The sequence below is a fragment of the Bos grunniens genome, chromosome 5 (assembly GCF_055505025.1).
Source record: "Bos grunniens cultivar Pamir isolate PY7600 chromosome 5, Bosgru_T2T1.0, whole genome shotgun sequence".
Classification (NCBI taxonomy): Eukaryota; Metazoa; Chordata; class Mammalia; order Artiodactyla; family Bovidae; genus Bos; species Bos grunniens.
Genome location: NC_141169.1, coordinates 17,631,046 through 17,775,224, shown reverse-complemented (window position 1 = coordinate 17,775,224; position 144,179 = coordinate 17,631,046).

The window sequence follows — 144,179 nt, the reverse complement described above, 5'->3', positions numbered from 1 at the left end:
CACTGCAGATGGTGACTACAGCCATGAAATTAAAAGACGCTTACTCCTTGGAAGGAAAGTTATGACCAACCTAGATAGCATATTCAAAAGCAGAGACATTATTTTGCCAACAAAGGTCTGTCTAGTCAAGGCTATAGTTTTTCCAGTGGTCATGTATGGATGTGAGAGTTGGACTCTTAAGAAAGCTGAGTGACGAAGAATTGATGCTTTTGAACTGTGGTGTTGGAGAAGACTCTTGAGAGTCCCTTGGACTGCAAGGAGATCCAACCAGTCCATTCTGAAGGAGATCAGCCCTGGGATTTCTTTGGAAGGAATGATGCTCAAGCTGAAACTCCAGTACTTTGGCTACCTATATTTGCGAAGAGTTGACTCATTGGAAAAGACTCTGATGCTGGGAAGGATTGGGGGCAGGAGGAGAAGGGGACGACAGAGGATGTGATGGCTGGATGGCATCACTGACTTGATGGACGTGAGTCTGAGTGAACTCCAGGAGTTGGTGATGGACAGGGAGGCCTGGCGTGCTGCGATTCATGGGGTCACAAAGAGTCAGACACGACTGAGCGACTGAACTGAACTGAACTGAACTGAACTGAAGGAGGTTCAGTTCAGTTCAGTTGCTCAGTCATATGTCACTCTTTGTGACCACATGGACTGCAGCACGCCAGACTTCCCTGTCCATCACCAACACTCAAAGCCTGCTCAAACTCATGTCCATTGAGTCAGTGATACCATCCAACCATCTCATCCTCTATCATCCACTTCTCCTCTCGCCTTTAATCTTTCCCAGCATCAGGGTCTTTTCCAATGAGTCAGTTCTTTACATCAGGTTGCCAAAGTATTAGAATTTTAGCTTCAGCATCAGTCCTTCCAATGAATATTTAGGATCTATGTCCTAGGAGGTAAAGACACTGTCTATCCAAAAACCTCATGGGAAGTATTTACTATGAAACTAGCAATATGATCATGTGGTCACATGTTTTCGTAAAAGTTTCAAAAATTAGATTTTTGTTAGCTTCAATTGGATAAGGTCACTCACTGTCTCTTAACTTTAAATTCCCCTCCAGTATACTCCTATTTTTTATCTGGTTGTGTCCAGGTGACACAGGCATTTTTGGAAAACCAGCTAAATAGAAGATGAACAGAAGATACATTTAAAATGATTGCATATGATATAATTTTGGTGGTATATACTCAATTAACTTCCACTTATGGTTATGTTGTGGCTAGCCACACCTTCATAGGAATAACTTCCAATAAACAATTCTGTGGCTCATGGAACTAATACTTTATGAGTTATAACCTAAAGGTAAAAAACCAGAGACAATATGTTATTAATTACAATGTCCATAATATTGTCTTATTGCTGTAGCATCTAGAATATTTCATATTTGTGGTATTTTTCACCTTCTTAGGAATTATAGTTCTTTTATTAATTCTAACAAATACTTACTTTTACCATATTTTATGTTAATAATGTTGTATTATTTTCCTTGAGAGGATTTCAAATTTTATTTGTTTACACAAAACTTAAAATTGCCCGTAAAAATAGGTGTATGTCTGATGTTTCTGTGGCAGAAGGCAATGGCACCCCACTCCAGTACTCTTGCCTGGAAAATTCCATGGACGGAGGAGCCTGGTGGGCTGCTGTCTATGGGGTCACACAGAGTCGGACACGACTGAGCGACTTCACTTTCACTTTTTACTTTCATGCATTGGAGAAAGAAATGGCAACCCACTCCAGTGTTCTTGCCTGGAGAATCCCAGGGACGGGGAAGCCTGGTGGGCTGCTGTCTATGGGGTTGCACAGAGTCGGACACGACTGAAGTGACTTAGCAGCAGGAGGGTCACAAAAATATACTACAACAGTTTTTTGAGCACAGTGAACAAAAGGAAGGGACACAGTAAGAGAGTAACTCTGAGTGGCTTTACATGTCCACTCATATAGGCAGTCAAACAGAAATATACTGCCAAACATATATAATTTTACAGTTTAAAGTAGCCACATAAGAAAGTAAAATAAAAGCAAATTAACCTAGCAATGTATTTTATTTAATCCAACACATGCAGAATAATATCTTATAAGATATCTTACATGATTATCTTAATGAAATCAACATATAAGCTATTAATGAGATATTTTGCATTCTTTTTTGTCATACTAATTTTCTCAAATCCAAAGTATATTTTATACTTAAAGTGAACCATCATTTGAAGCAGGCACATAAAAAGTTATCAATAGCTGTACATGGCTAGTGGCTATTGAATAGACAGCACAGCATTAGAACATTGTAATTTTAAATTAAATGGACAGAGAGTGGAGGACTGTCAGCAGAGATGTGGCATGATCTGATTTACAGTATGAAAGGATCACTCTAAGTTAAGAATAGACTGTAGAGACATATAACTAGAGAAACAGATTAGGAGGCTATTGCAATAATTCAGCAGGAGAGGATGGTATTTTAGGTCAAGATGATAATGGATATAGTAAAATATAGTCAGAATTTGTATGTGTTTCAAAGGTTAATACATCAGGATTTGCTGATGAACAAAATGAGAGAAAGGGTAAAATGTTATGAAACCAAGACATGATAATTCCATTTATTGAGATAAGGAAGATTTTAATGAAAACAGCTTAAAGGGTTTTGTTTGTTTATTTTTTTGGTTTTTTTCTTTAGTGATATTGTTGAGTCAATAAACCAATTAACCTTAACTCTTTATGTGATATTATAAATCTCTTTATTTTGTAAATCATTTTGAGTTGTGTTTCTCTCTTTTATAGCTGAAGGATGAATGCACATATTATTAAAGGTGGTGATAAGTTTGCATTTCATTTTCTAGATTTTTTTATAACCCTATACCCCAATAAATAATATGTAAATGTCAACGTAAGTTAAAAAAGAAAATTTGGGTAATAACTGATACTGAATGCTATGTAAATAAGATGACTATATGCTTATTTATACTTGGTCAAGGCTAATTTATACCTGCTTTCTCAGTATAATTATTGATAGCAGTCCCTTTCATTCTCAAAACTCCTGGTCTGTATAATAAATTACATATTTGCTGTATATCACCTATTACAACAATACTGTCATAGTACAAACTACCCCCAAACCTAGTGGCTTAAAATAACAACTATTTATTGCTTTTCATCTTGTCATGAATACAGGATTAGTTGAATGGATATTTATCGAGCCAGTCTTGATGCTCTTGGCTGCTGCTGTTGCTGCTAAGTCGCTTCAGTTGTGTCCGACTCTGTGCGACCCCATAGAAGGCAGCCCACCAGGCTCCCCCGTCCCTGGGATTCTCCAGGCAAGAACACTGGAGTGGGTTGCCATTTCCTTCTCCAATGCATGAAAGTGAAAAGTGAAAGTGAAGTCGCTCAGTCGTGTCCAACTCTGTGCGACCCCATAGACAGCAGCCCACCAGGCTCCTCCATCCATGTGATTTTCCAGGCAAGAGTACTGGAGTGGGGTGCCAATGCTTTCTCCGCTTTTGGCTAGACTTACGCTTCTGAGGTCAACTGGCAGCTTGGTTGGTACCTGACTGGTCCAGCATGAGCTCAGCTGAGATGACTTGTTTCTTTCACTTGATCTTTCCTCTTCCCTAAGCTTGTTTTCATGGTAGATTCAGAGATTCAAGGGGATAAATATAAGTTGTACAAGCTCAAATCTAGCACACCATCACTCTCACAATATCTTGTGTGTGCCATGTGCTGAGTTGTGTCCGACTCTTTGTGCCCACATGGACTGTAGCTCACCAGACTCTTCTGTCCGTGGGATTCCCCAGGCAAGAATACTGGAGTGGGTTGTCATTTTCTCCTTTAGGGGATCTTCCTGAGCCTGGGATTCAACTCATGTCGCCTGTGTCTCCTGTATTGCAGGTGGATTCTTTACCCACTGAGCCATCGGAGTAATCTACTATTATATTCTGTTAGCTAAACAAAATCTCAAGGCTAGCTCAGAATCAATGAGGGATAAAACAGCTAAGGTACAGGGCAAAAGTTGTTAGATAAAGTCTGGCTATTAGTTGGGTGTGTCAATGTGATCTACCAGTTATATGCATGTATGTGTATATGTAAGTGTATGTGTATAAATATATCAAATACTTTACATATATATGCATACATGTATAAAATATTTGATATTTGTCTCTTCCTTAAGTTCCCTTTTCTCTAGTCAAGTATAAATGCATTTTCAAAATTATTAAGAATTTTACATATTTAATATATATATATTTCATAAATACTTTATATTCTGCAGTCTCTACAATGGACTCACTAAAATACATTTGTCACACTACTTATTCAATATTCATTTCTTTTACATGTTTCTCCATGATATATTTCCATGAAAACTTACAAATTCCCCTAAATTAATTTTATTTGATAAAGATGGAATTATATTTTTGTTTGCTTCTTCTTAAAATGTGTTTTTCCCTCCTTTATAAGTAAGTTTACCAGGGAAATATCAGACAAGACACAATCATCTAACAAAGCTTCCCAGAAAGACGATTTATATTTTAAAATTCGAATGATTATTTCTTTGGAAACTACTGTAAGCCCTTTATGAAATATATAACATTTTTGGTAATTATCAAAATGTATTTTTGAAAATGTGTTTTAATTTTTTCCATGAAATAAAATTTTATAAACTTTCCCAAAGTAAATATAGAAGAAAAAAAATGAGGTTTCTCTTTATTTCCTTTCAGCTTTAGCAGACAATGTCTGTTAAAACAGAGTATATTTTCATTGATTTTAAATATTAACAATTATTTATTTACATTTCTACCTTTTAGAGTAAATGATCCAATAAGCTCTTATACAGTTGTGGAAAACCCATGAAAACATGAACATATATGTACTCAGGGGGAATAACCATTTGGTATGTGCCAGTAATCCTTTAGTATAGTAAATGGAGGAGTGGAACAAACATATATATAGTTTATTTGTTTTTTTTCCATGTGTAAGGTGCACAGAAAGAAATGTCTATATTGTTTGTCTATTCCTCTATAATGAAGCCATCTGTAACAAAGAACAAAGAGTTGGGTCAAAATGAATCAGTTATTGCTACTATTTTAGTTATCCAAGCCATGTTACAAAAATATATCTGATGAAAATCATAATAGCCAAGTAAAAATATGATATTCTTCAGTTCTTCATATAAGGAATTTGATATTACCTAGAAATATGATAAAATGGTATTTTATAACAAGTAAAATTTGCCTCTCAAGAGCAAAATAGATAACCTACTCATCATTGTTGACATTCTAGTTATACAAGTGCTTATCTCTTACAAACCTAGTTATCTAATTATCGAAACTACAAAATACTGTATTCTGTTAGTGTAGTTGATTCCAGAAACAAACTCTTTGCTTGTGATATTCAAATGAGAAAAACAGAGGTCTAAGTAGGAAAGTATCTATAAAATCAAAATGCAATGGCTCACAAATATCTATTATGTGAATTTTTCTAGAGAGATTGTCATGGCCCAGGATTTTGGATTTAATATTTCATGAAAATAATCATATTCATTCTCTTAGGTCTTAGAAAAGCCATCCATGGTAATATTAAATCATTTGTCTTCTTATTCTGTGTCCATTATTTTGTGTGTGTGTGTAGGAGTTCTTCTCTGTGTAGGAGTTCTAAGTCTCTTAGATCATTTGAAATAAGTACAAACCCAAGTTTTCATATCACTTAGTTGTCCCATAATGAGTTTAAATTGTTACATTCTAAGTTTAAGCTGTGGTAACTAATTAGACAGTTACTTTGCATATTAATATCTTGATTCTCTGTGTGTGTTTTTTTTCTCCTGATATTAGGGAATTACTGTTCATTTTTTGAGGTACATAATGGTATTATGGTTATTTTTATGAGATGCATGCTTACATGTTCAGGGGTGAAATGCCTGCAAGTTACTTTCCGATCATTCAGTAAATCATATGGCAAAATGTTAATTTTTTAATTATGGATATCCAGTTTGTTTTATTATTCTTCAAGTTTTCTGTATATTTGAATATATTCATAATAAAATACTTTGGGAAATAAGACTATTTGCTTAAAAATAGTCTTTGTAAAATCATAGAAAATTTTTACAATAGAAAAAAATTTTCTATTTGTAAAAATAGAAAACAGAGAGATACAAGATATTTAGCAGTGTACCTCTCCCTACATTTTTTCCCCTGGTCTTGAATTCTGTATCTTTCTCAGAGTCTGGAAGAATGTTTTTCTCAGCAATTATTTGACTTTAAGTTCCAGCAGAATAATTGCCCAGCTGACTTCAGGCCAAATGATCTAATGAAAATCAAATAAATGCTTGTTGTTGTAAGCCCCCAAGTTTTAAGGTGGTTTTTCCTACAAAAGTAGATAATTGCTAGGTCCCTTGTCCAGAATATTTGAACCATGTTTGGCAGGAGCATTTTTAAAGTTCTTCAAATGATTCTAATATGAAGCTCATGTTGAGATCAATAGCCTTAGAAAATTGAGAGATTTATCCATAGAAATACTAAATTAAAATATTTGAAAAAGTTTACTTTTCAAAATTAGGAAGTACATAGCTTATTATATCGAAGAAGGCAATGGCAACCCACTCCAGTACTCTTGCCTGGAAAATCCCATGGACAGAGGAGCCTGGTAGGCTGCTGTCTATGGGGTCGCATAGAGTCGAACACGACTGAGCGACTTCACTTTCACTTTTCACTTTCATGCATTGGAGAAGGAAATGGCAACCCACTCCAGTGTTCTTGCCTGGAGAATCCCAGGGTGGGTGGAGCCTGGTGGGCTGCCATCTATGGGGTCGCACAGAGTCGGACACGACTGAAGCGCCTTAGCAGCAGCAGCAGCAGCTTATTATATAATAAATGGCTTTAGGGACCTATTTCTGAACAAAAGCCTTTATATTAAATTTAGATTTTTGAATAAAATAATAAAAGTTATTTATATGTGAACAACTTTAGTAAAGGATTTAGTGAGTTGACTAAGAACAAACTTGATCACAGTGAACTAAGTTGCTTATTTGATGTTCCATTAAATTAGTAGATAGTGATTTTGTTAAATTACTAGGTTTTGTTAAATTATTTGATATAGTAACATTTTATTAAATTATTATACAATTTTGGACAAGTAATTTGCCTTTCTTTTTGGGGGGGTAGGGGGTCAAATATCATTCTTTTATTATCAATTCAATCCTTGATTATCTTTTCCTAATTTTTTTGTTTGTTTTCATGTGTTCTTTCTTTGTTTTTTTTTTTTAACTTTTTAAAATTTTAGCACAGTTAACTTACAGTGCTGTATTAGTTTACGGTATATAGCAAAGTGATTCAGTTATATGCACACACATACACACATACATTTTTTTTTCAGAATTTTTCCCATTATAGGTTATTACAATACATTGAATGTAGTTCCCTGTACTATGCAGTAGGTCTTTATTGTTCACCTTTTTTATATATAGTGGTGTGTATTTTTAATCCCAAACTCCTAATTTACCCCTCTCCCCTGTATCCTCTTTGGTGACTATAAGTTTGTTTTCTGTGTCTGTGAGTTCATTTCTGTTATATAAATAAGTTTATTTATATACATTTTTAGATTCCACCTGTAAGTGATATCACATGCTCCTTGTCTTTTATCTGTCTTACTTCACTTTGTCTGATCATCTCTAGGTCCATCTATGTTGCTCCAAATGGCATCATGTCATTTTTATGACTGAGAAGTATTCTACTCTCTCTATATGTACAGCATCTTCTTTATCCATTCACCTGTCAGTGGACATTTAAGTTTCTTCTATGTCTTCACTATTGTGAATAGCACTGTAATGAACATTGAGGTGCATGTGTCTTTTCTCCAGATATCTGGCCAGGAGTGGGATGGAAAGATCATATGGCAACTCTAGTTTTAGTTTTAAACTGTTTGTTTCTATACTGTTCTCTGTATGTTCTCCAAAATGTACTAATTTACATTTCCACCAACAATGTAGGAGGTTTTCCTTTAGTCTATGCCATCTCCAAAACTATGTTGAATAAAAGCAAGAGTAGATACCCTTGTATTGTTCCAGATGTTAGACAAAATGCTTTCAGATTTTCACCATTGAGTATGATGTTAACTATGGGTTTGTCTATATGTTGAGGTAGATTCTGTCTATGAAGAGTTTTTGTCATAAATAGATGTTGTATCTTAGCAAAAGCTCTTTCTGCATCCATTGAGATGACCATATGGCTTTTATCTTTCAATTTGGTAATATTGCCATATCACATTGATTTGCAGATATTAAAAAATTCTTTCATCCCTGGGATAAATCCCACCTGGTCATGGAGTATGATCCTTTAAGTGTATTGTTGCATTCAATTTGCTAGTATTTTATTGAAGATTTTTGCATCTATGTTCATCAGTGATATTGGCCTGTAATTTTCTTTGTCGTGTGATATCTTTGGCTGGTTCTCATATCAGGGTGATAGAGTGACCGCATACAATGAGTTTGGAAGTGTTCCTTCCTCTATATTTTTTGATATTTTCAGAAAGATGGGTGTTAACTCTTCTTTAAACGCTTTACCTATGAAGCCATCTGGGTCATACCTTGGGGCGTGATAAGCAGCTTTGTCTGGCCCAAGCTGCTAGGAAATTACTGCTTTTGCCCTTGGTCCTGGTGCATGTGAGAGTCTGAGTGTGTCCTTCAAGAGTTACATCTCTATTTCTCCCAATTCTAGGGAGCTTCTACAACCAAGCCCCACTGGCCTTCAAAGCCAAATGCTCTGGGAGCTCCTCTTCCTGGTCCTGAACCTCCAGGCTGAGAGAGCCTGACATGAAACTCAGACTCATGCAGTAGAATTTCTGTAATATAATTATTCTCCAGTTTGTAGTTCACCCACCTCAGGCATTTGGGATTTAATCATATCAACAGTCCACCCCTCCTACTGGTCTTGTGGTTCTTTCTTTATGTCTTTAGTTGTGGAAGATCTTTTCTGGTAGGTTTCAGTGTTGTTGTTGTTGTTGTTTTTAAACAATGGGTCCTCTACAGATTGCTGTGATTTTGGTGTGCTCATGGGAGGAGGGAAACTTAGGATCCTTGCCTGTCATCTTGGCTGCTCTCTTGTCTTTCTTTAATAAAACATTTTTTTAGATTTTCTTGGTCTATCCCAGTGGACAACATACAGAAAAGCTGCAATAAAATGGAAAGGGCTTTTAATTAGCTTGTGGAATTATTATCAGTTGAAACACTGCACAAGTTTAAAATCATTGATCCCATCCTATTCAGTAAGTTTTTAAAAATCATGTTAAAGATGAGTAATAGCTTATTAAATTTTCTTAACACTGATAGAAAAATAGACATATAAGGAAGTAGAATCAAAATTCAAAAATTTCCTCATTGAATATACATATACATGTGTATATATATATATATATATATACACATTTTATCATCTTTCTCTTAGAGAATTTGTCTATAGTCCCTTACTTTGTTAATTAAAATACCCAATCTTAGATCAAAATTAGAATTGCTGACTTAATTGAAAACTAAGGCTTTTTCAGTCCCTGGTTTCAGCATGCTCCAGGTATGAAGTCAGCAGTTGAATAAGGAGACCGTGATCACCTTCCTTTTTTCTCATTTAGGCTCTTCCTCTGGTCCTATAAAACGCCTTCCTAACTTCTGTTTTTGGCCCTTTCAGGTTTGGCAACTTGAAAAGGAAAGAGAAGAAGAGAAAAAAAGAAGAATCCTCCTGACGTAGTAAGTACAGTCTGCATTGTCCTGCATTGTTTGACACTGACTTATTTTTCCATGATTATTTTGCCATAGATAGGTCAGGAGACTCCATGCCCTCAGCAAAAGGAATCTCTCTTCTGCTGTTCACTAAACAAGGATCAAGAGTTTCTATTTTGTTACTTTTTCCATTATTTCTTGTATCCTGGTGATACCATCATTTTATTTCTGCTAAGGTTTTATGCCTCCCTGTGAAATCCCCTTAGACAAGACCTGACAAATATAATTTTTCTCTTATATGAATGGCTCACAGCAACTCCATGAGAAGCATTTATAATCCCTGTTGGGAGAATTTTTTAAGTTTATGCACCCCCATCTCCACACAGTTACTGCTCTTTTGTTCCATGATGAAAGCAGCTAGCACATACATCTTTAACTCACCAGACCTCCCAGATAGGAATAAAATACTAATTTACTATGTCATTACAGGAACACATGTAAACACTTCAAGAATCCCTTTAAACCCTCTGTCCTTAGGATGGATCCCCTCTTTCTTCTCTCAGTTTCAACTCCAATTCTTCAATAACCTTGATATTATCAAGTGGGAGTCATCTTTGACTTCTCCTTTCTCAGTGTTTACTAGCATATGTTTATATTAATGATATTCTGTTACTTTTTCTAGATTTGAACTACTTTTCCTCATTTCTACAGCTCCTCAAATCATCCAAACTATCGCTCTCTCCTACTAAGATCTCCTAGCACCAACTCAAAATGCTGACAGTTTCTTCCCATCTCCTTTTCCTGTTTTATTTTTCTTTATACATATTCTCCACCTGTTTTTCTCTTGTCACTAGGATATAAGCCCCATGATTATCAGGAGCTTTATTTCACAGATTTCAACTACTTAATAGTGCCTGGTGGATAGTTGGTCTTCAGTAACTATTTGTTGAGTAAATAACTGAAACAATTTTAATTATCAAAAGTTGTTATAACTTTCTTGGTCATTTTGATTAGTTTTTTTAATGTCAAATAGTCTTATTCTTGTAAAACTCTAATAAGTCAATTTGGTCAACTCTGGCTGATACAAATGTGTCCATTTAAAGTAAAATAAACTCTTGCAGGTGTTCCATTATTTTAGTGTAAACATTATGAAAGAGATTGTATTAAGTGATATTTAATTACCCGGGTGGTTTGTGGTGTTTCTGAGAGACAGATTTCTTTACATGTATGGTTTGCAGTAATTTCCATGAATGTTAGCGACTGCTGTTCTTTTTAGTATATCTTTTCACTCTGTTTAAAATCTGTCACTAAGGCGTAACAAATATTAGCATGATAAAATATCCTCCTATCTGCTCAGTCTTACTAGTTAGTCATGGTATTTTTCTTACAGTGTCTAAAAAGGTCTTAGAAAATCTGTTGTGTTTCATGTTTGAAAATCTATTTCTTCATGAGCTGGTGGAGGGCAAATGGTTGCATAAAGAAGCAGTGAAACTAGGAGAATGATGTTATCCTTCGGCTGTAGTTCCAACTTCAGATAAATATATGGAGGAATTCAAAGTAGGCTTGGGTTTATTTCTGAAGGAGAGGCACTAGTAGTACAGACTCTTACACTAAAGAGAACAGTGGCGCAGCCGTGCATCGGTTTCTTTAGCTGTGCTTACCATGGCACTTTGTATTTCTGCCCGGAAGACCATTTCCCATGTCTGACTCTCCTCCCACACTGTGAGTTTCTCAGTTACAGACTCATTTGTTTCACTATCAAAATGACGAGGCCATAGAAGCCTTCATGTTAACCTTTGTAATTAAATTTACTTGTATATTTCTTATAAATGATTTATACTTTTTAAAACTTGCCGTGATGATTTTGAAAAATCATTTAGGGACTGTCTTTTTGGAATTATCTTGTACAATATTTTGCTGCCCTAAAAATGAAGGCATTTTTATTTTATCCTTTTTTTTTGCTTGTGTAATTTTTAATACTAGGCATTAATTATTTTTGTAATTTCAAATACATTTTTAAAAAGTCTAAAAATCATTATTGCTTCATTGTCTTAATATTTCTTCCTAAATGGCTTTACACAGCAAATATTTATTTAGTGCCTGCTAGGTCTAAGGGCTTCCCTGATGTTTCAGATGGTAAAGAATCTGCTAGCAAAGAAGGAGACTCATGACTACGCACTCTAGTATTCTTGCCTGGAGAATCCCAGACAGAGGAGTCCAGCAGGCTACAGTCCACATAGTCACAAAAAGTCCATGGGGTCACAAAGATATAACTGCGCGACTAACACTTTTTCACTTTGGCAGGCGGAAGTCCTATATTATATACTTTGAGAAGTACCTGTGTGCTTAGTTGCTCAGTTGTGTCCCACTCTTTGCAGCCCTTTGGACTGTACCCTGTCAGATTCCTCCGTCCATGAGATTGTTCAGGCAAGAATACTGAAGTGGGCTACCATTTCCTTGTCCAGGCGCTCTTCCCCATCCAGGGATCAAACCTGGGTCTCCTGCATTGCAGGTGGATTTTCTACTGGTTGAGCCATCACGGAAATCCTTGAGAAGTACTAAAGAAAAATGTATATATGTGTGTGTCTCTGTATCTATATATATATGCTATCTTTAGCTGAACCTCTGAAAATGTAGTCTGGAATTCATCTAGAAGATGTTTGCGTGAGTGTATGAGGGGGATGGTTGAAGAGATAAAAAAGCTATTCAGACCTTTTTATAACTTTTCTCATGGTAGAAATAGTGAACCGCTCTCCCCCGCCCCCCCCATAATGAGCTTCTGTGACACTTATGTTATTTGGCATGTTGATGAACAAGTCCTTTTATATTTGTAGAATAAAACAGAATGAAAATGCCAAAATGGTTTCCAGGCAAAAGGATTCAAACAGGGGATTTGTAGATATTGCTTATAGATGTGTGCCAGTCTCTAAAACTGGCAGATACCTTGGCATACTTTGCTTAAAAATAATACATAATAGTCACAATCTGCTTATTCCATCTGTTGCCTGTGAGAGAAAAATCCATTACACATACTGACCAGGATTATCAGGTTACATGTTGAGGATTTTCTGATGCTTTGCCATGATATTAAGAAATGTAAAACAAATCAGGCTGAAAGAAAATGTGCTTAATTAGAACTAATGTGGTGGGCATCAAGTCTGAGATGTTTTTAAAATGGGCCATCAAGTGTAGCTTGAAATGAATAATAAGAATGGGAAAGACTCCCATGGACCATTGAGTGTTAAAAGCAAGGTTGAAACGAGTAAACAACTTATATGATTGAAACACCTAACAAAGATGATGTTTTGGGGCTCAGTAATTTAAATTAATAGCAGAAGAGAATAATTTTGGAGGAGAAGATATTAGAATGCCAAAGAGTGAGATTAGATAAATTTAGTCTGGGTATTTATTTGGATTTGAAGATTCAGAAAGCAGGGCAAAATCTTAAAAATGCCAATAAAGAAGGGCCAGTTAAACTGATCTTATAAACTGACTAAAAGCATTTCAAATTAAGGGAGTTAATTCTTACATCATGCTTCACTTTAAAACTGGCTGCCTATGAAAAAGAGCACAGTTTTAAATAGCACATCAGTAAAGCTTTGGTCAAAGGGGACTCTCAGACAGTTCACCTTCTTCGTTCTGGAAGTTTATTTACTATGCTCACTGATACTGCAACTTCTTCAGAAAAATATCATATCTTTGTGCCCATGGTAGATCAATTTGAAGTATTTAGTGTATTTTTTTTTATCTGAAGAGAAAACAACTCTTTTGTCCTGACCTTCTCAAATACATTTTCTTCTTTGTTAAAAGTCTAAAGGCAACAGAATTTGAAGCACAACAAATTGAGAACCTGCCCTGAAATCCCACTATAATACATTATGGTTTTAATATAGATAGATGTTTCCATGAATCTGGAGCTTTCTTATTTTTATTTTTGCTTTTTTGTTTGTTTGCTTTTGATTCCTTTGCTCTTTTCCAATTTTATATATGTATATGTATTTATTTATATATGTATAAAATGATTCTGATATTTAAAAGCATTTCTGTTAATGAATCTTTTTTCATTGCACTTATTTTCTGTCAGTCATTTAAATTTTAAAATGAAATAATTTGTAATTTTGATTAGGTAGGACAATAGGTCAATTGCAAAATTATACATTCTTTATTTGAGTATAAATCTTAATATTTGTGGGATCACATTGTTCTGTATTTTTTAACATTAAGTTTTATACAGTGTAATATATTTATATATATGTTCAATTCTATAGTGTACTTTAAATTTTAAAAAAATGCCTTTTAATGTTTCTAAGCATATTGGTCACTTTTGTTTTCTACTAATCATTTACAGTTGCTTTGAACTGTTAGCTATAATTCTTTTAAAAAAAAAGTAAGATACTTAAATGAATGAGAAAAAGCACGTATAAAGTATGAGATGGAATACCCACTATTTAAACCAATGATAATCCCATATTGTACAACTTCTGTGTTAGTATCTGATTGCTACTGTAACAAATTACAATTAATTTAGTGTCTTAAAACATCACATTTATCTTAAAGCTCTGGAAGTCAGAGGTCCTAATGAGTGAAATGGAGGGCAGCATCAAGGTGTTGGTAGAAGGCATTCTTTCTGGAAGCTGTGGGGAGGGAAATCCCTTTCATTGCCCTTTTCAGTTTTTAGAAGTTACCCATCCTTAGCTTTTACCCCTCTTCCAGCAAATTATAACATCCCAATCTCTGTTTATGTTGTAACTTCTTTTTCTCTGACCCTGACCTTCCTCCATTCCTCTTATAAAAACCCCTGTGATTACCTTGGACCCACCTAAATAATCCAATATAATCTCTGTCTCAAGATCCTTTAATTTAATCACATTTACAAAGCCTCCTTTACCATATAAGGTAATATATTTACAAGTTCTGGTGATTAGCCATACACATGTTTGAAAGTTCATTATTCTAAAATATTTAGTAACCTAAAAACTTGGCAATAGTGAACAATCAGCTTCTAGATTCAGGTTGTACAAAACTAATTTCAGAGTCTGTCTGTTGAGCTCACTATATCTTATTAACTCTATTTGACTCACCTCTTTGAATGGCCTTGTAGTAGTAATTCTCTTTGGCTTTTTGTATTTTGGGGGTCATGATGCATGATGGCTCCTGGAGAAGGAAATGGCAACCCACTCCTGGAGAAGGAAATGGCAACCCACTCCAGTATTCTTGCCTGGAGAATCCCACGGACAGAAGAGCCTGGCGAGCCCCAGTCAATGAGGCCACAAAGAATCAGACATGACTGATCTACTAACACTTCAACACATGCCTGATGGTTAAGCTGACAAGAAGAGACAGATGCTGTCACCAGACTGTAAACATGCAAATAAATGTCACAATTTAAATATGGAGGCACAGTTATGAGTTTATTTAATTGTGGCCCAGAGAACTCCAGAGGACCCTCAGTGTCCACCTGGTCCTTAGCTCATTCACTGTGTTCCTGATTCAGTATCTCTCCCTGTTTGATCTCTCATAGTGTGAATCTGTCTTTTTATCTCTGATCCCCTGATTACTAGTCTCACACAGAAAGCTAAGTATCTCTTGCAGATTCCTATAAAAAAAAAACTGCCTTCACTGACGTAACTTGGAAGGGACAGTCATGAGCCACAGTTGGTCCTAAGGATTATGTTTGCACACCGTCACTTTAGTCACAGAATATTTCAGGCCTGCCCTACAGATGCTGTTGCACCTGACCCCCTTAGAGAGAAAGGCCCACCACTGACGGTGAATGACAAATGGCAAAAGCTTTTGACAGTCCGTGTCCAAGGTACATTCTGAATGACAAGTACAGCGCCAGTTTATTTCAGTTATTCTTGCCTTTCCAGAAAGTCCATAGTTGTTGAGGAAGCCCTGCAAAGCCACTAAGAGAGAAGAGTTCAAATCCTATAAGGATATAAAGTCTATATACCTCCTGGAATAATCAGGAGTGATTATTTTAATTTACAAATTCATGGAGTATGTTCACAGGCAGGTACAAGTTGAGAATGATGGAAGTCTGTACAATATGGGGAAAGGGAGCTGTTATTTAAAAAGATGAATACAAAACACTTTAGCAAATTTTGCAAAAATATATGATCATATCCAATACCAATAGAGCCTTTCTAAGAAGGAGTTGACAGAAAATGAGCTGTCTGAAAGTCGATTCACCCCTGGGTATTTATCTCCCATTCACATAAAATCAGCACCTTGCTTGCTCAGTGTATGTGTGCTGTGTGTGCCAAGTCGCTCCAGTCATGTCCAGCTCTTTGCAATCCTATGGACTATAACCCACCAGGCTCCTCTGTACATGGGATTCTCCAGGCAAGAATACTGGAGTGGGTTGTCATGCCTTCCTCCATTCAGTGTATAGTAAAAATGAATAACTCTTTACCAACCTTCTATTATCTCCCTCCACCCCCCGGCTTTTTTTAGAGATTCCAACCATTACACCAGCCTTATACTACTGCCTAAGGACACTATCCCTTCATATTGCTATGAGCAGCAAAAACAGATGCTTCTCTGCTCTTATCCCCCAAAATATACAAGCCAAGATAATTGTCAGCACCTCACCCAGAGAAATAAGCAAAAGGTGATTTCTTTAGGCACTAACATAGCCAGTGTTCAAGATAAATATCAACCACCACTCCCTAGCTAATGCCTACAATGTGTAATTTCATGCTGACCCCAGAGTCATAGTTACTGATCAGGAGCACTTTCAATTTCTGGGTTTCTGTAATAATTGATTATTCTGCCTTTTCATCCTGCTCAAGAATTGACCATATGTAAAGATCGTATGAAGATTAATGCAACATTAACACTTTAATGTAATATGTTTTAAAGCAACCAATTTAGTATGTGTTTAACTATATAAATGAAGAAACTATTATATCACTTAATATTTTCAAATCAATCAATGGCTTGTATGTTTTCACATCACTCCTATGTAACAAGCATAATTTTGAATATGCAGTTGTGCTTGTGAGATAAAAAAGAAATTCTTAAGGGCAAAAGAAAATTAAACAAACAGGAAAACATGGTTACTGTTTTAATTCTATGTGTTTTTATGTTTAAAATGGCTTAGATAAGTTTAAAGTTAAAAGCAGCTGGGAAGGAATTGGTAGTTTTAGGGACAGAGAACTTTTTTCCCTGAATCTGTAATTTAGGAAAGAGATTTCTGGTTTCTTTTAGGCCTTAATTTCTCCTCTTTAATCCTCCTTACTTTATAATCCTGAAGGTCTTTAAATGTAGTAATGTTCATCACTCCTTGATTGCAGTTCTGTGATTACTTTGTGAAAGTAGAAGCCTCATTCCATTTACAAGGCAATGAGGGATAGAGGAAGGTATCTCTGTTAAGTAAGAAAGAAAAAACAAGACAAAGTAGCTTCCTATACAGTTCTCCACTCGTGCTATAAAGCCTTGCAGAAGCAAATAACAGAGATAACAATGTCTAGTGCACATGATCTGCAAGGACATCGAGTTAAAACCTGGGGATATAATTAAACTCTTAACATACTGTTAGCTTATCTGAACAATGGGAATAAAAATACTTGAATTACCTAACTCATAAAGTTGTTTTTAATATACTACCTTGAAAGATTTTTTTTATTTTGTCCATGATATCATAGATTTACCAAGTATAAGGCAAAAAGATAATATTTTCACTTTAGAAACACATTTTCATTTAGAAATGTTCTTATCCAAATGAATGTTGTATCTATTCTTAGTGATCTTCCAAATTTGGTGTGGAAAAAGTCCATCTAAGACCAGTTTTAAATGCTTGTCCTTCAAGTACTTTCAACTGAGACTGAAAAACATATCCATGTATCTTTTTCAAAAATATACTGACTCATTTTATGGGATATTTCTGAAAGAAAATGTATCTTAGGAATAAAATGTTTATATTAATTGAAAAGATTAAAACCTTTATTCTAATTATTTGATTTTTTTTAATAAAAATTTAGCAACTAGGACTCTGTCATGCTTAGATTATAATCCTGTCATGCAAAATGGGGTGAAATATGGAGTTGTATAAAGGACAAATATAACTATCCTTAAGGTCAGGGATCCCCAACCTCCAGGATCTAATGCCCAGTAATCTGAGATGGAACTAATGTAATAACATGAGAAATAAAGTCCACAAGAAATGTAATGCCCTTGAATTATCCTGAAAGAATCCTCTCCTTGTCTTCCCCACCTTCATTCCTCATTCCATTCCTCCATGGAACCATTTCCTGATGCCAAAAAGTATGGGGACAACTGCTTAAGGTCATTAGCTCTGAAATCTTTTGGAAAATTATTGTGCCCTCAGTAAAATGAATAAAGAATATCTTTGTTATCTCATCGGCTGTAATTGATAATTTTATAGCTAACAACCACTTTTTTTTTAACTTGAATAAAATCATACTAATGCTTATTTCTGTAAGTCTTATAGAGGTGGTATGCAATCAGATATAAATATATAAGTTGCCTGATATAGGTAAGACACTGTACAACTTTAATATCTTTAATCCTTTATTATCATATAGGGATAAAGTAAATACATCTAAGGATCACAATAGGATATGTATATTTTGCTTTATATGTGTTTTATCTCCCTACAGTTTAGGTTAATTAATTAATTAAATTAATTAATTAAAACTTGAATTATTTCAGATCTTGAAAGATTAGATAGTGTGATTGTAGGTAGTTTATTTAGCTTCGGATGTCTTCTATAAATTGGATACTAGCAGTTTCCACATTAAAACTGTGCACATGATTTTTTTAATTATTATTATCATCTGCCAATTGGTGATAAGTGGTAAACAAAAGAATAGCGACTGTTTTGTAACCCATTCTGCCTCCCAAGGGGGCACCAGGAATAAAAGAAGAGATAGGAAAAGATCAACCTCCCTGTTAACATACCTATCAAATCCAGATGACATTGACCAGTAGAAACACAATTTGAAATTCGTGATCTATGGACTGATTTAAGTAGGGTACCTCTTGTTAGTCAAGGTTATAAATGGTTCAGTTCAGTTCAGTCACTCAGTTGTGTCCGAGTCTTTGCGACCCCATGAATGGCAGCTCGCTAGGCCTCCCTGTCCATCACCAACTCCCGAAATTCACTCAAACTCACGTCCATCGAGTCGGTGATGTCATCCAGCCATCTCATCCTCTGTCTTCCCCTTCTCCTCCTGCCCCCAATCCCTTCCAGCATCAGGGTCTTTTCCAATGAGTCAACTCTTCGCATGAGGTGGCCAAAGTAAGAGGTTCAGCTTTAGCATCCGTCCTTCCAATGAACAGCCAGGACTGATCTTCTTTAGAATGGACTGGCTGGACCTCCTTGCAGTCCAAAGGACTCTCAAGAGTCTTCTCCAACACTACAGTTCAAAAGCATCAATTCTTCAGTGCTCAGCTTCTTCACAGTCCAACTCTCACATCCATACATGACCACTGGAAAAACCATAGCCTTGACTAGATGGACCTTTGTTGGCAAAGTAATGTCTCTGCTTTTGAATATGCTATCTAGGTTGGTCATAACTTTCCTTCCAAGGAGCAAGCGTCTTTTAATTTCATGGTAAACAAACTTAAATTTTAAGCATTTATGGGACATGATTCACTGAGAGATGTTTGTCTCAGCTTTATAATTATCAGAGTATATAATGGACGTACTTTATAAATTAATTAGCTTTCTTTGTGGAAATTATTCCCTGCTTACAATGTTTGGAGATTTTGTCTGTTAACTCTGGACCAGGATGTGTCCCAGTATGGCAAGAAAGATTGTGGAGATCTGGTGTTCTCAGATTTCTTTGTATTTTATTGGGTAATTTGTGGGTTTTGAGTCTTTGCTTATTCTATATTGAATTCTCCATTTTGCTTGATACTATATTATCTTTTTTTCCCCATATATGTTTAACTCTATCCAGCTATTTCACCATGAATAAAAATGGGTATCTAATATGAAATGAGCTTCCCAGGTGGCTTGGTGGTAAAGAATTGCCTACTAATGCAGGAGACATGGGTTCACCCCCTGAGATGGGAATATCCCCTGGAGAGGGAAATGGCAACCCACTTCGGTATTCTTGTCTGGGAAATCCCATGGGCTGAGGAATCTGGTGGGCTAGAGTCCATGGAGTCGCAAAGAGTTAGACATGACTTGACTACTAAAAAACAACAACAATATGAAAGAAACACATCTGCTTTTCTCTCCCTATAGATATCTATATAGTAATATTTCATTCTTTCTGACCTGAACACAGGTCATTTATTCAACCTAAAATTTGAGTCAGTCATGGTATTGGGAATTGAAGCTTTAATGGCAAATAATACAGATTTTTTTTTGCCTGACAGCATGGGATTATGGTCTAGTAAGCAAGACATGTACTAATGTAATAATTCTTAAAGTGTCTCCAATTTTGCTATGCTCTAACCTAATATATGGATTTAGGAACATTTGCTTAGTGAGGTGTCATCTAGAACAAGACCTAAATATTAGACAAAGTGGAGAGGAAGATGAAAAAGATGCTTACAGACAAAGAGAGAAGCCTGAATGAAAGCCCTGAGAACAGCACATAAGGACTGAAGGCAGGTCACATGGCTAAAGCATTGGGCCTGATAGGGTGAATAAGAGGAGGGCTAGACTGGAGCTGGGTAATGGAAGGCTATGCATGCCCTCTGAAAGGGCTATGGCCTTTAACCTCAGAAAGATAGAACACCATGGAACAGAGTTTGCCTTGTTTTAGATTAAACATCACCATCTTTATCCCCCGCCCCCCAGATTCAGTGTTACCTGTGTTTTATGCTAATTCTCTCCTATCCTGTTCAAGATTAGTCATCTCTTATCTTCAAATCCTGTTTACCTGTCACCAACTTCCCCTTCCCAATATTCCCAGGCAGACCTGGACTGTAGAATTGTTTTTCTTTTTTTGCATTATTGTTTTTACAAACCATTTGCTGAGTGCCAAGTGTCATATCAACATTGAATGTATTGCTTAATTGTCTTCTGTGATTAAAACTTCAGCTTATTGTAATGAGTTACTTACTCCAGAGGGTTATCAAGATACAACATGATTCTTCCTTTTGCAAATGTCTACTGGGTACCTGCTGCTGCTGCTAAGTTGCTTCAGTCATGTTAGACTCTGTGCGACCCCAGAGACGGCAGCCCACTAGGCTCCCCTGTCCCTGGGATTCTCCAGGCAAGAACACTGGAGTGGGTTGCCATTTCCCTCTCCAATGCATGAAAGTGAAAAGTGAAAGTGAAGTCGCTCAGTTGTGTCCTACTCCTAGTGACCCCATGGACTGCAGCCCACTAGGCCCCTCGTTCATGGGATTTTCCAGGCAAGAGTACTGGAGTGGGTTGCCATTGCCTTCTCAGTACTGGGTAACTATTAGGTGTGAAATTGGGAAATATGGATGAGGTAAAAAAACAGACAAGGTCAGTGACCCTCAAAATACTTAGAAGTGATGGTGGTTCAGGTTGAAGAGAAGGAATACAGATAAGAAAGCAAGTAAATATATGCTAACTGCACATGAAAATATCTACAGGAAAAAGTGATTTTAAGCTATAAAGTAGTTTAAATTTGTACATTAATTTGTTCATGAATTCAAAAATATAGAGATGGTATCTGCTCTGTGAGTTTAGTGTGTTCGGTAGAAACATCAATAAGAGAGGATCTTGATCTTAAAGAGTTTACATTCTCAGGGGGGCAAATAAATGAACTGATAAACTGCTTTACAATGAGAAAGGTGATATAACAGAAGAGAGGGGAAACCACTGGAGGGGAGACTCAATATACTTAAGGCAGTAGAGACAATACTTCATAGAGAAGATAAATCTAGGGAGATGAATTTTAAATTAAAATGAGTAAAATGCTATAAAAGATGAGGTTCAGCCTTTAATAACTGAAAGATTAGCATGAGTGTATGGATAAATGTGGAAGAGTCTGGCATGTGATCCAGTGAGACTGGTTCAGTGGCTGGGACACAGAACAGAAGAGAAATATTCATGAGCTCACGTTGCCCTATAATCCAAATTAATGTTATTAGTATTAAATTTTGTCAGGATTGAGGCATTAGCCTTGAATCAGTTATTCAGCTCAGCTAGATTATCAAATAAATAAATTAAATAAGTTTATAGTATAATTAGCTATTTATCCCATTACCTTTCATAGTGAAATCAAGCCAACAACTAATTAAATAGGATTAGTCTTTTCAGGGAAGACAGAACCACATTTTTCTTTCTCTTTGGAATTAATGAAACTTTCCATTCAGCAATATGCATTTCATCACCAAACTCAAATTCCCACTGGGCTGCAAGACATCAGTATTTGAATATTTATGATGATGTTGAATTATAGCCAGTGATTGTGTTTTCTGTCATAAAAGTAACAGTAAGAACAACCATTTCTTATGTATTATGAGTTTGCTGCCTGCTACCAGAACCCTTAGGGAAAAAATTCCATTAAAGGAAATCAAATTAATAAACGTGTGTCTAGCCACACCATCACAGTCATCATTTTAAAATTACATTATCATTCACTTTCTTTGATAGAAATGTAGTTATTGTTATAGATCATCATCACAAAATCAATGTTTTGAGCTTCAAAAATATATGTCTCATTTGCTAGCAGGAGTCTGGTGTTACTTCAGTGTATTAGTATGAAAATAAAGCCATGAATATTCATTCATGAGCATCAGCTTCTCAATTTAGATAGTTAGCTTTTTAGTATAGTTTCTTTCATTTTACTTGGCCACTATCCATTATTATTTTACATTTACACAGCTGCTTTTCTCTAAGGAATCTAAAGTACTGTATTTTAATTGTCCAAAAGAAATGGTGTCAGAGTAGAGGAAAGGGAGGTAGAAAAATGTGTTTCCTGATTGTCTCAGGGAATTGGGAGACACTTAATTTTAATTCTGGCTTTAAGCCCAGACAGTGAGGCTGTGTCTACAGAAGTGAGGTTATATGTGAGACTTCTAATTTTGCATGTATGTAGATTCTTGTTTCAAGAAATTCACAACATTATTCTACCTAAGCCAGTAGTTCTCAACTTGGAACAATGTTTCTCTTCTCTCCATCCACCCCACTTAGTGAAATTGGGCGACGTCCAGAGAGATTGCTAGGTTGGGGAGGAGTTATACTGTTATCCTGTGGATAGAGGCCAAGGATACTGCTAAAATCCTGCAATGCACAGAACAGCCCCCCACACAAAGAATTATCCATCCAAAATTTCAGTAGTGCTGAGATCAGAAATCTTGATAAGCCTTAATACTATAAGCAAACTCAATTTCTTTTTTACTTATTGAAGAAGTCTAATACCAAATAATCATGGCAGGTGCCAAATGTAATGCTTATTTTACTGAAATATCATTTGTAATAGGGAGAATTTCTATGTGTGGTATAACTTGTATCCTTAATTCATCTCTAATAATTCTTGCTATGTATCTAAAGTAATAAAGGAACTCTCTTCTGATTCTAACTTTATCTGGAGTGTCTGAAACCCTTCCTACTTTTTTGTGGAGTCAAGTCACCTTCTGACCCAGTGTTCTCAAGTTAACCCATACAAATACTAGCAGGGCCTGTTATTTCAAGTAAAGGAGATTAACTCTAATCATTGTCATTCTTTTCCCCCCAAAGGAATCCAGTGCCTTCCTTAAAATATCCAAGAACAGGGAGTGCACTAGAACTGAAGTTTTTATAGGAAAGAATATATTAGCCCAGACATATACACAAAGTAACCATTTAAATATAGAACTTTATTTTCAATTTTCACTTTTAGAAGTTTGTTAAAAAATGGGAAGAAATGTTGTATTGTTTGTAACATTTGGATATAGTATATGTATATAAGATAGTTTAAGCTTTTGTCTCATCACTTTCGAATTTTTTTCTTGCAATATATTAATACTGTATACTGCAAATATAAGTTTATGGATGGCTAAGTATTCTTGCCTGGAAAATCCCATGGACAGAGGAGCCTGGTAGGGTATAGTCCGTGGGGTCGCAAAGAGTTGGACATGACTGAATGACTTCACTTTCACTTTCTAGACTAATAGGTAATTCCAATTGACATTATTTTCCCTGCAAAGATAAGCTTTAAAAAAAAAAAAACAAAACTCATTAAGCATATAGCCTGTGACTCCTAGAATGTGTCCCTCCACCTCAAGAGACATATTAATTCCTTAAGTAAATAGGATTCCTGTAGATGCATCCAACCAAGCTATGAACATATCCAGACTGGTTGATATCTCAGAGGGTTACATAGTTTAGAATTAGTCTAGGATTTATATAACTATATCAGATTCAAAATTAAAAAAAAAAAAAAACTGTATCATTTCAGAAGTAAAACTAAAAATAAAGAGAGCAGCTTGCAAGCAATTTCTAATCATCCATAAGTAAAACATCTGGCTCAAATGTGGCCAGTTTTTTCTACTTATTTAGCTCTTACACACATACTCCAGTCATCTTTTCTTATGTGCTGATTTTTTAGAAGCATAAAAGTTAGAACTATTTATGTTCATTTGATCATTTTTCATACCCATGTGTTATGGACTGAATTGCATTTCCCCCAGATTCATATTTTGAAGTCCTCACCCCAGTGTGACTGTATTTGGAGATAGGATCTCTACGGATAAAGGACATAGCCTAGTTTCCTGTATCTCCTAGCACCATATCATCATTGGTGGTTTAGTCACTAAGTCGTGTTTGACTCTTGCGACCCATGGAGTGTAGCCTGCCAGGCTCCTCTGTCCGTGGGATTCTCCAGGCAAGGATACTGGGGTGGGTTGCCATTTCCTTCTCCAGGGGATCTTCCCGACCCAGGGATCAAACCCAGGTCTCCTGCATTGCAGGCAGACTCTTTACTGAATGAGCCACAAAGTAAGATAAAGCATTAGGTGACAATTATTTTTTGAGTGAAGGATATTTTCTTGAATGCAAATAAACTCTGCCATGACATTTCTATCATCCTTTTGCCATGGTTTTAAAATACCAAGTTGATCTAATAACAGGAGTATGGCATGTAATTTCCATGGGTATAGTTTTATTTATCTCATACATTTATCTAAATTGGTTTGCTCAATCAACCTTAGGTACACTTTGCAATGTTTAAGGGTTTTATAAGGTTTTAGACAATTAACATCTTGCAATACTATTGGTTTCTGATAGAAATGTCTTCAATGACTTAATGATATCTGAGTGACTGCTTACATTTCTAATTACATATTCTTTGGTGTATATAGGTAGATAAGTGGTTAAAAACTAATTTATTCATCTAATTATTTCTTTTAAAAAGGAATATTCTGTTGGGAAGCTATGGAGCATACATACATAGATCTCCATTATCTTCCTCTAGTAGGGCATCTCTCACTAATGAGTAAATTAAGCTTGAGCTTTTGGACTGTAGCCCTATATTGCTCTATGATAAGGCCAATTTGCTTTTTTTGTGAGCAAAAAAAGTGAATGAGCTGCTGTAAAGTTCCTTAAGTGCAGAGAAAATGACCTTTGCTATTCAGGTTGGGAAAGAACAAAAGCAAGGGATGAAATAGGAAGGAGAATGAAAAATAATCCCTCCTACTGAGATGCCTATAGCAACTGATGAGGCAGTATTGCTAATGAGCTCCTTAGAGATGGCCCAACTGAAGCATATTAAAAATCTAGCGAGAAAAAACCGATCTTATGTCTTCAGCTAGAATTTCATTAAACCTTTCTGACAAGATGTGACAAATAGTGCTCTATTTGTGGTTGCACAGACTTCAACCTCCCCAAGCTTGGACAGCAGGAAGAGTAATAGAGCAATGATCATAATAGCTACCATCAATTAAATGGCTCCTAGATGCCAGGTACTGTACCAGGCATTTTATGGCATCATTACAGTAAATATTTTCATTACCTCTGGGAGTCAGAATTATACTTCTATTATAATGATTTTTTTAAAAAGGCAAAAAAAAAAAAAAAAAAAAGAGAGAGAGAGAGAGAAATTACTTGCTCTAAGGTACACTTAGGTAGAAATGGTAAAATTTGAATTACATATATCTGAAGTGCTTTCTAACTAGGAGTTTAATACAGTCAGGATACATTTATTGAGCACAAACTATAATTGAGGCTCCAATTGTACAATTCTGAATAAGTTGAAAAATGTGCTCTCCCCAAACAACTCTAGAGCAAAGCTTATTTCTTCAAAACTGAGAAGTTTATATTTTAAGGACAAAGCTTCTGGTCCTCCCCAAATTATGAGAAAACTGAGGAATTCCTTGTGTCTGAAAAATTATACAGCTGACATTTGAACAACCTGAGTTTGAACTGTGTCAGTCCACTTATATGCGAATTTTTTTTCTCAGTAAATATTTTGGAGAAATTTTTGGAGATGTATAATAATTTGAGAAAACTCACATATACCACAGATATACCAGATAGACCACATAACCTAGAAGTATCAGAGAAAAAGAAAGTTTATGTATGTCATGAATGCATAAAATAGATGAAATTACGATTTTATTATATACTATAAAATATACACACATCTATTATAAAAAGTTAAAATTTGTTAACACCTATACAAATGCTAATATGAAGGCATTTGCAGTAGTGAGCTGTAAACAAATTCAGAGATGCATTAAATCATAACTGCATAAAATTAACTGTGCTGTTGCTGCTGCTGCTAAGTCACGTCAGTCGTGTCCGACTCTGTGCGACCCCATAGATGGAAGCCCACCAGGCTCCTCTGTCCCTGGGATTCTCCAGGCAAGAACACTGGAGTGGGTTGCCATTTCTTTCTCCAATGCATGAAAGTGAAAAGTGAAAGTGAAGTCGCTCAGTCGTGTCCAACTATTAGTGGCCCCATGGACTGTAGTCTAGCAGGCTCCTCCGTCCATGGGATTTTCCAGGCAAGAGTACTGAAGTGGGGTGCCATCACCTTCTCCGAAAATTAACTGTAGTACACGCTAAAGAAAGTGAAAGTTAAGTCGCTCAGTCGTGTCCGACTCTTTGCGACCCCATGGACTATAGCCCGCCAGGCTTCTCTGTCCATGGGATTCTCCATGCAAGAATACTGGAGTAGGTTGCCATTTCTTTCTCCAGGGGATCTTCCCACACAGGGATCAAACCCAGGTCTCCCGCATTGCGGGCAGACGCTTTAACCTCTGAGCCACCAGTACACGCTAATCAGTTCAGTTCAGTTCAGTTCAGTCGCTCAGTCCTGTCTGACTCTTTGCGACCCCATGAATCGCAGCACGTCAGGCCTCCCTGTCCATCACCAACTCCCGGAGTTGACTCAGACTCATGTCCATCGAGTCAGTGATGCCATCCAGCCATCTCATCCTCTGTCCTCCCCTTCTCCTCCTGCCCCCAATCCCTCCCAGCATCAGAGTCTTTTCCAATGAGTCAACTCTTCACATGAGGTGGCCAAAGTACTGGAATTTCAGCTTTAGCATCATTCCTTCCAAAGAAATCCCAGGGCTGATCTCCTTCAGAATGGACTAGTTGGATCTCCTTGCAGTCCAAGGGACTCTCAAGAGTCTTTTCCAACACCACAGTTCAAAAGCATCAATTCTTTGGTGCTCAGCCTTCTTTACAGTCCAACTCTCACATCCATACATGACCACAGGAAAAACCATAGCCTTGACTAGACGAACATTTGTTGGCAAAGTAATGTCTCTGCTTTTGAATATGCTATCTAGGTTGGTCATGACTTTCCTTCCAAGGAGTAAGTGTCTTTTAATTTCATGGCTGCAGTCACCATCTGCAGTGATTTTGGAGCCCCAGAAAATAAAGTCTGACACTGTTTCCACTGTTTGCCCATCTATTTCCCATGAATTGATGGGACCAGATGCCATGATCTTTGTTTTCTGAATGTTGAGCTTTAAGCCAACTTTTTCACTCTCCTCTTTCACTTTCATCAAGAGGCTCTTTAGTTCCTCTTCACTTTCTGCCATAAGGGTGATCTAGCCACCTCCTGTTGCTATTGTGGTGAGTTCAAGTACAGTATCTGCTATGTGATGCTAATTATCTCTGCCTGAGGACTTTGTCACTCCAGTAAATTATAAATCTCAGTAAAAGGTGATCTCTTGTGGTTCTTGTGTATTAATATTTTTCATCATGTTTGTGCAAAAACGTAAACTTTGAATAACACCATGGGACTCATGAAGTGCAACCAGTGACACAGGAAGTGCTCCCAAAATAGAGGAAATTCACAATATTAGAAGAAAAAATTGAATTGGCTTGACATATACCACAGGTTGAGGTCTGCAGCTGCAGTTGCCTACCATTTCAAGATAAATGAATTCAGCATAAGGACCATTGTGAAAAAAGGAAAGGAAATCCATAAAGTCATTGCCACAGCTACTCCAGCAGATGCAAAAAGTTGCAATTTTTTTGAACATCCTTTATCTCAGACGGAAAATGAAGCTTTTATGTGGATGCAGGATTGTTATAAAAAAGACATACCTATAGCCTCTAAGTCAAGAAAAAGTGAAGTTATTATATGACAACTTAAAGCAAAAGGAAGGTGAAAGATCTAAAGTTGGAGAATTTAACGCTACCAAAGAATGGTGTGATAATTTTAGAAAAAGGATTGGCTTTAAAAATATCAGGTAACATGAGAAGCAGTGACTGTTGACCAAATGCAGCAAAGTTCCCAAACACCATTTAGAAAATCATTGAGAAGAAAGGGTTGAGAAGAAGCCTGGACAGGTTTGTAAAGCAGATGAAAGTACCCTCTTCTAGAAAAAAAGTGCCACAAGACTTGTTTGTAAGAAGAGATAAATAAGCACCAGGATTTAAGACAAGAAGTTAACTCTCCTACTTTGTGCAGATGCAGTCAGGCTTATGGTTAGGACTACCCTTATCTATAAACCTGCACAGCCTGAAGCCTGGAAGGGAAAAATTAATACCGGCTGTGAGTCTTTTGGTTTTACAAGAAGAAGGCTTGGATAATGAGAATCCTTTTTCTGGATTGGTTCCGTTGATGCTTTGTCCCTGAAGTCAGGGAGTACCTTGCCAGTAAGAGATGGCCTTTAATGTTTTCTTGATATTGGACAATGCCTCTGGTCACCCAAAACCATGAGCTCAAATTGAAGGCATCTAATTGGTCTGCTTGCTCCCAAACACAACTCTAATTCAGCTTCTAGGTCAGAGAATTGTGAGGACCTGTAAGACTCATTGCATGCAGTTCTCTATGGAAAGGATTGACAGTGCTCTGGAAGGAAATCCCAACAGAGAGACCATCATGAGAATCTGGAAGGATTACACCTTTAAAGATGCCATTGTAATACAAAAAGCCATTGAAGTCATGAAGCCTGGAAACAATAAATTGCTGCTGAAAAAAACTGTATCCAGATGTTGGGTATGAATTCACAGGATTTACAACAGAGCCAATCGGGAAATCATAAAAGAGTGCCTCTAAACCAGTGCCAGACAATGGGGAAGATGACATGAAAGAATAGTGTCAAAAGCAAATTGACATCAGACAGTCTGACAAAAGGATTCTAATTATTCAAGAGTGCTTTGAATGCTTGAGTGCTTCTTTTATGATGTGAACTCTAAGGTCACTGAAACTAAAGAAGTGGAGGAAGAGGGGTTGTATAGTATAGAAAATTTGTAGAGAAATGAAAAAGCAAAAAATAATATATTATTTACTTTTGATACCAATGAATGCTCATCATGTAAACAGCACAGTGAGCTTCAAATATATTGGTTGATATTTAGACACAATAGAGTATTGTTATCGAATTAGATAACAAAGCATTGGGCTTATTATTCAGTGACATTATCTTTAGGCTAAACAAATAAAATATAAACATTACAACTCTAAGCAGCCACAACAATATCCACAAAAGCAACATCATAAATATTAGAAAATTTAAAATGAAATATTTACCACAGCAGATAGAATAGAAAATAACCAAATACCGAAAGTAAGTGTAACCAAAGTAAGTTTCCAAGTGTATCACTTATTGATGTAATATCAGTACCTATCTTTGTGAAGGATATTTTCAAACATGAAATATATAAAGTCTCAATACAGATGAACATTAACAGATGCACATTTTCCAATCAATTTGGATGATAGAGAACAGTAACTTGGGACTCTAAGCAAAATACCCCTTAAATTTTTATTTTTCTCAGTAATAAATCTGTATCTCTCTCTCTCTCACACAGACATCACATACACGCAATTGTTATCAATCATTATTATTTAATTTGAACTTCATCAATTAAAACAATTGTGGAAATGTTTTCTCTCTTGTCATATGAGTACCTTATACAGTATTCTCTACTTGCCTTTTGATCTTCTTGCTGTTTACTCACTAAGTCATGTCTGACTCTTTGCAACTCCATGGACTGTAGCGGTCCAAGCTCCTCTGTCCATGGAATTTCCCAGCAAGAATACTCGCATGGGTTGTCATTTCCTACTCCAGGGGCCTCTTAACCTACAAATCCTAAAACATCTACTGCCTGGTTCCTTTATTGAGTGTTTGCCAATACCCATCTAAAGAACATAAAATATTACTTTCTACAAAACAATATTCTATGCCACATAATTTAAATATTTTAATTCTGCACTTAATTCTGTAGTTGTTTTTATACATACAGATTAGGTATATGTTTATTATTGATTTATACATTAAAAAAATTCAGACATAATCACGTTATCTATTCCTTTTAATGCCTCAGACCTTCCTTTTTTAACACTATTCTTCTTCCTTAAGTATATAATTTAGAAGGATTTTAAGGATCAATTTTGCCTTTATTCCTAATGCATAATTTTGCTGGCTATACTTTGAAATTTATTTTCTTTCAGCATTGGGAAATATTTTACTCTATCTCTGGGCTTCCACTGAGGCTGCTGAAAATTCTGCTATTAGTGCAATATTTTTAAATACCCAAAAGGTTTCTAAACTTAAAAATACTAATTACCCATCTAGAGGGTATACCATGGCTAATTTTAATAATAATTTATAGTCAATAGATGATTTAATGTCTTAAACTCCAACATAGCTTGCCCTCTTTTTAAATTTTTTCTATATTTTTAACCTGAGCTACAGAGAACTTTTAGGTTATAGTGAAATTTTCAAATATAACACCATTGATGAAAATTTATCCAAATTTTATACTCTGGATAATGATGATTGATAATATATAATTAGGTAATAGTGCCTTTCCTTTGTGCATTCACATGCATAGGTGATTTAATTTGATTACGGAAATTAAAATATTGCAGACTTCTTTTAGATATCTTGTTCCATTTATTCAGGCAGCAGTCTTAGATACCTGTGGTAGAGTGTAGATTTGAAAACCACACTAGTTTTCAAAAATTGTTGCAATAGTATCTCCCACTGCATGTTTGTCTTATATTCTGACTTGGACCCCTCTTTTTGAATTTGGATGTGCTTGTGATTATGATAGATACTGTAATTTCTGAGCTAGAGATGTGATTATGATACACACTGTGATTTCTGAGCTAAGGTTATAGAAATGCTGTAATACCCTCCAGGTTGATTTGGGTGCTCACGATTGGATCCCAGTCATAGTGAGAAAACCTTGGAGCCTTGCAGACAGGCTGCATGTAGCTGATTCAATTGAGAAGCTAATTGAGATTCCTGGTGACAGTTTGGACCACCAGTCAGAGGGAGGGAGTCTTCACATCCTTTCAGCCCAAGTCATTGGGTTACCCCCAGCATACAGTGTCCTGTGGGGCAGAGATAGGCTGTTCCCACTGAAGCCTGTGACAAAAAGCAAAATGCATCTGTATTATTTTAAGCCATTATCTTTGAGGTGCTTTTTCACCCCACCACAAATGACTATTATTTTCACTATTATTTTCATCAACTTAAACAAAATTGCTATGTTTTAGACTAATAAGTGAATTAGCTTTTTCAAAGTTCACATGGTAACTGAGTCGGGATAGAGGATTCAAAGTGAAATTTTAAATTCTGCAAGCTCTGTGTATATTAACATTTTTAGTTTCATGTAGGACCCCAATAGGTCTTTCCTGGTAGCTCAGACAGTAAAGAATCAGCCTGCAATGCAGGAGACCAAGGTTAAACCCCTCGGTCGGGAAGATCCCCTAGAGAAGGAAACAGCAACCCACTCCAGTATTTTTGCCTGGAGAACCCTATGGACAGAGGAGATTGGTGGGCTATAGTGCATGGAGTTGCAAAGAGTCAGACATGACTGAGCGACTAAGTACGAATGCAAGATCCATATTGCTATTGTCCTCATTGATGGCAAACATAGGGCCCAGAGACATTAAGCCAAATTGTCCAAATTTGCATAAGTTGTAAGTGATCATAGCCCAGATTCAAAACGGATCATCTCTCAAATATGTTTTAACCATTATACAATCAGGCTTTTTGAGCTCTTCCTCTTTCCACTAATCCATGTCATCTTGACAGCTCTAGAATTATAAAAGTTTAAGAAAGGAATTGGGTTATCTGCTTTAACTGTTGGTTTAGTGGTCTAAAAAAAAAAGCCAGAAGTTCACTCTGATAACAAATACATATATATCCAAAATATGTGCTCATTTATCAGAGGGTTACAAACCCAGTGGAAGCCAAAATATTTCACTGAAACTTACAATCTCTTTTTTACATTATAAATGGACCTCAACATTTCTGATGTGAAGGAAATTCTAAAAGAAGGAAATTTTACACTATAATGACTAAAAATGAAGACATTTACTGTAAGCAAAGAAGAGATAAGATCCATTAGACAGTTTCCTTATCTCCTTAGTCATCATGGATAACATTCTCCTTTTCCTACAACAAGTCTAATTGAGGAATGCCCTTTGATAATACTCCTGGCTCTAATTCCTTCTATTTATTGAGAGATCAGCTTTCAATGTTAATTATGTATCTGATGATCTAGGCCTTGAGCCAAAACATTGATTTTTAGTAGAATTCAAATAATAAGCTGACATCTAAAGTGTTTAGGTACAATGAGAATGTATAGGTATCAAAAAAACTTTGATCATATAATGCTTAAAAAAGTCCTTATTGCCAAATTCAGACTGCAACTGAAGAAAGTAGGGAAAACCACTAGACCATTCAGGTATGACCTAAATCAAAACCCTTGTGATTATACAGTAGAAGTGAGAAATAGATTTAAGGGGCTAGATCTGATAGATAGAGTGTCTAATGAACTATGGACTGAGGTTTGTGACATTGTACAGGAGACAGGGATCAAGACCATCCCCATGGAAAAGAAATGCAAAAAAGCAAAATGGCTGTCTGGGGAGGCCTTACAAATAGCTGTGAAAAGAAGAGAAGTGAAAAGCAAAGGAGAAAAGGAAAGATATAAACATGTGAATGCAGAGTTCCAAAGAATAGCAAGAAGAGATAAGAAAGCCTTCCTCAGTGAGCAATGCAAAGAAATAGAGGAAAACAACAGAATGGGAAAGACTAGCAATCTCTTCAAGAAAATTAGAGATATCAAGGGAACATTTCATGCAAAGATGGGCTCGATAAAGGACAGAAATGGTACGGACCTAACAGAAGCAGAAGGTATTAAGAAGAGGTGGCAAGAATACACAGAAGAACTGTACAAAAAAGATCTTCATGACCCAGATAATCACGATGGTGTGATCACTCACCTAGAGCCAGACATCCTGGAATGTGCAGTCAAGTGGGCCTTAGAAAGCATCACTACAAACAAAGCTAGTGGAGGTGATGCAATTCCAGTTGACCTATTTCAAATCCTGAAAGATGATGCTGTGAGAGTGCTGCACTCAATATGCAAGCAAATTTGGAAAACTCAGCAGTGGCCACAGGACTGGAAAAGGTCAGTTTTCATTCCAATCCCAAATAAAGGCAATGCCAAAGAATTGTCAAACTACCACACAATTGCACTCATCTCACATGCTAGTAAAGTAATGCTCAAAATTCTCCAAGCCAGGCTTAAGCAATACGTGAACCATGAACTTCCAGATGTTCAAGCTGGTTTTAGAAAAGGCAGAGGAACCAGAGACCAAATTGCCAACATCTGCTGGATCATGGAAAAAGCAAGAGACTTCCAGAAAAACATCTATTTCTGCTTTATTGACTATGCCAAAGCCTTTGACTGTGTGGATCACAATAAACTGTGGAAAATTCTGAAAGAGATGGGAATACCAAACCACCTGACCTGCCTCTTGAGAAACGTATATGCAGGTGAGGAAGCAACAGTTAGAACTGGACATGGAACAACAGACTGGTTTCAAATAGGAAAAGGAGTACATCAAGGCTGTATATTGTCACCCTGCTTATTTAACTTCTATGCAGAATACATCATGAGAAACGCTGGGCTGGAAGAAGCACAAGCTGCAATCAAGATTGCTGGGAGAAATATCAATAACCTCAGATATGCAGATGACACCACCCTTATGGCAGAAAGTGAAGAGGAACTAAAAAGCCTCTTGATGAAGGTGAAAGAGGAGAGTGAAAAAGTTGGCTTGAAGCTCAACATTCAGAAAATGAAGATCATGGCATCTGGTCCCATCACTTCATGGGAAATAGATGGGGAAACAGTGGAAAGAGTGTCAGACTTTATTTTTTTGGGCTGCAAAATCACTGCAGATGGTGACTGCAGCCATGAAATAAAAGACGCTTACTCCTTGGAAGGAAAGTTATGACCAACCTAGATAGCATACTGACAAGCAGAGACATTACTTTGCCAACAAAGGTCTGTCTACTCAAGGCTATGGTTTTTCCAGTGGTCATGTATGGATGTGAGAGTTGGACTGTGAAGAAAGCTGAGCACCGAAGAATTGATGCTTTTGAACTGTGGTGTTGGAGAAGACTCTTGAGAGTCCCTTGGACTGCAAGGAGATCCAACCAGTCCATTCTGAAGGAGATCAGCCCTGGGAGGGATTGGGGGCAGAAGGAGAAGGGGACGACAGAGGATGAGATGGCTGGATGGCATCATTGACTTGATGGATGTGAGTCTGGGTGAACTCTGGGAGTTGGTGATGGACAGGGAGGCCTGGCGTGCTATAATTCATGGGGTTGCAAAGAGTCGGACACGACTGAGCGACTGAACTGAACTGAACTGAAGAAAATGTATGGTAGGGAGGCTATTGGGTTTGATCTAGGCTATAGTCACTTACTATGTGAGCAAATTTGGAAAATTTTGTTAAAGTCTCTGAACTCCAGCTTTACCATTAGTGAATTGAGAGTGTAACATTGCATATCTTATTGAAGCCCAGTATGAAACTAGGTAATTTAATAACATTTCTGTAGCTAACCCCAGCAAATAATAGATTATCAATGCCTGCGTGCCTGCCAAGTAGCTTCAGTTGTGTCTGATTCTTTGTGATGCTATGGACTGTAACCCACCAGGCTCCTCTGAATACTGCAGTGGGTTGCCATTTCCTCCTCCAGGGGAATCTTCCTGACCCAGGAATCAAACCTGAGTCTCTGGCAGGCCGGTTCTTTACCACTAGTGCCACCAGGGTAGCCCCCAGGGCCACCTGGAAGCCTGAATGATACCTCAACTGTGTGTGTGTGTGTGTGTGTATGTGCATACTGAAATAAGCTTATAGTATAATCCTGTAACTTTGCAATTGTTGCTTTTCATTTCAGTTATACAAACAGTCTTAGTTTATTATTTTTTAATGTAAGAAATAAGATTTGCATTTCAAATTTGTGAGAGCCTGACAATTTTTTTTTTTTTTTTTTCTATCAGCTCTTTGGCAAGGGAACAAAAAAAAGATATAGAGTTAGAGTAAGGTACAGAGACATGTTTCCTTTAAGTGAGGCTGTTCAAATTTTAAGCAAAGCAATCACATTAAGCTAGCAATAGCACCCATTGTTTGCTCGTTATGACTACACAATTCAGTCTGTTAAACTGTAAACTAGCAATAGAAGGTCTACACGGATATGCTGATAGGCTAAGATGCAGAATGTAAATATCTAACATATGTTTAAATCCTCTGGTAGATGAAGAATTATTTCGAAACATAAGGAAACATTAATAAACACACACATATACAGGAAATACCCCATTTTCAACTGCCAATTCAGTCTAATATGAGTAGGAATATCATTCTAATACCACAAAGTTAAATTGCATTGCACTTCCCTTTCTCAGCAACTGGCTAATTCAATCATAGCACATAGATTTTTCATCAGTTTTTAATTTGCTTAATTTTTATGAGCTGGTGGTTTAGAAAATTTCCCATTTTTCAACCCTAAGACTGTACGGATAAAGCCATGCGCTATTCTTTCTGTGTCATTTTCATTTTAATATAGATTTTATAGTTCATTACCTGTCAATCAGTTTTAAATGGCACAGTATTCATTTTATCATGTTCAGTAAAACTGTTTTATGCTTCTTTCAATGTCTTACATTCATTTTAGACTGAGCCCTATTTATTTCTCTAAAAGCCATAGCCATCTGTAGCTGTGCACATTTGAACTTGTATTTATTTTAGCAAATGCAATATTTTGCTTTATGTAGTATATTCATTTAGGATATTTATTCAAGCAAGTAAATTCTGAGGAAGCAGAGCTGTGTAAATGCTTTATCTGTGGCAAGCCATTTTATGTCCTATGTTTTTATTTGTCTCAAACTTTGAGGGATACAATTTCAAACACAACTTAAAGTACTGACACAGTATACTTTGTCACCTGACTATTTCTAATCTAACAAACCATACTTACAGAATTAACATTCAAAGCCATTGAGCAACAAACATAAGTTTTGAGCCTCAGAGTTTTCACATAAATTAACACAAATATTTAACAAATGGAAAATAGGATATTTTTTTAAATTACAAAGTATCTTTTTTTCACATAGATTTGTTCCTTTTTTCCACCATCACGTTTTCTTCATTTGACAACTTACTCTTCATTAAATAGATATTAGCTTTATTTCTCCTCTTTTAACTAAAAATATTAAAGAGGCTTTTAATGTTAAAAAATTAGATACATCATAAGTCAAACAGGAACATTTAGAAAAATTTCCTGAGGAGCTAATTAGTATAGGTAGTTTTACTGAAGGGACTTTTGTTCTATGAAATAATGTTAGAAATAATTTAAGAAGGTATTTATGACATTCTGTTAAAATATACCAAAAGATTATTACCGTAACAGAAATTTGTGTGGAGTGCTGGTGAAGCAACTCCCTAGAAAAGCAAAGGAACAAAATCCTGACTTATAGCACTGGTAGATTTCCATAATGTAAATATTTCCACCACTGTCAATTTAAAGACAACAACATTTAAATAATCGTCTCTTTTGTACTGAAAACCCAGATCAGCATACGACAGCTTCCTAAAATCTAATGTAAAATTTCTTATTGTATGTGTAAGTTAATTCCTATAGGATAAAGAGAATTATTTCCTCACTACTCCAGGATCCTCAGCATTTTCTTTAACCAAATAACTAATTTTTCCTTCCAGAATTCACATGACCTACTGTCTCTCATACCCTGTTGCATTAGGTAAAGTCAATATATTTGCCATCCTCATTTTGCTTTTGTTCACCTCTCATATATTGGATTGACATTGTCACCTCTAGTCCATGACTTTTCTTGTTTTTGAAGTTCATGTCTAAGCTTGCTACCTCCCTGAAAATATTCCAGCTAGCTATATTTATTTTACTTACAAAGACACTTCAGAAATTCTATGCTTTATTTTTCCTCATTCTTTGAAAATACATATCACTTTGTATCTCAGTTCAACTAGTATATTTTTATAATTTTGTTATGTTGTATGTATGTGTAATAAAACTAGCATTTTGTTTGAGATATTTGCATGTAGAAATATGATATATTCTTTTACCTTTGTGTGTCTAATCTTTTTAAAAGTAAATGTTTTTTTCCAATAGAATTTTTTTTTTTTTTTTTTTATTTCCAGGGACGTGTGTGATGTTATCCAGGGACCCAATCTTCGACTGGACTCTATCCTTGAAGTCTAGCTTCTCAGATTTCACTTCCACTTGGCCACCTCCTTGTCTTGGGCAACCTGGTCCCGCTCAGGAGCTACACACAGAGCCACACCTCCCAGGCCCCCTAGAATTTTTTGAGTAAAGTTAATTTGCAATGTTTCAAGTGTACAGCAAAGTGATTCAATTAAATGTATGTGTATATATATATATATTCTTTTTCAGATTCCTTTCCATTATAGGTTATTATAAGATATTGAGTAGAATTCCCTGTTCTATACAGTAGGTCCTTGTTGTTATCTATTTTATAGTAGTGTATATCTGTTAATCCCAAACTCCTAATTTATTCCTCCTCCACCAGTCCCTTTGGTGCATGCATGCTAAGTCGCTTTAGTCATGTCTGACTGTTTGTGACCCTATGGACTGTATCCCACCAGGATCTTCTGTCCATGGGATTCTCCAGGCAATGATACTGGAGTGGGTTGCTATTTCTTTCTCCATGGGATCTTTTCAACCCAGGGGGATCTTCCCAAACCAGGAATCATATCAGCATCTCTTAAGTCTCCTGCATTGGCAGGTAGGTTCTTTACCACTAGCACAACCCGGGAACCTTGTCCTTTTGGTAACCATAAGATTATTTTCTTTGTCTATGAATCTGTCTCTAGTTTGTAAAGTTATTTATGTAATATTTTAGATTCCACATGTAAGTGATATTACATGGTATTTGTCTTTGTATAACTTCTCTTATTATCATAATCTCTAGGTCCATCCATGTTGCTGTAAATAGCAATATTCATTTTTTGTTATGGCAGAGCAATATCCCATTATGTATATATATCACATCTTCTTTATCCATCATTTGTTGATGGACAGTTTGATTGCTTGCCTTGGCTATTGTAAGTAGTGCTACTATGAACTCTGGAATGCATGCATCTTTTCAAGTTAGAGTTTTCTCCAGATACATGCCCAGGAGTAGGAGTGTTGGATTATATGATAATTCATAACTCCATTTTTAGTTTTTAAAGGAACCTCCATAGTGTTCTCCCTAATAGATACAGGGTAATTCTCAATAATTGCCTGACTTTCTCTAAGTGCATTTTTAATATTGTCTTTATCAGGCTAAAAACTGTGCTGTATATATAAATGCACTTACTAAAACATTTAGGATTCTTTTAGAACTAAAATAATCATCAGTCAGTTCAATTCAGTCACTCAGTCATGTCCGACTCTTTGCGACCCCGTGAATCACAGCACGCCAGGCCTCCCTGTCCATCTCCCAAAGTTCACTCAAACTCACATCCATTGAGTCAGTGATGCCATCCAGCCATCTCATCCTCTGTTGTCCCCTTCTCCTCCTGCCCCCAATCCCTCCCAGCATCAGAGTCTTTTCCAATGAGTCAACACTTCACATGAGGGGGCCAAAGTACAGGAGTTTCAGCTTTAGCATCATTCCTTCCAAAGAAATCCCAGGGCTGATCTCCTTCAGAATAGACTGGTTGGATCTCCTTGCAGTCCAAGGGACTCTCAAGAGTCTTCTCCAACACCACAATTCAAAAGCATCAATTCTTTGGTGCTCAGCTTTCTTCACAGTCCAACTCTCACTGGACCACTGGAAAAAAACATAGCCTTGACTAGACGAATCTTTGTTGGCAAAGTAATGTCTCTGCTTTTGAATATGCTATCTAGGTTGGTCATAACTTTCCTTCCAAGGAGTAAGCGTCTTTTAATTTCATGGCTGCAGTCACCATCTGCAGTGATTTTGGAGTCCAAAAAAATAAAGTCTTACACTGTTTCCCCATCAATTTGCCATGCAGTGATGGGACCAGATGCTATGATCTTCGTTTTCTGAATGTTGAGCTTTATGCCAACTTTTTCACTCTCCACTTTCACTTTCATCAAGAGGCTTTTTAGTTCCTCTTCACTTTCTGCCATAAGAATGGTGTCATCTGCATATTATATAACCTCTCTATTATAACCTTTCTTTAAGTTTCCCAGAAAAATTAATACAATTTTCAAAGAAAACTTTGACTTCCATTATTTTATTAACTTCCTGATATTTTGTACTTCATTTTCTTGTTTATTCACACTAAGGGACAGGGGCACCAAAGATTAACACCAATGAAACCACAAAGTAGTATTACATGTTATTTTTTTTTTATTCCAAAACATACAGTGAAAACAGAATGTATCAAATATATTTTGTTCACTTTTGTTTTACCCTAAGTAGATTTTCATATTTTTTACAAATGAAATATTTTCTCTTTCAAAGAAATCACATTCTGTAAAAACAGCTTGAAAAACCACTGGCCCAGAATATGTGATTGGTAGGGGAAGCTGAGAGGCTTGTAAAATGCAAATTGAGTAAGCAGTAGGAAGCAGTGTTGAATTAGGAGACATGCCAAAAGTATTTGGAAGCTCTTAACATAGGGGAATAATAAACACAACCACAGAAACAAAGCTGAATATATGCTTCACGTCTTTGGGATGAGTTTTTCTGTTGAGTATATAAGAACCATACAGAGAGCCAGCATCAGTAGATTTCAGCATCTGATACTGGGAATACATCAAGCCAAACGCTATAGGGATTTAACAGTGCAAAGAAGCAATCAAGTTGCTGTTTTCCTTTCCTCCTCTGAAAAGAGACTACAGAGTTATGAGGACAAAGTGTACGCAGATCCTACAAATCTGATTTCAAATGTTGGCCCCACCATTTACTAGCTGTGTTATCTAGGTAGGTTTTCTCGATAATATGTAGGATACTCAGCTAAACTTGAACTTCAGCTTACTGATAGATAATTGTGTAGTCTAAGAAGGGCTCAGATATTGCACATTATATAATTGTACTGCAAATATATATTCATTTGATATCTGAAATTTAAATTACTGGGCATTCTATATTTTTATTTGATAAATCTTGCAACCTTATATCTAGGTGAGTTATGTAATATCTCTAAGTCTCAATTATCTCATCTACAATGAAATAGCAATAATTGTAATGATGGGATAAAATTTACGAGAATACACACTCAACATTAAAAAAACTAATAACATGGCATCTGGTCCCATCACTTCATGGCAAATAGATGAGGAAACAATGGAAACAGTGACAGACTTTATTTACTTGGGCTGCAAAATCACTGCAGATGGTGACTGCAGCTGTGAAATTAAAAGACACTTGCTCCTTGGAAGAAAAGCTATGACCGACCTAGACAGCATATTAAAAAGCAGAGACATTACTTTGCCAATAGAGGTCAATATAGTCAAGGCTATGGATTTTCCAGTAGTCATTATGGATATGAGAGTTGGACCATAAAGACGGCTGAGCACTGCAAAATTGATCCTTTTGATTGTAGTATTGAAGAAAACTCTTGAGTTCCTTGGAAAGCAAGATCAAATTAGTCAATCCTAAAGGAAATCAGTCCTGAATATTCATTGGAAGGACTAATGCTAAAACTGAAGCCTCAATACTTTGACCATATGATGTGATAAGCTGACTCATTAGAAAACACTCTGTTGCTGGGAAAGATTGAAGGCAAGGGGAAAAGGGGACAACAGAGGACCAGATGGTTGGATGGCATCATTGACTCAATGCACAAGAATTTGAGCAAACTTCAGGAGATGGTAAAGGACAGGGAAGTCTAGCTGCTGCAGTCCATGGGGTGGCAAAGAGTCAGACATGACTGAGTGACTTAATGACAGTGACACACACATACTATGTAAAAATACTATATATGTACAACACCAGGTACAAGGGAGTTCTTATAATTCTTAATTAAGCAAGCTTTATTCTTGCCATGTATCTTTAAAGAGACTTTATCTTTCTTCCCCTCCCAAGCCCTGCTCCTTACTTTTGATGAAATTTTGGGCAAATCCCATCACTTATCAAATTATGATAGTGTTTCTGTTTGTACATGTGTGCTGTGCTCAGTCACTCACTCGTGTCCAGCTCTTTGCTACCCCATGTAGAAAAACCAGGCTCCTCTGTCTATGAAATTTCTGGGCAAGAATACCTGAGTGAAAAAAAAAAAAAAGAATACCTGAGTGGGTTGTTATTTCCTTCTCCAAGGGATCTTCCTGACCCAGGAATCAAACCTGTGTATCTTATATCTCCTGAGTCATCAGGCAGATTCTTTACCACTAGTGCCATCTGAGAGAGCTTCTCTAGTCAGTAAATTAAATATCAATTTTCATTTAGTAGTCTTTATATGGGGCTTCCCTGGTGGCTCAGCAGTAAAGAATCCACATGCCAGTGCAAGAGACATGGGTTTGATCCCTGGCTTGAGAAGATCCCCTGGAGAAGGAAATGGCAACCCACTCCATAGTTTTGCCTGGGAAATCCCATGGGCAGAGGAGCCTAGGGGGGCTATCATCCATGAGGTTGTGAAAGAGTCAGACACGACTTAGCAATTAAACAATAAAAACAACATTCTGGATGTAGCTTTTGATTTAAAGTTGAGACCTTTTCTCTTCTCCAGGTTAGTCCTACCTCAGATAGAAACTAGGTATGGCATTTTTTTTCCAATCATCTATTTTTTCTAATCCTTTTCTCCTAGCTTTCAAACTATGGTTTGCAACCAACTAAGGTACATGCAATGGACCATAAGGACAGGATGGGGGAAAGTCTAGGAGGGAGAAGAGAAGAGGAATGTGAGAGGTCTTATTTGGCTGGTTACTGAAAAGTTATGTGTCTATTTTGTAGACATATCCTTGATAATCTCTCTGTTTGGGAAGTAATTAAAGAAATTACTGGTCTCATGACTCTTTTCATAGATTGTTTGCAACCACCATCCTCAAAAACTTATATATCCATTTCAGCAGGTCTGACTCCCCCTTCAGTCCCTTATTATATCTGTGCATCTTATTGGTAGGGTTATGGTCTCAACCTGTAAAAGTTCATGTTACTGAGAGAAAATTATCTAAGAAATTCAATATCTGAGGATCATTGTTTAATTCAGTACTAAATTGTAAAGCGTGCATCTTATTTTAGTTTTTATTTTGTATTTTTGCAAATGGCATTTAAAAAATGTTTTCAATTGAGTGAAATATTCTTCAACTTCCAGAGTGCTTTACAGTTTTCAAAAGTTTCAAACACATGTTTTCATACAATCCTGTAATGTAAAAATAATCCTTTTTTTTAAACCCCCATCTCTATATTGACCCTCCCTCCTTCCCACTGGTAACCGCTAGTTTGTTCTGTATATCTTAGTCAGCATCTTGTTTTGTTTTACTCACTAGTTTTATCTCTTAGATTCCATGTAAAAGTGATATCATATGATATTTGTCTTTCTCTGTCTGACATTTCACCTAGTATTATATTCTCTAGGTCCATCCATGTTGCCAAAAACAGCATTATTTTGTACTTATTTATGGCTGAGTAGTATTCTAGTGTGTGTGTGTATATATATATATATATATATATATATATATATATATATATACCTACATATATATGTGTGTGTGTGTCTTTATCCATTCATCTGGACACAGGTTGCTTCCATACCTTGGGAATTGTAAATAACACTTCTATGAGCATTGCAGTGCAAGTATCTTTGTGCTGGTGAGGATGTAGAGAAAAGGGAACCCTCCTATGCTGTTGATAGGAATGTAAATTGGTGAAGCCACTATGGAAAAGAGTATGGAGATATCTCAAAAATCTAAAAATAGAACTATCATATGACCCAGAAATTTTGCTCCTTTTATAAAACTGAAACAAAAAACAAAAGCACCAATTCAAGAATATACATACATCTTATTTTAAATAATATTCATTGTATTTTTGTTTTCTTAATGTTAATCACCTAGTTTAAAAGTGTAAAGCAGTGTTTATTTCTCAATGACATATTTTTAATATATTTTATCTCTGTCAAAAAGAGAATAAGATCATAAAGACATAGACTGTTATATGATATTAATTTATTTTCAGCATCCTGATGTGCACTGTTGTTGAAGTGGATGTTTCAACTTTTGGTTGGCCAGATTAGGAATTGAGGTGTTGAATTTTAAAGAATGTCAGTTTAATTAATTTAGAGAAAGAGCAGAAGAAGTTGTCCTCTGAAATGTTCTTACAACACTTATAACAACAGATATGTATTTTTTTATTCATCCAACAACCAATTTTTCCATTGACTAGATGTCCTGTGTCTGGTTTGGTTCTGACACTAACTATGCAAATTAGCACAAGTCCCGCAGGTGAAGGCCTCAGTCCCATAGACTGTCCCTATTTCAGATGCTAATTACAGGTCTGGTCAGTCCAATTGTCTATCGAAGCCTCCTCAGTTTGATAATTTGCTAGAACTTCTCGCAAAACTCAGGAAGGTAATTTACTACAATGGTTTATTATAAAAGATACAGCTCAGGCACAACCAAATTGAAGATATGCACAGGGCGAGATACGAAGGAAGGGTGCTCCATGTACCCTTTCTGGACATGTCACCCTCCCAGCATCTCGATGTGTTCACTCCCCAGAAGCTATCTCAACTCCATTATAGTGTTTTTTTTTTTTTTTCTTTCTTTCTTTCTCTCTCTCTCTTTTTTAATGTTGGCTCCATTATGTTATGGAGAAGGCACTGGCGACCCACTCCAGTACTGTTGCCTGGAAAATCCCATGGACCGAGGAGCCTGGTAGGCTGCAGTCCATGGGGTCGCTAAGAGTCGGAGATGACTGAGCGACTTCACTTTCACTTTTCACTTTTATGCATTGGAGAAGGAAATGGCAACCCACGCCAGCATTCTTGCCTGGAGAATCCCATGGATGGGGGAGTCTGGTGGGCTGTCGTCTATAGGGTCGCACAGAGTCGGACACGACTGAAGCGACTTAGCAGCAGCAGCAGCCATTATGTTAGCACAATTGATTAAATTGTTGGCCATTGATGACTAGACTCAACCTCCCCTCTGCAAGTGGGGCTGAAATTCCAAACTTCTAAATTGTGAGGTTGGTTCCTCTAACAACCAGCCCCTATTCTGAAGCTATCTAGAGCCAACTAAGAGTCACTTTATTAGCATAAATTCAGGTATGTGGAAAAAAGACTTGTTATGAATACCAAAAAATGTTCTTATCAACAAAGACTTTAGAAGCTCTAGTTTAGGAACTGGGGACAAAGACTAAATATATGTGTTTCTTATTATCACCATGTCTTAGTTAGCTCAGGCTACTCTAATAAAATACCAAAGACTGGGTGGTTCAAACAACCAGTCATTTATTTCTCAGTTATAGAGGTCAGGCAGCATAAGATCAATGTGTTTGATGGTTTGATTTCTTGTGGAACCCTCTTGGCTTGGACTGCTGCCTTCTCAGTATGTCCTTCTAGGGTGGAGACAGATAGACAGAGACAGAGAGACCTGGTCTCTCAACCTCTTCTTATAAGGGTAAGAATCCCATCATGGAGATTTCACTGTCATGTAAACCTAATTAACTCCTCCCAACTCCAAATGCCATCACACTGAATTGAGGAGGGGGACTCAAACATTCAGTCATAACAAAATGGATATTCAATGTGTCAGAGCATAAATAGAATCTTTCAAATTTTCAGTTCAATCTCTTTTTATAATCAAAACCACATAGAGAATCTAGTAGAAAGATAAATAACAGATTGCCTCTTCCTTTACTACAACTCTCTTGCAAAAAGAAGAATGTTTATTGTCATTAAATATTTACTAACTAAATGGAGGCATATAAGCATGAACTTAAGAATTCATGAATGAATAAAAAGATAGATGATGCCATTTAGGCTTGAAGTTAAATAGAAATTATTCAACTAAAATTTATTTTTAATCATGAACTATGAAGGTGGGAGGAGAAGGGGATGACAGAGGATGAGATGGTTGGATGGCATCACCAATGTGATGGACATGAGTTTGAGTAGGCTCCGGGAGTTGGTGATGGACAGGGAAGCCTGGCCTGCTGCAGTCCATGGGGTTGCAAAGAGTTGGACATGACTGAGCAACTGAACTGAGCTGATAAATGCTACTTATAGGAATTGTTTTATTTATTCATATTTTAAACAACATATTTTATTATATTACACACATACACCACATCTCTGCAAATATTATCTTCTCATATTTGTGCAGGTTTTTTTTCCTATTGGGTGAATTAGCTTCCTTCAGCCTCAATACTAAAACCTAACTTGTTCACATCCTCCTGCACATCAACTTGTCAAGTTTTAAAATGTTATCCTATTCTCCGAGGTGCCAACAAACTCATTCAAATTAATGTTGTCAGTTATTTAATGAATAAGCTTTCTACTCTAGCATCCTCAAAAGCTGAATACACTTGTCATAGCAAACTTGGACCTGAACAACAAAATAATAACCTTTGTTCCATACAAAACAAGTGTGAAGGTGACATCTATAATTCGTATAGCCTGATTATTATTTCCAGTAGATAAAACAGATATATGTTGAGCCAAGCTCAGTCTCACTAAGACCTCATTTTCTGAATTTTTGTGACCTGTGTGTCTCTGGTCCACTCAGGAACTGAGTATTTGAGATTCTCCCATATTTACTTAGCTAAGTGGATGTATCTATATGATATTTAAGGCACTTAACAAACATATATAATCAGCACTTAGTTTACCAAAATGGATTCAAGTTAATGGTCTAAAAGAATAAAAGTGTTAGAAAAGAGTTCTTGATGTTATAGTATATTATACAAAAGTACAAAAATATATTCATGTAAAAATATTACATATAATTGCCATTGTATAAATGTACAGTCATCATACCCTAGAAATAGTTCAGAATTATACTATAGGTTGAAAGATTAAAAATATTGGTACAAGTTATAAAATAGAGGCCTGACCATACCTTAATATGCTTACTATTCTGAAACTAGAGAGGAATTAAAAAAAAAAAAAAAACTTAGAAGAAGAAATATTGATGCTTCAAAACTTACCAAAAGAAAAAAATATTCTGTAACAAGCTTCCTTCAGAATTCTTAATAAAAAAGAAAATTATGCCATTGAAGAAGATATTTTTTATGAAAGAAAAATTTTAAGTAATGAAAGGAAGAATTTTTTATCTCTGTAATTTGGAAGATTTTTTTGAAAGCAACCATACCAGGACAGATATGCATATGAATAAAGCAAATTATTAAGATAAATGATCCTTCATCTGTGAGAAGATTAAGCTAAATGATCTCTGGTGTTTCAGCTAAGGCTAGTATTTTATGGTTAGTACATAAGGGACAGTTTACAGAGTTGAAATGGTAGCCAAACACTTTAAAATTGTGTGTTAATAAAAGATTAGTGTTTTTATTTTTCCTTCCTCGTTCCTCACTGAACTTTGAAAGTAACCTGGGAAAATAATTATGAAATAATAAATTGCATAAAAAATTCCTCTTTAATTTTTATGAGTCCACTTACATGTCAGCTTTTAAAAGAAATCAGTCATTCTACAAGTAGATACATTTCACTTGCTTGAGGTGTGCCAGATTTCAACTGAAAACAAACACAGCCAGGTATTTCGCAATGAGAGGGACATAGAAAACAATAAAAGTTCTAAAGCCTGATTCATATATTTATAAAGCTTAACACCAAGTAAATGAAGGTAAGTGTGTGCTAAGTTGCTTCAGTTGTGTCCGACTCTTTTCGATCCCATGAACTGTAGCCCGCCAGGCTCCTCTGTCCATGGGATTCCCAGGTAAAGTTATGTAGTAATGGGATTCTCCAGGTAAAGTTATGTAGTAATTATGAAATAATTTAGGGCAGTAATCAAAGATTACTTTATGTAAAGGACACTATTCTGCAGACATCTAGAACAGAGAGGCAGACTGCATTGGTTTTCCTTTTGGCTTATTCACTTACTGGTTAAGTGATCTTGGACTGATTGAGCTTCTCTGTGCCTCAGTTCAGTCGCTCAGTCATGTCCGCCTCTTTGCAACCCCATGGACTGCAGCACACCAGGCTTCCCTGTCCATCACCAACTCCTGGAGCTTGTTAAAATTCATGTCCATTGAGTCGATGATGCCATTCGACCATCTCTGTGATCCCCTTCTCCTCCTGCCTTCAATCATTCCCAGCATCAGGGTCTTTTCAAAGGAGTCAGTTCTTCACCTCAGGGGCCAAAGTATTGGAGTTTCAGCTTCAGCATCAGTCCTTACAATGAATTTTCAGGACAGATTTCTTTTAGGATGGATTAGCTGGATCTCTTTGCAGTCCAAGGGACTCTCAAGAGTCTCCAACACCACAGTTCAAAAGCATCAGTTCTTTGGCACTCAGCCTTCTTTATAGTCCAACTCTCACATCCATACATGACTTCTAGAAAAACCATAGCTTTGACAAGACAGACCATGGTTGGCAAAGTGATGTCTCTGCTTTTTATGTGAGGTCTAGATTGGTCATAGCTTTTCTTCCAAAGAGCAAGCATTTTTTAACTTCATGGCTGCAGTCACCATCTGCAGTGATTTTGGACCCCAAAAGTATAAAGTCTCTCACTGTTTCCATTGTTTCCCCATCTATTTCCCATGAAGTGATGGGACCGGATGCCATGATCTTAGTTTTCTGAATGTTGAGTTTTAAGCCAGCTTTTCCACTCTCCTCTTTCACTTTCATCAAGAGGCTCTTTAGTTCCTTTTCACTTTCTGCCATAAGGATGGTGTCATCTGTGTATCTGAGGTTATTGATATTTCTCCTGGCAATCTTGATTCCAGCTTGTGCTTTATCTAGTCTGGCATTTCACATAATGTACTCTGCATATAAGTTAAATAAGCAGGGTGACAATATATAGTTTGACATACTCCTTTCCCAATTTTGAACAAGTCTGTTGTTCCATGTCTGGTTCTAACTGTTGCGTCTTAACCTGCATACAGGTGCCTAGCTGTCCTCATCTCTGTGCATAACTGTCCTCATCTATGAAAAGTATGTAGTAATGGTGCTTATCTCTTTAACTCATAAAGCATTCAGCAGTATGAACCATGTTCATAATCAAGTATCTGTTGTTTTTGTTGCTTTCAGGCAAGAAGTCTTAATAGTTGGTTTTTTAATAGGAGTTAATTATAACTCCTATTAAATACTGGATAAATACTGGAAGTGGAAATGTTCAGTTTCTAATAAATTATGTGTGACTGGATTGAGCTATTTTGTTCAGAATGTGAATTTGATTTGTTAGAAATATTGAAATGCTGAATGTTTAAGAAAGAGAATGAGAGTCTATCACAATGATTTTTTATATTTATTATTATTATTAATGATTGTAGGAACTCGAGTCTATTCTCTTAACAAAGTTTAAGTGTACAACATGGCCCAAGTTAATCATAGATACAATATGTGGGTTTCTAAAATAGTTTAATTCAAGACACATTCAAATATGAAATTATTTTCAAAGAAATAAAAATAGCATATTTATATACATTAAGACAAGTAAAATATAAAATTTTATGTTGATTTTTCTGAACATAGGTAGAATACATCTTTATTTTTATGACATATATCATGTCTTTAATCAGTTTCTTAGCCATATCTGTTTCTAGTACTGTGTCAGTGGTATTTTTCTGAAGAACTTTTTTTTCAATATGGTCATAATGTTTTTAATTGTTTCCAGAAAATATTTCTTGCAACATTCTTCAAAGTTTTATTTTACAGCTGACCAATTTGAAATTGTTGACCTCTTCAACAGACTCTTCCTAAAAGACCATATCTTAACTGAGATAACAGCCTCTATAGCTACTGAGCAAATTGTTCCTAAATGTTAGATATAATTCCATTTTTAACTAAATTTTATAAATATTTCAGCCAATTTATTTTCACAAATATCTACCAGAAGCAAAATTCCTCAAATACTTTGTCAATGTTGAGGCTTTTAAATGTTACAAAACGGACAGATGTTTCAAAATCATAGGTTTTATTCCATTTCCTTCAGCCTCCAATTATAAAGTTACACAATTAAAAACAGGAGTTCTATCTTACTGTAGTTCAGATATTAAAGCTTAATTATAGTATCTCAAAATTAAATCTTACAAACTAACTTCTCATCAGTTTGGTTCAGTTTGGTCCTTGTTTTTAAAGAATAATTTCAATATCTTCTTGTTTGCAGGCTTTATTTTTATTCATCACAATTCACTTAAAACTTCAAAATTTAAAATTTCCTTGCTTTGTTTCATTGATTACTTTAATGAAGTATTTTTAACTAATTATAAAAAAATACAACCAACATTTAGTGAACTAACACTATTGATTAGAGAATAGTTCTTCAAATCCTGAAACTTTTCTAAAATTTGTTTAATGATGGGGCAGCAAAGAAATCACTTGCCATGTCAAATCTTTTAAATGTTTTTATTTTATTATCAGTTTTGTCACAATTTTTTGCTTAATTTTTCCATGATTATATTGATTTAAAAATTATAAATTTTCAAAAAATTAGTTTCTTTTAAGAGTGATTAAATATCCTACATCTATTGGAACAGTCATAGATTGCATATACACCATGGCCAATTCCAAGTTTCCAAGTACATTTCTGGCCCACTTTATTTTAAATTACTAGTAAGTATTAAAAAGTTCCATGAAAATAAAATTCACCAAAGTGTGTGTTGATAACATTATAGGAAAAAAAACAAAAATGTGTAAGTTTATCTTAAAGATTGCTATTTTAAATTGAATTTGGAGCATTCACATATTATCAAATATTTTGCCATTGAAAAATTGAGCTTTGAAAGCTTCCTCTGCATAAATTTATTGAGAAATATCAAATCTATACTGAATTGACTTCACTAATTTTGTAATTGAAGTACTTAACTTCCCAGGTGGCTCAGTGGTCAAGAATCCACCTGCCAATACAGGAGGCATGAGAGACAAGGGTCCGATCCCTGGTTTGGGAGGATCCCCTGGAGGAGGGCATGGCAACCCACTCCTGTATTCTTGCCTGGAGAATCCCATGGACAGAGGAGCCTGGCGGGCTGCAGTCCATGGGGTCGCAAAGAGTTGAAATGACTTAGAGACTTTGCACACATACTGAATTGACTTCACTGATTTTCTATTTGAAGTACTTAATATCACTGATACAAAGTGTTTTCTAAGTTCTTCTGCCAGTGGAGCCTATACATATGTGGTTATTATTTCACTTTTCATATGTGTACAGCAAACTGTAAATGGATACAATTAGTTAAGAACATTCTAATTATGGCCCTGATTCAGTCTTTACTAAATATTCAAATATATGTATGTGCACAGAGGGAGTTAAATGTTTACATGATGATTTCTGTATACAGGCCTGCAAATTTTAGATGTCATGAAATTTAAAACTGGTTGTGAATTAAACCCCACTTACAATGGCATTAAGTGAGGTGACTTTTCTTTTTGAATGTTGACTAGTAAGAATTACTTGGAAAAACATACCAGCTAAAGCCTACTTACCTACTTGTGGAAACCTTCCAATGTGTAAGTAAATGTCAGAAATATTGATAGAATGTTGTTTTATTTTCCTTTTATAGAAATTGGAGAGCTAAAGCTTGATGCTAAAAGAACTGTTTCACAGTTTTATTTTTTTGGAGGCTATATATATTCATATATATTTTTAAACTCATTCTTCCTGGAAGATAGCCTCTGAGAAGCATTTCCTTATTTAGTTTTACAGATTGTCACAGGCTGTCATCTAATCATCTTCATATTTTTCTCTGAAAAAGGAAAATACATTTAATCTTTGAAGCAACACAAAACCTATGATGAATTGCAAATGGCCAGCAATTGAGTTCAACTTTGATTTTTGAATGGCAGCCTTACTTTGTCTTTCTATTCTTCCTCCCTGTTGGGTTGTCATTTCATTGTTTTCACTTCTGTGCTAATTTTAAATGAAGTGTGCAATCATCTGTGAAATACTTTGTATTAAAGCTGTATGAAATATTTCTTTTTTGCTGCATCCTTTCAAAACTAATTCTCTGTTTCAGATTGAAATTAGTATCTATCCCCCTTCCATCCTGCCTGGGTCAATGCCTCTTTGCCTATTCAGTTTGGAGTTCTAAACTTCATTTGACTTTTCCTACAGCTTCTATTTTCTCAGAACATCTGAATTCACTAGTTGTTTCACCATTGTTCATTCTCCTAGTCTATGACTTGATAGGAGTTAGATTAGTTGATTTTTATATTCTATTTAGATAGAAAGAACAGAAGGATGAAAGGAAGGAGAGGAAGGGAGAAAAAAAGGAGGGGGAGGAAGGAAGGAAGGAAAAGTGATAAAAGAAAGAAAAAAAGGTGTAGTTGTGTATTCTGAGTTATGGAAACAGATATCTATAACATATTATGCTCTTAGGCCAGAAGTTTATGCCTCTTACCCTCCACCCCCGTTACCTTTAGAGTATCTTCTTAATTTATTTCCATTTGAATTATCAGAACCTCAGTACCATTAAGAAAGGGTGCCCAAAGAGCATACCTGGTCATGAGTGAATTGTGGTTGATAGAAATGCCTGCCTCAAAATTATCTACATTCTCATTCAGTGTCTGAGAATCCTGCAGTCATCCGTAACATCTGGTGGTGGTGCTTTAAATTCACTTTGAACCCAGATGGAGTCTCTGTGAAACCTGTGCCCATTTGTCTCAGCAGGGCACCCTATGCCTCTCTACAGGCTTTCCTGGTGGCTCAGACAATAAAGAATTTGCCTGCAATGCAAGAGACCTGGGTTTGATCCCTGGGTTTGGAGGGTCCCCTGGAAAAGGGAATGGCAACCCACTCCGATATTCTTGCCTAGAGAATCCCATAGACAGAGGAGCCTGGCGGGCTACAGTGCATGGGGTTGCAAGGAGTTGGACACGACTGAGCTACTCACACAAACACGCCTCCCTACAACACTTCCCACACCCTCTTCACCCATTCCTTTTATTGATCTGATGACACCAAGAAGCTTCAGGTCTAGTGTCTAAGGGATGTCACAGATCCTACAGCTGAGCCCTCATTCCAGGAGCAAGCCTGATAAGGATCATCCCTGCTGGTTGGAGCATATATTTTTACTGCCAGAATGGTCCTGATGACTTGACTTAGGAGCTCTCATTTCATTGGATTCCAAATGAATGATGCTCTGGCTACCCATGTTTCACAGCGAATAACCATGAAATTTGGACTTTTGCCTGTCAGTGGTTAGACTCTATGCTGCCTTAAATCTATAGCACCCCAGGGCAATGAATGTGATGGCAGACTTCCTTTATCCTGTGTGCCAGCCACTGGCACTAAAGATTGTCTCCCCTGTTGCTCCCCAGGCTCCACACTGTATGTCAGGTAGTCTTCCTATGTGTCTGTGCCATTTCTTATGGCTTACAAGATAGTTACTTCACAATGCCAAATGGGCTTTCTCATGGATTTTCTCTCTTGTTGTATAGCAATAGCCTCCTTTCCTGGGTGGGTCTTAAGATGTCAGACAAGGGCAGGACAATCCTTTAGCAAATGTGGCAACTCTTCTGGTTCCACGCATGAGCCTTTCATCTGTCCTTCCTGCTAGTGGCAATATGGAGGTGCAGAAGGCAGAGATGTAGTCATCACTGGAGATTACATTCTGGGAGAAGTGATTATAGCCTAAAATATTCAAGAGAAGAATAAATGGTTGGAAGCTGCATTGGTCCTTGTTTACATTGTAAGATTATCAATGATAAATTTAACATAGTAGAGAAGTAAATTAACATTCATAATTTCCCCTATAATCTGAGTAAGTCTTGCATTTGTTGCTATCATTAATGGAACACAGTTACTGTCTTTGAGACTTCTTGGAATCCATTATTTCTGGAAGTACAGTGGAGGGAGCAATCATAAAAAATCATGCCTCTAACATTAAATGTTTTGGGGGGACTGCTGAGGGATGGAGATCTGTATTGTTATAATGCAACCTGTTTCCAAGACTCATGTTGTTATAAGAGCATTGCTACCTTTACCTCATAATGGAGACAGGAAAATTAGTCAAAAATGGTACACATATTAATAAATAAGGTAGAGAGATAGTTGTTCTTGTACCTTAATGTGAAGAGATGGCTCCTGGGTAGTATGAAGAATCTCCATGTGTACTAGTAAAACAGAAAAGCAAATAGGCAATTACCTCTAACCATTATTGTCCCATTATTCTAACTCCTCTAAATTGATAAATTACTATACTACATATGGGCCCATAAATTTTGTAATATTTTTAAAGTCAAAGTGTATTTATTGATAGGGGCCTCACAGTATGGCATCATGGACAGTTTTATATTCTATGAATATCATACATTTGATATATCCTTAATCATATTTTTTTCTTCTGGTTTGACTGGTAGTCAGCAATGCTAGGTACTCAGTTGGATTTGACATGGTCCTAGGCACTCTAGGGGCTCAGTGGTAAACGACCTGCCTGCCAATGCAGTAGCTTCAGGTTCGATCCCTGGGTTGGTAAGATCCCCTGGAGGAGAGCATGGCAACTCACTCCAGTATTCTTGCCTGGAGAATTCCATGGACAGAGGATACTGGCAGACTACAATCCATGGGTTTGCTAAGAGTCGAACAGGACTGAAGCGACTTGGCATGGACACACCTAGGCACTCCAGATAATCCTGTTTCCTGAGAAGGGGCATACTGAATCTTAACTATAGTATTTCTGTTGGTCATTAAAATCATTTTTTTTTTAATTATCACTCTTATTAATGGTCAAAAGAAAACTTAGAATTTCATTAGAAGCTGCTGATCTTAGAAATGCCTACTATGTTAATTTGCTTAAATTTTTATTTTTAGTTTAATTCACTTTGTCACTGTTAACATCTTTCTGTGTTCATATAGATGTCAATAATTGAGTGATTTTAAAAATCATCATTTTAGAAATATATAGATATCTAGATATCATGGTAAACATCTTGTTTTTCACTGTACATTGCACAAATTTTTTCCGTTTCTTTTGCCCTTTGTGGTTGGATCTAACAGTAGATGTATTGATTTGTTACATCAAGTAAACATTTTATGTGGGTCAAAAAGAAAAAAAGAACAATAACTAGAACCTAGAACAATGTCAATATACACTGGAAACTTAACATGTTCATGGATGGTATAAACAAAGAGTAAAAACCTGAACATGAATAATAAATTAATTTTGTCTTTATTATAATGCAATGTTTATGCTGCTTGGCTATGTATTATGATAAGTCAGAAAAAGTGGAAAATTTTAATGCAAGAAAATAGTTATACTACTTGGAATCAGCCGCCGCCCCCGCCGCCGCCAAGTCCCTTCAGTCGTGTGCGACTCTGTGCGACCCCATGGACTGCAGCCTACCAGGCTTCTCTGTCCATGGGATTCTCCAGGCAAGAACACTGGAGTGGGTTGCCATTTCCCTCTCCATTGGAATCAGCAGTATTCCTCTTTTTCTAAAATGTGAAGACTTCCTGCTGAGGACATTTTAACCAAGCATACACTCTCTGTTTTTGTTTGTATTTATTTTATCATTAAAAAAGAGATATTTTAAAACATATTTGACCCAGGCACCATTAGAGAGAGATAGAGAACAAGAGAGAAGGAAATTATGGGGTGGGATGTAGAGTTTCCACAGGAGGCTAGTTTTCCATGCATGGAATATAAATAAACAGCAAGAAAGGTTCTGAGGTTTGGCAGTACAAATTACAGTCCTTCAGTTGGATCCTTGAAAGGAACCATCTGGCAGTGTTAGCTGTGTGGAATCTGAAGCAATTGATTGCACTGCATTAAATCTGACAACCAAAAGTTGACTCTATTTTTGTATTGGTAACTTAAACTACAAATACTTGTAGTATGCATCTGATTTACAGAGTCTTGATCATATTCCTTTCTCTCAATGAATCCATGAATAGTTATAGGAACACTAGGATTTCCTGAGCTTCTCTTATGGGAGGCATTGGAAAGGGGGTGGCCAGAATTACTCTACTGAGACGATCATACAGTAAAGAATCATCTTCAAAAGAAGATGTGGAAATTGAGAGGAAATTTGGAATGGGGTGAGAGGATGGATTGTAATCAACCAAAAATATCACAGATAAGTGCCAAAGAGTACAACTTAGTTTAATTAAGTATAGAGTTTAATTTTAAGAGACTTGTTATATACTTTTAATATGTTCTGTCACTGGCTTTGGTAAATTGCCTTACCTTTTTGAACTTATGTTTTCTCATCTATGGAAAGAAGAGGGCTGCAAAGATTGAAGCAAATGCTATAAAAGGTAAATTCCACTTTTAAAATGCAATTTGTTCTATGCCACCCTTTCAAACTTTTGCCTGATATTTTCCAAATCCATTCTTGTTTATCACATAATGTCAACAAAATGAGCTGAAAACTTAAGATTAAATTTATGTAGAATGAACAAACATCAATGCCATTTCAATGAAAGGTAAAATCTTGCTTGCATATGCTAATGTGAACAGAGTGAATGACTTCTGATTCCAAGATGCAGGATGTTGTTCCATCTGAATGAAAAACGTCAGAAAATTCCTTCAAGAATTCTTTATTTTTGTTATTTCATAAAGGAAGTCAAAGAATTTTAGAGTTGTATAAAAGCAAGTTCAAGATGCTGACAAGCACTGTATTCTTTAATAACCACTGCAGACTATCTGGGAGAAGGCAATGGCACCCCACTCCAGTACTCTTGCCTGGAAAATCCCATGGACGGAGGAGCCTGGTAGGCTGCAGTCCATGGGGTCGCTAAGAGTCGGACACGACTGAGCGACTTTACTTTCACTTTTCACTTTCATGCATTGGAGGAGGAAATGGCAACCCACTCCAGTGTTCTTGCCTGGAGAATCCCAGGGACAGCGGGGCCTGGTGGGCTGACGTCTATGGGGTCACACAGAGTCGGACACAACTGAAGCGACTTAGCAGCAGGAGCAGCAGCAGACTATCTGGATATTACTATTTTTATAGTACAATTAATGAATTATATTCAATATATTGATGTAGCATGAGTGCTTAGCATATGAAAAACTGTTAGTTGCTCAGTTGTGTCTGACTCTTTGTGACTCCATGGACTTGTAGCCTGCCAGGCTCCTCTGTCCATGGGATACTCCCGGCATGAATATTGGAGTGGGTAGCCATTATCTTTTCCAGGGTCTCTTCCTAGTATATAGAAACACTCAATATATACTTGGGAATAAGTGAATACATGCATTTTAAAGAGTAGATCAACAAACTGTTAAAATTTTAATTCAGTCACATATTCTGGAGATAGAGCCATACAATTTGAAAGCATTTTGGTATTAGATTGATATTCAGTTTCATCTGGATGCTTTCCAGCATGAGAACTTCAGGATGATTGCTCTTTGAACAACCATTAAGCAAAAGATTCATTTAAGAAGTACTTAATAAAAATATTATAGGTGATGGGAAAATGAAAATAGTACTGTTCTTTTGCAATACGAATAGCATGAACTATGTTCAGGAAATAGTCCCTAGAAATTATTCTGAGATTAAGAAGCAGATCAAGGAAGTCATTGGCAACACCTGCAATTTCTTACAGGAAAGTTTGTCATTATGGATAGACCAAGCCAAGAAGCATGAGAGCAGATGGTGAAATGCCAAGTATGAAAAACTTCATGTCTCTCTCTAGTATCCTAGGCATATACGGACTTGGATATAGACCAATACTGACTACTGTGGGCCACTGAGGAGCAAAAATTATCCAGCAATCATCACAGTGAGAAATAGAACCCTGGAGAGAAACCCCAGCCTTCAGCCATCTCTATTACAAATCCGTCATGGTCTCTTGAAAGCCATTTGGAAGGCAGGGAACCTGCCAGTGCATTTACTTAAAGTTAGCTTCATCTCTGAAGAAGGCTCTAGAAGAGCCACTCAGAGCGTTCCCCTTTTTCTTTCTAACTTTCCTATTGATATATCTCAGTAGGTTAGTTTGGGGATTTAATAAGATAGTTAAATAAGATTACTTGGAAAGGTATAAAATGCTATTTGAGCTATTTACTTATACTATTTTTAGTATCACAAGTTAAAAATGCCCTAACAGTAACAAAGCTTTTCAAATTGAGGTTAGTTAGAACGATGATGTTTGTGGGAGTATTTTCTCTTTCTTTCAAGAAAATAGTGATATTTATAGGTAAAGATACCGAATATTTTCTAGTATACTATGACATTTAAAATGTAACAGTATATAAGCAATTAGTTATCTTTTATCTTGATTATTTTTGAGAAATGATAACTATATTATGTGAAATAACCCAGGACCTCAATTCATTTGATTCTACACTAGAGAGATATATATATAAGAATCAATCAACCTAAGAATGAATTTAGTAAAAATAAATCTAAAGGAATCAATGGAATAAATAATGATACAGTCAAAATATGTTGTAGGTTCCTTTAAATTCACAAGACTGGAAAAAAGGGTATATATCAAATGTTTCCCAATTTACAAAACAAACAAAATTAAGGAAATATTTTAATTGATGGTGTACTTTCTTTTTCAATATGCTTTTCTAGAAGAGAAATGAGGGTTATCTTCTTTCTTTGGATTATTTAGACATTTAATCACAAATTTGTGTGTCTTTGTGTGTCTGTGGAGTTGGTGATGGACAGAGAGGCCTGGTGTGCTGCAGTCCATGGCGTCCCAAAGAGTCAGACTCGACTGAGCAGCTCAGCAAAATACAGCACAACTCAGCACAACACAGTGCAACACAGCACCACCTTAAATGATGGTTTAATGACCGTTCTTTTGCATGTCTCACTATAAACATATTGTAGCTTTTTACCAAAACATATACTGAGAAGTGGTGTGACTGAATTATATGACATGCATCATCACCTATCCCAAATATTGCCAAAATGCTTTTCAGTTTTAGGTCTCATTCAGCATTGCCTACACACTTGATGTTCGTGTAACTTTTGATTGCTGCCAATCTGATAGGTTTGGAATAAAATTGTAGTGTTTTAACTTGCATTTTCCTCAAGAGTAATGTAATTGAGCAAATGTTCTGCTTATTGCCAGTCAGCTTTGCTTTTCTATAAATTAACTGTTTATATGTTTTGAATTATTTATTTTTCTGCTGTTTTTCTTTCTAATTTAAATGCTAATCCACTGTGATGCACATACACTATCACATTTGTTGTTGTTCAGTCGCTAAGTCATGTCCAACTTTTTGCTACCCCATGGACTGCAGAATGCCTGGCTTCCCTGTCCTTCACCATCTCCTGAAGTTTGTTCAAACTCATGTTCATTGAGTCGGTGATGCTCTCCAACTATGTCCTCTCTCATGCCCTTCTCCTCCTACTCTCAATATATATGTTTACTTTTATACTTTGATAATGTTTTTTTTTTTTTTAACCATATCATAGCCTATATATTTTAATTGCTGTTAAATTTATTCTTTTGTAACACTTTCAAAATTTTGAAATGTGTTTTGCTACTAGCCTGAAGATATTTTCTTCAATAAGTTTTCATGTCTTACCTTTAATCTTTATTCAAAATACGCATAAATATATATGAGTGTAAGTGAGTGTATGTGTGTGTGTGTAGTAAGAAGCAGTGGTTTTTATTTTGTGTTTCTGTGTTTTTATTCCAAGACGATGCTCAATTGTCCAAGAATAGTTTAAAAAAATAACTCATGATTCCCTAATGATATAAAATGCTCATGCTATTGTGTGGCAAGTTCCATATATGCATAGGTCTAGTTTGAAAATTCGAATGCTTTTCTTTTAACGTTTTTTCCACTGCAAATTTTTACATGTTTTTCCATGGCAAATACCACACTATTTTAATTATTACAATATTAAATATTGATTTTCCTTTATTGTCTTTTTACTGAAAACTTACTTTGATTATCTTTATATCTTTATTTTTTTAAATAAACTTTCCTTCTTATAAATGTTAATATCATCTTGGAATTGATTGGTTGAGAATAGATTAAAAATTGACTGATTATAATATTGAGTCATCATGGCCATTAATAATGCATCATTTCATTTAATTGGTTTTTAATATCCTTCAATAAAGTTTAACTAATTTTTATATAAAAGTCTTGCATAAATTTTGTTAGAATTATTACTAGGTACATATGGTTAATGAGGTATTTTTATTTTTTAAATCATTTCTAACGAGTCACAACTGGTTTAAGAGATTATATTGTTTTGCTATGTTTTCCTCTCTTGTTCTATTCCTTTTTATGTATTTATGTTTCATTTTTTGCATTTTGTTTATTCTTTTGCAAATCTTAAAGATTTTAAAAGTTGTATCCTCAGGTCTACTTTTCAATATAGAGGAGCAGCTGTGATGATGACCTAGTCCATAATTTTGAAAAGGAAACACCTAATATTTGCTTTGGGTGTGTCTTTATCCCTATGCTTTCTGCTGGAATTTATTTTCGAGGCAGTGCTTGTGGACACTTCCAGGGCTGACTTCATTGATTTTCCTTCTCTCAAGGACCACAAGCACTGTCGTGTTCAGTGTTTGAAAATTATTGTTTCAAATATTTTGTCTGCTTTCTAGTTTCTAGTGTGGACAAGCAAGTTTATTCCTGTTATTCCATTATAGCCTAAAACAGATATATAATTTTCAAAATAGTTTATATTTCTGCTTTCTTGGGATGTAGACATCTTGTACTTCATTGTAAAAAAGAATTGCTTATTTGGGGGTATTCTTGTCACATTCCTCATCCTAAAGAAACTTTTAATTTGGGGAGTCTAGTTAATTTCAGGTTTATAGCTACTTGAATATATATACCATCTAGTCAAGGCTATGGTTTTTCCAGTAGTCATATATGGATGTGAGAGTTGGACCATAAAGAAGGCTGAGCACCAAAGAATTGATGCTTTTGAACTGTGGTATTGGAGAAGACTCTTGAGAGTCCCTTGGACTGCAAGGATAGCCAACCAGTCCATTCTAAAGGATCAGGCCTCGGTGTTCAATGGAAGGACTGATGCTGAAGATGAGACTCCAATACTATTGGCCAATACTCCAATACTGATGTGAAGAACTGACTCATTGGAAAAGACCCTGATGTTGGAAAAGACTGAAGGCAGGAGGAGAAGGGGACAACAGGGGATGAGATGGTTGGATGGCATCACTGACTCAATGAACATGAGTTTGAGTGAACTCCAGGAGTTGGTGATGGACAGGGAGGCCTGGTGTGCTGCAGTCCATGGGATCTCAAAGTGTCAGACACAACTGAGCAACTGAACTGAACTGAATATATATACAATTAAAATCACATTTTTCCTGTATGTCAGCCACATTGTACAAGTTTGACTTATAGTACAGTGACTGTTGTTCAACTGTCTTTCTTACTTGGCTTTATACTTTTTCATTTTTACTCACTGATTATTTAAATATTTGTTTTAAATTTTGAAATTCATGTTCTATAATATTATTTTTTATCAATTATTTGAAATGGGTTGAGATGTGATTCATTTCAATTTTTATAAGGACTAAATATGTGCATAAAAAGAATGTGTATTTTCAGAAGTAGTTGCAGTTCTCCATGGCTCAGTGGTAAAGCATATACTTGCCAGTGCAGGAGGCACAAATTCGATACCTGGGTTAGGAGGATCCCCCAGAGGAGAAAATGCAACTACCCTGTATTCTTGCCTGGGAAATCCCATCTACAGAGGAGACTGGTGGGCTATAGTCATGGGGTTGCAAGAATTGGACACTACTGAGTGACTGAGCACACACATAGATGTCTATGCAAACAAGCTCAAACAAATTTGTTATTTAAATTGCTGAAGTATTTTCTATGTTTACTTACACATATCACACATATACATATTTTATGATTGTGTATACAGAGATAAATAATTAGAAATAATATAGTGATGTGTAATATCATTTCTATATACTAGTTGTAAAGAACCCACCACCCAATGCAGGAAGCATAAGAGATGCAGGTTCAATCCCTGGGTCAGAAAGATCCCTTGGAGGGGAAAATGCAACCCACTCCAGTATTCTTGGCTAGAGAATGCCACAGATAGAGGAGCCTGGCAGAGTACAGTCCCTGGGGACTTACTGAAAGTGAAAGTCGCTCAGTTGCGTCTGACTCTTTATGACCACATGGGCTTACAGTCCAGGGAATTCTCCGGGCCAGAGAATTCTCCGGGCCACTAGAGTGGGTAGACTTTCCCTTCTCCAGGGGATCTTCCCAACCCAGGGATTGAACCCAGGTCTCTCACATTGCAGGCAAATTCTTTAGCAACTGAGCCACAAGGGAAGTCCAAGAATACTGCCATGGGTAGCCTGTACCTTCTCTAGCAAATCTGACCGGCCAAGGGACTGAATCGGGGTCTCCTGCATTGTAGGCAGATTCTTTACCAAGTGAGCTATTAGAGAAGCCCTTGGGACTTATTAGTTGATGCCTTTATATTATTGATACTGACTTATTTTGATTTTTTAAAATTCAGTCTGAATTATTGCTGAATTCAGGCCTAGCAATTTTCAGTTTTTCTGATGTTGAAATATTTCCATCAGAAGCTCTGATTTTGCCTCTATCTACAGTCAGATTGTAGTGGAGTTGGAGTTAGTGATGGACAGGGAAGCCTGGCATGCTGCAGTTCATGGGGTCACAAAGAGTCAGATAGGACTCAGCGACTGAACTGAACTGAACTGGACAGTTAAATGGACTCACAAACTTTGAAATGAAATTAGCCACTTAAAATGTATGCTATTATTTCATAATAATGAAATAGGTATTTCATTATTTCTCTGATTATTTCTCCTTTCTTTCCAAGGTAAGGAGCAATGGCTGTACTTTGCTGGAGCAGCCATTAAGAGATACCCCACACCCAAGGTAAGAGAAACCCAAGTAAGACGGTAGGTGTTGCAAGAGGGCATCAGAGGGAAAACACACTGAAACCATACTCACAGAAAACTAGTCAATCTAATCACACTAGGACCACAGTTTCATTGTCTAAGTCAATGAAACTAAGCCATGCCTGTGGGGCGACCCAAGATGGGCGGGTCATGGTGGAGAGGGCTGATAAATGTGGTCCAGTGGAGAAGGGAATGGCAAACCACTTCAGTATTCTTGCCTTGAGAAACCCATGAACAGTATGAAAAGGCAAAAGGATAAGATACTGAAAGAAGAACTCCCCAGGTCAGTAGGGGCCCAATATGCTACTGGAGGTGAGTGGAGAGATAACTCCAGAAAGAATGAAGGGACGGAGCCAAAGCAAAAAGAATACCCAGCTGTGGATGTGACTGGTGATAGAAGCAATGTCTGATGCTGTAAAGAGCAATATTGCATAGGAACTTGGAATGTCAGGTCCATGAATCAAGGCAAATTGGAAGTGGTCAAACAAGAGATGGCAAGAGTGAATGTTGACATTCTAGGAATCAGCGAACTGAAATGGACTGGAATGGGTGAATTTAACTCAGATGGCCATTATATCTACTACTGTGGGCAGGAATCCCTCAGAAGAAACGGAGTGGCCATCATGGTCAACAAAAGAGTCCAAAATGCAATACTTGGATGCAGTCTCAAAAACGACAGAATGATCTCTGTTCGTTTCCAAGGCAAACCATTCAGTATCACAGTAATCCAAGTCTATGCCCCAACCAGTAACGCTGAAGAAGCTGAAGTTGAATGGTTCTATGAAGACCTACAAGACCTTTTAGAACTAACACCCAAAAAAGATGTCCTTTTCATTATAGGGGACTTGAATGCAAAAGTAGGAAGTCAAGAAACACCTGGCGTAACAGGCAAACTTGGCCTTGGAATACGGAATGAAGCAGGGCAAAGACTAATAGAGTTTTGCCAAGAAAATGCACTGCTCATAACAAACACCCTCTTCCAACAACACAAGAGAAGACTCTATACATGGACATCACCAGATGGTCAACACCGAAATCAGATTGATTATATTCTTTGCAGCCAAAGATGGAGAAGTTCTATGCAGTCAGCAAAAACAAGACAAGGAGCTTACTGTGGCTCAGACCATGAACTCCTTATTGCCAAATTCAGACTTAAATTGAAGAAAGTAGGGAAAACCACTAGATCATTCAGGTATGACCTAAATCAAATCCCTTATGATTATACAGTGGAAGTGAGAAATAGATTTAAGGGCCTAGATCTGATAGATAGAAGGCCTGATGAACTATGGAATGAGGTTCGTGACATTGTACAGGAGACAGGGATCAAGACCATCCCCATGGAAAAGAAATGCAAAAAAGCAAAATGGCTGTCTGGGGACGTCTTACAAATAGCTGTGAAAAGAAGAGAAGCGAAAAGCAAAGGAGAAAAGGAAAGATATAAGCATCTGAATGCAGAGTTCCAAAGAATAGCAAGAAGAGATAAGAGAGCCTTCTTCAGTGATCAATGCAAAGAAATAGAGGAAAACAACAGAATGGGAAAGAGTAGGGATCTCTTCAAGAAAATCAGAGATACCAAAGGAACATTTCATGCAAAGATGGGCTCGATAAAGGACAGAAATGGTATGGACCTACCAGAAGCAGAAGATATTAAGAAGAGATGGCAAGAATACACAGAAGAACTATACAAAAAAGATCTTCACGACCCAGATAATCACGATGGTGTGATCACTGACCTAGAGCCAGACATCCTGGAATGTGAAGTCAAGTGGGCCTTAGAAAGCATCACTATGAACAAAGCTAGTGGAGGTGATGGATTTCCAGTTGAGCTATTCCAAATCCTGAAAGATGATGCTGTGAAAGTGCTGCACTCACTATGCCAGCAAATATGGAAAACTCAGCAGTGGCTACAGGACTGGAAAAGGTCAGTTTTCATTCCAATCCAAAGAAAGGCAATGCCAAAAATTGTCAAACTACCACACAATTGCACTCATCTCACATGCTAGTAAAGTAATGCTCAAAATTCTCCAAGCCAGGCTTCAGCAATATGTGAACCATGAACTTTCTGATGTTCAAGCTGGTTTTAGAAAAGGTAGAGGAATCAGAGATCAAATTTCCAACATCTGCTGGATCATGGAAAAAGCAAGAGAGTTCCAGAAAAGCATCTATTTCTGCTTTATCGACTATGCCAAAGCCGTTGACTGTGTGGATCACAATAAACTGTGGAAAATTCTGAAAGAGATGGGAATACCAGACCACCTGATCTGCCTCTTGAGAAATTTGTATGCAGGTCAGGAAGCAACAGTTAGAACTGGACATGGAACAACAGACTGGTTCCAAATAGGAAAAGGAGTTCGTCAAGGCTGTATATTGTCACCCTGTTTATTTAACTTATATGCAGAGTACATCATGAGAAATGCTAGACTGGAAGAAACACAAGCTGGAATCAAGATTGCCGGGAGAAATATCAATAACCTCAGATATGCAGATGACACCCCCCTTATGGCAGAAAGTGGAGAGGAACTAAAAAGCCTCTTGATGAAAGTGAAAGTGGAGAGTGAAAAAGTTGGCATAAAGCTCAACATTCAGAAAACGAAGATCATGGCATCTGGTGCCATCACTTCATGGGAAATAGATGGGGAAACAGTGGAAACAGTGTCAGACTTTATTTTTCTGGGCTCCAAAATCACTACAGATGGTGACTGCAGCCATGAAATTAAAAGACGCTTACTCCTTAGAAGGAAAGTTATGACCAACCTAGGTAGCATATTCAAAAGCAGAGACATTACTTTGCCAACAAAGATTCGTCTAGTCAAGGCTATGGTTTTTCCTGTGGTCATGTATGGATGTGAGAGTTGGACTGTGAAGAAGGCTGAGCGCCGAAGAATTGATGCTTTTGAACTGTGGTATTGGAGAAGACTCTTGAGAGTCCCTTGGACTGCAAGGAGATCCAACCAGTCCATTCTGAAGGAAATCAGCCCTGGCATTTCTTTGGAAGGAATGATGCTAAAGCTGAAACTCCAGTACTTTGGCCACCTCACGCGAAGAGTTGACTCATTGGAAAAGACTGTGATACTGGGAGGGATTGGGGGCAGGAGGAGAAGGGGACGACAGAGGATGAGATGGCTGGATGACATCACTGACTCGATGGACGTGAGTCTGAGTGAACTCCAGGAGTTGGTGATGGACAGGGAAGCCTGGCGTTCTGAGATTCATGGGGTCCCAAAAAGTTGGACACGACTGAGTGACTGATCTGATCTGATCCATGAACTATTTTGGAGTTTGTTTCTGTAGGTTTCAAATATAACTGGATTTTTCTTCTAAGTTTGAATACTTTATTTCAGAGAACACAATAGATAACAATTATATTCATATTGTGTTTTTACCTAACAAATTACAGAGGCATACCAACTATTCAGTCAGTAATACAATACTATGAAATAGCTAAGGTAGATAAAATTATATAATTGTTAATGAAACTGTGGGCTCAGAAAGTTAAGGAATACTAAGCAACATGAAAGTGAAACTTGCTCAGTCGTGTTCAACTCTTTGTGATCCCATGGACTACATAGTCCATGGAATTCTCTAGGACAGAGTCCTTTCCCTCCTCCAGAGTATCTTCCCAATCCAGGAATCGAACCCGGGTTTCCTGCATTGCGGGCGGATTCTTTACCAGCTGAGCACAAGGAAAACCCCAAAATACTGGAGTGGGTAGCTTATCCCTTCTCCAGTGGATCTTCCCGACCCAGGAATCGAACCCGGGTCTCCTGCATTGCAGGCAGATTCTTTACCAACTGAGTTATGAGGGAAGTAAGCAACATGGCTAGGACTTAAATGCAGTTATTTTTACCCTAAACTTGGATTTTTCTTTCTTTCCAGTATGAAAAGAATCATTCAAATGTTACACTTTTCTTTCATACTTAGATATAGAAAACACAATTGACTGACAAAGCTTCTAACATGCAACGTTGTGATCCCAATACATACATATTCATATTCTCAGTCTTCTGTTTGATGTTAATAAATGCCCCCCACCACTTCCTCATGGTCTTTTAATGTTCCTAGGCAAGAGAGCATGACTGAATTATTAGAATCTCATGTGGTATTGCACTTATTATGAATTATATTTATTAAAATTAACTAAAGCATGAGAAAAGTTTTTGTTTATACAACTATAATTATGTTCAACTCTATAAATGTTAAGATTTTTAAGTATCCTTCAAAGAATTTGGATATTTAGAAGTGATAGACTTAGGTTTGTTAAGCAAAAACTCTTAGAACAAGAACTTATTTCAATCACTTTCAAGTTCATTTCTGGTCTGTTATCTGAAGACATCACCATTAGAATTTTGTTTCTTCTCTAAAATGCTGAATGTGTTCATTACAAATCACCTACATAAGGTAAAATAATTGTGACTGTGTTTTGAAAAGTTTTGTTATGTGGGTCTTGTTGGATTTTAGAAAAAATAGAAATATGTTGTAGTGAAATGTACACTGATTTTTATGGTCCAGGCCTTGGCTTTAGGTGTGGCTTTACCAATGTGACTAGATGACCTTAAGCTTTATTTACTCATAAGTAAATAAATAAGTGAAGTCGCTCAGTCGTGTCTGACTGTTTGTGACCCTGTGGACTGTAGCCCACCAGCCTCCTCCGTCCATGGAATTCTCCAGGCAAGAATAATGGAGTGGGTTGCCATTTCCTTCTCCAGGGGATCTTCCCAACCCAGGGATCGAACCCAGGTTTCCTGCATTGCAGGCAGACGCTTTAACCTCTGAGGCACCAGGGAAGCCCTTATTTACTCATAGGTAATCAGCCCTGGGATTTCTTTGGAAGGAATGATGCTAAAGCTGAAACTCCAGTACTTTGGCCACCTCATGCGAAGAGTTGACTCATTGGAAAAGACTCTGATGCTGGGAGGGATTGGGGGCAGGAGGAGAAGGGGACGACAGAGGATGAGATGGCTGGATGGCATCATTGACTCGATGGACGTGAGTCTGAGTGAACTCCAGGAGTTGGTGATGGACAGGGAGGCCTGGCATGCTGCTTTTCATGGGGTCGCAAAGAGTTGGACATGACTGAGCGACTGAACTGAACTGAAGATTTATTTTGGAGAAGGAAATGGCAACCCACTCCAATATTCTTGCCTGGGAAACCCCATGGACAGAGGAGCCTGGCCAGCTACAATCCATGGGGTCGCAAAAGAGTCGGATATAGCTTTTAATGACAACAGCCGCAAGATTTATTTACTAAGTTTCATTTACTCATAGGTAAGATTTCTAAATCAAAGTAAGATAAATATTTATAAATAAGTATTAAAATGAAAGCAACACATCCAATCAATAATACTGTTGGTATCTTTTGCTTTACACAGCCATCTTGATCTTGGCATTACCATATACCACTCAATGTATAGTGTAGAAGATAGTGATGCAACTTCAAGAGTGCCAGCATGTTTCCCATGTCAACCTACACTTTCAGTTGATGTCACCTGATGACTAGTAATCATTAAAGTGTCATCTTTTTGTCTTATATTTGCTTCCCAGTTAAAATGCAATTAAATAGAGAATGTTAAGCTGTTATAAATCATTTATGCCACCGTCTAAAGGCAGAGAAAGATAAATCTATTTTTGAGGAAGAAGTGAGCTACTTTGGATATTATTGCCCCAAGTTGGAACATTTGTATTGAGATTAGATATCATGTTAAAGACTTTTTTTTGGTCTTAGGTTATAAGAAACTTATTAAGAGGAAAAATTTGACAAAAAACTTTGCAACAATAATGACTCTTTAAATTGAATGGCACTGAAAAAATTAACCTTAATAAAAGCTATGCATGCGTGCTAAGTCATGTCAGTCGTGTCCAACTCTTTGCGACCCCATGAACTGTAGCCCACCAGGCTCCTCTGCCCATGGAGTTCTCTAGGCAAGAATACTGGAGTGGGTTGTCATTCCATCCTCTAGGGGATCTTCCCCAACCAGGTAGTGAACCCACCTCTCTTATGTCTCTTGCCTTGGCAGATGGGTTCTTTACCATTAGCACCACCTGGGAAGAGCCCCAAATAAAAGATATATTTGACATCAAAACTACATCATAAAAAAGAGTGCAAAAATTATATTAATATTTGGATGTTATAGCAACATCCCTGTGATATGGAAAAAGTTCCTCTTAAAGTGAGGTTCAGATGTCAAAACATGACAGGTATCCTTTGGGACAATCAGTGAACAGATTATTTTGATTCATAAGAATGGGATGTCCTATGACCAGGGCCAAAGGATGGGAAGAAGTCATGAAAGAGAGCCATGCAAAATATGCAGTTATTTCTGGAGGAAAATCTTGCTGCTGGAGGAATTGAAAATGTTCATATTTGGCACCAAATGTAAAAAAAATAGCAACAGAGCATAAATGCTTGTATGCATTTATGAGGATGTATAGTGAATAGTGAAAGGTACTCAGTCATGTCCAACTCTTTGTGACTGTACAGTTCATGGAATTCTTCAGGCCAGAATACTGGAGTGGGTAGCCTTTTCTTCTCTGGGAGATCTTCTCAACCCAGGGATTGAACCCAGGTCTCCCGCATTGCAGGCAGATTCTTTACCAGCTGAGCCACAGGAGAAGCCCAAGAATACTGCAGTGGGTAGCCTATCCCTACTCCAGCAGATCTTCCCAACCCAGAAATCAAACTGGGGTCTCTTGCATTGCAGGTGGATTCTTTACCAACTGAGCTATCAGGGAAGCTATCAGGGAATATCAGATATTTAATATTCCTATGTGGATGTAGGGTGGCTTTATCAGTAAACTAGAGAGATGATGGGCCAGGATATAGAGAGGAAATGAAGCTTACAGTTTGCTGGTATTAAATCAAAAAGTCAGTTGTTGTTCAGTCAGTGGGGATCCTAAAATGTTTCTTTGGTCTCTGTATGCATATTTTAATTATAATGATATTATTACTAATTTAATAATATTAATAGCAATAGCATTACATATTTAATCAAAAGAAAGCAAACGCAATGGTGCACCATTCAGATTGTAAAGCTGAAACTTGTCTATATCTTAGAAATATTCTGTTTGCCTCTTCTTCCACTACCCAGTATAAATCACTGAGTTCTGTGTTAAATATTTATTTAGTTTTGCTTATTATATATTCATCTCTATGAATTCCATATAATGGTACAGTATTGCATGAATAGAGAGGCTCATTTCCCTTAACGTTTTGTTTTTTAAATTTCAAACACAGTGCTGTGCGCAGTAATAACTGTAGCTTATTTATGTCTTTGGTATATACTATTCCACTGTGAGGAGGGCATGGCAATTCACTCCAGTACTCTTGCCTGGAGAATCCCATCGGGCTGCAGTCCAGAGTGTCTCACAGGGTTGGACATGGCTGAAGCAACTTATGGACATGGTGAAGCAACATGCATGCGCATTTCACTGCATGAATACACCAGGATTTGTTTACTCATTCTAAACTTGAAGAAATCTTGTATTGTTTTCAGTTTTAACCTATTTCCCTTATAGGTTATTGCATATTATTTAATATGGTTTCCTGTGCTATACAGTAGGTTCTTGCTGTTTATTTTTTTTAAATTAACCTTTTTATCTTAATTGGAAGATAATTACTTTGCAAAATTGTGATGATTTTTGCCGTACATCAGCATGAATCGGCCACAGGTATAGTGTCCTCCCCATCCTGAACGCCCCTCCCACCTCCCTCCCCACCCAATCCCTCCGTGTTGTCCCAGAGCACTGATATGTGAAAATGTTTATCAATTTTATACATAGTAGTTTTTATCTGATAATCCCAAATTCCTAATTTATTCCTCCATCCACCCTTCCTACTTTGGTAACTGTAAATTAGTTTTCTACCTCTGTGAGTCTATTTCTACTTTTTAAATACGTTCATTGTATTACTTTTTTAAAAGATTCCACATATAAGTGATATCATATGATACCTGTCTTTTTCTGTCTGACTTACTATGCTTAATATGATAATCTCTAGGTCCATCCATAGCCTCAAACACTATGCAAATGAATAAATTCTTATGGCTATATATGTGTCTTTCAAATGATACTTCTCTCTTGATCCTGTCTGTTCAGATAAGGAAATCCAATTAGGCAGGGCTAAACAGAGTCCATCTAATAACTGCTTATATCATAAATGAATAGTATTTTGTCCCTTAATTAATTTTATGTTGCCGTATATGTTCATCTTTTAGCAGTTTTTCTTCAATTGCTTCTGAATTTAAGAGGGTATTTCCCCACAAAACTTGTAGCATTAATGTTATTTCTTTCATTTTTGGGTATTTAAAGTTGTTGCTACATTTGTAATTTATTTTGTTGTAGGAGCAAAGTGAAGTTCTCATTCTTTTTCAAAACTGCTGATATGAAAGGATGATGTTATACTACCAGATTCATGTTTTGACCCATTCTTCTTATCATAGTAAAGTAAAACAAAAATAAAGGGACTGATGGATAAGAGGAAATGGTACAGTTTCAGTTTCCTTAATCACATGGGAGTCATTGTCCTTTTTCTGACTTTTTGACTTTCCTTAGACTTATAGTCTGTAACTTAAACTGTTCACTTAAATTTTAGCAGTAAGGATCTTTAATTAGTAGGAAAAATCCTTGGAATTCTAAAGAGGATTAAACAGTAAGATTATTTAAGAGTGTAAAACACCACTCTGGTGCAGGAATATTTATTGATTAAAAAGAGTTGTAAGCAAATGTATTAGTGGATTTGTTTTGAAGACCTGAACTTTAGGAATTGGCTTTAGGTAATGTGGCCATGAAGTCTGTCAATCAAGGAGGGACACTATTGGGAGGGAAATGTGTTATTACTTTGAACTTGGACATTTTATATCCAAGAAACTAAAATACATGGTTATTCTTTTTTAAGAGGATGGCTTTGACCTTGCAAGCTTTAAAGGAAGTCATTTTTTCTCAGTACACAGCACAATGCCGGTGGAATAGAAGGTACTTACACATTTGTTGAAAAAAAGTAATGAATGTTGCCACAGGATTCAGAAACTCTGCTGCTGCTGCTAAGTCACTTCAATCGTGTCCGACTCTGTGCAACACCATAGATGGCAGCCCACCAGGCTCCCCCGTCCCTGGGATTCTTCAGGCAAGAACACTGGAGTGGGTTGCCATTTCCTTCTCCAATGCATGAAAAGTGAAAAGCGAAAGTGAAGTCACTCAGTCGTGTTCGACTCTTAGCGACCCCATAGACCGCAGCCTACCAGGCTCCTCCGTCCATGGGATTTTCCAGGCAAGGGTACTGGAGTGGGGTGCCATTGCCTTCTCCTCAGAAATTCTATGCATATCCAAAAGAAATGAGAGCAGTGACTCAAACAGGTATTTGCATACCCATGATCATAGGAGCACTCTTCACAATAGTCAGAGGGTAGAAGTAACCTTGGTTTTACCGACTGCGAGCTTGGCTCCTCCCCAGATGTCATGTTTTGAATCCTTTAACCTTCTGTGTACCTGTATTTGAAGATGAATCCTCTAAGGAGGATGACTAAGGTTAATAGAGGCCACAAATGTGGGACCCTAATCCAACAGGGTTCATGAATATGTGTGTGTGTGTATACATATATATATATATATAGAGAGAGAGAGAGAGACAGAGGAGGAAAGGAGACATGAGGCATCACAAGAAGGTGGCCATCTATAAGCCAGGAAGAGAGCTCTCTTTAGAAACTGAATAGGCCAGCACCTGGATCTCAGACTTCCATCTTCTAGAACTGTGAAAAAATAAATTTCTGTGTGCTTACCCACCCAATCTAAGATATTTATTTACACTTTAACAAATACTTTAAAAAGTGGAGGTGACTTTCAACAGGCCAATGGGTTGAGAATAGAAGACTTTTGAGGTGTCTGTATAAAAAAGCCTAGATTTCCTTGAAGGGACTCTTCATAGAAATATGGACATCAAAGACAATTCTGTTGAGGGCTTAGGGGAAAAAAGAAGAGAGCCATAGGGAAAACCTCTATAATTTTAGAGAATACATATATTATCATGAAGAAATATGAATATTAAAGGCCTTTTTTTTTGGTGAGGTTTCAGATAGAAATGAGTAATAGGTTATTGAAAACTGGAGGAAAAGTGACCCTTGATATAAAGTGGCTATGAACTTGGCTGAATTCTGTTCTACTATTGTATAGAAGGTAAAACTTGCAAAACAGGTGATTGGATATTTAGCTAAGACTGTTTCTAAGCAAAATGTTATAGGAGCAACTTGGTTTGTCCTTACAACTTGCAGAAAAAAGTGACAAGAGAAAAATAAATTGAAGGAATTCTGTGTCTAAAAGAACAAGAACATAAAGATTTGAAAATTTCTTAAAGTATTAAAGTTATAAAAAAAAATGAGAAAGTGTGTTATGAAGGCATTAAGAGTGTGACTGAACAACCACTTGATAAGGAGATCTGTATGAATGTGAACTGGAAATTTACTCAGCTGTGTCAGCAGAAGCTAGGGGTAGAGATGGGATTATACTGGCAGAAACACTGTTAGGTGGGAACAGAGGAAACAGAAAGGGACAAAATGAAGGCAGGTTGCTAACATACTTCATCCTTCAAAAAAGAAAAGAATGACCCAGAAGGTGATTTAGAGATCTATAGAGCTGTCACTGCCGCTACAGGCCCAGGGAGCAAGGTTGCTTCAGCCTCAATTTCAGAGGCCAAGGCCTTTGAAGGCAGTTTTAAAAGGGGGGCTGCCCTGAAGAGTACTGGGGGATATTGCTTCTGCCCCTGTAGGCTTGGAGAGCAGACCATGGAACAAAAAAGATTATTCTCCAGCCTTAAAATCAGTTGAATCTTAATCAAATAAATCTTAGTGAACCTAAATCCTAAAAGCAGCAAGTGATCCATTTGAAGGACTGTAATCTGATTAGATAGACAGGTAAAATTTCCCTCTGCTATAAGAAGGGAATACAGTAAGTTTGCCACATAGGAACGAGTTCCACTGCAAGAGCAGGTTTTTAAGTCCATTTGGTTTGTAAGTCCTAGGTAGATACCCAACTAACACAATGGGCTATACAGTTCTGTACTGTAATGAGTTTATAATGCTCTTTACACAAATAATACTAAAAACAAATATAAAAAATGTTTAATTTTACAGTTAAGTACTTTGAAAAGTACAGTAGTACAGTACAACAATGGCATACAGGAGATAGCATGGAGTGAACAGGCAAGAAGAGTTCCTGACTGGAGGTGGGAGAGGGGATGGGAGATGGTAGAGCTGAAGGATCCTTAGCAACAGAAGATGGAGGGCAAGCTTCAATTTCACTCATGCCTGACGTTCATGGCACAGGTTCTTGTTCCTTGGCAGAACCAGATGCATGCTCACGTCTTTGAAAATTCGCAACTTGAATGTTTGTATGTAGGGGATTTACTGTACAGAATTTGTATGTAGGGGACTTACTGGACAGAAAAGGAGATGTTCTTTTCTGAAATGTACTCAGTCCCAGTATTGCTGAGAAAAATGAACAAACTGTCTTCATGGAAAAAAATTTTTTTTCTTTAAGTGGAATTTAACTTGTTAGGTTTGGGATTTGCATAGGATTCTTTTCTTCCTGAATTGTTACATATCCAGAGATTATTATGATTTGTCTCCCTGGTCTTACTGTTAACAAATACAAATCACATGTTCATGCCTACTATCCATAAGACAGAGAGGGGCAAGCAGGCCATCTGCCTGGAAAATGGAGAAATAAGAACTGGAGAAAGGCACTCCGGTAACTCAATGGGTTTGGATGGAAAGGAGATGGACTTATGAGATCATCTGTCATATTTCACTAATCAACCCTATCAATCCATCACATTTAAACGAATGATTAGTATTTATGATCTTTCACATAGAGAAATAGAGTCTCTACAAGGTTATATAATTGAAAAGATCACAACACAGTGGCAGTTTGTTAAGTACTATCAAGTAACTTCTCAACTCCATCCTCTTGGCTCATTATCTACTGGTCTCAACTCACTCCAAATAATTAGAATCTCTTTATAGACTAGCAAGTAACTTCTGAACCACATTCATTACCATCATATTGTATCCCCTCCACATTTTGAAAACATGTATGTATGTAACATTAACCTACTCCAGTGTTCTTGACTGGGAAATCACAGAGATAGGAGCCTGTCGGGCTACAGCCCATAAGGTCTCAAAGTGTCAGACACGACTGAGCACACAGGTACTATGTAATCTTGTGGCTTAAATCCATTTCGTGACTTAACCAATATTTTAGGACTGAGACCAGTACCCTGCATGGACTGCACCTTGTCCACCTTCTAAACTTCATGTTGTATAACTTAACTTTTCCTATTCCCTGATCTTTTAGTTTGTCATATTCTCATAACAGAATATTTACATGTGAAGTTTGTATTCTCAGTAGAGTTTTTCTTCCTCTTTCTTTGCTCATTTAATTTCTTTCTCATCCTTCAGATTTCATGTCAAGGGTTGCTTTCGAAGGCATCTTATCTGAGCCTCTTCCCAGGGTAGATTAGATTCCTTTGTGTATTTACATAAATTTATTAGTTTTGTGTTTTTCCTTTCATTATGTTGTTCTTTAATTGATCTCTGTCTCACATGCTGTATAGTAAACTATAGGATGAGGACTGTTCACTGATCATGTATAGTCTATAAATCAGAATTGAAATTACCTTATTTTCTGTAAGATGTTTAATATATAATGGATACTCAATAATCTATGACCCAGAGGGATGGTATGGGGAGGGAGGTGGGAGAGGGATTCAGGATGGGGAACACATGTACACCCATGGTGGATTCATGTTGATGTATGGCAAAACCAATACAATATTGTAAAGTAATTAGCCTCGATTTAAAATAAATAAATTTAAATAAAAAAATAAATAATCTATTGCTAAATGAATACCAGAGCCAAAAAAGAAAGTGCATTTCAGTGCTTATTATTATGCTATATCTAGTGCAGAGTACTTCCCCAGAATAATAAAAATGAGGGCAACTGGAAATCTAAAAAATAAAATATTTTATCAGTACCATATTAAAATTTGGAATAAAATACCACATTCTCATTATTTCACAGTCTTATTTTAATCTGTTATCATATATCAATGGTATAGAAGCTATAAAAACAAGATCCTTTTCAAGTTACATAAAAATATTTATGTAATAGCATGATTTACAGGGGTATTGCAATATAATTTCTTGGACAACAATCTGTATACTACCTGAGGTATTTTAGCTATTAACTGATTGTTTTATATTTGTGATGTATCTGAAAATAATTATAATTGAAATTACCTTATTTCCTAGATAAAAATCAAAGTAAATTCTTGAGAACATCATTGAATGTTCATAAATGGTTTTTTTGCTCAATGTATCTGCCTCAGTGGGATAGAAAAATAGAAAGACTGAAAGAAGTTTAAATTGTACTGTCCTTTTGTCATTAAATGTTATTTTAATATGTCCCCCCTTACTTGTGTCTCATAAGTATAGACATAATGAAGCTTTAGGTTTGTTTTTGATGTCACAGAAAACTTGCAGGACAAAGAATAATGCTAGATTTTAAAAACAAGCTTTTTTTTTATTTTTAAAAAAGCCAGAATGTTACAACAGCATTAAAAACAAAGATTGTTTTGATTTAAACTGAATTGTGTGTGAAAAATATATATAGTGTCCCTTGGTAAGGAAAGAGCTATATAATTTTCAAATCTAGTAACAAGCTGTGTCACGTATTTGAAAAATGTGTCATTTCTGTGATGAGTTTATGTTAGCACAAGGTGTCAGATGGGTAGCTCTGGGGAGTGAAATACTGTTTGTCCACCTACTTTACATCCTATTTTTGATCTTTAAAAGCAGACTGAAGTGATATGCATGTGTTATGATTCTGATACCTCTCCTCATATGCACTTCTTAATATTAGAAGGATACCAGAACAGAAAACTTTACATCAGCTGCAGCAGCAGTGCCTCTACAAATGCTACAGGGAAGGATTTAAAAAAAATAAAAATAAAAATCTGGACTTCTTACACAAAGCCTTTATTTCCCAGACATTTACATTTCTTCTGCTTTGCCTAGAGATAACAGATGGCTAGATGGTGATTTGGGATGCTAATTAGGCTGCTGAGTTTTTCAGCTAAGCTTAGGTAGACACAGTCCTTTGAGGGCTGATTACCACTATGCCATTTTAAAATGTTAGCAGATAATCATTAAACACCCTTTCATAATGAACTTTTTATAAACAATAAAACCAAGATTAACTCTAAAATAAAAAAAGTATATTAGCAAGATAGTAATGAAATGTGCTATAGCATTATAAGAGTGATTTTCAAGTTTATTTAAGCTCTAGAACTAGTAGGTGAAAAAAAAACAAAACTCAAAAACCTACTATGTAGTATTTTGATGTGATTCAGACTCTCTATAATATGGTAACATATTGATGTCCACTGGCAGTGGACAGACTCTCCAGGGGAAGAGTTAAGAGATGGGAAAATTGAGTCTAACTTAGTTATCTTGAATACAACATTAAAAGCTGGAGGGAATGAAAGTGCACATTATTTTTGGTAGGATGTGTTAGGAAAGAACTAGGATTAGATTCATGAATAGGTAATGATAGTCTATACAAAGGAACATTTCTATTCAATTAAGTATTCAAGTTATTAATATACCACCAGGAATGTAAACTATATTTACATCAATACTTATTATATAGCATCTTAATTTTATTAATTGATCAAAATATCCATGTTACATGTGGAAAACATACAATTCAAAAATTAATACTTACTGAAATATACTGCCATTTTGTGAGCCCAAAACAATATTTGTAATAAATATGAACAATTTTTTCAAGGATTGTGATAAAATTATTTAAAATTTAAGTTTGAACTCAGATCTGAGATATTTATATATGCAGAGTTTTTGCAAAGTTAACACTGAAAGTAAGCCTGATATCCGAATCACTGCTGAATTTAGTTGCAGTATAAAACAACCTCAAGTCTGCCATACAATGTACTTATCTGTCCAGAAACAAGAGCAGAGTACAGAAGTTAAGAGCAAACCTTCTGTAATTAAAATTCTTGTTCAAATTCTGTTTCTACCATTTATCATCCTTGTGAAATTGCTCAAATTCTGTAACCCACATTAACTTCACTGTCCTCAAGTGACTTAACTCTATATGGCCTCTGTGAAAACGAAATAAGACAATTCACATTAAATATTTAGCACTCAGCCTAAAACATGGTAAATACTCTATCGATGATTCTCGGTATTATTATTATCATCATCATTTTTGGAGATGTGTGAGAGGTAAAATTATGTGTAAATGTAATATGAAATCTAATAGCAAGCACAGATTAGAAAAATAATGTTTTCTAGGATAGGAATTTTACAAAAAAAATTTCTCTGATGATTTATATATTTAAGTTTACATGTTTGGTGGTGGTGTTCAAGAAAAATTAAAAAGAGTTAGAAAAATTTAAATATACATTAACTGGATTTGAATTAGGAAAAATCTTTCTTCTCAGTATACCTAGAAAACAGGCTATGTTTTGGTAAAATTGCATCAGACAGACTGTGTTTCCAATATATGGAAAATTTCTGTGGAAAGATGTGTTTTAATTTATATTTCCCACCTTTGTTAATATGTTCTCCTTCTAATATTTGTGTTTCTATGTCAAGTATAGTTTAAGCAATACCTACTGAAGCAGAAACCTCGGAGATCAAATAGTGTTGATAAATAGTTTATCTTTTTATAACTTTGGAATAAATTCATCAAAATTAGAATATCAGGGATTCAGTTCTGCTTAGCAGCAGTGTTGTGTCTGTGGAGTTTAAAAGAGAATTTGTCTTCCAGTGTGTCATCTTTTATATAACAATATATAAATCATATATATGTAAGCATGCAAATATGTTAAATGCGTTAATATGTTTCCTATTTTAAGTTAAGTTAGTATATGCTACCACAGAATTTCATTATTTCAAGTAAAATTTCACATGTGATCTCATTTTGTTTTCCGTAGGATTATTACCTGTGTTCTACTTTATAGATTAAATTTCTCTCAGAAGTATAGCTTCAATTTGAAGATCATCGATGCTCAGAGGAGCTAAATGACTTGTCCTAAGAAACACAGTAAATTATGGGCAGATCCACAATGACAGTCCAAATATTTTTAGTTCCAATGTAATGTACTTTTCTACCACCTGTTGTTCGTTTATTGTGTGTGTGTGTGTGTGTGTGTGTGTGTTCTCGAGCATGTATGCATTCTCACAAGGGATGTATTTCAAGTCTCTTAACTGGTGTACATTTGTCATACTATTATATTGTGAAATCATTTTCATGAATATCCTAAAGCTTGAGAAGATTGCTCACCTTCTCTTTATGAGTCACTTGATTACTCTCCATGCACCATCCACATGTCATGATATTTGTCTACTTCAATGACAAGAAACTTACTAATTTACTTCCTTTAAAAAAGAGAAAAATTAAAAATAAATAGCCACAGACTGATATTCATTTTAATCCAGGATTATGAGTTAGCTAGTAACACCAAGAAACAATTGAAGAGTATGGTGTTTTTTAGGCAAATATCCAAAGCTCTTTAATTTCAACTTTTTTATGAAATTAGCGTAATATGAATTTATCTTATCTCTGTTGCCTTGTGTTGTGACTATATTTATAATAAGAATGTATGAAATGCTTATAAATAAATGACTGCTTACTTTGGCTTACTTTAAAATGGCTTTTACCATTTTAAAAAGTACGCTCCCAGTAAATTAGACCTGAGGTTTGGTGAATATGACAACTAGTAAGACTTAATCTTCTAAAAGTCTTCTTCTGACTTTTAGGGGCTTAAATTTAGTGCAGCTGAGGAGATTTAGACATGTTTTTGTGATGAAATGATTTAGGAAAATTAATGAGGAGTGTAGTAAATTTGGCATTAGGAACACTAATTAGTAGACTGCCATACCAGAGAAGATAAGATTCAAACTGTATCTGTGGTTGTGCAATGAAAAAAGAAGAATCATATTAAGGGTCATTTTAGATACATTTTAATCTGGCTCATTAATATTTAGTTAAGCCATGTTTATTTCTTGTCTGTTCCCTGAAAGGGACATATATTCTAGCTTTCCCCCTATATTACAAAAAAAAAAAATAATAACCATTAGATATAAAGGAAAATATATGGCTGATTTCCAATTGTTTTATTTTTTATTTCAATAATTCCAGACTTACATTAAAATTGTAACAGTATAGAAACTTATAATTCCCAAATATTTGCCAAATTTACTCTTTATCACATTTACATTATCATTTTACTCCTTACACACACACACACACACACACACACATACAAACACAAACCCATGTATAGACACACAACCACATTTCTTTGGAGAACTTTTTGAGTGTGAAGTGTAGATATGGTGTCCCTTTCCCCATAAATGGCCTTCCCTGGTGGCTCAGATGGCAAAGAATCTGCCTGCAATGCAGGACATCAGAGTTTGATCCCTGGGTTGAGAAGATGCTCTGGAGAAGGGAATGGCTACCTACTCCAGTATTCTTGCCTGGAAAATTCCATATAATTACTTCTCTGTGTGTTTCCTTAAAACTCTGTGTGTTTCCTTAAAACTTCAAACTCCCTGTGTGTATCACACAGGGAGCTCTACTCAATACTCTGTAATGGTCTATATGGTAAAAGGATCAACAGAAAGGCTAGATGTGTGTGTGTGTGTGTGTGTGTATACATATATATACATAACTTATTCACTTTGCTATACATGAGAAACTAACACAACATTGTAAATCAACTATACTTCAAAAAAAAAAAAAAAAAAAAAAAGGACAGCATCCTACCTCACTGCATACAATTATCATTGTCGGGATCAGCCCAACAAGGAACCGACCTGAGGGAGTGGTGCCACAGAAGAATAAAGAAAATAAGACTCAGAAATAAAGTGGGGGTCAGGAGGCTGATGCCATTTGCAGGCAAAAGCCTAGATCCTAATCCTTGTGTGCCTTTTATTGTTAACTTCTACTTCCTTATTCCTGCTCTAGCTATATCCGTTCTGTACAATCTCAGGCGGGGAATAAAGATATACAATGCACAGTCCTCAATGTCAGACCTTCAGGCCTTTCATGACTTTGTTTAGCCCTTTGGCTAGGGACACCCTTTCTCAGCAACTCCCTCAAGGCTCTGGTTAAGGGAACAGTCAGTTATGGTTTTCCATCAGTCACATCAGTACTTCAACATCTTGTTTTCAAGATGTCTTTCCACGATGTATTTTTTACTGCTCCCTGCTCTTTGCCTGGGGGTGATGAGAGAGTCATTCTTATTTTCAAAGAAGCCCCATTAATCATAGTACAGGCCTATGCATAGCATATTCCCTACAATCAAAATTCTTCATGTTTCTGTGTTTCCAATCCAGTCTTCAGCCGCTTAATAATCATTCCCAGGACAAGTACTTTTTAATCATCTTTACTGTGCTTACTCATTTATTTTTATAAATTGGATTTCCAAGCATAAGCTTCTACATAACTTCCAGCAAATGATGTCTGGCCCTAAATAGGACGTTAACCACACATAACACATTTCACAGAAAAAAAATCTACCCTGACAAGTAGAGTCTCTGAGCTCTCCATCCAAAACAATGACATGAAACCAATAGTCATCTGGCCAGAAATGACACTTCAGCCTTCATGAGTCTCATCTGTCTTAAGGAGGAACACCTTTCCTATACCAGTGTCCATGAAGAAAATCTATGCTAAAGCCTGTGCCCTTGAGCACAATAATGACAAGTAAGAAAGGTGATTTAGTCAATGCAAGTCTAACTTCTGCCAATAGGAAGAAGTTTCTTGTGGACGAGAGTATGGTAAATCTACTTCATTTTTATTCTCTCTCTCCTTCCATACACCCCCAACCTTGAGAATTTTTTTCATAATAAAACCAAAGGAAAATATTGCAAATACAAACAGTAATGCTCTCTTAAAGAAAGCTCCTTTAAAAACAGAAGTACAAAATATAGCTATTTACATATATATAAAGCACATATTCTCAATTAACTGTAACATGCATAATTATATTTTAATTATGCACCTTATATAAATGCATTCTTCAGTAACAGAATATGTATCTTTGTCTATTTAACCACGATATAACTATTCACGTAATTTAAACGGGATACATTCTAAACACTGTGTAGCTTGAATAATTGTACACTAAGCATGTACTTTACATAAATATTTTCCACTGGTAAAACACCTTTCCCATATAAAAATGAGTATAATGCCCTTTCTCATAAAATTATACATAAATTTTTATTTGTTTTTAAGATAGGAGAGAGTACCTTTGTTGCAGGAAAGGGGGGCCCCTTCCAGGGCCCGAAACTGGGCTCTTGTCTAACACTTGGAAACAAATTGTCCGAGGAGACATATGTACTGACAAAGTAGGGTAAGGGAACCCAGGAGAAACGCTCTGCTGTGTGGCTTGCAGTCTCGGGTTTTATGGTGATCGAATTAGTTTCTGGGTGGTCTTTGGCCAATCATTCTAATTCAGAATCTTTCCTGGTGGCGTATGCATCGCTCAGGCAAGATGGATGATAGCGAGAGGGATTCTGGGAAGTGGACAGACATGTGGTGTCTCCTTTTGACCTTTCCTGAACTCTTCCGGTTGGTGGTGGCTTATTAGTTCCATATTCCTTATCAAGATCTCCTGTCATAAAACAACTCATGCAAATGGTTACTATGGTGCCTGGCCAGGGTGGGTGGTTTCAATCAGTGCGCTTCCCCTAACAACTCCCTGCTGAGAGACTTCATACTCAAGATACTTCTTGGGAATTCGGGCGGAGGTCTCTTTCTTCTGTAACTTCTTCCTGCTGTGCATGGGTGTAGGTCTGCCTAGCAGAGCAGAAGTCTCTCTCTACCTGATCTAAGTTGGGGTGTTCCACATCTGAAACCAGCTTCCACCCTTGTAGTAACAGCAATTTAGTTTGAAACTGTTGGCCCCTCTCAGAGATGAAATAGGCAGGGGCCAAACAGAGACCTAACAGGATGGTCATCACTGGTCCCCAGAAACAGAAGACAACATTTGAGGTGAGGGTTGCAGGGTTTGTGACCCTTTTTGATTGGTTGGTGATGAAGCAACAGAGCTCTGCTCCAGGAATCTTGTGTTCAGTCTGAAGTTACCATCCTCCACCTGGGTGGGGGCTCCAGTTCTGTAGAAGAACTCAAAGACATTGTTATGCAAATTTCTTTAAGAAGGAACCAGGACTGTCTGGAGGTTGTACCAACCTTTGATCATTTCTCCTGTTTCTGTATCCCCTCCCTTCCCTAATTAGCAATTGTTTGAATCCACCCTTAGGCTTCCCTGGTGGCTCAGAGGTTAAAGCGTCTGCCTGCAATGCGGGAGACGTGGGTTCGATCCCTGGGTCGGGAAGATCCACTGGAGAAGGAAATGGCAACCCACTCCAGTATTCTTGGCTGGAGAATTCCATGGACAGAGAAGCCTGGTGGGCTACAGTCCACCGGATTGCAAAGAGTTGGACACGACTGAGCTACTTAACTGTCACTTTCACTTTGGAACTCAGGGAAGGTCAAAGAGGCTGAATGAAACCTACATCCTACAGACAAGAAATGGAGAACACAGAACAGATCTCTACTCCAGAGCCCCACAAAGTTCTACTCAGTTTTAATTTAGGGAACTAGGCAACTATGACTGTGATAACTTCTTGTCAAAATGGAGCATAGGACTGCCTCAGCTTGGAGAATAGACACTGAATTGGAAGTATTTCTGAGTTCCAAGTTCGATAACTTCTTGTCAAAATGGAGCATAGGACTGCTTCAGCTTGGAGAATAGACACTGAATTGGAAGTATTTCTGAGTTCCAAGTTCTAGATCTGAGTCTTGTATGATTAAAATCTCTATCCCTTGGTCTGCCATTTTGGTGTAACAGACCCACTTAGAAATAGTTGAAGGAGTGATAACTGGAATTTAGTAGACAAAATAAATCTCATTTCTTTTTAGAAGAATAGGCCTGAAACCCAGTCTGGACCTGGCACTTCAGGGAGACTTGTAGCCAGGTAGCCTGTTGCCTAGTTTTATAAAAAGTAAGGTTGCAGTTACTAGCTTTCAGCAGACATTGTTTTGAGAATGGTGGCATCCAAGCCTGACACGACTCAGAAAACTCAAGTGTTAGCAATACAAGGTCTAACCTGAAAGTACACCCATAGCATCGCCTAGTTATTTCACAGGATACCTGAACCATAGTTACTCTATTTTGACTTTTAATTGTAAACTTTTCCTTAATAGCCAAAGCAGATTTCACCATTAATGACGTCAGTGTTTCTCTAGGTATGAGAAGATGCAAGAATTAGGACTCATAAAATCTTCTCCTGAAAAGATCTAACTATCTGAAGGTCTGTTCTGCCAGTTTTTCCCAGAGCACAGAGTGCCTCATTCCTGATTTTCACCCTGAACTCCTTTCAGGGGCGTTGAAAGTCAGCAGTTGCAGCGGCCATGATTTAATCTTTGTAGATGGCAAGTGTCAGTCTTCAGTTGGCAGAGCCCCTTTTTGCTCATAAACGTGACCATGATTTTGAGGGGGGCATTTCATGACCGTTTTATCCCATGGTGCTGAGAATGTCCATTCTCAGGTTTGGCAAAGACTTTGTTGACAGGCCACTCAATGTGCTGTTACTGGACTAGGCCGTAAAACAGTATCCAAAATTCTCTGGGCCACCTGTCTTACTAGCCTCTTGGTCCAGGAGAATATTCCCTCTTGTTGCTTCTTCCCATATCTAGAGTTACACTGCTACCAACGTTGATCTCATATGGGACTATATATTATTCTATTAGATGCCTCAAACACACATTTGACAGTGTAAGAAACAGCAATTTTGTAAAACAGGTGAAATACAAATAACATAGCCAGCAGTATTAGTAAAGTCACAAGTAAGACTTAACTTAAGAGCTTCCATTAGATGTAGCCCAGTATATCTCAGGTCATCTGACTTAGTCTGCTCTGTAGAATCTTTATCTCCAGGGAAATTATATATTGGCACCATTTATAAGGCACATAGCCCAGTTTTCTAGTGTTACTAGATTGATTGTCCTTAGTATGATTTAATTGTTTTTAACACAGAAGACACTTTAAGCCTAAATTACCATAGCCTGGTGTTATCTATATAGATCCATCCCATAATTGTGGGAGATTTTTTCCTCCTTTGCTGAAACTTTTCTTGTTGCTCTGATTGAGCTTGAGTAATTTAAAAAAAGGACAGAAATGGTATGGACCTAACAGAAGAAGAAGATATTAAGAAAAGATGGCAAGAACACACAGAAGAACTGTACAAAAAAGATCTTCACGACCCAAATAATCACGATGGTGTGATTACTGACCTAGAGCCAGACATCCTGGAATGTGAAGTCAAGTGGGCCTTAGAAAGCACCACTATGAACAAAGCTAGTGGAGGTGATGGAATTCCAGTTGAGCTATTTCAAATCCTGAAAGATGATGCTATGAAAGTGCTGCACTCACTATGCCAGCAAATTTGGAAAACTCAGCAGTGGCTACAGGACTGGAAAAGGTCAGTTGTCATTCCAATCCTAAAGAAAGGCAATGCCAAAGAATGCTCAAACTACCGCACAATTGCACTCATCTCACAAGCTAGTAAAGTAATGCTCAAAATTCTCCAAGCCAGGCTTCAGCAATATGTGAACCATGAACTTCTTGATGTTCAAGCTGGTTTTAGAAAAGGCAGAGAAACCAGAGATCAAATTGCCAACATCCGCTGGATCATGGAAAAAGCAAGAGAGTTCCAGAAAAACATCAATTTCTGCTTTATCGACTATGCCAAAGCCTTTGACTGTGTGGATCACAATAAACTGTGGAAAATTCTGAAAGAGATGGGAATACCAGACCACCTGATCTGCCTCTTGAGAAATTGGTATGCAGGTCAGGAAGCAACAGTTAGAACTGGACATGGAACAACAGACTGGTTCCAAATAGGAAAAGGAGTACGTCAAGGCTGCATTTTGTCACCCTGCTTATTTAACTTATATGCAGAGTACATCAAGAGAAACGCTGGACTGGAAGAAACACAAGCTGGAATCAAGATTGCCTGGAGAAATATCAATAATCTCAGATATGCAGATGACACCACCCTTATGGCAGAAAATGAAGAGGAACTCAAAAGCCTGTTGATGAAAGTGAAAGTGGAGAGTGAAAAAGTTGGCTTAAAGCTCAACATTCAGAAAACTAAGATCATGGCATCTGGTCCCACCACTTCATGGGAAATAGATGGGGAAATCGTGGAAACAGTGTCAGACTTTACTTTTTGGGGCTCCAAAATCATTGCAGATGGTGACTGCAGCCATGAAATTAAAAGACACTTACTCCTTGGAAGGACAGTTATGACCAACCTAGATAGCATATTCAAAAGCAGAGACATTACTTTGCTAACAAAGGTTCGTCTAGTCAAGGCTATGGTTTTTCCAGTGGTCATGTATGGATGTGAGAGTTGGACTGTGAAGAAGGCTGCGCGCTGAAGAACTGATGCTTTTGAACTGTGGTGTTGGAGAAGACTCTTGAGAGTCCCTTGGACTGCAAGGAGATCCAACCAGTCCATTCTGAAGGAGATCAGCCCTGGGATTTCTTTCGAAGGAATGATGCTAAAGCTGAAACTCCAGTACTTTGGCCACCTCATACGAAGAGTTGACTCATTGGAAAAGACTCTGATGCTGGAAAGGATTGGGGGCAGGAGGAGAAGGGGACAACAGAGGATGAGATGGCTGGATGGCATCACTGAGTGGATGGACGTGAGTCTGGGTGAACTCCGGGAGTTGGTGATGGACAGGGAGACCTGGTGTGCTGCGATTCATGGGGTCGAAAAGAGTCGGACATGACTGAGCAACTGAACTGAACTGAACTGAATAGAAAAAAGCTCAAGTTTATGGCCAGAGTCAGAGCAGGCATTAATTGGCCCAGTGTGGGGATCCCATCTAGTAATATCACAGTGATCTGAATATGAGTATAATTTTTTTTTAAGTACATTTTCTCAGGGCCAACCAGTTAGAGTCATGTAGTAGAGAAATTTACCAAGGTAAACCAGAACTAGACACAGGTAATTGGCCACAAATCCAACAATTGAATTGATTTCTAAAACTAGCATAGAATCAAGCCTATGATGGAAAAGCATTTGATTTATATGCAAAGGTCTAAGAAGTCAAGAAAACATAAATGATCATACGAATCAGGTTCAGTATCTTGGGCAAGATGTCTACCTCTGATGTCATCATCTTCCCATTCTTGTGTAGTGTAGTTTCTCCTGATAAAAAAGTACCTCCATCCAGGTTGGAGACAGTCTCTTAAATTATGTCTTTTTCCAGTCCTGGTTGCAGGTCATGAGGCATCTGATCTTCATCAAAGATAGATTACTGAGATAAGCTTCAGAAACAAACTTAGGGTGTTCTTTAAGAATTCAATGAAATTTCACATTAATATCACATAACAGCGAAGAACTATCCAAGAAATGAGTCTTACTAGCTCCATCGGTAGACCTCCATTAACAAACTGGGATTTAACATTTATTGAGACATCTTTTTCTCCCTAAAATTACCCTTATTCTTATCAAATATAACCAAATTAAGGCTAGCTTGTTTGCAAAATAAGTTTGTTCTCACTAATTTTGGTCTGATGATTTATATAACAATAATTTATCATAGAATTTTTATTTTGCTGAAACATTTATATAATCTCAGACTGAACTTTTGAAATAAAACAAGGCTGGGAAACTCACACCAAAGGCTTATCACAGATTTTGCCTAACAAATCTAGGTGAATTCTTCCCTTTTTAAGGTCTCAAAAATTCCTTGAGATTTTGGTACCTGTTAGTGAGATAACCTTCCTAGCTCATTTGATAAACTTACTGGAAACCTAAGAGTTTCAAATTTCTGGAGGAGTCAGATAAAGAGAAAATAGAATTGTGTTGTTTATAACATAATTTTAGCAAATTATTTTCACAATTAGTTTGAGAAGAAGGTTTATCCTACTCCCGGTAAACACAAATTCAAACCTGTAATTTTTCAGACAGAAACCATAAAAGTTATAAGTATATTCGCTGGTTCATTCAGTCCTTTGTTAACTTTTGTGAAGTCATCAGGTTTTCCATTAGAATACCAGGACACATCAGAATGTTAAGAGCTCCATATAATTTCTAGGATATCCGTATTAGTAATTTTACCATACATTATAACATGAGCGGATTTATTACTCATTTGATAATCTTTTTCATGTAATTTAACCAACCAAATAAACACAGTTTAATATCTTTCTTTGGGATGTTTCAGGGGCTCTCTGAAGCACCCCAAAGTTAGCTAGAGGTCAAAGGAACTTCAAAAGAATTTGATTTAGGAAGTTTTATCGAAAAGATCAATTACAAGCATTTAGAACATTTGGTCAGATTTAGTCAGTGTTGATGGGTGTATCATTTAGCTTCTTGATATGTCATTATAGGCATAAATACCAAGGCTCAAGGTCTAGTGAAAGTCAGCTCCACCATCTTGGACCTAGTTGGCTCTAACCAGTTTTTTATGGCTGTGTCATTCTTAACAAAATCTATTTATCTAACTAATTGTAATCCAATTTTAGAAAATCCTGATCATGCATAACTCTTTTTAGTATTTTTTCATACTTTTTTTTTAACTGAAAACATACTTCCTACTTTCCTTTAGCAACCAAGAACTAACTTTTATATTAGCATTTTATAGATTGGTGAGCATAAATACCAATGATAATTTCTAAAACCCTTGCTTTCTTAGAACATTTTAGGATGGCACCAAACATTTATTCACTTATAGTCCCAAATCTCTTTAGTTTCTCTGTAAAAGGAAATTAGTATTTAGTAGCAAATGTTTCTTTTTCTTTTTCTTTTCTTTTTTTTATTTAGTAGCAAATGTTTCAAAATCTTATTTTATTTAGAAATGACCTAACTATTCAGTAGACTTCTAACACTTAGCACACTTGGCACAATCCTTAGAAATTTAAGTTACACCAATCTGGAGAGACTATTTTATACAGATATTTCTAAAGAATAACTATTCTTAATAGAGTTTATATAAAAGCTCATATCTCATTTTACATTTTTTTAGAAGTTTCTTCACTCGAGATAATTTCCTTGTTGACAAACTTGTAACAGATATAATATTTAACTTATATTAAACCTAGGTACAATGAAAATATTCCAGTTAATGTTAATTACTCTAAGACATGTCTATATTACATAGGTCAACAAACAAACATTAATATCAGGTATTAATACTGAATATTTCCCAGTTCACATGAACCTGGAATTTATTGTTTAATTTAGAATTATTTGATTTGTAAGCACTTACCTTTTTTTAAGCCAATTAAATAGAGCTCATTTACAAATTAACCTCAAAAATATTACCCAGAGACAAAGACATACCAAGACATATTTAGACAGACACAGTGCAAGATCTAGCTTCATTTTCTAAGTTTAGTCATGAATTAGATATTACAATATAAAATTACTAGTTTATAAAAAAATAGTTGAAATAAATAAAAAATTTAAAGTCTTTTTCCTCTTTTCCCTCAGAGTCAGGAGTTAGAGATGGTCTATATAAGTGTTTCTGAGAGCCCTAGTCTCACGGCACAGGGAAAGAAAATCAAGTTCTAACAAAATGATGGCAGGTCTAAACCAAATGGTGGCCAGACAAAGCAAAATGGCCATCAAAAAATCACAACACAGAACACAGAGTTAAAACACACACATATAAACCTGGCAGTCCTCATCAGACACTCCCTTAAATACAAGAATACAGTCTCTCAGAAAACGTCCTATAGAAACACAGAACTTCAGATCCAAGTACTAACATATCTCAGGTCTTCAAAGATTTCAAGGGAGGAAAGGAAGCCAGGTTGAAAGAAGAAGGGGGAGGAGGCGGGAGAGGGGGGACAAATGGGGTGGCCTTACAGATGTCTCCTGCCACCTTCAGATACCCAGGCGTTATGGGACTTTACTCTGGGCCTCCAGAGAAGGGAGGACTGGAACTCGGCCCTACCAGAAATCAGACCAGAACCAGAATTCGAGTTCTCTGCCAAGAGGAGGTGATCAGTCTCCAAGCCTCAGCTCAGGCTGAGGCCCTTTTACTAGATTCCTGTGCCCAGAACCAGGGGACTAGAAAAACAGGGAAGGATAGGAAGGGTTAAAGAGAGGAAAGAGAGAGGAAAGGGGAGAGAGGTCAATAAAGTCTCTTGTTCCTTACTGGTCGGGGCACTCTGGCCAGTTGTCTGTGTCAGGAGGAGACCAGGGACAAAAGGGTCCCAGTTGTGGCCACTGGGTCTGGTCCATTGGTAGGCAAGCTGGCCCCTGAGTACCCCGAGTGGTCAGGATGTCAGTCTCAGCGAAGAAGAGTCCCACCAGAGTTGCCATTTGTTGCAGGAAAGGGGGACCGCTTCCAGGGCCCAAAACTGGGTTCTTGTCTAACACTCGGAAATGAATTGTCCAAGGAGACATATGTGCTGACAAAGCAAGAGATTTTTTTGGGAAAGGGCACCCGGGTGGAGAGCAGTAGAGTAAAGGAACTCAGGAGAACTGCTCTGCAGTCTCAGGTTTTATGGTGATGGGATTAGTTTCTGGGTGGTCTCTGGCCAATCATTCTAATTCAAAGTCCTTCCTGGTGGCCCATGCATTGCTCAGCCAAGATGGATCCTAGTGAGAGGGATTCTGGGAAGACGGACACGCAGTGTCTCCTTTCGACCTTTCCCGAACTCTTCCGGTTGGTGGTGGCTTATTAGTTCTGTATTCCTTATCAGGATCTCCTGTCATAAAACAACTCATGCAAATGGTTACTATGGTGCCTGGCCAGGGTGGGCGGTTTCAATCAGTGTGCTTCCCCTAACACCTGGGGAACTGATTCTAATCAGAAATCAGTTCATATATTATGTCTATTGTGCTTGGTGTCTCAGTCTACTACTTTGACTCTAATATCTGTCTTGTTGGAATATCTTAGAAACTGGTCATCTCACTCCCAGTTTACATGCCATTAATTGGTAGTTACATTTCATTGCAAGAAATAAAGTCAAGATCTCAAGTGTGATGCTGCTTTGGATATTCTTACTGTTTGGGTTCACAAGTCTAATTCACAAATTTATGGCTTCATTGATAATAAAGTCGATAGGGAAACTATGTTCTTTTCTGTTTTCTAGACAAAGAAATAAAGCATTTCATATACTTTTACTTTAAAAATATCTCCTATGTATGGTGTTGAATGTGTTCAGAATCCTGACAGTAGTGGTGGATATAAAAACCTACACATAATAAAATTGCATAGAACACAATAAACACACACACACAGATACATAGAAAAATGACTACAAGTAAAATGGAGCAAATATGAATAGATCAGAGTATTGTATCACTATCAATACTTTGGTTTTGATATGTCACTAAAGGATTGCAGTGTTACCTATTCAGGGAAACAAAAATGTGCAATGGAAATTCTTGTACTAGTCTTAAAACTGCGAAAATCTAAAATTACTCCAATAAAAGTTTCAATTAAAAAAAAACCTTCATATTAAAAATTTTTCTTCCTGTTGAATGTAACTATGAATAATTTTTGACATTACATACGTATTTATTCTCTGTCATTTTGAAGTCCATCTCAAGGCATTTTATTAAATGTATTTAGTTTGCAGTGAGACCTTAGGCAAATAAATATCATAAAATATTTAAATTTAATACCTGATTATTTAAAATAAAGCACAACTATTATTTAGGGAGAAAAATATATATATTTTTTGCCTTTAGCTTTGAAGGAATTTATTACATTGCTATTTGGGTTTGTTTTGGGGGAATAAATATGGACATTTTCTTTCTTATATTTTAGTCTCATTTCTCTTGCTTTCCCCTCCTTTTCTTTACTTCCCAACATCTATACCTCCATTCTAACCCATTCTCCACAGCACATCTAAAGTAGTCTTTTATTTATTTATTTATTTTTTTTTAATGCAAAATCCTCCACTCCTACTCCATGCCAAATTTATCAGCAAGTTTTATGGCAAGAAGCAGATTTGCCATGAAGCTAAGTGAGTTTAAGCTTCAGGGTCTCTCAAATGCGTGGATTTCTCCCACAGCCTCATGCTTATTTTTATGTCTGTAATTTTCTATTCTATTCTTAAAGAGAGAAAAATATGATTATACTTCAAGTCTCATGAAGCTCCAAGTCAATGTTGTCTGTCATCTTAATTTCTAGGCTATTTCTCCCACTTTTTAATTTCTCTATATTGCTTGTGGTTAACCCTCCCAGTCTCTCATTTTCTTTTTTGCCTGGATTACACTATTGACCAAATTATCTTATGTTTCCATGGTCAAATAGGCTGAACCTCCCTCAGATTTCTAGTTCTAAACCTGTGGTCTTATTTGCACCCACAGCCATTTCCTATTTCCCTTCCTTAAAATTGGAGAAGCCCTTTTCTCTTTAAAGGTAATGACTTGAATCTTCTCACTTTCTCCTCTTAGTCAATTTGCTCAATAATTATCTATGTGTTCAGATTTTCCTTCAATTTAAAATTTTTATGTATACTTAAATTTATTCTGGTTTGTTTCTTCTCAAACACTGTAACAGCAAAGAACTATGAAGGGCAAACAAAAAGTTCTTAGAATTCCTGTTCTTCATGCATGAAGAACACAGTTACTGTTCATGTCCATAGACTTTCCAAACTAAACTGTGAACAATTCATATTTCTCAGTTCTCACCTCTCCCATTGATTCTCTGAAATTCACTCCCAAGATTATTAGTAATCTCTTTATGTTAAATGCAATGATTTTTCATCAACCTCAGTTTACATTTACCCTTTGTCGTGACTGATTTCTCCTTCAAATGGTCTTCCTTTGGCTTCTGACAGCATCATCCTGGTTTCCTTACTGGCTCGAGCATTCCTTTGGGTTCCCGTTTCATTGTTCATCACTGAAATGTCCCCATACTCATATATTTAACAGACTTTATTTTTAGAGCAGTGTTAAATTTATAAAAATACTGAGAGGAAGATACAGAGATTTCTCATATACTCTCTCCCTACCTAACCTGAGCCTCCTCTATCATCAACATCCTCCACCAGAGAGCCACATTAGTAACAATTAATGAACTTAACATGGACACATCATTATCAAACGTCCCTAGATTACCTTCAAGTTCACTCTTCGTCTTGTACATTCTTTGAATGGGGCCATATTTATAATGACACATACACACTGTCATAGATTTATACTTAATGCTTTCACTGGCCTAAAAAATCCTCTGTGCTCTGCCTACTCATCCCATTCTTCTCCCTAACCTCTGGCAACCACTGATCTTTTTACTGTCTTCATAGTTCTTTCCTTTTACAGAATGTCATATAGTGGGAATCATGCAGTGTATAGTCTTTTCAGATTGGTTTCTTTCACTTAGTAAAATGGAGTTACAGATTTTCCATGTCTTTTTATTGCTTGACAATGCATTTATTTTTAGTGTTGCAAAATATTCTATTGTCTAGATATATCACAATTTATTCATTCACCGACTGAAGCACATCTTGGTTGCTTACAAGTTTTGCAAATTATGAGCAAAGCTGGTATAAACATTTGTGTGCAGGTTTTGTGTGAATATATTTTCAAATCCTTTGAGTAAATACCAGGGAACATGATTGGGATCATATGGTAAGAGTATCTTTACTTTTGTAAGAAATCACATAACAGTCTTTCAATGTCAATGAATGAGAGTTCCTATTGCTCCTTGTCCTTTTCAGCATTTGGTGTTCCCAGTGTTCTAGGTTTTGGCCATTCTAATAGATATGTAGTCATATCTTAATGTTTTAATTTGTATGTCTCTGATGACATATGATAGGATACTTTTATATGCTTATTTGCCTTCTGTATATCCTTTTTTATTTTTTTGGTAAAGAATGTTTTTAAGGCCTTTTATCCATTTTTAATGAGGTTGTGCTCTTACTGTTGACTTTTAAGAGTCCTCTGTATAGTTTAGAAAACAGTGCCTTATCAGATATGTCTTTTGCAAATATTTTCTCCTCTTTGTGGCTTGTCTTCTCATTCTCTTATGCAGAGCATAAGTTTTTCATTTTAGTGAAGTCCAACTTACTAGTCCTTTCTTTTGTGGATATTATATCTAAAAAGAAATTACCAAACTCAAGGTCATCTAGGTTCTCTCATATGTTATCTTCTAGAAGTTTTATAGTTTGTGTTTTATGTTTAGGTCAGTGATACTTAGGGGATAAATGTTTTTGGAAGGGTACAAGGTTTGTGCCTTGATTCTTTCTTTCTTTCTCTCTATGTGTGTGTGGATGTGTAGTCATTCATGTACCATTTGTTAAAAAGACCATCTTTGGTCCTCTGCTTTTGATCCTTTATCAAAGATCAGCTAACTATGTTGGTCTAATTCTGGGCTCTCTATTTTGTCCCACTGTTCTTTCAACAATATCACACTGTCTTGCTTACTTAATTACATTCACCCTCATGATATCAAAGAGCAACTGCATGCTTATTCATTTATTCAGCTGGTGTATGTTGAACACCTGCTTCGTGAGAGGTACTGTGTTTGGTACCTGGAATACAATTTGAAAAATAAAAGTGATATACTCGTTGTGGTTGTTCAGTTGCTAAGTCATATCCAACTCTTTTTGACTGCATGGACTGCAGCACACCAAGCTTCCCTGTACTCCACTAACTCCCAGAGTTTGCTCAAGTTCAAGTCCATTGAGTCAGTGATGCTATCTAAGCATCGCATCCTCTGCTGCCCTCTTCTCCTTTTACCCGTGATCTTTCCCAACACTAGGGTCTTTTCCAGTGAGTTGGCTCTTTGCATCAGGTGGCCAAAGTATTGGAGTTTCAGCTTCAACATCAGTCCTTCCAATGAATATTCAGGACTGATTTCCTTTAAGATGGACTGGTTGTATCTCCTTGTAGTCCAAAGGACTCTCAAGAGTCTTCTCCAGAACATTCAAAAACTTCAGTTCTTCAGTGCTCAGCCTTTTTGATGGTCCAACTCATTAACCTTAATCAAATAAATATAGGAGTAAATTGCTAAATGCAATCTGTGATCATTGTTATGTGGGAAAATTACACTAGACCCAGTGAATAGATATGAAAGTTAGAATTGATATGGGAAAGGGTTTCACTGTGAACATATATTTGATATTAATTCACAAGCAAAAGTGGGAATTTACTTATCAAAAGGACGATAGAATATTTCAGGCAGTGATGGCAGCAGGATAAAGGTCCTGAACTTGCATATAGGGTTTTAAAATTTTGGCCATCTATCATGAATTGCAGACTCTTTCGTAATAGCCCTTTAATTTACTTATGGAGAATTATCGCTTCCCCTTTGTAAGGTACTAGCAGTGTTGTTGATCAAATTTCCTGCCTTTCACTTGCCAGGGAATATATATATAATCCAAGTTAGGCCAGTCTTATGTTCTCTTCTTGAAACATGAAATTTGAACATAATTTTTAAAATATGAAAGTGAAATGGAAGCTCATTCATTTTTGTATGGATACTGATATGGAACTGTTGAATTGATTATGCTGTGTAGATTCCAGACAACCACATTTTTCTGTTTTATTCTGTACCTGTTTCTCTGACCTTCCTGTTAGTTCTGTGAATACTCCCATATAATTCCTGTTCATTTCTTTTGCTGCTGAAGGTAGCTCAATTCAGTTTCAATTTTTTACATTGAAAGATACCTATCTATCTATTTACTGCCCATGTGTTCATGCTCAATTGGGTGACTCTTTGCAACCTCATGGACTGTAGCCCACCAGGCTCCTCTGTCCATGGAATTTTTGGGGCAAGATTAGTAGAGCAGATTGCCATTTCCTACTCCAGGGGATCTTCCAGACCCAGGTATCGAACCTGCATCTCTTGTGTCTCGTGCATTGGCAGGTGGATTCTTTACTGATACATCACCTAAGAAGTTCTAGTGATTTTATATATATATATATAAGGAACATTGAAGTTTTGAATGAAAAATTGGTCCTTGTTGGTGAAATGAAAGAAAGGAGAAGTGAATCAAGATAGAATAGGGTCACAGGAAGGGATAGATATTACCTATTTTCAGTCCAGTTTAAGAATTAAGTATTTATCCTAAGATCACAGGTAAGGCATTGTTATAAAATTTTGTAAGTATTATAGGATTTCATAAGTATTTAGATGACAAAGCTTTCAGATCAGTCTTTCATGGTAGCACAAAGGAGAAGCGAACATGTAGGAGGACCTTGAGTGGTTGAAACCCCAGAGTGTCAGAGATGGCTTTCAGGCAAGAGCTCCTTAAGTCTCTGGCCTATAGACCAGATGATTAGAAAATGCCATTTTGTAATGAAATGTGGAATAACAGTTTACAGGTTTAGATAATGGCATATTTGGGGTTAGGCATTGAATCTACTAAATTATTAGGTTTTTTTTGAAAGATAAAAAAAATGTTCATAAGGCATGACTATTTATGCCTGAGAGCTGGGAAATAGTTTTGGGGATTATCTCCAGCCTAGACTCTTTGGAGTTCCAGATCTAAGGAACCAACTTCTTATTTGCCATCTCCAAGTGGAGTCCTCCAGTGCACCTAAACTTTGTGTGTTAAAAAGAAAAATGAACTCTGCACACCTCTCAAAAAACACACTCTATTCTTCCTTCATTATTGCTCAACTCAGTGAAATTTATTACCATTCACTTAGTTGCCAAAGCTATAACCTAGGGATTATAATTATTTGTTCTTTCTTCTATAGTTCCCATTTAAAAAACAATCAACAAAATCTCTCTACATTAAAAACTGCTCTCAAATTAAGTTTGATTTTATATCCTTATGTCATACCATAATTCTTTGCATTTATTATGCAATTGTGAACATTAAATTTTGCATTTTATTTGGAAGTTGAATAGGTTCCAAAGAGTGATATGTGTTCTCCTTTTAATGTCAGTCATTATTCTCTCTGATTTTACTATTGTTATTAGGTTGCTATATTTAAATTTAATGAAGCATTTATTCTCAATCAAGAAGACCATTGAGATGATACAATTCTATAAGTCTGTGGTATGAAATCAGAGTAATAAACTTTATTTGGTGTGAGATGAGAAATGATTGAATATGCTTCCTATTCATTAAGGTTCTTTTATTCTTCCTCTATGATATTTATAAGTGAAGTAAATAATAAAAGGTGTTAGAATTTTTTTCCCCAGTCTTCTCTGTGAATTTCTGATAAAGTGTTAAAGACAAAACTTCCTGGACAAGGACAATCTGTTCTCTTTTATGATTCCAAGCCTGCAACAATATAATACAGGGTTTACTCCTGACATCCCATAATAAAGTCAGTCTTCATCACAATAAGTCTTATCCTCCTAAATATGTTCTTTTTTTTGTTTGTTTTTAAAGAATAGAGTAGAAACAAAATGAGAAAAAATACCATATGTTGTTTAATAAAGCCTAGGTTTTGAAATAGTTACTTCAAATACCAACATAGGAAATTCAGAAATTTTGTAACCAAATGTAGTAAAAAACTAGTGCATTATTTGTAATAAATAATATCCATGTGACATTTATTCTATTGTTCCTGAATTACCTAGGATAATTAAAAAAAATAAACAGGGACTTGCCTGGTGGTCCAGTGGTTAAGAATTTGCCTTGCAATTAGGGCACATGGGTTTGATCCCCTGGGCTGGTCAGGAAACTAAGATCCCATATGCTGTGGAGCAACTAAGCCTGCATGCCCCAACTAAGACCTAACACAGCCAAATAAACAAATAACAGCAACAAACAAACAAAAAAGCCTGAAAAGGCAAACAAAAAATCTTATTTTTTATGCAGTTGTTTTTCGTTTTCTCTAAGCAAACAAGCAAAAGCTATCCACATTTTGAAAATTATTCACCCAGTGAACTATCCTTTTTTAGTTAAATAGCCTTGGACAATTTTACCTTTTAAAGTATCTTTCACATGCCAAGTTTTTCTTAGATTTGATCCATGAACCACTGTACCTACTTAAAAAAAATAAAATCATATTTCTGATTCTTACCCCAAACATACTTTAGTAGAATTTATAGGTATGGAACCTAAGAATGCATTTAAATAGTACTGTTTACCAATGCTTGTAGTCTTTTAGAAATGCTGAGAAGATTCAGAAAAGGTTATTGTTTGGTCATTCAGAGAGTAAGACATAGAGTAATCAACAAGCAAGAAAAGGAGTTATCAAGCTTACATTGAAGGTGAAAGTGAAGTCGTTCAGTCGTGTCCGACTCTTTGTGACCCCATGGACTATAGCCCACCAGGCTCCTCCGTCCATGGAATTTTCCAGGCAAGAATACTGGAGTGGGCTGCCATTTCCTTCTTTAGGAGATCTTCCCAACCAGGGATTGAACCCAGGTCTCCCACATTGTAGTCAGACGCTTTACCATCTACATTACTAAGAAAACTGATAAACGCTTGCTCCTTGGAGGAAAAGTTATGACCAACCTGGACAGCATATTAAAAAGCAGACACTACTTTGCCAAAAAGGTCCATCTAGTCAAAGCTATTGTTTTTCCAATAGTCATGCCATTTTTGTAAATCAAGTTTTATTGGAAAGCAGACACACCCATTTGTGAATGTATTGTCTCTGGCTAGCTTCATAATTCAACTCCAGAACTGAGTAGTTGTTACAGATACAGTATGGCTAGCAAAACTATCTAGCTCTTCATAGAAAAGTTTTCAAATCTCTGTGGAGTGTACCTAGAGTATTGAACAACTGAAGTAGATCAATTTTTATTTCTTCCTTTTATGACAAGTTTATATACAATGATACCTGTGAAATGAACTGAAAATAATGGCTGGAAAGGAAGTGCAGGCAGTGAAATTTTTCTTTTGTTGTATTTTATTTTTATATTAGTATCAGTACAAAAATAATTAAGTAAAAAGTTTTTGAACAATGAAATAATATATCATAATTCAAAAAAAGGGAAGAGTACTACTTCTACATTAAATTAATTTATTTTGAAATGAGAAAGTATCTACCTGTAATCAATCCATTACAGCCATCAGTAATAATTTCACAATATCATAATAACTCATTCTGAATGAACCCTGCTTCTTAGGGCTTCCCAGGTGGTACTGGTGGTAAAGAACCTGCCTGCCAATGCTGGAGATGCAGGTTCAATCCCTGGGTCAGAAAGATCCCCTGCAGGAGGGCATGGCAACCCACTCTAGTATTCTTGCCTGGAGAATCCCATGGAGCCTGGTGGGCTACAGTCCATGGGTTTGCAGAGAACCAGACATGACTGAAGCAACTTAGCACAGCATGTGCAGTAACTTACAAGTGAATTTTAATAAAACTGGAATATCTCTGAAAGATATATTTTAGGCATATAGCAAATTGTACCACTGATGCACATTTTCTTAGTTTTACCAAACTCAAAGAGTAAAAAGAAGATGTTTAAATATTAAAGAAATAACTAAAATAATCTGTAGTAAAGGAAAATTATTGCACCCACAATCTTCACTCACTGCTTTAAACTTTAAACACAAGTGAAACCTCCATGCAGACTCATGAAGGACTTAATGAAAATTAAGAAACACAGATTTTGTCTCATTGTCTTTGCAATCACTGTATGATCATTGCTTATATCTAATCTATTATTTAAACACTAGACTATGAATTACCACAGGAGCTTGAGACACAAACTGTGCCAAAAGCAACACTGAATGACTGTGAACTGCTGTGAATTTGTTCTTGAATGAGTGTACATATTCTTCCAGGTAAAACACAAAGTTTTTTAAAGTAATAAAAATGTGTTGTTTTAAGCTTCCATGTATTTTGAAACTCAACAGTTACTTTAGCAATTATGTAGCAGTTATTTAAGTTCTCTGTACACTGCACCTTCTCATGACCTACAAGGCTGCTGCTGTATTCTTGCCTCTTTTGGCCCTGTCTATTCTTGAATCTTTGCAAGTGTCTGTAATTCCTTATCATTTACCTGTTTAGCTTTTTAATTTTTATTTTTTACCCACGAAGTAAACCTGTCATAAATCCTAAATATGCTTCCTTTTCATTCCACTTTCATTCCATGCCCTTTCCTTTTCTACTTCCTTTTCAAATTTCAAGCCCCAACACATGTCATTTCATTTATTTGGTCCTTTATCCACCTTCATAGGCAGAACTAACAGCTCTCTCCTTGTTCTTCCAACACCTCTCTCATACTGCAAACATACAAGTTGTCATATTAAGACCATTATCTCTCTCTCTCTCTGTTTCTCTCTGACTTCTGAGGCTAGATAATGTGCTATGATCATATGATCTTCACCAGAGCTAGTGCAGTGCTCAGATTATACATAAACATTTGGGACATTTTCTGGAGATAAATGGAATTGATTTATATAAAGACTGCCAGTATGTTTTATGGTGGCAATTATACCTCTGTAATTTGCAGTATCGAATCTTTAATTTTATAGCATTAGAAGGTGCTACATATTTGAAAAGATAATGTATCTTTTGAATTCTGTTTGAAGAATAAGAAATAGCACAAACCCCTAAAAAAAAAAAAAGATAAAAGAAATTTCTTAGTTTCTTATACAAGTTTGATATCCCCCAATTTTCTTTTTTTTTTTCACCAGCTGACAAACTTATATGAAAGCTTTGCCATGAACACTTATATTTAGACTTTTCATTATTTGCTTAATTATTATTATTATTAGTGAATGTTAACACTATATTTATTATGTATGCAAGTGGCTGCATTCATTTTTAAATAATTTAAAATTATTAAGGTAACTTTAATACATACCTTGGCATTCTATGAACAAATGGGAAGAAAGTAATTACTTGCTCCAAAATTATATATCATTAAAATAGTACAGATTCATTATGTGTATTAGGAACATGGAATAAAGTAGATGCTTATTATGGAAAAAATAAAGGAAAAATACTATTTCCTTATTATTTCAAAAGCTTATAGCTTACTTGATTTTTTTTTTTTTCTGGAATTCATTTTGTCCAATTCTCTATTCTCATCTCTTTTGTTATCCTTGATTTTTCTTGGAGAATGAGGTGAAGTATTTTCTTTTAGATGGTAAAGATGAAAAGAGGTAAGAATATTCTGTTACCATTGGAATCCTGGCCCTAGCAGTTGTGAAAACTACTTTATAATAATGTCTTATCATTTGGTCTAAAATATACATATTTTTTCTTTCTGAATATGCATCTATCTCAATCTAAAAAAGCAGATCTTTTTTCTTTCTGAAATATGCATCTATCTCAATCTAAAGAAAGTAGAAAGACACATAAGCAGATCTGTCTTCAATTATACTATTAATAGAATATTTGGAAGCTATACCAATTTAATGCTCAAAACTGTTCATTTCCTTGAATTATACTTTGGTGTTTTTTCCACAGCCTGTACTGAAGGTAATGTGTTTTCACGTTTTCCCTTTATGAATATGGTGGAAGATTCAGCAGATAGAAAATCAGGGAGGGCATAGTGGAACTCAACAACATCATCAATCAACAGTGTATAATTGACATCTGTAGAGTACAACAGCACAATAGACATACTTCTCAAGCTACATAGCATTCACCAAGATGTGCCACATTTTAGGACATAAAACATGTCTTAACAAACTGAAAAAAGAAAGAAATACAAAGTCTGCCCTCACATGTTCTCTTAGTGGTAATACTTCCTAACTCATTATGTGAGGCCAGTGTTAGCCAAATATCAGAAACAGAGATATTACAAGAAAACTAAAGACTAAGATCTTTCGTGAACATGCATGAAAAATTCTCAAAAATTATTAGCAAACTGAATCCAACAACATATAAAAAGAATTATACACCATGACCTTGTGGGTTTTATCCCAGGTGTGCAAGGTTACTTCAGCATTCCAAAAATGATTAATGTAATCTCTCACATCAATAAAATAAAAAAGAAAATCACACAATCGTATCAATAGATGCAGAAAAAGCACTGGGCACAATCCAACCCCCATTCATGATAAAAACTCTCACTAAACAAGGAATAAAGGGAAGCTTCCTCAACTCGATAAAGAGTATATACAAAGATGACTCAGATGGTAAAGAATCCACCTGCAGTGCCAGAGACTTGGGTTCGATCCCTTGGTTAGGGAGATCCCCTAGAGAAGGGAATGGCAACCTACTCCAATATTCTTGCCTGGGAATTTCCCATGAACAGAGGAGCCTGGTGGGCTACATGGGGTCACAAAGACTTGGACATGACTGAGCAACTAACACTCACACTAGGATCAGGTGAGAATGTATTTTCTTGCTACTTCTTTTCAACACTGTGCTGGAAATTCTAGCTAACACAATAAGAAACAAGAAAAGGAAATAAAAGGCATACATATTGGGAAGAAAGAAATAAAACTGCCCTTGTTTGAAGACAAGATCGTCTATGCAGAAAATCCAAAAGAACTGACCAAAAAAACTCCTGGAATTAATAAGCAATTACACCAAGATTGTATGGTACAAGGTCAGCAAGCAAAAGTCAATTGCTTTTCTATATATCAGTAATGAACAAGTGGAATTTGAAATTAAGATATCATTTACATTCAGTTCAGCTCAGTTGCTCAGTCATGTCCGACTCTTTGAAACCCCATGAATTGCAGCATGCCAGGCCTCCCTGTCCATCACCAACTCCTGGACTTCACTCAAACCCATGTCCATCGAGGCGGTGGTGCCATCCAGCCATCTCATCCTCTGTCATCCCCTTCTCCTCCTGCCCCCAATCCCTCCCAGCATCAGAGTTTTTTCCAATGAGTCAACTCTTTGCATGAGGTAGCCAAAGTATTGGAGTTTCAGCTTCAGCATCAGTTCCTCCAATGAACATCCAGGACTGATCTCCTTTAGGATGGACTGGTTGGATCTCCTTGCAGTCCAAGGAACTCTCAAGAGTCATCTCCACCACCACAGTTCAAAAGCATCAATTCTTCGGCACTCAGCTTTCTTCACAGTGCAACTCTCACATCCATACATGACCACAGGAAAAACCATAGCCTTGACTAGACAGACCTTTGTTGGCAAAGTAATATCTCTGGTTTTCAATACGCTATCTAGGTTGGTCATAACTTTCCTTCCAAGGAGTAAGCGTCTTTTAATTTCCTGGCTGCAATCACCATCTGCAGTGATTTTGGAGCCCAAAAAAATAAAGTCTGACACTCTTTCCACTGTTTCCCCATCTATTTCCCATGAAGTGATGGGACCAGATGCCATTATCTTAGTTTTCTGAATGTTGAGCTTTAACCAACTCTTTCACTCTCCTCTTTCACTTTCATCAAGAGGCTTTTTAGTTCCTCTTCACTTTCAGCCATAAGGGTGGTGTCATCTGCATATCTGAGGTGATTGATATTTCTCCCGGCAATCTTGATTCCAGCTTGTGCTTCTTCCAGCCCAGCGTTTCTCATGATGTACTCTGCATGTAAGTTAAATAAGCAGGGTGACAATATACAGTCTTGATGTACTCCTTTTCCTATTTGGAACCAGTCTGTTGTTCCATGTCCAGTTCTAACTGTTGCTTCCTGACCTGCATATAGGTTTCTCAAGAGGCAGGTCAGGTGGTCTGGTATTCCCATTTCTTTCAGAATTTTCCACAGTTTATTGTGATCCACACAGTCAAAGGCTTTGGCATAGTCAATAAAGCAGAAATAGATGTTTTTCTGGAACTCTCTTGCTTTTTCTGGTAACACTTCCCAAAATGAATACTTCGGTATAAATCTAATCTGATGCTTGGTGTGTCTCTTCAAATTATGTTATTTATTTTGCTATTTTGGTATACTTTGTTATTTTTCTTGATCAGCTGACATGAACTGGTAGGTAAAAATCGCTGCTGCAAATAGGCATTTCCTAAGGTGGTAGTAAGATTTGGAGGGAGGGGAAGCAGTCTATAGTTCCATAATTAAATCTCACCTTTTACTTAAGCCTCAGCCTCTGTACTGTAAATATCATGAATGTTTTCAGTTTTTTCCCTCTTCCTTTTTAGGTGGGATAGAATGGCTAGAGTAGGCTGGAGATGGGTATTTCCTTTCCCCAGATCAGTTAGCTTGTTGTGTTCTTATTGGTGGTTTAGTCACTAAGTCATGTAGGATTCTTTGCGACCCCATAGATGGTAGCCCTTGAGGTTCCTCTGTCCAGGGGATTTCCCAGGTAAGAATGCTGGAGTGTGTTGCCATTTCCCCCCTACAGGGGATCTTCCTGGTCAAGGGATTAAACCCTAGTCTCTTGCTTGGCAGGCAGATTCTTTACCACTGAGCCACCTTGGAAGCCCAGGCTTTGGTTCATTAGTTTCCCTGGAGGAAATTCCTTGTTAAGAACAGAATGCTCTGGCATATTTTTAAATGGTTCCTTTCCACTCCACTGCTGGAAGACTGGGGGAATCTTACTCTGATATCTACTGTGGAGTCAGTGGAAGCAGTACGAGGCAAATCTCACAAAATTGTAGGGGCTCCCCCTGTTAATTGGGTACCCCAGAGTTTTGACTGAGGTGTCTATGCTGAATCTCCAGCAATTACAGTTCAGGTTTTCCTAACTCGGTGTGGATTCCCGTGATGGTTTCCGTGCAGGTAAGTCATGACTTTTCTGTATTTGCTGGTCTGTCTTACCAGTGTTGGGGGCAGCAATTTGCCTTATGTTCAAATTTTTCTTGTGGATCCAAGAGTTACTGATATTTCAGTTTGTTCAGGTTTTTACTTGTTAGGATAGAGTGGTAGCTTTCAAGCTTTTTACATGTGGAAACAAAGAAAAGGAAAGTTTAATTTCTTCTTGAAATGTTAATAATGTATAACTTAGGAAAAGAGAAATTGGGTACAGTGTATGTTGAAAAGTAATAAGGATAGCAGACATTATTCAGTGAGCACTATTTTAAAGCAGGCACTGTGGTAAGTGCTTTCCCTGGAGTTTCCTATTAATAGAAACAGTAATAACACCTGCTCTGAGAGTTAATGCATTTGAGGTTAAAGTATACAAACTTTTTAATACAATTTTGCAGTATTATAATATGAAGTCATAAAATCAAAATTTAACTTCATTAATAAGGGAGCAAACCATCTTACAGAGAGTTACACGTAGTTTTTCTGAAAGTGTCAAACTTGTTCCAGATCATTTCATTTAGATTGTTCAACATTGAAACCTTGATAACTAGCTCATGGCGATGCATTTGTCATACTATGTTCTTATTAAAATATTTTCCTAGCAAGATAAATGTGTCACTTAGAAGATAAATATCAGAATCAATCTTTGCCCTCAAACCTGATACACATCTCCTTAAAGTAGAATGTAACTGGAAAATACTACTGCAGAAAAAACAAACAAGAACAATATCTTTTTTTTTTTCAAGAACAATATCTCCTAGAACACTTGCTTCTGACCACATTTTTAAAATGCCTCTTAACAGCATTTGTATATACTATAAGCTTTGCTAATATACCATAGTGATTTTTTAATGAAAGTGATTTTTTAATTTCAGTGTCTTATTGAAAATTGTATATTTAACTCAGATCACATTCATTTTGTTGATAAAAATATCTCTTTCCACAAAAGTTGGCAATCTTCAGGGAAGAGAATTCATAGAACCATTTCTATACTTTTTTTCTTTATGCATTAATGTTTAAATACATTATAGAGCTTACATAAGTGATTCCAATAATTTGCAATAATAGAAAGTGTTCAGTGTACTTTATTGGGTAATATATGCCTGTGGAGATAATTTTCTGAGCCCTAAAATGATATACTTTGCTGGTATCCAAAGGCAAATGTTTGTCTTTTATTCTTTTCATATAATAAAAGATGTTTAAAATAACCAACACTTAAGTTTAACAATACTTTATAAATATTTATCTTGCTTTTGCCATATTGCCCAATATCACCACCTACCCAATAAACAAGAACACTGCTCAAAATGTTGGGGAAAAAAACACAAAGGATTGAAAATATGATGATAATATACAAAAATAGCCAATAACTTATCTTCAACCCCCCAAAATAGCCAGCAATGATCAAAATAGATGAGTGATGTGACTAACCCTCTTTTCAACTATTCCTTTTATATATATATATATATATATATATATATATATATGGTATAGTTGCTTCACAATATTGTGTTAATTTCTGCTGAATCACAAAGTGAATCAGCTGTATGTATACATATATCCCTCCATCCTGTACCTCCCTCCCACCCTCCTCACCACCTCCCCATCCCACCAATCTAGGTTACCACAGGGCACTGAGCAGAGCTCCCTGTGCTATACAGCAGGTTGCCACTAGCTATCTATTTTAAACATCAGTTCAGTTCAGTTCAGTCACTCAGTCATGTCCGATTCTTTCCAGCTCCATGGACTGCAGCATGCCAGGGTTCCCTGTCCATCAACAGCTCCTATAGTTTGCTCAGACTCATGTCCATCGAGTCGACGATATCATCCAACGATCTCATCCTCTGTCATCTCCTACTCCTCCTGCCCTCAATCTTTCCCAGCATCAGGGTCTTTTCCAATGAATCACTTCTTTGCATTAGATGGCCAAAGTATTGGAACTTCAGCTTCAGCATCAGTCCTTCCAATGAATATTCAGGACTGATTTCCTTTAGGATTGACTGGTTTGATCTCCTCGCTATCCAAAGGACTCTCAAGATTCTTCTCGAACACCACAGTTCAAAAGCATCAGTTGTTTGGTGCTCAGCTTTCTTTATGGTCCAAATCTCACATCCATACATAACTACTTGAAAAATCATAGCTTTGACTAAATGGACTTTTGTCGGCAAAGTAATAGCTCTGCTTTTTAATAAAACATGGTATATACGTCAATCCCAATCTCTCAGTTCCCTCCAGTCCCCTTTTCCCTCACTCTAAGTCCATACATCTCTTCTCTATGTCTGTCTCTATTCCTGCCCTACAAATAGGATTATCTGTACCATTTTTGTAAATTCCCCATATATGCATTGATGTATTTGTGGTTCTTTTTCTGACTTACTTCACTCTGTGTAACAGTCTCTTAGTCCATCCACATCTCTGCAAATAACCCAAATTTGTTCCTTTTAATGGCTGAATAACATTCCATGGTTTATATGTACCACATCTTTATCCATTCATCTGTCAATGGACATTTCGGTTTCTTCCAAGTCCTGGCTAGTGTAATACAGTACTGCAGTGAACACTGGGGTGCAGGTGTCTTTTGAATTATGGTTTTCTCAGGGTATATGCCCAGTAGTGGAATTGCTGGGTCATATGGTAGTTCTATTTCTAGTTTTTTAAGGCACCTACATACTGTTCCCCATAATGGCTCTATCAATTCACATTCCCACACCTTCTCCAGCATTTACTGTTTGTAGATTTTTTGATGATGGCCATTTGACAAGTGGAAGATGATATCTCATTGAAGTTTTAATTTGCACTTCACTAATAATTGGTGATGCTAAGCATCTTTTCATGTGCCTCTTGGCTATCTGTATTTCTTTCTTGAAGAAATGTCTGCTTAGGTTTTCCTCCCACTTTTTGATTGGGTTGTTTATTTTTTTTGTTATTGAGCTGTTTGTATATTTTAGAGCAGAATCCCTTGTCGATTGCCTCATTTGAAAATATGTTCTTTCATTCTGAAGGTTGTCTTTTCATCTTGTTTATGGTTTACTTTGCTGTACAAAAAGTTTTGAGTTTCATTAGTTCCATTTGTTTATTTTTGTTTTTATTTTCATTACTCTAGGAGGTGAGTCAAAAAATATCTTACTGTGATTCATGTCAAAGAATGTTCTTCCTATGTTTTCTACTAAGAGTTTTATAGTGGCCAGTTGTACATTTATTTAATCCTTTTTGAGTTTCTCTGGGTGTGTATGTGTGGTGTTAGTGAGTATTCTAATTTCATTCTTTTAAATGTAGCTTAATAAAACAAACAAATGGCTACTTTATCTGCTTTGAAGATGACTCAGGAGTGGCTCACATGCAGAGCAGATGTCTATCACTAGGACACAGGTCTATATACTGATTTCTTATTTGCTTGCAGTCCTCAAGTATTTAAGGAAATAAGTATCTTAGAATTAAATTTTTACATCACACAGAGATGCATGCAGTTTTTATTATCCCATATTTCAACATTGTCAGCTATTTTGCTAAAATAATAAAAAAGAATACATTGTTGAAATAAGTAGACATTTTAAAAAATCACTTCTACAATGTTAGTGTTCACTTGCACAACCGAATGCATTTATTTCCATTTTTGTCCAGCTTTGCGCATGTTATGATTTTCTAGGTCAAAAATCTTTTTACAATGTAATTTTCAAAACATGCAAACCACCTTTTTGTGCCTGGAAGCTGGATACTGATCTTCTAGCTTTGTGTCTTTTTCATTCCTCACCCTAATCACAATCAAACTCTTCACTTGGTTCCATGATTGGCTTGAGAACGATTTGGATTGAAATCAGATGAGCAACACAGATGGCATCTAATATTGCATCTTAGATTTTGGCTTTACTCTGAAAGCTGCTTACTCAGTGGTAGAGGAGAAGGGGAAGGCTGCTGACAAATGACACTATTATGACCATCATAGCCAAGCTAGACTGGCACCGTTAGAGTGCTCAACAATCTGTTTTATATCTCTATGTTTCTAAGCCCATCTTCTTAAACAAAGGTGTTCTTTCCTCATGTAACATAATACCTGGGACTGGGGACACTTTTTCCTCTTGAAATGGCTTATTAAGCATAATGATTTTTAAGGATGTTTATATTGAAAGAGAGGGTGTATCCTTTGGAGATTAACTCTATGTTGTAGTAATATATTAACTTCTACTAACTTAAGTCTCATTTTCTCATTTAAATCTATAATATACATTTATTTGACATATTTTGAAGACAAAAACTTTGTTATAAACTCATGAAAGCTAAGGGTGGGCATATAATATCAATAATTGACTATTGATTTTAAATGAATATGCATTATGACTTAAGTGAAAGTGTTAGTCACTCAGTTGTGTCCACTCTTGTGACCCCAAGAACTGTAGCCTTCCAGGTTCCTCTGTCCTTGGAATTCTCCAGGCAAGAAACTGGAGTGGGTTGCCATTTCCTTCTCCAGGGGATCTTCCAGACCAAGGATTGAACTCAGGTCTCCCACATTGCAGGCAGATTCTTTACCATTTGAGCCACCAGGGAATTCCTATGATTTAACATGGATATTATTTTGAGAAAAGGATACGTATTTCAAAAGGGTATTTCTTTTACGTAAATTATAATTAGAGTCTCTTTTCTGATTATGAGAATGTATAAGCCATGAAGAATATGTTTTTAAATCAAAGATAGAGAAAAGAAAATGCAAGTCAATCATATTTCAATCAAATGAGTGTTAATTTAATGATATAGTTCCTTTTGTATTTTATGCCTATTTCTCAATATGTATGACATACAATGTACACTGTTTAGGAATATTATCTCCAATTTTATTTGTAAGATAAGTTAGAAAATGAGAAAATTTCATTGTGAAAATGTAGCAATTTATGCATAATTAATAACAGTTGCAACCAGAGTTATGAGGGTATGCATATAAAAGAGTAGCATGTCAACAGTTGTGTTTATCATTTACTAAGACATTTTTCACATTCATATCATCTGATTTTTTTTTTTTTTTAACGTTTATTTTTAGCTCTGCTGGGTCTTTGTTGCTGCTCAGGCTTTTCTCTAGCGATGGTGCAGGCTTCTCATTATGGTGGCTTCTCTTGCTGCACAGCATGTGCTCCAGGGCACGTGGGCTTCAGTAGTTGTGGCATGCAGGCTCAGAAGTTGTGACTCCCCGGCTCTAGAGCACAGGCTCAGTCATTGTGGTGCACAGGCTTAGTTGCTCTGTGGCATGTGGGATCTTTCCAGATCAGGGATGGAACCCACGTTTCCTGCATTGGCAGGTGGATTCTTTACCACTGAGCCACCAGGGAAACCCTTCATCTCATCTGGTTTTGATAGTAACTTTCTAAGATAAGCATCTTATTTTTCACTTTTAATTTGAGAAGACTCTTCAAAAAAGATAAAGGAATTTATCCAACTTGATGTAGCCTGGAAATAATGAAGTCAGAACATGATGCTGGTTTTTCCAAATTTAAATACTATATTCTATCTCTACCCTTTGGTGTAGAAGAAATGAATAAACTTTGTGAATTTTGAAGAATACATCAGCAAAATGAACTAACCGGTAATATTTTAGGGAGTGCATTAAAGAAAAAAATGTGTCTAATTTTGTGTCTGGAAACTCTACAGTTGGTTGGGGTGACTGAAGATTGTAGGTACAACCCAGATTTGATTACCTTCTATTCCACAGAAGAGATCTTCCAAACTTTCTGTAAGCTAGATTATTATAATTGTTTATAATACATTTTCTGTTTTAGCCAGTGAACAATCAGCATAAGTTGCTTTAATTAGCCATCTTTCAGAATGAAAATGATGAAAGCCCAATGACGCAGTTTGCCACAAAATAATCATGTGTGTGTGCTGTCACTTCAGTTGTGTCCAAATTCTTTGTGACCCCGACTGAAGCCTGCCAGGATCCTCAGCCCATGGGATTCTCCAGGCAAGAATAGTGGAGTGGGCTGCCATTACACCTCCAGGGATTCTTCTAGACTCAGGGATGGAGTCTGAGTCTCTTACATCTCCTGCTTTGGCAAGCACATTTTTTACCACTAGTGCCACCTGAGAAGCCCACAAAAATTTTAGTTTGCTTAAATGCTGAATTTAGTGTTTTCTGTTGGATATAGAAAATTATATAAAAACCTGATAATATGTGATGCCTCTGTTTCAGTATATCTTGAAGCTAAAGTTTGATTTTCTCACCTCATGAACATGTTAATGTTATTTTAAAGAAATATTTCAAAGCAAGTTTCCAGTGGCACATGAAATGAAACCTTATTCTCATACAGAAGCTGATGTTGTTGGAGTATTTGTACTTTTTAATAGGGTTTCCATTTATTTATTTCATTGATTCTATTTTCATATAATTACAAAGTGAATAATTGGAACAATTATTTGTATAATAGATAAAAGTCTCTTTTATCTGTGCAATGTATACATTTTATTTTAAAAAGTAAAATTAGAGGATTATATCATAATAAGTAATAACTATCAAAACTAAAATACTGTTATAAACTTATTCTTAAAGGTTTGTCTTCATGAAGCCCTAGGGAGGAATAGGATATATTTTTATTAAAAATACTTCAAAGAATTTCCCAGCAGATGATTCTGAGGATATAGACATAAATAAGATGCTCAACATCATAACATCAAAAACATGTACAACTTTCCCCTGCTTTCCAAAAGCAGATTCCTATGAAATCTTTTGCAAACCAAAATAGTGTGAAACAATTAACTTTTATTAGGAAAGTGAAAATCCTCTTGGATTTCTTTCAATTAGCAAAAACAAGTACTACTATAGGTCTTGTAAAAGCCTAGTGGTATAAAGTGAACTTTCGAAAAGTGGAGGATACCTGTAATTGCAAATTAAAACATCCAGTGTGAGATATGACTACACACTTATTAGAATGGCTAAAATTAACACCACCAGATGTTGCTGATGTGGAACAATAGAAATTTTCATTCATTCTTGGTGGTGATGCAAAATGGTACAGCCACTTTGGAAAACTCCCAGTTTCTACAAAACTAAGTATGCTCTTACTTTAAGAGCCAAAAATCATGCTCCTTGGTATTTGCAAAAAGGAACTGAATGTTCATGCCCACACAAAAAGCTGTACAAGAATGTTTATAGCGTGTTTACTTATAATTGCCAAAACTTGACAGCGATAACAATGTCTTTTTGGGGCTTCCCTCCTAGTTCAGTTGGTAAAGAATCTGTCTGCAATGCAGGAGACATGGGTTCAATTCCTGGATCGGGAAGATCCCCTGGAGAAGGAAATGGCAACCCACTCCAGTATTCTTGCCTGGAGAATCCCATGGACAGAGGAGCCTTGCGGGCTACAGTTCATGGGGTCGAAAGAGTCGGACACGACTGAGGGACTTTCACTTCACTAAGTCACTTCAGTCATGTTCAATTCTTTGCAACCCTATGGACTGTGGGCTCCTCTGTCCATGGTATTCTCCAGGCAAGAGTACTAGAGTGGGTTGCCATTTCCTCCTCCAGGGTATTTTCCCACCCAGGGATCAAACCCATATCTCTTTTGTCTCCTACGTTGGCAGTCAGGTTCTTTACTGTGAGCACCACCTGGGAAGCCCATTTAATAAATGAGTAGAGAAGGAGAAGGAAATGGCAACTCACTCCAGTGTTCTTGCCTGGAGAATCCCAGGGGCAGGAGAGCCTGGTGGGCTGATGTCTATGGGGTCACACAGAGTTGGACACGACTGAAGTGACTTAGCAGCAGCAGATACATAAAACGAGGTACATCCATATAGTGGATTAGTTAAAAGTACATAAGTCATGAAATTACAAAAAGATAGGGAAGAACTTCAAATGCTAAGCAAAAGAAGCCAATCTGAAAAGGCTACATATGTAATTCCAACTCTGTGATATTCTGGAAAAGGCAAAAGTATGGAGACAGTTTAAAGATCAGTGATTGCTAGGAACACAGTAAAAGGGATGGAGGGGTGAATAAGTGGAGCACGGGAGATTTGAGGACACTGAAGCTATTGTGTATGATGCTATAATTGTGTATGCATATTACACACTTATCACAACCTATGGAATGTAAAGCAATGAATGAACCCTAATGTAGACTGTGGACTTTAATTAATAATAACTGACATCAGTTGTAACAAATATCTAATTACTGCAAAATGTTATTAATAATATTGGAAAATGTGTGTGGAGTTGGCAGTAGGAGAATGTATGGATTTTTTTGTATTTTCTACCCAATTTTTCTATAAACCTAAGACTGTTCTAAAATATTGTTAAATTGTACAATATGAAAAATTAGGGGAAACATCATTTTAGGTTAGAGTTGGGTCATGAAATCAGTGATCTAGACATTTTAAAAAGTTTTCTCTTTGTACTCCACATCATGTTTCAACAACCATTGATTGCTCATTTTTTTTTAATTGAAATATAGTTGGTTTATAATGTTTCAGGTATACAGCAAAGTAATTCAGTCAGACTTATAACCTACACAGTTGTAAGCAAACAAACTTTTGTTGCTTTATGTCACAGTTATATATATATTTATATATATATATATATATAAATTTCAAATTCTTTAAAATTATAGGTTACTATAAGATGTTGAATATAATTTCCTGTGCTAAAGAGTAGGTCCTTGTTATTTATCTATAATCCCATTCTTAATTTATCCCTTCTCATCCCATCCCTTTGGGTAACCATAAATTTGCTTTATGTGTTTGTGAGTCTCTTTCTTTTTTGTGAATAAATTCATTTGTGTCTCCTTTTTTAGACTGCACTTAAGACAAACAAGTGATATTTGTATCACTTAATAATAAGTGATCACTTAATCACTAAATAAGTCTTCCTCTGTCTGACTTAATTCACTTATTATGATAATCCCTAGGTCCAACTATGTTGCTGCAAATAGCATTCTTTCATTCTTTTAATGGATAACATTCCATTGTATATACATATAAAACACAACTTTATCCATTCACCTGGCAGCAGACATTTATATTGCTTCCATGTCTTAGCTACTGTATATAGTGCTGCAGTGAACATTGGGGTACATATTTCTTTTTGAATTAGTTTTTGTCTTTTATGGATATATGCCTAGGAGTGGGATTGCTAGATCATGTGGTAACTTTATAGTTTTTTAAGGAGTCTCGATACCGTTTTCCATAGTGGCTGTACGAATCTATGTTCCTACCAACAGTGTAAGAAGGTTCCTTTTTCTCACCCTCTCCATCATTTATTATTTGTAGACATTTATGATGGTAAATTTACTTCACTTAGCTCATCTTCTGGGTTTTTATTTTGTTCCTTCATCCTAAAGATATTCCTCTGCCACCTCATTTAGCCTAGGTTGCTGTTTGTATTCTTATGTGTGTTAGGTTAGCTATGTTTTTCAACCTTGGAGAAGTGGTTCTCTGTAGGAGGTGTCCTGTGCATTACAGCAGTGCACTCCCCTCTGGTTACCTAAGCTATATGCTCTTGGGATTCCCCTTAAGAGGAGTGCATGAGTCTTTCTGTTTGGGCAGACTGACTATGTGGGTAGTCTATAGGCTTTGGCATCACCAAGTCTGACTGGTTGCCAGGCCCTGCCTTGTGCAGATTCTGCTGTATAGCAGAACCTGGCCACAAGACAGCTGGCTGCAGAACCCAAGGTGGCCCGAGGACTGGCTTCACTCACTTCACTTGTGTGTGAAGTCAGGGTCCTGAAGACTCTGGGGGCTATTGCCCTCTCGTGACACTAGGTGATGGGGTCAGTGCCAGACTACTGGCAGGCGGAAATGTTTCCTGGAGTCTGACTCCAGGTCCAGGGGATTCTAGAGCTCATTTCAGATCATTGTCGGGTGAGGTAGAGAGTCTGTTCCTGACACAGTTGAGTATGGGATCCCGGTTGTCCTAAAGCTTGTGTTGGTCTGCAAGTATGCAATGCCTGTGCCTTGCTCATTCCAGGTTAGGGTCTGGCCTGCTGTGGGCAGTCTGGGTCCCAGGCTGCAGGATTCTGGTTTTCTTGTGTCTGATGTCTGCCCCCTAGTGGACAAAGATGATCTAGGGACAGTTGCAGGCTTCCTTGAGGGAGGGGCTGGTGCCTGTTCCCTGGTGGGTGGAGCTGTATCTTAGCCCTCTGGTGGGCAGGGCTGTGTGAAGTGGCATGTCTTGAAGTGGCTGTGGGCTCAGGAAGACTTTAGTCAGCCTGTCTCCTGATGGTTGGGACTGTGTCCTCATTTGGTTGTTTGGCCTGAGGTGTCCCAGCACTGGTGCCTATAGGCTCTTTTGTGTGGCCAGGTCTTGGTGCTATGGAGCCAACACAGCAGCTTCCAGGAGTGTTCACACCTTTGAGTGTTCCGCACTATGTCTGCCACCAGCGTCTCTGTCCCCAGGTGAGCCACAGCAGACCTCCACCTGTCCAGGACACCCTCCAAGACCAGCAGGTAGTCTGACCCAAGCTCCTATCAAATGACTGCTCTTACCCTGGGTCCTAGCATGTATGAAATTTTATGTGTGGTCTCTAATCTGTTCAGTCGCTAAGTTGTGTCCAACTCTTTGTGACCCCATGGACTGCAACACACCAGGCTTCCCTGTCCATCACCAACTCCCGGATCCTACTCAAACTCATGTCCATTGAGTCAGTGATGTCATTTTTTAGGTAGTTAGAATAGGAAAAAGGAGTCCAGAATGGCGGTGGCTAAAAGACAAGGAAGGGAAAGCCTGTGAAAATAGAACAAAGGAGGGTCCAAGGACTGGAGTGAGGATCTTAGGTAGAACAAACAGCACTCCTGGCTAGCCCAATTTACATAGGGCAGGCCCAGGGGGAGGAGAACAAACATAAAAAGAGGAGCCAAAATTGGGATGGGGAGGCCTCTTTTCACATCCTTTGGGTCCACATGCCCTCACACCTCAAGGATGTATTTTCCTTTACTTTCTAAATGAAACTGAGCTGTAATACAGAGCTGTAACACCGGTCTGTCTGAGGCCTTTAATACTGGTCCATCTGTCAATTCAAATTTTTGTTGCTAGGACACAGAACCGAGGGAATTACAAACTCCCCTGACACAGGTAACAGTCTCATCCTATGTCATCTCCTTCTCCTCCCATCTTCAATCTTTCCTAGCATCAAGGTCTTTTCCAATGAGCCAGTTCTTCACAACAGGTGGCCAAAGGATTGGAGTTTCAGCTTCAGCATCAGTCCTTCCAATGAATATTCAGAGATGATTTCCTTAAGGATTGACTTGTTGGATTTCCTTGCAGTCCAAGGAACTCTCAAGAGTCTTCTCCAACACCACCACAGTTCAAAAGAATCAATTCTTTGGCACTCAGCTTTCCTTATAGTTCAACTCACACATCCATACAGTACTACTGGAAAAAACCATAACCTTGACTAGATGAACATCTGTTGGCAAAGTAATGTCTCTGCTTTTCAATATGCTGTCTAGGTTGGCCATAGCTTTTCTTTGATGGAGCAAGTGTCTTTTAATTTCATGGCTGCAGTCACCATCTACAGTGATTTTGGAGCCCCCCGAAATAAAGTCTGTCACTGTTTCCACTGTTTCCCCATCTATTTGCCATGAAGTGATGAGACCAGATGTCATGATCTTAGTTTTCTGAATGTTGAGTTTTAAGCCAAGTTTTTCACTCTCGTCTTTCACTTTCATCAAAAGGCTCTCTAGTTCTTCTTCACTTTCTGCTTTCTAATAGTGAACTGTCTTTTTCTCAGTTCTTTGGGGATCCTTCAGTTAAGCCCTGTTTTCTCAAAGCCAAATGTTCTGGGAGCCCCTCTTCCCAGTGCCAGATCTTGGGCTGGGGAGCCTGAAATAGGACTCAGAACCCTTACTCCTGTGGCAGAACACCTCTGCAATAGAGATAGTTGCTGTCCTGACCCCACCTCCTCTGCCTATTTTTCCTACTAGCAAAACTCCCAGAGTGAGTTATCACTATTCACTATTTCCATTCTTCCTCTGTTTCTCCCTTTAACCCATTTAATTTCTTTTTTTTTTTCTTACTTTACAATATTGTATTGGTTTTGACATTTCATTTCTAACACATAACCAAAGCATCTCTTACCAAAATCTTTGATAATTACAGACTGCAAAATACATTGACTGATTTTCAGATCTCTTCTGAACTATTTGACCCAGAGCATCATTCCTGATTCCTTGAATTTTTTTCCCTTTCTTTCCACCCACAGATTTCTGTTTTTCTTTCTTCCTCACTAGGGTGATCTTCTCAGTTCCATTCTCTGGTTTTCTCTCGCTTCTTTGACCAGTAAAGTTAAGGGTGCACTGGGGCAGTACTTCAGAATGGTTATCCTTCTCTTTCCATGCTCACCCATTCATTCTGTGAGCTTTATATCCCACTTACAGGGTAATGAGTCACAAAAGTGCAATACTTAGCCCCTGTCTTACTTTTGAAATACAGATAATTTATCCAAATTTTTACTCAACATTTTCAACCTTACCATGTCTCAAACTGAATCCTTCTTACACCAAACCTGCTCCTCTTCATGCCCTCTCCATCTCAGTAATTGACTCACATTCTTTCAGTTGCATGAACTTCCTGAACTGAAACCATAGCCTTCCTTCATAATGTACTTTCAAAATATCCACGAATATCATTGGCTCCACCCTCAAAATGCATGCAAAATACGAATATTTCTCACCACCTCTATGTGTTACCTTCATTCTATTCCAATTCTCTGTCATCTTTTGACAATGTGATATTACTTATTATCATTTCAACATGTAATTAGCATGAAATTTATTGAGATATTAACATTTATTTTTTCATTCTAAATCTTCAAAATCTGTTATACATTTTACATTACCATAATATCACATGTTGAACTAGCTGCATTGCAAGAGCTCAGTAGTGTCTTAACTTATTGGTCAATACAACCTTATAGAATCTGTCACAGTACTCTTCACAGCAACTCATTATCTCTTGCTCTCAGCCTTTATTACACTTCTTACTTACTTTTTTCTGTGGTTTTCCTGAGGTTTGAATAGATCAGACCTTACTTTAAGACTACTAAACTTGCCATTCCTTCTTCTTGAGCCTGTTTTCTTATTAGCTATAAAAGCTCACTTACTTTATCTGCCTCAAGTGTTTGCTTGAATTTACAGCGATTTTGCTGCCTTCCTAATTCCCCCATAGCCTCTCAATTGCATTGGGTATAATTCTACTTTTCACTATGTGAGATTATAACTCAATAAGTTTCCTACATATGTGTATATATATAGACATATGTGTATATAATGTGTTTGTGAGTGTAGATTTATATTCAGTTTGTCACTAAGCCCTAGAAGTTAAGCTGCATGAAGAAAAGTATTTTTGTCTGTGCAGCTCAGAATCACCAGCATCTGATGCTGTGATGGTTTATATTAGGTACTCAATAATTAAATATTTGTTTAACAGATAGTTGTAAAATCGAAGTCTAGATTTATTATAAATTAGAAATAATAAGACAACATAATATTATATTTAATGGAAGCAACCATTTCTGTAAATATATATAAATGAATATATTTACTTATTCCTGGGTGACAGTTCACCTCAAAATGTAGTGGCTTAAAATAGGGGTCAGCAAATATTTTCTGTAAATGACTAACTAGTTGGTGGTTATTTTAGGCTTTTAAGGTCATAAGATCTCTGTTGTAATTAGTTGACTCAGTACTGTTATAGTGAGAAAACAGCTTCAGACAATATATAAACAAATGGATGGGGCTGTGTTCTATTAGAATTTCATTTACAAAAACAGAGGCCAACTGGTAGGCCCTAGTTTTCCAAACCTTAAGGCAACAATCATTCATATCACATTGAGTCTGTGGGGCAGGTGGATAGCTCTGCAAATCTAGACCACACTTGGCTGACTTAAGTTTTCAATGTGTCTGAGATCAGTTGGCAGGTTTCCTGAGCTGACTGTCTACTCTGGCCTCACTCATATGCCTGGTGTTTGTCTGTGGGCTGAGGCAATGTGAGTAACTGGGCCAAGTATCTTCCATCTTCCAAAAGTCTAGGCTGGAAATATTTATATGGAATATTGGCAGTGATCCAGGGAAGAGAGTGGGACCAAAGAAGGCCTCTTGAGAACACATTTGACCAAAGTTACAAGGCCATTCCAAATTTAATGACTAGCCTATTATATTTTCCCGTATTGGAAGAGAAGCAGAGTAAAACTGCAAAGAGGTATGGATACATAGAAGTGAAAAATGACATCCTATTTGCACGCAATCTACCATTACAGGAGTTTCATATTTTAAGCCAAACAAATTAAATTCCTATGCAGTGACTCATTATCAGAAATGTTCTATAGTATGAAGTAAATAAATATGAACCCAAGATCTTTTCCTACTTAAAACAGTTAGCATTGTCCTAGCTTAGAAGTTATTTTAATTTGGTGAATATTTATCTTTGCCAATACTTATAGTTATCTCTGAGCTGCTTTAATCATACTTCCCCTATTCTGAATTATTTGACTCATCAGAACCATCTGGACCTGTACTGTGACTTTCACTTTGTCATTTCAGCTAATGATTGTTAGGATTTCTGTTTTATTATTTACATTATGATAGCTGAAACCCTTCTCATATTAAATACGTTAGATAATTTTCTTATTTTGCTAAAGAATGCTGATATTTCAACTTCTGAAAATAAATAATTCTAGATTTTAATCTCGAGTGTTAAGCCCAAATATCACCACAGTGCCTTTTTATTTTGGTGGTACCCTAGAGGTAGTGATTCAGTCAAATATTTTATTACCTGCTTATCTCTGTTTGCTTCACCAGGCTGTTTGGAAAATGAAAGCAGATGGAGCTGGCCAGAAATGTAGTTCATAAACGCAGTTACGTGCTCATTAAAGTTTGTAATAGATCTATAAGGCAGTTCAGAAAGAACTTATTTTTTATGGCAGCAATTGATTTTTTTCAAATATACACTGTCTTATCCCCAAAGTAAAGAAAATACTCTCCAAAATTATCTTCAGAGTAATTTACTTTTCATAAATATGTGTAAAAGTTTAAAAGGTAAGATTTAATAAATTTACATTTTAATCATAGGAAAAAAATCACAATATATTATTTTTAAATGAAAGATATTAATACAATTAACAGAAAGTTGCCTAGTTTATATTCACTCAAGGCACATCTATATTAGGAGAAATGGAATTAAGGTGAAATGGAAATAGAAATTAATTATGCAAATAATTCTAACTGATGAAGGCCTTTTTGTCCTAAATAATCTAAATATTTTGAGTAACTTCTTTTGAAAACTGCCACATTTCTCCTTATGATTTTGAGTTAAATTGATATTTCTTTCAATTTGGTGAATTGATATGAATATTGAAATATACTTTGGTATGCTTGAATGGTGAGTGATGATTATTACAGTTATTTATGGAAACATGTAAAATTAATTTAATCTGAAAGCATTTCTGATTCAAGGAAGCCACAGTAGGGACAGAAAGTGATTAGAACTGAATGTAATGTTAAAAAATTTACATATGTATTTTCCATTTAAAAAAAGTCTGAGAATTCAATCCTGAAAATGTGTAAGGTTTAGAATATTCCTCAAAGTTTCTTTTATATGAGCTGTATCATTAGTAAAATGAGAGACTTTGTATTAGGACATTTTCCCTAGGAATAAATGGTTAAAAATTATTGAGAACGTTAATTCCCCCATTTATTCTTTATTCAGCAACAGCGGCTTTAGCTTCAAAAGACCTCAAGAACTCCTATGTTTACACATATATAAGCACACACATGAACACACACACAAACCACACACATATGTACCTATATACCTGGCATATATTGTGTTCATAAGTTACTTTTGCTTATGTTCATAAGTTACTTTTGCAATTTTGAATTTGAAAGAATACAGTTCCTGGGGAGGAGCTAAGCTGGCGGAGGAGTAGGACGGGGAGAACACTTTCTCCTGCACAAATTCATCAAAAGAACATTTAAACGCTGAGTAAATTCCACAAAACAACTTCTGAATGCTGGCAGAGGACATCAGGCACCCAGAAAAGCAACCCAAGTCTTCGAAAGGAGGTAGGAAAAAATATAAAAGACAAAAAAAGAGACAAAAGAGGGAGGGATGGAGTTTCGTCCCGGGAAGGGAGTCTTAAAAAGAGAGAAGTTTCCAAATGCCAGGAAACCTTCTCACTGCCGAATCTGTGCCAAGCCTTGAAAGCACAGAGGGCAACATAACAGGAAGGAAAAATAAATAAACAATTAAAACCCGCAGATTACAAGCCCTACGGTAACTCCCCCAGCGGAGCAGTGCAGACGCCTGCACAGGCCACTAGCAAGCGTGGGCTGGGCAGGGAGGCGCGGCATGGGCTGCATCACTTAGAGTAAGGATCTGGCCTGAATTCCCTGAGTGCTATCTGAGCGAAATAATTTGGGCTAGCAAACCAGACTGTGGGATATCTACCACGCAAAAAGCCAGCCCTAACCTAAGACACCGCCAGGCCTGCACACGGAACAAAGGACTGAACAGAGATAGGCAGCTGCAGACCATCCCCCTCCAGTGACCGGCAGCCAGAGCCGGAAGGGGGCAATTGCAGCCCCAGAGAGACATTATCTATAAAACTGTAAGCAGGCTTCTTTGCTAATTAAAACTTCTTGGGGGTCTGAACAGTCAACATCTGCCTGAGAAGGTGTGCCAGTTGTACACCTAGATAACTGAATGGTGGGGAGGCGATAAGTCACAGCAATCGCGCTTGCCAAACACCTCATCACCTGAGCTGCTCGGACCTGGGAAGGGCACAAAATGCAGGCCCAACCGAGTCTGTGCCTCCGAGGACTATCCGAGTGCCTGAACCTGAGCGGCTTGGACCAGGGAGGTGCAAGCAGCCCAGGGCCGGCCACGGATGGTTCCCGGCGGAGCAACCTAGAGCCTGAGCAGTGTGGGCAGGGAGGCTACACATGCCGTGAGCGGGGACAGACCCAGTGTGGCTGAGGCACTGCGAGCACACGCCAGTGTTACTTGTTTGCAGCATCCCTCCCTCCCCACAGCACGACTGAACAAGTGAGCCTAAAAAAAAAAAAAAAAAAAGTGTCCTCCACCGTCCCCTTTGTGTCAGGGCAGAAACCAGACACTGAAGAGACCAGCAAACAGAAGAAGCTATAACAGAGGGGACCGCCTTGGAAGCTACAGGCAATAGATTAAAACCCTGTGGATACTACTGACTACATAGAAAGGGGCCTATAGATCTTGAGAAATATAAGTCGGACCAAGGAACTAGCCGAAAATGAACTGAACCCACAATACCCACAACAAAACCGGAGAAAGTCCTAGATATATTTTTACTATTTTTACGATCATTCTTTCTTTCTTCTTTTCTTTTTTTTTAATTAAAAAAAAATTAAGTCCTCTATTATTCCTTTAATTTTCACTTTTATAACCTACTATTATTTGCAAAAAAAAAAGACCCTATTTTTTTTAAAGCAAACTTCATATATATATATTTTTTATAATTTTTTTGACCTTTTTTTTTTTTTTTTTTTCCTTTTCTTTAACATTGTATTTTTGAAATTCCAAACTCTACTCTAGATTTTTAATTTTAGCTTTTTGGTATTTGTTATCAATTTTGTACCTATATTTTCTTTATAATTTTTGCGACTTTGTTTTTTCTCTTTTTCTTTTCCTTCTTCTTTTCTTTAACGTTGTATTTTTGAAATTCCAAACTCTACTCTAGATTTTTAATTTTTGCTTCTATGTATTTGTTACCAATTTTGTACCTTTAAGAACCCAATCCTCTGTACCCATTTTTCACTAGGGAGCGAGATTACTGGCTTGACCGCTCTCTCTCCCTTTGGACACTCCTTTTTCTCCACCAGGTCGCCTGTGTCTCCTCCCTTACCCCTATCTACTCTACCCAACTCTGTGAATTTCTGTGTGTTCCAGACGGTGGAGAACACTTAGGGAACTGATTACTGGCTGGATCTGTCTCCCTCCTTTTCACTCCCCCCTTTTATCCTCCTGGCCACCTCAGTCTCCTTCCTCCTTCTTTTCTTCTCTGTATAACTCCGTGAACATCTCTGAGCAGTCCAGTTGTGGAGTGCACATAAGGAAGTGATTACTGGCTAGCCCACTCTCTCCACTATTGATTCCATGTCATCTCATTCAGGTCACCTCTAACTCCTTCCTCCCTCTTCTCTTCTCCATGTAACGCTGTGAACCTCTCTGGGTAACCCTCACAGTGGAGAAACTTTTCATCTTAACATAGATGTTTTATCAATGGTGCTGTATAGAAGGAGAAGTTTTGAAACTACTGTAAAAATAAGACCGATAACTGGAAGCAGGAGGCTTAATTCCAAACCCTGACTCCAGGGAACATTAATTGACAGGAGCTCATCAAATGCCTCCATACCAACACTGAAACCAAGCACCACACAAGGGCGAACAAGTTCCAGGGCAAGACATACCAAGCAAATTCTCCAGCAACAAAGGAACACAACCCTGAGCTCCAAGATACAGGCTGCCCAAAGTCATCCCAAAACCATAGACATCTCATAACTCATTACTGGACACTTCATTGCACTCCAGAGAGAAGAAATCCAGGTCCACCCACCAGAACACCGACACAAGCTTCCCTAACCAAGAAACCTTGACAAGCCACCTGTAAAAACCCACACACAGTGAGGAAACACCACAATAAAGAGAACTCCACAAACTGCCAGAATACAGAAAGGACACCCCAAACTCAGCAATTTAAACAAGATGAAGAGACAGAGGAATACCCAGCAGATAAAGGAACAGGATAAATGCCCATCAAACCAAACAAAAGAGGAAGAGAGAGGGAATCTACCTGATAAAGAATTCCAAATAATGATAGTGAAATTGATCCAAAATCTTGAAATCAAAATGGAATCACAGATAAATAGCCTGGAGACAAGGATTGAGAAGATGCAAGAAAGGTTTAACAAGGACCTAGAAGAAATAAAAAAGAGTCAATATATAATGAATAAGGCAATAAATGAAATTAAAAACACTCTGGAGGCAAAAAATAGTAGAATAACAGAGGCAGAAGATAGGATTAGTGATTTAGAAGATAGAATGGTAGAAATAAATGAATCAGAGAGGATAAAAGAAAAACGAATTAAAAGAAATGAGGACAATCTCAGAGACCTCCAGGACAATATTAAATGCTACAACATTCGAATCATAGGGGTCCCAGAAGAAGAAGACAAAAAGAAAGACCATGAGAAAATACTTGAGGAGATAATAGTTGAAAACTTCCCTAAAATGGGGAAGGAAATAATCACTGAAGTCCAAGAAACCCAGAGAGTCCCAAACAGGATAAACCCAAGGCAAAACACCACAAGACACATATTAATCAAATTAACAAAGATCAAACACAAAGAACAAGTATTAAAAGCAGCAAGGGAAAAACAACAAATAACACACAAGGGAATTCCCATAAGGATAACAGCTGATCTTTCAATAGAAACTCTTCAAGCCAGGAGGGAATGGCAAGACATACTTAAAATGATGAAAGAAAATAACCTACAGCCCATATTATTGTACCCAGCAAGGATCTCATTCAAATATGAAGGAGAAATCAAAAACTTTACAGACAAGCAAAAGCTGAGAGAATTCAGCACCACCAAACCAGCTCTCCAACAAATACTAAAGGATATTCTCTAGACAGGAAACACAAAAACGGTGTATAAATTCGAACCCAAAACAATAAAGTAAATGGCAATGGGATCATACTTATCAGTAATTGCCTTAAACTTAAATGGGTTGAATGCCCCAGCCAAAAGACAAAGACTGGCTGAATGGATACAAAAACAAGACCCCTACATATGTTGTCTACAAGAGACCCACCTCAAAACAGGGGATACATACAGACTGAAAGTGAAGGGCTGGAAAAAGATTTTCCATGCAAATAGGGACCAAAATAAAGCAGGAGTAGCAATACTCTTATCAGATAAAATAGACTTTAAGACAAAGGCTGTGAAAAGAGACAAAGTCGGTCACTACTTAATGATCAAAGGATCAATCCAAGAAGAAGATATAACAATTATAAATATATATGCACCCAACACGGGAGCACCGCAGTATGTAAGGCAAATGCTAACAAGTATGAAAGGAGAAATTAACAATAACACAATAATAGTGGGAGACTTTAATACCCCACTCACACCTATGGATAGATCAACTAAACAGAAAATTAACAAGAAAACACAAACTTTAAATGATACAATAGACCAGTAAGACCTAATTGATATCTATAGGACATTTCATCCCAAAACAATGAATTTCACCTTTTTCTCAAGTGCACATGGAACCTTCTCCAGGATAGATCACATCCGGGGCCATAAATCTAGCCTTGGTAAATTCAAAAAAATAGAAATCATTCCAAGCGTCTTTTCTGACCACAATGCAGTAAGATTAGACCTCAATTACAGAAGAAAAACTATTAAAAATTCCAACATATGGAGGCTGAACAACACGCTGCTGAATAACCAACAAATCACAGAAGAAATCAAAAAAGAAATCAAAATTTGCATAGAAACGAATGAAAATGAAACACAACAGCCCAAAACCTGTGGGACACGGTAAAAGCAGTCCTAAGGGGAAAGTTCATAGCAATACAGGCATACCTCAAGAAACAAGAAAAAAGTCAAATAAATAACCTAACTCTACACCTCAAGCAACTAGAAAAGAAAGAAATGAAGAACCCCAGGGTTAGTAGAAGGAAAAAAATCTTAAAAATTAGGGCAGAAATAAATGCAAAAGAAACAAAAGAGACCATAGCAAAAATCAACAAAACCAAAAGCTGGTTCTTTGAAAGGATAAATAAAATTGACAAACCATTAGGCAGACTCATCAAGAAACAAAGGGAAAAAATCAAATCAATAAAATTAGAAATGAAAATGGAGAGATCACAACAGACAATACAGAAATACAAAGGATCATAAGAGACTACTATCAACAATTATATGTCAATAAAATGGACAACGTGGAAGAAATGGACAAAATCTTAGAAAAGTACAACTTTCCAAAGCTGGACCAGGAAGAAATAGAAAATCTTAACAGACCCATCACAAGCACGGAAATTGAAACTGTAATCAAAAATCTTCCAGCAAACAAAAGCCCAGGTCCAGACGGCTGCACAGCTGAATTCTACCAAAAATTTAGAGAAGAGCTAACACCTATCCTGCTCAAACTCTTCCAGAAAATTGCAGAGGGAGGTAAACTTCCAAACTCATTCTATGAGGCCACCATCACCCTAATACCAAAACCTGACAAAGATGCCACAAAAAAAGAAAACTACAGGCCAATATCACTGATGAACATAGATGCAAAAATCCTTAAGAAAATTCTAGCAATCAGAATCCAGTAACACATTAAAAAGATCATACACTGTGACCAAGTGGTCTTTATCCCAGGGATGCAAGGATTCTTCAATATCCGCAAATCAATGTAATACACCACGTTAACAAATTGAAAAATAAAAACCATATGATTATCTCAATAGATGCAGAGAAAGCCTTTGACAAAATTCAACATCCATTTATGATAAAAACTCTCCAGAAAGCAGGAATAGAAGGAATATACCTCAACATAATAAAAGCTATATATGACAAACCCACAGCAAACATTATCCTCAATGGTGAAAAATTGAAAGCATCTCCTCTAAAGTCAGGAACAAGACAAGGGTGCCCACTTTCACCATTACTATTCAACATAGTTTTGGAAGTTTTGGCCACAGCAATCAGAGCAGAAAAAGAAATAAAAGGAATCCAAATTGGAAAAGAAGAAGTAAAACTCTCACTATTTGCAGATGACATGATCCTCTACATAGAAAACCCTAAAGAAAACCCTAAAGAAAATCCTCTACATAGAAAACCCTAAACTCCACCAGAAAATTACTAGAACTAATCAACAATTACAATAAAGTTGCAGGATATAAAATCAACACACAGAAATTCCTTGCATTCCTATACACTAATAATGAGAAAACAGAAAGAAATTAAGGAAACAATTCCATTCACCATTGCAATGGAAAGAATAAAATACTTAGGAATATATCTACCTAAAGAAACTAAAGGCCTATATATAGAAAACTATACAACACTGGTGAAAGAAATCAAAGAGGACACTAATAGATGGAGAAATATACCATGTTCATGGATTGGAAGAATCAATATAGTGAAAATGAGTATACTACCCAAAGCAATTTATAGATTCAGTGCAATCCCTATCAAGCTACCAACAGTATTCTTCACAGAGCTAGAACAAATAATTTCACAATTTGTATGGAAATACAAAAAACCTCAGATAGCCAAAGCAATCCTGAGAAAGAACAATGGAACTGGAGGAATCAGCCTACCTGACTTCAGGGTCTACTACAAAGCCACAGTCATCAAGACAGTATGGTACTGGTACAAAGACAGAAATAAAGATCAATGGAACAAAATAGAAAACCCAGAGATAAATCCACGCACATATGGACACCTTATCTTTGACAAAGGAGGCAAGAATATAAAATGGAAAAAAGACAATCTCTTTAACAAGTGGTGCTGGGAAAACTGGTCAACCATTTGTAAAAGAATGAAACTAGAACACTTTCTAACACCATACACAAAAATAAACTCAAAATGGATTAAAGATCTAAATGTAAGACCAGACACTATAAAATTCCTAGAGGAGAACATAGGCAAAACACTCTCTGACATACATCACAGCAGGATCCTCTGTGACCCACCTCCCAGAATATTGGAAATAAAAGCAAAAATAAACAAATGGGACCTAATTAAAATTAAAATCTTCTGCACAACAAAGGAAACTATTGGCAAGGTGAAAAGGCAGCCTTCAGAATGGGAGAAAATAATAGAAAATGAAGCAACAGACAAACAACTAATCTCAAAAATATACAGGCAACTCCTACAGCTCAATTCCAGAAAAATAAATGACCCAATCAAAAAATGGGCCAAAGAACTAAATAGACATTTCTCCAAAGAAGACATGCAGATGGCTAACAAACACATGAAAAGATGCTCAACATCACTCATTATCAGAGAAATGCAAATCAAAACCACTATGAGGTACCATTTCACGCCAGTCAGAATGGCTGTGGTCCAAAAGTCTACAAGCAATAAATGCTGGAGAGGGTGTGGAGAAAAGGGAACCCTCTTACACTGTTGGTGGGAATGCAAACTAGTACAGCCACTATGGAGAACAGTGTGGAGATTCCTTAAAAAACTGGAAATAGAATTGCCTTATGATCCAGCAATCCCACTGCTGGGCATACACACTGAGGAAACCAGAAGGGAAAGAGAGACATGTACCCCAATGTTCATCACAGCACTGTTTATATTAGCCGGGACATGGAAGCAACCTAGATGTCCATCAGCAGATGAATGGATAAGAAAGCTGTGGTACGTATACACAATGGAGTATTACTCAGCCATTAAAAAGAATACATTTGAATCAGTTCTAATGAGGTGGATGAAACTGGAGCCTATTACACAGAGTGAAGTAAGCCAGAAAGAAAAACACCAATACAGTATACTAACACATATATATGGAATTTAGAAAGATGGTAACAATAACCCTGTATACAAGACAGCAAAAGAGACACTGATGTATAGAACAGTCTTATGGACTCTGTGGGAGAGGGAGAGGGTGGGAAGATTTGGGAGAATGCCATTGAAACATGTATAATACCATGTATGAGACAACTCGCCAGTCCAGGTTTGATGCACAATACTGGATGCTTGGGGCTGGTGCACTGGGATGACCCAGAGGGATGGTATGCGGAGGGAGGAGGGAGGAGGGTTCAGGATGGGGAACACATGTATACCTGTGGTGGATTCATTTCAATATTTGGCAAAACCAATACAATATTGTAAAGTTTAAAAATAAAATTAAATTAAAAAAAAAAGAATAGAGTTCCTTAGGCAGTAATTTAAATTCTAGTATTTTTAGCTTCTCATTGTATCTAAAATGATAATATGTCTTTATTGAAAGAGTTAATTGGCTTATTTAAAATTGATCCATATTATTGCAATAAGAAAAAAGGAACATAATCATAAAATACTATACTACCGTAATGTTTACTCTAAGTTTGCTTTGTTTCTTTTTCCTTTATAGACTTAAAGACAAATCTTACCTGATTATTATTTTTATGTTAAAATTCATCTTGCTTTAGATCTTGGGGGAATTGGATTCCACTGAAAAGGATTTTATCTTCTTCTTCTTGGGTTAGCTAGTTACTCCCTAACTTAGCAAAAGCAAAACAAATAGCAACATCATATTAAAAGGTAGAAATAAAAAGAGAAACTTTCCTTCCAAGATCTTGTTTGCTTTCACTGCATCCTAGTATCAATAAACCACATGAGAAGAATATGTTACATATTATTTCTGCTTATCAGTTATTAGGACCCCTGAGACAGTCTTTTCCATGTAAAATGCCACATTTCATGTCATGATGGAAAAAACTTCCAATTTTTATTAGTTATCTCTCTATTTCATTTTACTTTGTGTTAGCTGTTATTGATTTAACTATACAAAACTATAGGTTTTGAAGAATTTCTGGATTAAAACCTTTGCAACTTATTTGTTTAAACTGAAGTGTTTAAGTCTCTTTTGATAGAATATAATTCACTGTTAAAAAGTAAAACAATAACTTAATATGCTGAAATCAAATAATCATTTCACATTTAATTAACCTCTATATATCTTACAGAAATAGCTATGTACGATCTCATAAGTAATAGTATAAGCAAGTTTTAGGTAGTTTGATCTTTCAGAAACTAAAAATTTTTAATTCTCATTATTGTTGTCTTGTCTTTCCATGATTTCTATTAGTTTGCATATCATTCAATGTCCATGAAACTCAAAAAGCCAATGCCTATGCATTATCACATAATTTAAATTATGAATATATTGTTCAAACATTTGAGTCAACATATAGGAAGAAAACTTATTATAGATTCTTATTATAGTTTTAAGCAAAATAGTTACTGAAGAGACAGAGACACAAATGAAACTTAGCAGGAGAAAAGTTATAAGAAAGGATGTAGAAATCTTGTCTTTGGTTATGACATTCCTGGAGTAGGAATAGCAAATAGACACTCAACTGCCATTTAATAACTTGCTCAGCAGGAGGCCATGATGCTTGGTAGGTGTTCAGTGAGTGCTGGAAGACTGCTCTGCTCTGAATTGGTTTCATCCTCTTACTAAAATGAAAGCAAAAGAGTACATAGTATGAGGGAGAGAAATGAGAGAAAGAGGTAAATATTAGTGAATATTGCTACATAGGATTCATAAACACTTGTTATTTTAAATACATGGATTATTTTGCATATATTATTTTATATGCATACATTGTTTTAGATACATTTGTGATATTTTCCCATATAGATCATGTTTTAATTTGTCATTGACCTATTGTTATATTATTTTATAATGGGTTATAAAGGGAATTTAGGACTATACTCTTCCACTTAAAAAGACGCTATTGCATTTCAGAGTTATGATATTATAAAATGTAAGCATTATTTTTTCCAGTGAGATGGAATCTTGTGAACTTGACAAAATAGAGCCCAAAGAAATCTAGAACAAGAGAGGTGGGCAGTAGATTTGAAGAAGAAAGGAGGACAGCAGAGGGGCTTTCTGATTAACTATCTTAAATGCCCATTCTAAGGGAAGATGAGTCAGATGACTATTCTCAATCATTTTACCTACAGAAAACACAGAAAACCTAATCAAAACAACACTCAAAAAATAGACAAAACAGAAGAGATGGAGTCACAAGCATCAGGGAAGTCTGCCTTTTTCCCTTCACAGAGTGACTGCAACATTTATCCAGCTGTTGTTTTTCTCTTTCTTTTTCTGCTCAACTCAATAATCTTTCCCTTTTTATTTCCTGTCCTTTTAAAATCTATTAAGGGCCTCTGTTCTCTTTATATCAACCAGTTTTTTCATTTTTATATATATTTACCTAGTTTTCTTCTCCAGCTGTAAATATTGCCTCTTCCATTTTTAAAATTCCTCTTCCAACATGCAATAAAGATAGCAAACTATGTTGTTTTATAGGCAATATTTTCCCAAAACGTATGAATGAATTTAATTTAGAAAAAATTTTCCTAATATCAGTTAACATTTTCATATTATGATGCTTAATATGAGATGTAATCTACAATATTTGAAATTCTACATCAGAAAGACTTCCCAGAAAAGACATAAGTCTTGTATATTGAAAATTTTTTGAGATCTAGCACATCATTATTTATAGAGTAGTGCCATGTATTAATAAATTATCTCTGTAATTTAATATTTTTTCTCCTAAGATGTACATTTTCACAGTAATACCAGGATATAGAAGTACTTAAATGAAGAAAATACATCATCTTTATTAGTATTTTGACTGTAATAGTTAGTTGCTGTCTTGATTAGCATTATTAAAAATATCAGTAAGCTACAGCTTACCTTTTCTCTTTGGATATCATATACAGAAAAAAATTTTCAATAACTTATTTTATTTGATGTTGCCTGAAATGACTGATAAAATAACTTGAAATTCTTTAAAAACAGTAAAGGTTTAAAACAAAAATGGATGTGATTCAACACAAAAGTAAACTGATGTCAAGGGTTAAGGAAAAAAACACATTGTCTACTTAACACATAATAAGTACTTCATAAATGTTGAGAGTAATAATTATTATGAAGATAATGATGATCAAAGACCCACTAACTTGATTAATGTTCAAGTAAATCACCCTTAAAGGTGATGAAATAATGTGTGATGAAATATATCCTGTTAGATGAAGAATATAATCTAAGTATCTAAATAAATGGCATACCTTCTAAAAGGAAGTAATATCAGAAAGTTTGAGAATTTAACACAGTCCTGGACTACATGTTGCTCTTGTTTTATTTTTGAAATGCCATGGTTTGCTTTTAAAACTAATGTGTATGCACACACATCTATTTTTTTTTTTTTTTTTGTTATTTGTTCCACACATTTCAGTCAGAGATTTTTTTTTCTTCATTCATTTGGAAAAATTCTGTTAGAATAATGAAAGTCTGGATCTATTTTTTTCAACATTATAAAAATGAAATCAACTTTAGTATTAAAATAATAGTCTCAACATTTAAAAACTTATACAACTGCTTAATTTAATATGTTAGATAAAGGACAAGCGGATATTACTAATCATCATTTTACTATGCATGCTTAGAATGCTAATACTCATAAATCATTTCAAATAGAGAATTCTCTACTGTTTCTTCTTCCAAATAGAAGGAATCTCATTTAATTGTTTTATAAACTAGCATCTTGTTGATTTTTCTCTAATCAGACCAGCATTATCTATAGTTACTTCTATTTAAAGCCTTAATGTGCTTTCTATTGACCAATTTTTATCATTAATTATTGAGTAAATTGTATTTTTTTTTCTAGTTAGTTTTAACATTAATAGCCAGGAAAATATATGTTTGTACATCTTTGGAGTCAAATTTATAGAGTGGCTTGATGAACATTTAATTAAAACTATACAGTGCCTTAGAAGTTAAGATTATATTCTAGTGTATGTAGTTCAAAATCATGACATTCCTTGAAGCAATTACTTCTGATGGAATAATAAATATACTGGAAAATGACTACTACAGTAATGAGACAAATTTTAAACAATGCTGGGAGTATTTGTGTTTATTTTGTGTGGCAACATCTTTCAGATTTGCCTTGCAAATTTAAATTTTGCTGGGTGTTGGCTCTTATCTAGCTTTTGGTGGATGCTGTTTATGTGAACCAATTGACCTGCAGTCCCTATAAAATTACTACTTTTTGCTCTTTTTTATATGAATCACACTTCTGTGTTACCTAAGAAGCATTTGGAAATACCATGTCTGGCACTTTCTCCAAGTTAATGAAGATAATTCCGTGTATAGGAGACATGTATTTTATAGTTCTAAGTTCATAGATTTAAAAACTAAGAGAAAACATCAGTTAAAACTGTAACTTGTATAACTCAAAACCATTTGTGAGAGAAATGGGTTTATTCCAACCCATTGGAATAAACATATTGGAGGAGGCTGTCAAAAACATAAATTACTTTCTGAGAGTAAGTCTTTCTCTAAGGTGTTTTAACTAATGTAGTTCTCTAGAAAAGCACTTACTAAATTAGTATTGTAACCATTCAGGTCTAAAATACCAATGTGTTGGCTATATTCTGACACTTGATCTTTTTTCATCTAGCACATAGGGGTTGAAAATATTTCTTCTCTGAAGGTTTTGTTTTATCAGGATATAACTGTATTTAGTCAGGAATATCCTTGAAAAGGCTCTTGGGTTTTGAACTCCTAAAGTTTTATATTTCTGAGAGTTACTGAGTCTTCATGGAGCCTCAGGTTAGTCACATAACTTCTCTGTACCTAGATTTATTCTATGTTGAACTAGTAGTGTTGTATTAAAATGTCTTGAAATTCACAAATTAAAAGTTTTTACAGAATAAAACCCTCTTAGGTTACTTACAGACCAGAGAAAGTTTAGACCTGTTAATATGAAATAAGTCAGTTCTATGTGCTTGCCAACAATATCAAACCAGGCCTCTGCAGTGAGTGGGCCCCTGGCTAACTTTCTTGTTCTGTTCTAGTTTGTGACTTCTATCTCTGGCATAAGTATAGATCCTCAATACATATTTTCTGAATAAAATAATTCACTGCTCATCCATTTATTCAAAAAATATTTATCAAGCGGCAAACATCAGCCCATTGATACCAGAATGTTATATTCCATTAATTCTGAGGGTTATTTTTTCCCAGTGTTTTAAAAGGTGAATTGACAATTTTATTTTTTACTGAAGTATAGTTGATTTACTATATTCATTTCAAGTGCACAATTTTGTGATTCAAAATTTTTATCAGATCAGATCAGATCAGTCGCTCAGTCATGTCCGACTCTTTGCGACCTCATGAATTGCAGCACGCCAGGCCTCCCTGTCCATCACCAACTCCTGGAGTTCACTGAGACTCACGTCCATCGAGTCAGTGATGCCATCCAGCCATCTCATCCTCTGTTGTCCCCTTCTCCTCCTGACCCCAATCCCTCCCAGCATCAGAGTCTTTTCCAATGAGTCAACTCTTCGCATGAGGTGGCCAAAGTACTGGAGCTTCAGCTTTAGCATCATTCCTTCCCAAGAAATCCCAGGGCTGATCTTATATTCAATATTGTTATTATAAAACATTTGCCATATTCTCTGTACTTTACATTGAAAGTTGAAAGTTAAGACACTCAGTCGTGTCCAGCTCTTTGCAACCCCGTGGATTGTAGCCCACCAGGCTCCTCTATCCATGGGATTCTCCAGGCAAGAATACTGGAATGGGTTGCCATTTCCTTCTCCAGTACTTTACATTAAATCCTTCTAATTAGCCATCTCCAAACAGAACATTTGTTTCTTTAAATTATTCAAAACATTATTTATGATAATTCAAATAAAATATACCTAATTCTTCAACAGAGGCATAGTGTTCATTAGTTATTTAAAGGGATTTTAACAATCGACACCTGGTGTGCTGCAGTCCATGGGGTTGCAGAGTCGGACACAACTGAGCAACTGAACAACCACCACCAATTGAAAGGTATATTAATCAGGGGGTTTTATTCACTTTGGAAGATTTTTTTGCAAAAAATATTCAACACTGCAGTGTCTTCGTAGTGTATATTCAATGCATAGAAGAGTTTTGAACCCGACATCTGAAATATGGTTTCTATGAGTGATGGTATTACAGGCAAGCTGTTCTTTACTCTTTTTTAATTGAAAGTGAAGTCGCTCAGTTGTGTCCGACTCTTTGCGACCCCATGGACTGTAGCCTATCAGGTTCCTCCGTCCATGGGATTTTCCAGGCAAGAGTGCTGGAGTGGATTGCCATTTCCTTCTCCAGGGGATCTTCCCGACCCAGGAATCGAACCCGGATCTCCCACATTGCAGGCAGACGCTTTACCGTCTGAGCAACCAGGGAAGCCCTTTTTTCATTGAAGTGTATTTTATTTACAATATTATATTAGTTTCAAGGGTCCAATGTACTGATTTGATATTTTAATAGATTATACTTCATATAAAGTTGTTATAAAATTTTCACTATATTTCCTATGCTATAATTACATTCTTGTATCTTATTTTATGCCTAGTTGTTCGTAACTATTAATCCCCTTCTCCTATTTTGTCCCACCCTTATCTCTCTCTTCAATTCAGTTCAGTTGCTCAGTCCTGTCTGACTCTTTGTGGCCCCATGGACTGCAGCATGTCAGGCTTCCCTTTCCATCACCAAATCCCAGAGCTTGCTCAAATTCATGTCCATCGAGTCAGTGATGCCATCCAACCATCTCATCCTCTGTCATCCACTTCTCCTCCTGCCTTCGATCTTTCCCAGCATCAGGGTCTTTTCCAGTGAGTCAATTCTTCATATCAGGGGGCCAGGGTATTGGAGTTTCAGCTTCAGCATCAGTCCTTCCAATGAATATTCAGGACTGATTTCCTTTAGGATGAACTGATTGGATCTCCTTGCACTCAAGGGACTCTCAAGAGTCTTCTCCAACACAACAGTTCAAAAGCATCCATTTTTTGGTGCTCAGCTTTCTTTATAGTCCAACTCTCACATCCACAGATAACTACAGGAAAAACCATAGCTTTGACTAGACAGACCTTTGTAGGCCAAGTAATGTCTCTGCTTTTTAATATACTGTCTAGGTTGATCATAGCTTTTCTTCCAAGCAGCAAGCGTCTTTTAATTTAATGGCTTCAGTCACCATTTGCAGTGATTTTGGAGCCCCCCAAAATAAAGCCTCTCACTGTTTCACTGTTTCCCTGTCTATTTGCAATGAAGTGATGGGACCAGATGCCATGATCTTAGTTTTCTGAATGTTGAGTTTTAATCCAACATTTTCACTCTCCTTTTTCACTTTCATCAAGAGGCTCTTTAGTTCTTCTTTACTTTCTGTCATGAGGGTGGTGTCATCTGCCTATCTGAGGTTATTGATATTTCTCCTGGCTATCTTGATTTCAGCTTGTGCTTCATCCAGCCTGGTATTTCTGATGGTGTACTCTGCATATAAGTTAAATAAGCAGGGTGACAATACAGCCTAGAGGTGCTCCTTTCCCAGTTTGGAATCAATCTGTTGTTCCAATGTCGAGTTCCAACTGTTGCTTCCTGACCTGCACACAGATTTCTCAGGAGTCAGGTAAGGTGATCTGGTGTTCCCATCTCTTGAATTATTTTCCACAGTTTGTTTAGTGTAGTCAATAAAGCTGAAGTAGATGTTTTTCTGGAACTCTCTTGCTTTTTTGATGATCTAACAGATGTCAGCAATTTGATCTCTGTTTCCTCTGCCTTTTTTTAAATCCAGCTTGAACATCTGGAAGTTCACAGTTCACGTTCTATTGAAGCCTGGCTTGGAGAATTTTGAGCTTCACTTTGCTAGCTTGTGAGATGAGTGCAATTGTGCAGTAGTTTGAACATTCTTTGGCATTGTCTTTGTTTGGGATTGGAATGAAAATTGACCTTTTCCTGTCTTAATGTGTTCTTTGTATGAGTGAGTCTGTTCATTTTATTTTTTATATTTTATATTCAACATATAAGTGAAAATATACTGTATTCATCTTTCTTTATCTGACTTATTTCTCTAAGCATAAAACTTTACAGATCCATCTGATTGTTGCAAATGGCAAGATTTTGTTCTTTTTCTAGGGCTGAGTAATATTCCAGTATGTGAATGTCTGTATATAACAGTCATATAACACGTCTTTGTTGATTCATCTGATGAACTTTTAGGTTGTTTACATATCTTGGCTGTCATAAATCATACACTATAAACATTAGGTTGTGCATATGTATTTCAATTGGTGTTTTTGTTTTCTTTGGATATATACCCAGGAGTGGATATGCAGGATCATATGATAGTTCTATTTTCAGTTTTTGAGGAAACTACATACTATTTTCATTGTGCTGTACTGATTTATGCTCCCACCAACAGTATGATAGTGTTCTCTTTTCTCCACATCCTTGGCACCAATTATTTCTTGTCTTTCTGACAATGGCGATTTTGACAGGTGTGAAGTAACCTCTCATTTGTATTTGTCTGATGATTAGTAGTATTCAGCATCTTTTTCGATGCCTGTTGGCTATCTTTTTGTCTTTTGAGAAAAATGCTTATTCAGATCTTGTACCCATTTTTAATATTTTTTATATTGAATTGTATGAATTAGATATAACACTTGCAGAAATCTTCTCCCATTCAGTAGGTTGCCTTTTCATTTAGTTGATGGTTTCCCTAATGTGCAAATTTTTTTAAGTTTTATTACACATTACACCCATTTGTTTATTTTTGCTCTTATTTCCCTTGCCTGAAGAAAATGGAAAAAAATATTGCTAAGACTTATGCAAAAGAGTGTACTGCCTATGTTTTCTTCTAGGAGTTTTATTGTTTCAGGTTTTAGATTTTAATGGTTTTTAATCCATTTTAGGTTTATTTTTGTATGTGGCTTGAGAAAATATTTTTAGTCCATTCTTTTATATGTAGTTTTCTGGCTTTTCTAGACCCAATTTTTGAAGAGACTGTCTTTCCCTCATTGTATATTCTTGCCTCCTTTGATCTAGATTAATTGACCATATGTTCATGGGCTTATTTCTGGTTTCTATATTCTGTTCCATTGATCTATGTGTCTTTTTTTTTTTTTGCCAGCACTGTTCTCTTTTTATTACGGAAGCTTTGTTGTATAGTCTGAAGTCTGGGAGCATGATACCACTCACTTTATTCTTACTCTCAACATTGCTTTGGTTATTCAGGATATTTTGTGTTTCCTGACAAACTTGAGTATTTGTTCTAGCACTGTGAAAAAGTTATGGATATTTTGATAGGGATTACATTAAATTTGTAGATTGCTTGGGGAAGTATGGACATTTAAACAATTCTTCCAATCTATGAGCAAGAAATATCTTTCCATTTCTTTGTGTGAGCTTCAATTTCTTTCACCAATGTTTTATAGTTTTCAGAATATAGATCTTTTACCTTCTTGGTTAAATGCATTCCTAGATAGTTTATTCTTTTTGATGAGACCCTTAAATAGGAGGGCTTTTTTTTTCTTTTTTCTCTTTCTGATATTTTAATTATACTATATAGAAAAGCTACAAATTTATCTATATTAATCTTGAATCCTACAACTATAATGAATTACTTTGTTAGCACTAAGAGATTTATGGAAGAGTCATTAGGGTTTTCTATATAATATCACATCATTTGCAAATACTGACAGTTTTATTTCTTCCTTTCAATTTGAATGCATTTTTTTTTCTGATTATAGTGGTTAGGATTTCCAATACTATGTTAAGTAGAAATGGTAAAAGTAGGCATCGTTTTATTTTTTAATCTTAGAGAAAAACCTTCCAGTTTTTCACTCTTGAGATATTAGCAGTGGGTTTATCATATACACCCTTTGTTGTGTTGAAATATGTGTCCTTTACACCCACTTTGTTGAGAATTTTTATGAATGGATGTTGATATTTGTCAAATGCTTTTTCTGCATATATTGAGATGACCATATAATTTTTATTCCTCATTCTTAATGTGATCTATCATGCTGATTGATTTGGGGATATTAAGTCATCTTTGTATCACTCAAATAAACTGTACTCGATCATCATGCATGATCATTTTAATATATTGTTGGATTTAGTTTGATAATATTTTGCATCTTTGTTTATCACTGATATTAGCCTGTAATTTTTTTTGTGTGTGTGGTGTTTTTCAGAGTGAGTTTGGGAGTGTTCCCTGCTCTTCAATTTTTTGGAATAGTTTGAGAAGAATAGGTATCAACTCTTCTTTAAATATTTGATAGAATTACCTTGTGGAGCCATCTAGCCCTGGACTTTAGTTTATTGGGAGCTGATTACTGACTCCATGTCAATACTAGCAATTGATCTCATCAAATTAAGTGTTTTTTCTTGATTCAGTCTTGGAAAGTCACATATTTCTAGTATTTTATCCATTTCTTCTATGCTGTCCATTTTGTTGCAATATAACTGTTCAAATTTCTTATAATTGCTTATATTTTTGTGATATCAGTTTCAACATTTTCACTTTCAAATCTTCTTTATTTGAATTCTCTTTTTTCTTGATTCTGGCTAAAGGTTTATCAAATTTATCTTTTCAAAGAATCAGCTTTTCAATGAATCAGTTTTGTTAATCTTTTCTGTTATTTTTTGGTATCTATACTATTTATTTGCACTTTTTCCCCCCTTGTAATTCATTTAGGTGAAAAGTTAGGTTGCTTCTTTGAGATTTTTCTTATTTCTTGAGGTAGACTTATAGTGCTATAAACATATCTTAGAACATTTGCTGTATGCAATATATTTTTGGATCATAGAAAAAGCAAGAGAGTTCCAGAAAAACATCTATTTCTGCTTTATTGACTATGCCAAAGCCTTTGACTGTGTGGATCACAATAAACTGTGGAAAATTCTGAAAGAGATGGGAATATCAGACCACCTGATCTACCTCTTGAGAAATTTGTATTTAGGTCAGGAAGCAACAGTTAGAACTGGACATGGAACAACAGAATGGTTCCAAATAGGAAAAGGAGTTCATCAAGGCTGTATATTGTCACCCTGTTTATTTAACTTATATGCAGAGTACATCATGAGCAATGCTGGACTGGAAGAAACACAAGTTGGAATCAAGATTGCTGGGAGAAATATGAATAACCTCAAATATGCAGATGACACCACCCTTATGGCAGAAAGTGAAGAGGAACTAAAAAGCCTCTTGATGAAAGTGAAAGTGGAGAGTGCAAAAGTTGGCTTAAAGCTCAACATTCAGAAAACAAAGATCATGGCATCTGGTCCCACCGCTTCATGGGAAATAGATGGGGAAACAGTGGAAACAGCATCAAACTTTATTTTTCTGGGCTCCAAAATCACTGCAGATGGTGATTGCAGCCATGAAATTAAAAGACGCTTACTCCTTGGAAGGAAAGTTATGACCAACCTAGATAGCATGTTCAAAAGCAGATACATTATTTTGCCAACAAAGGTTCGTCTAATCAAGGCTATGGTTTTTCCTGTGGTCATGTATGGATGTGAGAGTTGGACTGTGAAGAAGGCTGAGCGCCGAAGAATTGATGCTTTTGAACTGTGGTGTTGGAGAAGACTCTTGAAAGCCCCTTGGACTGCAAGGAGATGCAACCAGTCCATTCTGAAGGAGATCAGCCCTGGGATTTCTTTGGAAGGAATGATGCTAAAGCTGAAACTCCAGTACTTTGGCCACCTCATGCGAAGAGTTGACTCATTGGAAAAGACTCTGATGCTGGGAGGGATTGGGGGCAGGAGGAGAAGGGGATGACAGAGGATGAGATGGCTGGATGGCATCACTGGGTCGATGGACGTGAGTCTGAGTGAACTCCAGGAGTTGGTGATGGACAGCGAGGCCTGGCGTGCTGCGATTCATGGGGTCGCAAAGATTCAGACACGACTGAGTGCCTGATCTGATCTGATCTGATCTATTTTGGAAAATTGTTTATATTTTCCATTTTGGATCAACATATTTTCTGACTTCCTCTGTGATATCCTCTTTGGCTCATTGGTTTATGTCCAGATTGTTTAGTTTCCACATTTGTGTTTTTTTCCCCATTTGTATTACTGTATTTGATTTCTAGCTTCATACCACTGTGGTAAGAAAAGATGCTTGACATTAGTTCAGTCTTCTTAAATTTACTGAGACTTGTTTAGTGGCTTAGCAGGTGATCTATCCTGGAGAAAGTTCATGGGCACTTGAAAAGTTGAAAAGAATGCATATTCTGTTGTTTTTAGATGGAATGTCCTATAGACCTATATTAAGTACATCTGGCCTGTTGTGTCATTTAGGACCATGTTTCCTTACTGGTCTTTGGTATGGATGATCAATCCATTGATACAGTATTTTAAACAGCCATACTTATTGTTGGATTACTGTCAATTTCTCCTTTATGTCTGTTAATATGTGCTTTACATATTTAGGTGCTTTATAACAAGTGCATATGTTTATAAATGTTATACACTCTTCTTGAATTGACCCTTTAATCATTATAATGTCCTTTATATTCTTTGATTATAAACTTTATTTTAAAGTTTAGCTTGTCTAATATGAGTATTGCTAACCTTTCTTCCTTGTCACTTCTATTTGCATGAAATATCTTTTCCATTCCCTCTCTTTCAATCTCTGTGTCTCTTAGCTCTGAAGTGAGTCTCTTCTAGGGAGCATGTAGATGGATCTTTATATTTTTTATCCAATCTGCCGCCCTATGTCTTTTGATTGGAGCATTTAGTACATGGACTTTTAAAGTGATTATTGATGGGCAGGTTTTTATTTCCATTTTGTTACTTGTTTTCTGGCTGTTTTTTTTTTTTTTTTTCTTTCTTTAATAGAAAATTATTTAATTAGTATACATGTGTTCCCCATCCTGAACCCTCCTCCCTCCTCCCTCCCCACACCATCCCTCTGGGTCGTCCCAGTGCACCAGCCCCAAGCATCCAGCATCGTGCATTGAACCTGGACTGGCATCTCGTTTCATACATGACGTTTCACATGTTTCAATGCCATTCTCCCAAATCTTCCCACCCTCTCCCTCTCCCACAGAGTCCATAAGCCTGTTCTATACATCAGTGTCTCTTTTGCTGTCTCGTATACAGAGATACCATTTCACACCAGTCAGAATGGCTGCGATCCAAAAGTCTACAAATAATAAATGCTGGAGAGGGTGTGGAGAAAAGGGAACCCTCTTACACTGTTGGTGGGAATGCAAACTAGTACAGCCACTATGGAGAACAGTGTGGAGATTCCTTAAAAAACTGGAAATAGAACTGCCTTATGATCTAGCAATCCCACTGCTGGGCATACACACTGAGGAAACCAGAAGGGAAAGAGACACGTGTACCCCAATGTTCATCACAGCACTGTTTATAATAGCCAGGACATGGAAGCAACCTAGATGTCCATCAGCAGATGAATGGATAAGAAAGCTGTGGTACATATACACAATGGAGTATTACTCAGCCATTAAAAAGAATACATTTGAATCAGTTCTAATGAGGTGGATGAAACTGGAGCCTATTATACAGAGTGAAGTAAGCCAGAAGGAAAAACACCAATACAGTATACTAACGCATATATATGGAATTTAGAAAGATGGTAACGATAACCCTGTATACGAGACAGCAAAAGAGACACTGATGTTGTTTTTATTTAAAAAAATTTTGTTTTAATTGGAGGCCAATTACTTTACAATATTATACTGGTTTTGCCATACATTGACATGAATCCACCATGGGTGTACATGTGTTCCCCATCCTGAACCCCCTCCCACTTTACTCCCCATCCCATCCCTCAGGGTCATCCCAGTGCATCAGTCCTGAGCACCCTGTCTCATGCATCAAACCTGGACTGGTGATTCGTTTCACATATGATAATATAAATGTTTTAATGCCATTTTCCCAAGTCATCCCACTCTTGCCCTCTCCCACAGAGTCCAAAAGACTATTTTATACATCTGTGTCTCTTTTGCTGTCTCGCATACAGGGTTATCATTACCATCTTTCCAAATTCCATATATATGTGCTAGTATTCTGTATTGGTGTTTTTCTTCCTGGCTTACTTCACTCTGTATAATAGGCTCGTTTCATCCACCTCACTAGAACTGATTCAAATGTATTCTTTTTAATGGCCAAGTAGTACTCCATTGTGTATATGGACCACCACTTTCTTATCCATTCATCTGCTGATGGACATCTAGGTTGCTTCCATGTCCTGGCTATTATAAACAGTGCTGTGATGAACATTGGGGTACACATGTCTCTTTCAATTCTGGTTTCCTCAGTGTGTATCCCCAGCAGTGGGATTGCTGTCTCCTATGGCAGTTCTATTTCCAGTGTTTTAAGGAATCTTCACACTATTCTCCATAGTGGCTGTATTAGTTTGCATTCCCACCAACAGTGTAAAAGTGTTCCCTTTTCGCCACACCCTCTCCAGCATTTATTGCTTGTAGACTTTTGGATAACAGCCATTCTGACTGGTGTGAAATGGTACCTCATTGTGGTTTGAATTTGGATTTCTCTGATAATGAGTGACGTTGAGCATCTTTTCATGTGTTTGTTAGCCATCTGTATGTCTTCTTTGGAGAAATGTCTGTTTAGTTCTTTGGCCCACTTTTTGATTGGAATGTTTATTTTTCTAGAATTGAGCTGCAGGAGTTGCTTGCATATTTTTGAGGTTAATTCTTTGTCAGTTGCTTCATTTGCTATTATTTTCTCTCATTCTGAAGACTGTCTTTTCACCTTGCTTATAGTTTCTTTTGTTGTGCAGAAGCTTTTAATTTTAATTAGGTCCCATTTGTTTATTTTGCTTTTATTTCCAATATTCTGGGAGGTGGGTCATAGAGGATCCTGCTGTGATGTATGTCAGAGAGTGTTTTGCCTATGTTTTCCTCTAGGAGTTTTATAGTGTTTGGTCTTACGTTTAGATCTTTAATCCATTTTGAGTTTATTTTTGTGTATGGTGTTAGAAAGTGTTCTAGTTTCATTCTTTTACAAGTGGTTGACCAGTTTTCCCAGCACCACTTGTTAAAGAGATTGTCTTTTCTCCATTGTATATTCTTGCCTCCTTTGTCAAAGATAAAGTGTCCATAGGTGCGTGGATTTATCTCTAGGCTTTCTATTTTGTTCCATTGATCTATGTTTCTGTCTTTGTGCCAGTACTATACTGTCTTAATAACTGTGGCTTTGTAGTAGAGCCTGATGTCAGGCAGGTTGATTCTTCCAGTTCCATTCTTCTTTCTCAAGATTACTTTGGCTATCCGAGGGTTTTTGTATTTCCATACAAATTGTGAAATTATTTGTTCTAGTTCTGTGAAAAGTACTGTTGGTATCTTGATAGGGATTACATTGAATCTAAAAATTGCTTTGGGTAGTATACTCATTTTCACTATATTGATTCTTCCAATCCATGAAGACAGAATATTTCTCCATCTATTTGTGTCCTCTTTGATTTCTTTCACAGTGTTTTATAGTTTTCTATATATAGGTCTTTTGTTTCTTAGGTAGATATATTCCTAAGTATTTTATTTTTTTCATTGCAATGGTGAATGGAATTGTTTCCTTAATTTCTCTATTTTCTCATTATTAGTGTATAGGAATGCAAGGGATTTCTGTGTGTTGATTTTATATCCTGCAACTTTACTATATTCATTGATAAGCTCTATTAATTTTCTGGTAGAATCTTTAGGGGTTTTTATGTAGAAGATCATGTCATCTGTAAACAGTGAGAATTTTACTTCTTTTCTAATTTGGATTCCTATCATTTCTTTTTCTGCTCTGAGTGCTGTGGCTAAAACTTCTTATACTTGGGTGCTTTTCTTTTTAGTATTTGTATATTTATTGTAGGTTTTTGATTTGTTGGGTTACCATGAAGTTTATATATGGTGAACTATATAGTGTTCTTGCCTGGAGAATCCCAGGGATGGGGGAGCCTGGTGGGCTTCGGTCTATGGGGTCTCACAGAGTCAGACACGACTGATGCAACTTAGCAGCAGCAGCAGCAGCATATACTTGTCTTAAACTGATGGCCATTTAACACATTGTGGCCATCTGAACACATTCTCAAGATCTACAGTTTTTATTTCCTCTCCATGTTTTGCATTTCTGATGCCATATTTTACATACTCATATCTATTCCTTATCTATTTATTGTAATTATAGTAGGTTTTACAATTTCTTTTAGCTTTCATACTAGCTTTTGTCAATGGCTGATTCACTGCTTTTACTATATAATTGCCCTTATCAGTATTTTGTTATCACCTTTTATTTTTCAATTAAAGAAGATATTTGAATATTTCTGATAAAATATAGTGATAACTTGGTTTTTGCTTCTCTGGAAAACTTCATCTCTCCTTAAATTCTAAATCATAACCTTGCTAGGTAGAGTGTTGTTGTTCTTTTTTTTTCCCCCCTTTCAGCACTTTAAATACATCATGCCATTGCCTTCTGGCCTGCAAAGTGTTTTGCTGAAAAATCACTTCATAGCCTTCTGGGGTTTCCCTTGTATATGACTTTTGTTTTTCTCTTGCTACCTTTAGAAGTCTCTATTTATCTTTAAATTTTGACATTCTATATCTTATTTTGGATCTTTTGGGGTTCATTTTGTTTAGAACGCTCTGTGCTTCCTGTACCTGTATGTTTTTTTCCTTCCCCGTGTTAGGGAAGTTTTCAGTCATTATTATTCAAAGTAAGTTTTCTGTCCCTTCCCTCTTCTTTTTTCTGAGACCCCTATAATGTTAATATGCTTAATGTAGTCCCTCAGGTCCCT